The following is a 144,179-nucleotide window of genomic DNA, read 5'->3' on the forward strand; positions in this document are numbered from 1 at the left end:
GTAAGATACATTTCAGTTATGTTAAACAATTGCAAGTAGAGGTTTGGAGGTGTAAGATCAAGTTTGTAAAAAAAATCTAATGTATTGACTTTGTAGAGCTCCTTTAATCAACCCTATAAACTGCCTGCAGGGGTCTTCTGCTCAGGGGCCTATAAGGGGGGGGGGGGGGGGGGGTCTCAATGGCCCCAAGTTTGTTCCCCAATTTACAATGGACTCAAAGTACCACAATGCAACACAGAAAATATCATCTCCTTGGCTACGGCTTTTGGGAGCTACGCCCCAAGAAGAAGTGGGAGGCTTGTGCCTGAAAGGGCTCATTGTGGGGAGGGATGAGAGTGTGTACAGCCGCGGGTCGTGTGTGTGTGTGTATGTGAGAGGGAGAAACCCCCTCCTCTCCTCCTTAACTATCCGATCAGCAACGGAGGGATTAGTCAAGCCAGGTCCGATCACTCACTACTAACACACGGGGGGGGGGGATTGTAAAACGTGAATCATGCTCGTCGTCATTACTACCGACTGGGAGTGGAGCCGAAATTGTGCAAGATACGGATAACAGCGAAAGAAGGTCCGTGTGTGGATCGAGTCAAGTTTCCCAGGTCTCCTCATTCTGCCGTGAAAATGCCTCACCAGGAGCTCTACTGCCACCGCTGCTGCTCGGACCCTCACACGCACTTCATGCTGAAGAAGTGACCTGGAGAAACCTGCAAGGAGCAAAACACCAACAGCGTGCGGGATATTTTAGATTTGTTTTCGCCGTGCGGAGATTTTTGTGAAGTGGACGAGGCAGGGAAGGAGCTGGAGGTGGAGGAGGTGGAGGGGGGAGAGTTGTACTTGTTGGTGTGAAAGCGCAGCGGAGGAAACATGGGGAACGCAGGGAGCATGGACCAGCACACTGATTTCAGAGGACACAACATGCCTCTAAAACTCCCCATGCCGGAGCCAGGTGAACTGGAGGAAAGATTTGCCATCGTTTTGGTAAGCGGTCACAAAAAAAAAAAAAAACCCGTTTGCATCTGCTTGCTCTTTGTTCCCTCCATGCTTCAGGGTCCCGGGACGGGGACAGCTGTGTGTAGGTTGGACCCCCTGTTTGTCTAAAACGCCTGCTCCATTGTTGAGAAAAAAAGGGACATTCCAACAAAAAAAAGAGGCTTGTTTACTTGTGTCAGAGGTATATATCAGCATCTGTTGCCTTACACATTTCAGAGTTAGGAGACATTTTCCCAATCTTTTATCCTGATCAAAGTTAAGTTGTAGCAGGCATGGGAGCATATTGAACTCAACTCAAGTCAGTCTAGTACAACTCAACAAGTTTGCCTTTGAAGTATCTGAAAATATCAGCCAGCATTTTAACTTTCTTATTTATTTTTAACTATCATGTTAAACCACATCAAACATCCCATTTTGGCTCCCCTGCTCTAAATTCAGGATACTGAATGTTTGTAATGTAGTCTTTGGTTTTGGCAACATCAATGCTTCTACATTTCCAAATGTTATCACATGAGACACCTGCAATCATAACAGCAAATTATGGGTTTTATGGCTGTCCCTTTCGCCCCTACTTTTATGAGTTCAGGCTCTAGCTTACTACTTGGAAGCTGTATAAGTACCCAGCGTGCCAAGTCCTTTTGAAACATCCGTCACATCATAAAGTGTCAAAGTGCAGCGTCTGCTGACAGTTCTGCTACCTGTAAAATGAACACCAGACATGCCAGGTGTTTAAGAGAGGTCCCTAAGAAATAGCGCAGAAAAAAATATGCTTACGTTCTACTTTTATGAATGATAACAGACATAAAAAAATGGCACAAAAAGATGCACAAATAGCCTATAAATTATGAGTTAAGTGTTAAAACTGCCATCACCAGTATGTTGATTGGTTTATAGCCTCATTCAGTATGTTTTCTTGTGCCATAAACATGACTTTGTAGACCATGATGGTAAAAAAGAATCACCCTTTGAGAGTTTCCATTTCTCTCCAGTGAGCATATAGAGGCCTAAATAGAAGAACAGTGAAGTTCGGCAGTTTAGGGTGAAATTTGAGAGCTTGAAAAATGTGGGTCAAACGTGATTGTCGCCTGGCTTACTGCTCTCATACACATTAGCTCCCCAGCAAAAGGAATGTGGCTTCAGCATACTGCTTCTTTATGATTGTAAACTTGGAGATGAGGATAGGTTTTTTTTTTTCTGACGCACAGATCTATCCTTTTTTGTGTGTTTTCAGGTTAGCGGCACAGATATTTTAACCTGTAAGCACATTACAAAAAGCGGATCAAGTGTAGGTGGGAGTCAAATCACTGTGTGTCACGGTTGTGTCGGGGTGTGATAGCTGCTTGTCAGACACAGATGAATCCGATTCAGTGCTGGAGGCAGAAGACTGGGGTAGATGAAGTTTGACGTCACACTCGCTGAGGGATTTGGGTCTTCTTAATCATGTCTGATTTTAGTATTGCCTATCACTGAGCATCAATGGGGTTTATAAGCAGTGGTAAATGTCAAGGATCACAATGATGAGGGTTCAAAGGTTGCTGGTTTACAGAACTTATTCTCATTATGTGTCCCAGAAATGAAATCTACCTGTCTCACTCGAGGAATAGGGGAGAATTTCGTGGGCTGGCTGTCAGAAAACCCTATTCTCATAGCATGTTAGGAACTCTCCCACTCCCCTTCTTCCTCCTGCCTCCTGCCTGCTGCCAGAATGATGCCTTAATACTTGGATGGAAGCCCTCCAGCATTAGAAGAATTTAGTGCCATAATCACAGCATTTAGCCCTATTTACTGCCAGTTAAATCTTAACGTGCCTCAGCCATGCCTGATGGCAGTTTATTCTATTGATTGGTTGAATGAGTGGCACTGTTCACACCTGGTGTTAACATGCATCTCAGGTGATCCGATCGCAAGTATGTCACTTCACACCTGGCGTTAGAATGCGTCTTGTTTGACCACTTGTGATTGGATCTCACTTTGCTCAGCAGACATTCCACTTACATCATTTCTCTTTGTGAAGACCAAATGGTGGGGCGCGAAAATCACGAAAAAAGGTGAAAAGCCCTCTCTAGAGCCAGTGTTAGGTTTGAACATTTTGGGCTACTGTAGAAACAATGCAACTTAAGTGCTATCTATGCAGATACAAAGGGCTCATACTTAGGTAACAGAAATGCAATGATTCTCATTTTAATGGGATTACCCACAAATCAACACATACTTATGAATATTATATTCCATTCCAGCCGTGTCAGTTCTGCTCGCTGTCATAAACGTTACACACTACACCTTTTTAAAAGCAGAAGAAAAAGTTTGGAAAGACCTTGGTGTGCAGGCAAAATCAAAACTCTGTAGCTGAAATGGAAATCAGACAGTGTGCTTCATGTGTTTGCTATCCACAAGAATCTATTTTGCGTCGTTGGGGTTTCTTCTTGTTGTTTTGCATTTTAATGTGACACTGTCAACGAGCTAACGAGTATGTAATCCTGCTGCCCTTCAATGTGGCCCAAGAGACATTCGCATACACACTGTTAAAGAATGTGGCCATATGTGGCACAGACTATCTCTGAGTGTGATCTGAGCGATTGGATTTCAATGTGTCCTAAATGATTCTTGGGTGCATTCACACTTGTACTTAAAGCTGTCCACTTGTGATCATTGTCAATGCCAGGTGAGAACATGATGATGATCTCACTTTAGTTTGAATAGCAGATGATTAGAACGATACCTCGTCATGCTTCTTAGCATCTTAACGTGTTTATGACGAATCCCAATGTAAGTGCACTTGGCTACTGATTAACTGTCCTTTCACCTACTCATTAATCATTTTTGATCACACATTAATCGTTGCAGATAAAAAGCTTTACACCCACAATGCTTTGATTAACGTATTCGGCTGGTGAATCATTAATGAAAAATACAACCAATTTTTGTTATACAATTCTTCATGTTCTAGTTTTGATGCACCACTGTCATCTTTCCTCAACATTTTTGGTAAAAGAGTAGCAGTAACTGTTTGCCTGCCACTCCTAATAGGTTTGATCAACAGACAAGCCTTGGATCACATTAGGGAACCGTTACTGGATTAAAGGCTTGTGCTGTGTGGGGCCACATTCAAGCACTCGCCTTGGAACCTTGGAACCTTGGAACCTCTTATCAAGAGGACATGCAGAGTTTGAATTTGGGTCCATGCTGTGTGCTGTGAAAGCAGACTGCACATATAAAATTAAGCTAATTCCTACAGTAAGAACTAATTAAGTAATTTGATTCTTAGAGCTACAAATAATATTTGCTTGTGTTGTTTACTTCGAATTCTCCAAAGTTTGATGGACTGATTCTCTCACTTTAACCAGTAGCAGAAATATCTGATTGATATATAAATAAACAAGAAGAGTGAGAACCTGAACAAACATTTCATCCCATCTCTAGATACTTTGCAGTTTGCTAATTGATAGATTCTGGTCCACACTTTAATGTATTGATGGTGGATATCAGTACTTAAAGGTGACATTTTCAAATGTCTTGTTTTGTCTCAACAGTCCAAAAACCAAAGATATTCAGGTTAGTATCATTTATGATAAAGAAAAGCATCAGATCATCAGATTTTTGTAGCTGGAACCAGCAAATATCTAGCATTAATTTTCTGGCAGTCGACTAAATTGATTTATCGACTAATCATTCCTTTGGTGTTGGCTACCTCAGGTCCCAAATAGGAAATAATTGAATCACTTTGACATTTACTTGTTTTTTTGTCTTTAAGCGGGGAGATTATTTCATGTCAAGTTAGTACTAAGTCTGATTTTTTAGTTCAGTTTCAGTTTTTACTGATCACATATGTTGATCTAGCTGTGTAGGATTCCATGAAGAAGTCAGTGTTTGCTGCTGTCTGACTCGGCAGTTTCTTCTAAATGAAAACCTCCCATTGAAGTCTCTGTCTCATGAATCCCCGGAGCCACAGGCTGATCTTGGAAATAGGCTAATTGTAATGCAAGGCCTCTGCCATGATAAGAGAGGCTTATTCACATGTGACCTTGGCCGTGAAGTGGGGTGTAATTTAAACCCAAATATCTGTTGTTTAAAGTACTGAAGGGAGATAGATTCACAGGTATTTATAGTACTGTTTACACATTTTTCAATGGGCATTTAAATGTAAGGTCTGCTCTTTACTTTGTATGTCTTGTGAATGTTAGGATTAGGTTTCCCACACTGCATCAAGGGTAAAATGTCTCCGTAGTTACTCCTGGAAACATGTTACAAGTCTGCATAGCTCTTGTGGTTGCCATAGTATCGTTGACATAAGTCCTCAAGAAGAAGATGGCTCGCACATGATAATAAGCCAGCATTAGGACAGCCCTCCTGATGTTTACTCTGCACAGCACAACACAGTGAGGATACTTTACGGCTCATCATATCAACGTCCTGGTAGATCAATTTACCCCGCAGTAATTGTCCAATCAATCCAAGATTATCATTTAGCCAACCATTAGAGGGTACGAGCAAAGCTTCACAGTGGCATTTTGGTCTCTCGGTTTATAAGTGCATACTGGCTGAAAGCATGTGAAATGACTGCAATCAATCTTTGTGAGTCACATGTGCAGTATGAGCCGGTCTATATGCTTCATGCTGAACCACAGGAAAATGACTCTGTGTAACAGGAATGTAGCTCAGGACTCATGTCTGCTCCTCTGCCTCAGCTAACCACAGAGTTGATATCAAATTATATCGCACCCACATCCAGTTTACTGTACACTTCGCTCGTAGATATACGGCCATTATTTGTTTAAATGCCATATGGGGACTTAGCTGTTGTTGTAGCTGCACTTCACAGTAGTCTGCCCAGATTACATGTAAGCTGCTTTGTTTAAAGGCTGCCGAAGCGCCACGAACTGCTGTTATTTGTGCTGTGAGGCGCTGCATCTGAAATCTACTCCCTAGATTAATCACTTGAGTAGCCTTCATGTTCAGCCCAAGTCTAATTTGTCACACTGACTGGTCCAAGCTGGCCATGCTTTCCTACAACCTGAAACATGTCCCAGAAGTTTTCAACTCTATTGAAGTGAACAGAATTTTAAAATAATGCTGAAAGTGTATTTAAAGCCACACTAATCAATATCACGATTTGAGCAATGGGTCAAATTCGCTCAGCTTGATGGAGCTTTATAGTTCATTGTTTTGGTTTTACTGATGATAATCAATTGCTTTGTCATTGTTTCAAACTTGGTGTTGTTGTAGAAAAGATGTACCTTTTTAAAAAATGATTACATTTTAATTCAGTATATGTACAATAGTAGATGTTTGAGTCAGTTTGTTGTCATTTGTGTCCCTGTGTTAGCTACTTTTTAACCCTTGTGCGATGACAGCGGCCCATCCATCTCTGACACTTGCACAAGGCACCTAGGAAATGACTAAGCTAGCCCTCCTAGCTTTTCCATATCGACTCTTCTTCATTAAAGAGCAGAACAATGGGTATTGTCTGAGGAGCAGAGGGTGACCAGTGGCTGAATCCCGTGCAGCAGGACAGGCGAACAGAGCTGCTCTTTATTCTGTGGAGAGCCCGAGACTGAGCCTGGCATTAGACCCAGACCCGGCAGGCTGCGAGAGGCCACCCCACATACCCATGTGTGTGCGTACATGCTTGTATATGGGCATGTGTGTTTGAGCCCTAGGATGCTCATCCACCAATTAGCAGTAACAGAGCTGAGCATGAATTGCTTTGGGGAACCATGAGATCCAGCAGCCAGCGCGCTGGCCTATGCAGCCTCTTGGAGGGGATGTGAGGTGCTGCTGCGTTTAGCGATAAATGTGCTGCTCAAAACCCTGAAGCAGAGCCTGGAGGCATCTTGCTTGACTGGCAGCGGGTCAGCTGATTATGTGGGAACAGGCATTGTGGAGTTGAATCCACCGGGCCCACTTTCAGTATTGTTGTTCTCAGTGCAGTTTTGACATCGGCACATTTGGGGGTGGTTTGTTTTCTGCTCTGCTGTGTGGGCAGCAGGCACTGCGCATGGTACTGGCCAAGCAAAACAACATTACAAAATGTAAACTTAAGCTTTCAGTGGGTTTTTTAGTATGAGCATGTTTATTTATACCCAATGACCCTTGTTTGAGTGCTGGATTAATAAGATGAGTCTTTGGAGTGGTGCCTTTTCTCTTTATTAGCAAGACCAGTAGATGTTTTTTTCTACTGAATGCCAGCTATAAGTAAGAAATAAAATGTTTTGACAGAAAGAGAAATGTTATAAATGTGATGTTAGTCAGAGGAGTCAGCCTTTAGTTTTGGATGCACCCCTGTATTTGGCCACACACGTATCTGCTGTAGGTCTTCCGGCATAAGGAGCAGGTGTAAGATGACGTAGCTTGGAAAAAGCCTGGTCTGGTTCTTTTATGTTGGTCACAGCGAGTTGCCAGACTTGTCCAGCAGGACCGACCCGGTTCACACAAAAGAAAAGGAGAGTCACAGCTCTGTGGTGAAGTGCACTATGGTCAGGATCTGTCCAGGCTCCAAGGCGGCAGCTGCATTATAAAGCCAAACGGTTTGGCCACAGTGCTGTGCAAGAGTGGGTGGGTGTTTTTGTTTTGAACTGTTTATGCTTGTGGTATTGAACCTGGTCAGATACAAAATCTAGAAAAGCCTTCACATGTCGGTGTCATTCTGATAAATTGGTGTTGTGTTGTGGCTTCGGGGTCAGCTTTATCATTTGACATTGATGTTGTTGTCATTATCTTTTTGGAGCCTTGAGCTGTTTGGGGTATGTGTACAGTTTGATGTCAGGCTCGGTTTCATCTGTTGATGTAGCCTGGAACTGAATAATGTGGATTTGTGAAACCTGTGTTATGGTGTGGACTTGTGGTCTATCAGCTGACATTTTGAAGTTGTTAGTACATGTTGTCCATATTTGGCCTTTTTGCAGCCTATTTGCAGCCTTGTACAATATCAACATTATGTTTTTTTCCCTCCAAATGAAGGAAATGTGCAGACAGAACAAGTCTAATATTTTGATTGTTGAAACAGCTCAGCAGTTTATTCTAAGATAGCATCACTTCTTTGAATGTTTTTTTTCTTGTGACATATGCTAGCTTTTGTAGCTGACAGAGTCAGAAAGGCAGGTTTTGTCGGGCAACAACTTGCCAGAATTAACATCTGCAGAGCAGAATGGGAGGTCCTGTTGCATTTGAATGTAGTTTAGTGCTTTTTGCCAGGGTTTGATATAGGCCCCATCACAGCTTCAGACAATGCAGCAGTCTGTTGTTTCAGGCTTTACTGAACAGAAGATGCGTCTCTCACACCAGACCCCCCACATGAAATCAGTCAGACCCATGGTTTAGAGTTAAGATGAGTAATTCCAGTAAAACTGCAACTAATACTTGTTTTCATTATTGCTCAATCTGTTGATTGTTTTCCTGTGATCTTTTTCTGTTAAATGGTGTAAATGCCAGTTATAATTTCCCAGAATCAAAGGTTACATCTTTAAATATCTTGTTTGTCGAGCAGCCCAAAACTCATAGATTATTATGTTATCAAAAAAAGTCAATTTTCTGCCAATTGATGAATCGATTCATCAACAAATCACTGAAGCTCTTTTTATTTAGAGTGTCTGTCTATTGAACTGCAATTACAAGTTTGATAAAAACACATTTTTAAATTGTTTACCTACAAAATGTATCCAAAAACAGGATTTATTATCCCAGGAGCACACATTCAAAGCTATAGGTGAGCAGATTATTTTCCATCAAAATCCCAGAGTAGACTGGCTCATCACTCACAATACAGGAAGTTTGGATAATCTTATAAGAGGATAAGGAAGAGAATAAGTTCAGTCAGTACAACTCTTCAGCTTTAAGGGTAAACATTTTTAAAATCATGTTAAAAAGTGCTTGGCATCCACATTGTACCCAGAGGCCATTTGCAGTTTTTGTTTTTGTTGATTGAGAATTTGTGATATTGTTTTCAAAGTTAGCAGACCAAATTCAAGTTGATATGTGTTTGCAGATGATCAAACTACCGTTCAGCTTTTTAAGATTGATCAATATAGATGCACATTTTGGCGGCGAGTGCCTGTAGTTTATCTTTTCAGAGGGAAGAAAGAGAAATGACTGCGGAGAGACTGCTGTGTTTGGGTTTTTTAATCATGCGTTTATCTTTAAGTGGAGTTGATCCCACAGCTCTGTCAGAGATGTTAGCAGGGCTGCCAAAACCATTTCAGTGCACAGATAAATCAAAAAAGAGACCAAGCTTGTCACTTTGCATCAGAGGCGGAAGTAAAGAATCACTTTACTGATGTAAATTGTTGGAAGTTGGAAGATTTGGTCTGCTTAACGTTAGGTGTTAAAACTGATTACTGTTACTACAGGAAATGCTGGAGTGTAATAATTTGATATCTAGAAACACCAGCAGGGGATTGTTGGATAATTTTCCATATTAGAGAAACCAAACAGAAAGCACAAAGCTTTCAGTTTGTGTGCTGACATTTATGTGTGACAAGAAGCCAGACCACATTAAAGAAAAATATTTTCCTCTAAAATAGTTCAGAATCTGTAATTATCTCATGTTGCCACGGATAATATTTCTTTTATTGTGATGCCTGTTATGTGAGGTTAGGAAATAACCAGAAAATTCTTTTAAAAGCAGACTTTAAACAATCTTTTAAAGTTTTATTTTGCACTGTTGTGCTGATCTCTACACTTATTCTACTGTTGTATTGTTCTAAGACAAAAACCTTTGTTTTATTTTCTTTTAATGGGAAATTAGTTTGATTATGGCTTATAAGCAGACAGAGGAGGAGGAGGAGAAATATCGCTCCACAGAGACAATTCCAGTGTGACAAAGCTGATGAAATAATGTGCCACATGAAAACTTTCCCATAACAAAAAAAATGCCACAACAACGTAAAACTTGACGAGATTCCTCCGATGCAAACAAGGATCAATATTGTAAATATCCAAAATGAATGAATGTTTTGGTCATAGAACCATTGTCACAACTTAGAAATATAAGTAGGTACTTTACATACAAACTTTGCCTGTGAGTGTGTGGTTGCATATGTTGGGAAGTTAAAAGAAGACGAGGATTAAAAGCTCTGAAGGATTATACTTAGCAGCAGCATTAAATTAGTCAGCCTCCTTTTTGGTGAGCTCAAAGATCCAAGCTTCCCGTTTGTGACTGTGTTCATCCCACTGCCACATGCTAAAGCAATGAAACTTTTTTTCTGTAGGTGTTTTCTTCAAACATTATATAACACATTTCAAGTAAAGTGATGATTTCATTCTATAACCCGCTGCACTTAGACTCCATCGAGCAGTTGTTTATGTTTAAGACAAACAGCTTTTCTGATTCATGTTATTTGTATGCTGGAACAAGAACGGGGACTCCACCTCAGTCCCCACACTTTCGCAACCCAACATCTGGCCTGGCCAGAGCTCCTCTGTGTTCATGTATCACTTGTTTTATTTGGACAACTTCCTGCTGCTCCAGACCGTCTCCATAATGTTTCCGGCATTTGGATAACGTCCAGCTTGAAAGCCTTTCTGCATCGAGCCAAAGTGATTCTAGCCACAATGTAAACACTGCACTGGCCTTTTTTGCAGCATATTTATGTATATATACCTATATGTATGTCCACAACACTTCCAAATAAGTGTTAGAGACTTTTTATTGTTTTCCTGGAGTTACATTGACACCTTGGCTTTAAACTTTTAATATTTTGCCCAGAGGAAGTAAAATTGGATTCCTCCCACTCGCAGCTGCTGTACTATAATAGTTGATGTCATATTGCACTCAGTGTTTCAGAAAGTAGTTTGATGACATTTGGCACAGTGAGGACAAATTTACAACAATAAGGTGAGATCTCACCCTGAATAGCTGGTAGCCTATACACTCCAGAGCTCGTCTTGGTAAATGTAAAGTTTTGATAACGCTTTCTTTTACAGTTCCCCTAATTTCACACTAATTTCTTATTGAGTCATTTGCAAGCATATGATTTTTAGGACATTTTACAGAAAAGGTGGTGCAGTTTGGTACAAATGAAGAGATTTGTCAGAAAAAAGTGTTGGGTTCATTCATAGTTGTTAATTTGCAAAAATATTTTTAGTATGTAGTTTTCTGTGTCAGAAAATATATAAGCATAGTGTATCAGCTTGTTTGTTTTTTCAATATTAACCCATAAGTAGCTGCTGTGTAACTGCTACTTCTAGGACATTTCCTTTACAGGGTCATCTAGTTCAATTGTATAAAGGAAACATGCTCGTTATAGTTTTTAAGAAACAATGTAATTTTTATTTTGACACACAAAACTACACACTGAAAAGTGTTTCATGTCAGTTAAAGAATTGTTAATTTGTTAATTAACAACTTTAAATATAATGAATTGGCACTTACCAAGTAAACATTTTTTTCTTCAGTTTTTTCTCATAATGTTTATCATTTGCACCAAACTCTTTGTAAAATTTTGTAAAATTAATTGAATGAAATTAATCAGAAAACTAGTAAAAAACTGAAGATGTGTAAAATAAAGTGTTACCAAGGTTTCACACAGTAGCAGACTATTAGGTACAGTATGTAACATCATACATTACTGGAGTAAATGAAAGGAATTTCATTGGAATGTGCTTTTATTGGGTGGAAAAATTAGAAGCCATGCTCCAAAGTTTGAACTCCCCATTTGGTCGACTGGCATTCCAGCAAACAGCTTTAAAAATATAAACACTACTGTCCTGATGAAGGAGGCTGCTGAGCCATGGCAGGGGGTCCCGGGGATTACAAAGCTAATCTGAGGACAGACAGGGGACACCTGTGCCCCCAGAGAACACTGAGGATTACAGTTGCACGCTGTGCTAATGAGAGGAGGACAGCTCAGTTTGGATAGCACATGCCTCAGGGCTCTCCTGCTCCTTTCACCCTGATGCTGTTCCTCACAGCCTCCATGTTTATGACAGATTTGATCCATATAGTTTGGAGCTGAAGGGCTCCTCTGCTTCCCTGTAGGGAAACTAAAAACAGATAGAACTGGAATATAAGATTTACATGCAGTGTGTCACATACTGTTGTGACACACCTCTGAGACTAGCCTGCAGCCCTAACCTCATTACAACTGTGTGAATGCTTTAAAAATATTTGACACCTCTGTGACTGATAAAGCAAGAATTGCAAGGGAACAACACAGCATCCGCTCACTTCCATAGTATTGAGCAATTTTTAAATATCTGCTATGACTAGTCGTCAATACATGATGGAGTCAGAGGTTTTCTTGTTGTGGCATGCAGCATGAATTAGAGGTTGGAACATTGCTTTGAATGATGCAAACTGGGTATTCGCAAGTGATGTGATCTGTTAAGGTCGTTAGTTTGATTTAATGGTATGATATAACAGTCCTGATGATTTGGATCACGTAATGTCGGATCCGTTGGCTCAGTCCGACAGATTGGACTTGTTTGGGGTCGTGGTGCATTAGCAGGGAACAAAGTAGAGAGGAGAGCGTGGGCGTGTCTCAAACTAATTTCAGCTCAAGTCTCTGAGGACAAATCAATCCCTGCTCTGCAACATATCTGAGAGGAGGCTGAGAGGCACTGCGCCACACACTTTTGTCAGTTTCTGTATCTTATGTATAATGAGCACATCAGTTGAGTTCAACACAGTTAGGCAATATCGTTGGGGTTTTAAATCACTAAACTGCATTCCAGAAAGTTTGGTTTTCTTAGCATGGTAACATAGTTTTGAGTTTCTTGCTGGAGCAAGTCGACTGTAACGATGAACAAATTGATTAAAAAAACCAACCTCATCACTTTCGTCTCCAAGTTTTGACTTTGATTCATATGATTTTGTCCATAAATCATATCTTCAACTTTATTCCCAATAAAAACAGCTGTGTTTTCTATTTACCCCTTTGTTGAGTGCAGTCAAGTCGAAATTGCAAAAGCACACACTGTAAATACGACTTGCCAATCACTTCACTCTTTAGGAACGCTAAGTGGTGTAGAACTACTATATTGTAGTTTTTTTCCAGCACACTCAAGTTTGTAATACTGTATACTGAGCATGTGCAGTAGGGTGTTTTGATCATGCATAAGAGCGGAAACAACAATGCACAAAGGCAATAACGTAATGAACACATTAGTTGTAATTGTGTATCAATCACAGTGACCTCCAGAGACAGCTGATGTTATTAAGAAATGTTCAAAATCTTTCACAACACTTAACTTGCACATACTTCCCGCAAGAATATGTAAGAAATAATCTGCCTGATCATCCAGAAAAGTAAAGATGGGACAGGGTGGACAGCAAAAGTATTTCTTTAAAATTTAATTTTTTTTTTTTTTGTGTGAATTGGTTTGAGGTCTTTATATGTTTTGATTTAGAGGTGACACAGACTCTTGATGGACTAATGGACATGTATGTTATAATGTAGAATACTTTTTTTTTCTCTACATCTTTTCACAGCGATACCAAAGTGAAGTAGGCCTGTCTTGTGGGCTGTGTTTACTTTTCTAGCCAGCTGTGCTGTGAGGGCCGTGCCTCCGCAGACCTCCTGGAAGGTAGCGGGTGGTTGGTGGGCTTTGAGCCAGCTGTCTATTTTTACTCCTTTTTTATGACTCAAGCTGCTTAATGAAAGGCTACATGGTCATTAATAAATTCTGTCCATATTTGTGAGCCTTGAGGCCCGATGTGAGGTAAACATTAACATAAAGTGATATTGGTAACTGTTACATAATTGTACATAAAACCCTCTTACACTGGCCTGGTACTTTAGCCGAGGTCACAGGCGTTATAACTGCTTTGATCTGCTTAACCATCAACCCAGCTGTGTCATTTAAAAAAAAAAAACACTTTCCTTAACATCATGGGTAATGATACCCTGCTCAGATGGACAGCAGGAGACGGCGATCGAACCACCAACCCAGCGATTAGGGAACAATCCTGAGCAACAGCTGCCCCACTTTTTTTTTTTTAGCATTTTTGGGCTAAATACTGTTTTTAAATATTGCAAAACAGAGACCCCAAAGTAGAAGTAGCAGCTGTAAACAGAAGAGATGAAGACATGCAAGAGACAGGTACTCACTGCAAACTTTCAACATGTCATCAAGGATTGCAACGCCTTTCAATTAGCTTTCCTGTCATCAAAACCCATTTGCAACCATTTGTGTGTATATCTGTGGCTGTGATTATGGGTGCTCATGGCATTGCTGGCCATTGAAATCCCAGCTGTATAGAAAAATGTCATACAGTTTGCATAGAGGTGTTTTTTGGGATCCTGTGTTGTATTAGTATGTCAGCCTGTTCACTTATACCCGGTCTCTGAACATGAAATAAGTCTCAACAATTATCTTGTGTGTAATCTCCAGTTCAGAGTGACGACAATGTATCACTGGACTGAGTGGCAGTTTGTGTTTAAACATTTACTTCTTAAACATTTAAGCTTTAAGGTTGACCGCCCTTGAGTGCTCTGTAACCTACTATACAAATATTTCATGTCGCCCAGGAGTGGTGCTTTTTGTCTGACTTTACAACACGCCAGTTGTAGCATAGTTCATGAAATGCTGAGTAATAGTTTTTTTCTGGTCTTTCTTATTTAGCAAGTGCAGCTTTTTGAAATGTGCAGCGATAAGTAATCAGTTTTTTAATCCAAAAAGGTTTAGGTTTATTGTCCATGCATTTAGCTAGGTCTTTGTAATTAAACTATGTTGTGGATACTCTAACCTGGTCCTTGGAACTGTTTGGCAGTTGATTGGATGAACCATGGGCTAACTTCGTGCTGTCCTCACACCTAAACCACCCCCAAAACTGCCAGTAGTTCCCCATAGGATGCTGATTGGTCCACACCACTCTTGGTTCGGCCACAAACCAAACGCACAACTTGACAAGATGGATCCTTGCATGATCTCATGAATCTAGCTGCCTTGCAAGGAAACCTCTACTAAGCAAAAACCAAAAAGAGTAGCTTAGAGTGGTTTTTGTGATGAAAATGTGGAGTCTAGCCAGTGGTACAGCTGGATAATAAACTAAATGAAGTAAATTACAGATTTTAGAATATAATATATTACAAAAATCTTTTTTTGGTCATTCCACTATTAATGAATACATACATACATTGAATCGAAACCCAAAGTCAAGACTCAAAGTACACATTTTTGAATGGGCCTTACTGTAAATAATCTTGACCAACATATCAGTGTTTGAAATATAATATGTTAATGTTAAAAACAGTTGACGTTAAATTCCTAAACAAGATAAATGTGTGACATGTTATTGTAATAACATGTTTTAAATTCTGTCATACAGCGTTATCACTTATTAATGGCATACATGTTTGAGCTAAAACTCACAGCTTCAGCTTTTTCACAATGCATTGAAAGGAATTCATTGACTTGCAGTACAGATGTGTGACAGCTGCTGTGCAGATGAAATGTCAGTTTGGCAGTGTTAAGTTGGCGAGAGACACTGAGGCGTTGAAACTCCACATTTTCACAGAAAGGAGTTGGTCATCCAGGGCAAAAAAAATCTTCATTTTTTTGGCTACACGGAGGGCGTTTCCTCATGCTTGTTCATTGTTTCTTACGATATATGTTGCACCCTGACCTAGTTATGTTGTTAATGTTTGCTGCTTGTGTGTTTGCATGATACTTCTGCAGACTCTTCCCCTCGAAACACTGAAGTTTCTTTTGCTATTAAGGGTATAACACCTCCACACAGCTGACATGAGGATAGAAAAGCTGCTGCTGTGGGTGGTGCAGTTATCATGTGATGTGTTGCTTCTCTTTATAGCATGTTGCACAAAATTGGGCTGTATGTAATTACATCTGTCACTAGATCATTTCAGATTGTAACAGATTATGTTTTCACATAACAAATGTATATAACGTATATATTATATAGTGTTTTTGGTTTCAGACTGATACTGTTACTGAGACATACACCAGCACAGTTACTTTTGTAGAAATGTGATATTTTTGCTTGTGTCTGTCGAATTGCAGTAATACTTTAATTACTGTAGGATTTACTACTTGGTGAATATGTATTTGTCAGGGTGGTCTGGCGTCAGGTGATGGTGGAAAGCTGCCCCACCCTCCTCAGCAGCACCCCATTAATAACACAAATACACACAAACACACACATGCACAAATAGTGTGGGTGTAGACGTAGGGTAACCTGACCTCGGCGGGCTGAGTGCCTGTCATAGCTCATTAGCATCGGGGTGAAGTGAAGGCTGGTAGAAGTGGTTCTTTGCTTTACTTGGAGCCTCACCAGACAGGAAGCCCACAGCTCAGTTCACCCACAGCCACTCGGCAAGCCATCCAGACAGTCTGCAGCAGCACAACACCTAGATGGAGCACTGACACAGTCCCCACAAACTCATTTGTTTCCAGGCCAATACTTCTCCAATATCTAAAAATAACAACTTCATGGTTTACCCTTTTTTAATTTGAGCTTGCAATCCACAAAGTGTAGAAAGCTTTGCCTATTTGCAATTCTGTGGATAATATAGTGAGACTGCTAGTGGTTTTTTGTTATTTAATGCAAGTATCTACTCAGGCATCAAATTGTGTTTTAATGTGTTTAGGGAAGGAAAGCTGGTACTAACTCTTGTTGTCTGGTGATCCCTTCTGACTCTCAGTTCCCTGCAGTCAGCCGACTGGCAGCATCTGCTGAATACTAATGCAATTTCCTGGTGGCTTTTGTAGAGGAGGCTGAGAGTGCATGGCAGGCTACAACCTGTGTTCTTACCAAATAAAACGGTTGTGCTTCAAATTGATCTTGATGCATCCAAATACATAAGTGACAGTAAACCTCTTGAGTTTCCTCTCATATATATTCCCAGGTATGATACAGCTTTCAAAATGAACTTTTTTTTCCACCAGCCGTATGACTAGTGAGTGTTCAAATTTTACCAGCTTTTCAATAGATTCACATTGTTTTTTTTGGCTAGTGAGTGAAGCAAATCTACCAGCTACTTGCATATTTTACCAGCTGTAGGCTGTTGGCTGGTGCTTGTTTTGAGCCCTGGTATAATACATTGGCACTCCTGTGGAGGAAATCATTTGACTTTGGGGTAATTGTATTTAGCAAAGCAAATAGACCAAACCAAGGCAAAGGCATTTCTTGATCATTTCATTGAATAACCAGCTTGAACAAAAGTCTACAAACTAATAACTATTCTGTCCTCAGCCTTTGTTAATTCTGTTGTTATCAGGATCAACCTCATTTGAACAAATCTGCCATGGTTTGTCTTTACATTAATCTTCCTCTCAATAGCTTTTAGTTCTTTTATATCATCTATATCCCTCCACCTTCACAGCAGGTCTTTCTCCTTTCACAAATGTGCTCTTTTAAAAATGAAAATGGATGCTTGTGTAGATCAATAGCTCAGCCCAAGATACACTGTTGAAAAAATAAAATATTTTTAAAAATCTAAAGCAAGTTGGGGATTGGACGTCTCGGTCAGTGTCTGACTCTACCCTTGTATTACTCACTCATGGAAACGGGCCTGATCCCAGGATATTCCTCATCCATCTTTCCCTCGCTCCCCCTGTGAGCGCTGCTGGAAAATCCAGCGGAGGAAAAGTGGAGGCTGAGCGCTGAGCACACACTGATAGATGATCCAGCCCATCAAATCAGAGAGGGAAAAAGAACCCCAAGTTGAGCAGTAGCAGCATAATGGACATATTTTTTTCCCTTTTGTAGTAGTGGAAAACATTCTCCCAAAACCATTTATAATTTATTTTATAAGCAAAAGATGTGTATAGTCGGGAGAGCCACCGTTTAGGATTACACCAACAAGTATAGAAAAACTGCCAAGATGTTTGTAACAATGATTTGACAAAGGCTGATGTCACAACACATAATGTTTTCTGTCTGTTGTTCTGTTTGTCCTGGCTGGCTGACACCTCCAGCTGGGCCACAGGTTTTATTTAATTTTTTTGCTGACATATTATGCTGACATGTTATGTGTTCCACATACTGTAGGTGGTACAATTAAATGCTGGTTAATTGTTTCAAGCTTTTCTAATTTACAGGAGGGCAGGGTGAGTCAATGCTTGTGTTATGAATTACCAAACTTCAGAGGACTGCAGAGGTGTTGGTACATGAAGCAGATGTTGATGGAGAGATGTGGAGAAAGCAGGATAAAGAGAGGAGTTGTGTAACATTGTTTTGAACAATTGGAGGTTTTTCAGACATGGAGTGATAACCAAAACATGTTTCAGATTAAATTCAGCCGGAACGATACACATTCCAGACAAATATTTTATTTACTCTGCAATTAGGGGACTAATGAAAGGAAGAACAATTACAATGTTTGGAAGTATAACGTAGACACATTTTCATAACCTTCTCTTGTGCTTCACTTTCGCTCACACTCTCATTTGGTTGTATGGTGTTCGCTCAACAGATCAGTGTTTAGTGACTGCAGGTTTCATTTGATGCTGGTTAGTATTACAGGGTCACGCTTGGTCGTCAGGCTCTCAGGTTCAAAGCATTGACTCACACAACAAAGCTTACATGTTTCTCCTTTCTGCCTCAATGTGTCGGATCCCAGCTCTCAATAAGGAGAGACCTACTTTCCCCAAAACCGTGTTACAAGACTGCTTTACAGGACTTCACATGGCATGTATTTTGGGATTTTCTCAGTAGCGGCTGCTATATAGTTGATGAGTGTATTGTAGGAAATGGAAAAAAATGTAGGTAAGATGTGTCTACCCCAACCCCAACTATGAGACGTTGGGGTTGGGGTAGACTTGACTCAGGCACTACTGTTGACAGTTTGTGTCTGTTAGTGCTGAAGTAGTCTAAAAAATGAGTGATTGACAGTCTCATTTCCTTCATGGTGTAATAACACATTTCACATTGCATGTTTTCTGCCCGATACTCATTTATAGTTTCACAGTTTTTAATGAGAAATCAGCAGGTTTGAGACTTACACACCACATAATGTCACCTTTTCAGCTTCATCCGGGGACCATGTTGCAACAAATGTCATCTACTTACCTCTCTCTCTGTGTCTCCTCTCTGTTTCTGCTCTCAACCATCAAAAAATAAGGAATAAAAACAGTACTCAGTCTTGTTTCATTTCTGTTTTTCTGTTTATTGGTTATCAACATAACATGAAAACCCATGGGCATTTGGGAAATAAATAATATGTGTACACTCCCAAGAGCTCCCAAGAGGAAGAAACCATTGTGACCCAATTACAGTAGCTGATATATTAGCCAAAGCACCACACTTTGGCTACTATAAGTCATCTACAAAAAGTATGAGGGTTATGTCCAAGTGGGGAGATGATTAAGACTGGGTGCAAGTCTTTTAGGTATTTATTAGGGTCTTACATTAAGTTTCAAGTGGTACAAAGGTATTTAATAATTTTAACTATGGCTTTTTGAATTCTGCCAAATCAGGATGTTGCTGAAAAAGACAAAGAAACGTATCTTTTCAATGATGGACAATCCCCTTACTATCTCTATCCTCCTGGGTATGAGCTTTGTTGTTGTTATCTGGGTTGTCAGTTTTTACTGGACTCATGTGACTGATGATATTTCATTACCCACATTTAATTAACTCTGACGTTTTTTCTCTCTTTCAGAACTCGATGAATCTTCCTCCAGACAAAGCTCGACTGTTGCGGCAGTACGACAACGAGAAGAAATGGGAACTCATCTGCGATCAGGTGGGCATCAGTCACTCATTGGTGGGATGTGATCTGCTTCAGCTGCTGTCACACAAGTCACTGTATAATTGCCAATTATTAAAAAAAAAAAAAAAAAAAAATACTAATCAAGCTTAGGTACATGGTAATCAATCAGCCTCCTGTACAATTTAATAAAGTAGAAAAAGTTGACATAATTTACGCTTTTTCTGACCGTGGAGAAGGTCTGTCTTACTGTGTGTCATGACCCCAGCATCCAGGCTCTGATGCCCTGCCTTTATCCTGCAGGTTTTCTCTGTCTTAACACACTGCCCTGACTTCCCTGGTCAAGTGGGTTAAGTGGAGCAGCAGGGAGCACCTCAGTTAGCCAGTTAAAGACTCAGCCTGTTATTGGCGTCAGCAGTGCATGTAGGAAATAACAGAGGGTGCACGTTGTGCAGTGAGCTGCGGTCTGAGTTCTCCACTCAGACCACAACCTCCCTGCCAGAGAGTTTTTCTGCATCCCTGAACAGAGGAGAAAACGGAGAAAAGATCAAGACCATCATACACTCAAACTGTATTGATAGCCGCTGACCCTAAAGGGAACAGTGCCAGAGAGTCCACAGGGCTGCTGACCAGCAGTCAGAGATCCTCTTTCAGTCTGAAGTGGACTCCATGTTCCTCTGTCAGAGCTGAAGTGAAAATAGTTGGTTTCCTTTTTTCAATGTCAGTGAAGCAGTTTCCAGAAACATTACCCCATGATTCGGATGACAAACATCTTGGCTTTTTCATACTTGAACCAACTATCTTAAGTATACTTACATAAATCAATGTTATCCACCTCTAAAGTGACTGTTATCTACTGTGAGTGTGAAATACAGTATAATAACTTCTGATGGTTGATAAAGTGTAAAAAGGTCATGTTTAAGGGATAAGACTATCCATATTTCATAGAACTTTGGTAAATTAGCCCCAACTCCTTCATGTCTTTATTGCTTTCTTGTTTTCCCAAAAAGCTTATACCCATGAGAGCACATACGGCTCTGAGAGTAGTATTTAAAAGTATTTTCTGTGTCATAGCTACAGTGAATCACTTAATGTAGCCATGGCAACAGTGATGGAGGGAGGCAGAGAAATAGAGATGACAGGTACATTGCTTTGAAAAACAGGCCCTGCAAACCCAGCCCGAGGCTGAAATATTAAAGGTTTTTAAGGCAATTATGACGATTTATTAAATATGGACGATGTTCATGGTGTGAGAACAGGGTTAAAATATCAAAGAAAGTCAAAACTAAGACTTCTCAGACTTCTGTCCTATCCTAACTTTTCTAGCCAAGAAAACATTTTATACAAATACTGTTCTAACACAGATAATTGAGGTTGTCTTTAAAAGCATCCAAACATCAACAAACTGCTGTCACTAAGTGGGACTGTTTACCGCCTCTTCACTTGTGTCTCTTCTCAACTCCTCAGGGGCAGAGGGCCACGTTTTCCTTATCTCTTAGATTAAATCCAAACTAGTCCCCCAGACAAACTCTGTAACTGCCACAGAACATGTTGGAACACGTGTTTTATGTTTTCCTAAAACCAGATGTGTCTTCTGTATAAAACAGTCTCTTGCTTCATGTATTTACATCTATCACTCCCATTTCTTCACTTGCAGCAGCATATATGCAGCCCTTGTGAAATGATTTATTTTAGATTTAGATTATCTTAATTGTTTAGCATCGACACACTCAGGCGGGGTGTAGCTGCCTTTCTGCTTGTCGCTGTCAACTGTGTCCATGAGAGTTAGCTCTGTTTCCTGATGCCGCTGTCGTCTTTCCTGTTTTTGTGAGACAGTCACACTCTGGCAGTGATAAATGTGATGTTTCTTATAACACATTACAGCACGATCATGACGTCCTGACCGACCGTGGTGGAAATCAAAAGTGTTTGCAGTTGTACAAAAATGTATACTCGAAGGTGGAGGGAATAATAGAGAGTAGAGGAGAGATGATATTGTTTAAATGTGGGAATAAAAGTGACTGAAACAGTCATGTCAGGAATGTAGAAAGAGGATTAGAGAGACACTTTCTCACCTCTGCACAGCTGGCCAATCGCTGGTGGAAGTGAGTTTGAATATTGGCTCATCTGGTTCTGAAAATTAAAGAAATAGTCCTTATCTAATATAAGAAAGGTGTTGGGGGGGTGTATCCGAAGATGTGGATATCCGACAAGCATGTACCATATATATATATATATATATATATATATATATATATATATATATATATATATATATATATATATTAATTAGGGTTGAAGTGATAAAAGTCCTGAATTGTTTGGTACACGGGTGCTGTAGAGATCCAGAGCTCAGTTCCCACTAATGAAACTTCCAATTTGTGTGATCCTGTTTGCATTCATACTGTAGGTGGGAGGCTGGTGAGGGATCATGTCATCTTCACTGCACTAGCAGTTCTTAGTGCACATAGAATGGTTTGGATCTGGGCAGAACTTCTTTTTGGTGAAGTTGTCAATCTGCATTGACTTCAGCACCACTCAGGAAACCATGGAGCTACTTCAGGATTCACAGTTCTCGCTGAGCTGATTCGTACATGTGTGACTTCCCACCACACTTACTGGCTTTAAGAGCATGTGTTTCCCATGAGATGATGTGCACATGAAGTTCTTTCATAGTCCAAAGTTGGACTTTCTTGAAGACCAGTTGGTCAATCATCCAAGCTAAATTGCCTAAGTAAGGATATTTATTGACTGTCTTTGCCCACATTGTGTGAGGAGTACATTTCCCTCTGTGTCATACTCTGGAGTGTGGCAAATCGTAAAACAGAAGCATTCATTCTGCTATGGTGTGGTGCTCAGCCTGATCCAAATACTGTTTCCCGCTCTACATGCTGATCCAAATCCAGCACTAATCTCTTATATTTATATTTAGAGCACAATGGTGGGGGGATTGCTGGGGCTCAGGTGGTAGATCAGGTTGTACGTCTTACTGCAACAGTTGTTTTTTTGATCCCCAGCTCATCCTCTCCACCTGTCGAAGTGTCCTTCAGCAAGACAGTGATGAGTGTGAGGATTTATGTGGTAGCTCGCTGCCATCGGTATGTGAGAATGGGTGAATAAGAGGCAGATTTGGATAAAAAGCGCTATATAAATGCAGTACATTTGAGTGTTGGCTTGTTAGCACAGATCATCCAGCTGCTTCCTGGTTGAACTCAGGACATGTACACATACAAACACACACGTTTGGTCACAATCCTCAAGGCAATTTATGCATTATATCATATTAAAATGAATAACGACGATTACCAGCAGCAAGACCATTTATGTATCCACTAACAGATTGCTGTTACAGTAAAGTTGTCCGCACAAAAGCCATTTGAATAGCAAAGCTGTAATTTATCCTGGCATGGGCTGAGAAGTAAATCTCAGGCTGAGAAGCAAAGTTATGCCCATCTCCACATCTCCAGGAAAATGTCCAAGAAAAACTGGTTCAACACATAATTTCAACTGTAGTATAATTTAATTTTCCATGTGTGTGCAGCGGGCTGGTTCATTACACCCAAGGTCCATACATGCATACAAAGTACATGTGACCTGGTACAAAGACTTGTTGTGTCCATTTAAGCAGGCTGAAAATGTGCTCAGACTTTTAGGGGGGGTGTGATTCTCTTTTGACTGTTTGCATAACTGCTGTCCTTGGTACTATCTTGTCTCAAACCTTTTGCTTTTGCTTTTTTTTTTGACAGGAGCGATTCCAAGTGAAAAACCCCCCTCACACGTACCTCCAAAAGTTGAGGAGTTATCTCGATCCGGCAGTCACAAGAAAGGTGAGAGCCCTCGTGAACATTGCTATCCTGTTCCTCTTGCCTGGCCAGGCTGTTCCACTACTGCAGTTTTTCCTTCCCCTCTGACCCTCTATCTCTTGTCCAGGATATCCCTACAGCTGAAGAAAGATTGCACACAGTGCTTCTGAAAGAGACAGCTTGGGAACTTTAGTTACAAAACAGGCAACAGTGGGGATTACTGAGAAAAGAGACCATTGTTTATCAGGAACGCCCAGGTTTGAGAAACCTCTGCCCAACTGTAGTGTCATTAGTCAAGACTCTGAATCTTTACCAACTCTTATTAGTGGTGCTGTTTTGTGGCTCTGACCTCTCTGTCACAAAAAAAAACACAATAAGAGTTGTTGAAGGCAGATGAGAGAGTAATGGCGCTGCAGACAGTCAGAGAGAGAGAGAGATCCAGCTCACTAATTGCTGCAGTGACATTGCTTTGCAGCATGGTAAGAGCTTACAGAAGTTATCAGCGGTTTCTAAGCTACACGATAAAAATGGTCTTATGTCATTTAAGCAGCCAGTCTGGCTGTGTCCCTGGCTGCTTGGAAGGGAGGAGAAGGGAGTAAAGAGGAGATCCATGAAGTAAAGTATCATCCAGCTCGCTGCGCTTTGCCAAAATTAAGTCTTTTTTTGTTTTTTTGCTTTAGTGAGAGAGCAGGAGAGTGGAGTGCAGGGAAAACGGGCTCTGTGATAAACAAATTAACCAACAGACTCTGCCAGAATAACAACAAAACCTTGAATAATTCAATTTGCACTGACGGAAGTTAAAATTTTACGTCACAATAAGCCAGCTAGAACACAGCAGGAACAGATAACTGTAGCAGAGATAGTACAACATAGGCACACTTATATATAGACACTCAAACTCCTACAGATTACTACACACACACACACACACACACACACACACACACACACACACACACACACACACACACACACACACACACACACACACACACACACACACACACACACACACACACACACATATATAAAGTTGCAGTATCACATTTCTCTTCTTATCTAATCTCATTAAGTTAAAAAATCATTGTAGTCTTGTGTGTGATATGATTCAAACCTGCATTATTGATGTCTAGGACATTGCTTTGTGATTCCTAATGTAATGCCTGAGACATTACACTCATGCAGGAGATCTGATAAAAGCAGGAAGAGGCCAGTGACGTAGGGGAAAGTAGACATAACAACGTAAAGGTTTAAGTTTGTGCTGGAGCAGCGATTGTCTCAAGGTTAGAGATGCAGGCTTGTTGACAGCTATGACAGTTTGAATCTCTAGACTGGCTGATGTGATGGATGAAGTGTTCCTCTTCCCTCGATCCACGCCTGATGCTTAAATGCCTCTGAGCAGGGCATTTAACGTCAAGCCCTCCCATACTGTGGCTATGTGGTAGCTGGCTGCCATTTGGTTTTAGAATTGATTTTAACATCCTTCCCATTACATATAAGGCACTTCAGGGCCCTAGATTATATCTCTAAATGACTCTCCCCTTATCAACCTCATGGCTGTGTCTAATGCAGACAGAGCTTTCCCTGTCAGGGCAATGCTAGTATGAATGCATGCATGAGAATCTCAGACCTGCAAATTCAATGTATTTTTCAAGTTGCTTCTGAAAACTATATTTTCTTGTTAGGCTTTCTTATAGTCGTTATTTATTTATTTTTTGTTTTTAATGATATATATGACCTTTATTCTATCCTATATGTCTGTAGCTGGTTAGCTTAGCATAAAACAGGAAACATGGAAAAGAAAACAGCTAGCCTGGTGTGTTCAATCAGGCTACCAGCCACTCTAAAGCTTATTAAGTAACACAAAACATCAGCACAAAAGCTGGAGTGTAAAAATAACAAGTTGTGGGGGCTTTAGAAGTGCTTGTAGGTGTTGGATTTTGAGAGCTACACTTCCCCTTGTTTCCAGTTTGCATGCTAAGCTACACTAATGTCTCCTGGTTGTAAGTAACTACTAGCCATATTTAACAGATAGACATGAGAGTGGTTTCAGTCTTCTCATCTAACTCTTGTCAATAAAGTAAATGTGAAACTTTTAGAAGATGTTGACCATGTTTAAAGCTTGGGTGTAAACTCTCAACACACTCCTGACTGAGCGACTACAGCTAGACGTCACTTTGTTAGTTTGTCTTCCAAACCAGATCTAAGACGAATTTTCTCTCTTTTTAGAGTAAAGTCATCTGTGGCGACATCACTAATTGGTTGTTGGATCTATATTAAACTGCTCTAGATGAAGCAACATTTGAGAGACTCGCACAAGCCTCTCATTGTTTATTTATCATCTTTTTTTTATGTTTAGTCTCATGGGCTGAAACATGCAGGATTTTGGAAAACCAGCCTTCCTTTAATTGCCGCCTCTGCGTAGCCTACTCCTTTCCTCGATCAAAAACTGGGCACACGCAGAGACACAGCAACTGAATGAGGGAACAAAGTGAGAAGAGAAGGACAGGGGACAGACTGAATGATATAGATAGAGGTAGAGCAAGAGGTTGAAGAGAAAGAGACAAAAATCAAGCACAAGAGAACATGGAGGAAAAGAAAGAGTTATGGGCTTCTTTCTACATTCCTGCTCCATCCCCCTTTTCTTCAAACTCAAACAATTGCCACTTTGTGCCGCTGTGAGAGAGCTGGAGGTCATTGCCTCTGCTTTCCATAGGCAAGCTCCGGTGCATTCCTCTGGGCAGCTCCCAGCCAATAGGCAGCCAAGGAGGAAGAGCTCCAATCCAGCAAGTCCCCAAGAATGTATCAGCCATTGATTTGTTTCCAGGATGACCCCTCCTGAGCTCCCCAAAATCTCTCCCCTCTCCTGCCCCCTGCACACTCTTTAGTGCTGTCTCTCTGCTCTTTACTTTCATTCCTCTTTCACTGCTCCCTCAATGTCTCCTCCTCTTTTACTCCTTTCCCCTCACACCGTCTTCACCCTCTCTCCCTGCTGCTGTCTGTTCCTCTGTCTCTCTCTCTGTGTTGCAGCTGGTAGTACTTAGTGTGGAGTGTAGGGCGTTTGGTGGGAGAAGCAGAGGGTTGTGGGAGGGGGGGTGCTGTGGGAGCCTGCGCAGTACCCCTAAAAATGCTCTGCTTTCCACACAAACACACAAAGGGCTCCTCCCTAATAAAAACACTGTTTCTCATCTTCTCATGTGCCAAACACACACCGCCCAAGCCCAAAGACACAGACTGTAGAAAGAAAGAGAGACCCGAGTTATGGGAACAGCCTTCTTCTTCTCTGTGGATGTTAATAATAGGTTAACACAGGGCTGAGCTCCGTTTCCTCCCCGATACAAACACATCATGGAAAGTGACCAGGCCCTCCAACCCTGGGTGGATCTTCTCTTCTCTTCTCTTGAAAAAAGTACAGAAAACACCAAAACACCCCAACAAAAGGAAAAAAAAAACTCTCTATCAATAATATTTTTTGTTATCTGATAACAATTTTCCTGATTCATAGATGAGTTATATGCTCTATTAAATGTCAGAAAACAGTCCTAGAGTTCAAAACAATATTCAAATGTGTTTTTGTTTTGTCCGCCCAACAAAAAAATTGATTTTTAGCAACAACTAAATGTGAGATGGTGCTTTTTCTTCCTTTTGACATTCAGAAATATTTTTAACTTTACAAAGATATTTGTATTTCTGCGTCTCCTCTCCTTTCTCTTCACTCTCTCACATCTGGGATTTCCCCGCCTGTCAAACTGAGGCTGTTTGATCACTACTGAACCTTTACTTTGCTTGTTTTGTCCCTGTAGTTGTGTAACAGCTTTAAGGGCCTTTTTTTTGTTTCTGCTATTGTACATCACCTCCTGTCAGATGATGAAAGCAAAGAGGAGCTCGCTCACGTTCTGTTTCATTCACTGGCATCTCATAACTTCATTCTTATCACTCTTATAGCTGTCGTCCCGGTGACAGGGCTAAGTGTGTGTGTGTGTGTGTGTGTGTGTGTGTGTGTGTGTGTGTGTGTGTGTGTGTGTGTGTGTGTGTGTGTGTGTGTGTGTGTGTGTGTGTGTGTGTGTGTGTGTGTGTGTGTGTGTGTGTGTGTGTGTGTGTGTGTGTGTGTGTGTGTGTGTGTGTGTGTGTGTATGTGTATGACTGCTGGGTGTCCTGGGTAGGGCCTGAGAGGTAACCAATTAGGTTACTTGTTTTTATCTGGCTGCTACTGTGAGGGATTATTGCTATATAAAGAACCAACACAAGTAAACGAGATAAGATAAGAGGGGACTATTCCATATTCAGTTTCCCATGAATCAGCTCAGCTTTTCTTTTAGTCTGTTGAACGGTTACTGGCAAGTAAAAGGCCCACAAAAAATGTTATATAAGAACAACCCAATTCCAGCTTTTGGGATGGAAGGGGGAGGGGGGTTAATCAGTGCACAGCCTGCCTGCTTTCACATTTAAATGTCACTGTGGTTGTGTGTCTATGTCTGTTTTGTCTGACCTTTCTGTTAGAAAAAGTTATCTTTCTTCAGCATAATTGAGCCATCCACAACATCCCTGTGTTACCACATGATGATTTACAGATCTATTAACTCCCTCTTACTTTCCCTTCCTCAGAAATTTAGACGGAGAGTTCAGGAGTCCACCCAAGTCCTGAGAGAACTGGAAATTTCGTTACGGACCAATCATATAGGGTGAGTCACTGTGTGAAGCTTGTGTCGTTGAATGTTCCAGGCCTGCTTAAATCAGATTCAGGAAGAAAGTCTGGCGTTCCACACACCCGTAGATACAGACGTTGACACCACCACCATCCCCCATTCATCTTAGTTGCTCAGGCATAATATTACACAGAGAGCCATGTGGCGATGGAACAAAGATGAATCGATTGATTGTGTGGGGCGGCTGACATATGAATAGCCTCTTGAATGAGAACACATTTTTCTCGCAGCGTTCCAGTGTTTAGATGTTATTAGCAGCAGCTTTATTTCACAGCAGATAAAACAGTATGTATTCATCAGTAACTCCAGGTATTCCACGAAGACATGTCCTAACCTGCTGGAGCTGATATTAATTCAGCCTTGTACAGTCAGCCTCAAGAAAAGATTGATATCTAAATGAGTGTCACACAACGTCTCAATGCTTTGTCTCACTCTGGATCATGGGGCCTGGCTCCGTGATTAGAGACTCTGATAGTTGAAGAATGTGATGGATTGCTCAGCATCATTAATGAGGCCTAATGTATTCTGGGAACTGTAGGATCCAGCAACCTCATTTATCAAGGTACTTCTGAATGTATGTGTTAGAGCTGCTTGCACAAACATTTGCACGCTCGTCATCTTAACACACAAGTGGATTGCTGTGAAGTAAATGAATAAGCAAAGTGAATATTTCGCTTTATGTTATGTTCAAATAAAGAAGTACAGTACACAAAACATTGGTCACAGATACATCCACAAATGAATTGCTAATGAAAATAACCATTAGTTGTAGCAATGTTGACAGTCTATTATTTATGCTTACATAGTTGACAGTAGAGGTGGTTTGTGTGGCTGTAATTTAGGAATTGGTTTACCAACAATTACTGGGAGTTTCACATGATCAGTTTATAATTTACTTACGTTCTCAAGCCCGAGACAAAATTGATTAATTGGCATCATGCCTTGAAATGGGTGTATGTGGATGGTTTAAGCAGAAACCTGTGTGTGAAACCTGAGGAATTATTGGTAGGAATGAAGATGATGGCTATCAGCTGGGAGGGATGCTGTAGGTGGGCGGTCACAAGAGACGCTGCGAAGGATAAGAAGAAGTAACTGCTGGCCACAGACTGTTGTGACAGCAGAGGTGCGGAGGAACACTAATTACGCAACCATCACAAGATCTCAGACACACACACTATCTAAACTACATCTCTTAATCCATCTGTTTTTTCTCTTCTCCTTCCTCCTACACACATATTGCTTTACTTCAATTCTTCTGTTTCACTTTCACAAAAAATTTCTCCAGTCATCTCATGTTCCTGACATCGCCTCTCACACTCCTACGCACTGTTTACACGCTGATCAAATTCTGCTCTTTAAACTAAAACATAGTGCAGCCAGACCAGAGCTGTCGTCCGTCTGGCAGAGCAATCCAGGCATTGTGCATTGACCTTATGTTGGTAAACTAGATTACATAAATAATCTACTTAATCTAGATTAGACAATGAAGCATTACCATAATGGCTGAGGGGCAGAGATTGAGATAGGAGCAGGTGGGGGCTGGGGACAGCGAGGGAGCAAGATGTCACCCACCCAGACAGTGAATCATTACTGCTTCTTTTCAGAGGTGAAACAGGGAAATTTATCTAACGTGGAGGCTGGGTATAATAGAAAGATTGTCCCTGTACAAGCAGCGCTGAAGCTAACCCCAGCTCCTGACATGTTGCTCAGCGGTCAACAACATGTGGTGAATGGGAGGATTGTTAGTTATTGTCCTCTGGTAATGATTACCATGTGGCCTGACAAGACCACACCTCCAAGCCCTTTAAAACATAACGGGGCCCCACCAGGCACTGCTTTACTGGACGCCCTTGTTAGTCTTACTCGCTTCTGTGTAATTACACCACGGGGGGGGGTTAATAAAAAAGCGGCTAGTGGATTTTAGCCTTACGTCTTCATCATCGCAAAGCCTGCCTGTGTGTCATTATGTTTATGCTCTGCAAATTTGTCTGATCACTGAGCAATCGGGCCTGTCAAAGCAGTAGGTCCTCAGAGGCACAGCACCTTTATAGGATGTGATTAAATAAAGATGCTCTGTGATTCGGATCACAGTGGCTTATAAATATGGACGCGGAACAGCACATGCCGAAGGTAGTGTGAGCTTTTCTGTGAAAAGTTTGGCATTTCTGTGCGGAATAAAATATTAAAACATGCAAAGCGCTGAATAGGTGGCCCACTTCAGTGCCTGTAAGGAAGGTGAGAATGAGCTTTTGAATGGGCTTGTCTTTATCCAGAGTATGTGTGTGTGGTCGTTTGTGCATGTACAAGCATACATATGTGATATGTTTTCAGCCAGTGTGTCAAACAGATCATTACAATTCTTCTTGGTACAAAGAAATTATGTCAAGAGAACAATATGAAAACATCTGCATAACAACATCATGTATAGTGGGTTTTTTTTTAAAGAAATGCCACATTATATACATTCTATACAAATAAACTAAAAAATACCCTACGGACATGTTTTAAGATATAAAAAAACATGTTTTGAATAGTTGTATAATGTAATTGGTATCTAATGTGTTTTTTTCATCAAAGTTGCCTCATTAAAAAATCTTAAGATTACATCTACTCCTTCTACCTCATTAAAAACAATCCCAGAATCTGTGGTTATGCATGTATTATTACGTTATTAAGTTCAACTGCTGGAGACAGGATATGTCCTACTTCATTTAAAAGTCAGCTCTCAAAGTTTGTGCACTGAAGGTTTCAGGTTTCCATATCACACTTGCGTACGTTGGATACTAGACTACAATTTGCTCCAATCTAGTTGTGATATCACAATTAATGGCTGTATGTCAGGCCTCACTACTCAGATTCATGGAGAGCAGAGAGAAACTTTCCTCTGCCAGCGGATGAATGTGAAAACAGACTTCAAGTGTCAAACTCTGCACATACATCATTCTGCACAGTGAAGCTCAAACATCCAACTAAGGCAACAATAAGCAAAACACATTTTTGAGTGGAGGGAGACTTTATCATGTATCATAACACCAAGTGGTTAGACTTTCAAAGATTTGTCCGCTGATAAACACATTTTAAACACATATTGTTGAGTTAAACTAAACATGTTTTCCTTCTCTCCTCAGGTGGGTGAGAGAATTCTTAAATGAAGAGAACAAAGGCCTAGACGTGCTGGTGGAGTATCTGTCTTTTGCACAGTATGCCGTCACGTAAGTCACTACCAGCCCTTTCACTCTATGCCACCATGGTCTATATGCAGAATTGACAACCAACACAATGCTGCCATTCTGCACAGCCGCTGATGCGTCTCCACACAGCACCACCACCACTGTAGCTGCCTGGTTGTCAGAAACACTGAGTCACTCGGGCCCATTGCTGACACATTGTGTATTATACCAACCATAGGCTTCTATTCATAGGTTGACGGCGTGATTATTAGTCAGTCACAAGGTCCCTGTTCAGGGCCAAAGAGCCACGCAGTTAAATTTTTAATTCACCCCCCAACTTCAACATATGTTATTATGGTCATTCCACATTATGGATGGTTAGCCATAAAAGTGTGTTTACCACTGCAGCTGGATAATGAAAGTCATGGAAACGAGCAGTCTGAAAACTTGAAATAGATCATAAAGGTATACTGTAACTAGCCGTTCTTTCCAAGGTTTCTGCCAAGTACAACAAAGCGTGAACCTTGTTTTTTCTTACCAATCATGTCTAAACCAAAAATCTGGATTTTATCAGTCACACTGTAGAGTTGAGTACATTTTCACCTCTGCTGCCACAAATGAATACTAGTGCCTGACCAATATTTTAGATACAGTAGTACGGTAGTAGTAGTACAGTATTACATCTTTGTATGGCTTTAATTTTTATGTAGAGTGTATTTAATATTTGTTGCTTGACATTTTTCTAGCACATGTATCTCAGAGAATAATGTTAGCCAAACAGTTTTAGCATGCCTCAGATTTGTAAAATTGTAACTATTTACTTTCACGTTTCAAACTAAGTTTATTTTTAACTGCAAAGTGATTTATGTCCAACATACTTATCATAGCTACATTTTAGGGATCCTTGCAGTGCTTGCAGTGTTTATGTAAAAAAAAACGATATATCTTTTATTCCCACTGTCAGTCAGGATCTAAAAATGATAGAAATCATGAATAAATCAGAATAAATGTTGATGAGCACCTTTAAATTTTTTTATTGTATCTTTGGTTTCCATGGTGCGACAGGTTTGATGGAGACTGTGTGGAGAACAACCCCGACGCTGTGATGGATAAGTCAAAGCCCTGGAGCCGCTCTATAGAAGACCTACATGGTGGGAGCACCCTGCCGTCTCCCATCACCGGGAACGGCATTACACGAGCCGGGCGACACTCCACGTTACGGTAAAATATACACACAAGCTTACCGATGGTTAAAAAACTTCATTAACCAAGTGTGTTTGTTTGACTTTTCACAGGTAATTTTGCCTTTCCAGCTTCTTTTTTTGTCTGGCCGGGGGTAATGTGATTTGTATTGTGATTATTTTAGAAGTCACGCACTTCATATGATGCCTCAGCAGCCTCTTTATGTAGTCACGGGGCCTGTAAGACTTTAAATGGCTTAAGACACATTTCTGCAGGAGACAAACGCCATTTGTCTAGATATTTTTGGATTGTCAAAGTCATGATTTTGTACATGATTCTGACACATAAGTGAAAGAGGTTTCCCTTTTGACAGATGATGCAGCAGAAGGAAACATATTTTTATGGAAAACATCTCTTTTTTCCTATTTTGTTTTTACACCAAACAGTCACTCCAAATCCTGTACACAGAGGATTTCCCAGCAGTTAATTCATAAGCCCATACTAATATATGCTCTGAAGCACAAATCCCATTCACTTATGCATTATTCCCCTAATCCTCCCTGTCATTCCATTGATGTTTCGGTACGGCACTCGCATCGACTTCTGTGACCTCTAATCCTTCAGTTTGAAGAGGTTAACTTGAACACATTGTACACAAAGACCACTATTGAAGCAATGAAGCACATGTCTCCTTAATATGAGATCCTTGCACGATAATCAGTGTTATTCATTCTTTTCTTTCTATTGGCTGTAGTCTGAAAATAAAAATAATTGTTTTTTTCCTAAGTAGAAAGAATAATACATTGTCAAGTCATGTAATTATAGCTCAGAAAAACAGCATTACAGTAATTCAGACATTAAGTCATTGATATCGGTCATAGATAAGATTAGATAACCACAATGTGTCTTTTAGAAGAAGCTACCACTTCAAGGTACAGTGAATGAAATGTTAAAAATCTGTTGTAGGAACCATTTTTAGCTTGCATGTTCTCTTCTGCACATTCATTTTTAAAATGTACAATGACCACCAGACAATAAGTGCTGGATTCATTGTGATTTATTCATATTTTATCTGTGCCTAATTGGCAGAGATTTCACTTATTTTTGTACCCCTGTAAAATATTAATATTGGTCCATATTAGTACTGTAAAATTAAATCTAAAAGCATCTACTGCCTCCAGATGTGACCCTTGTGTCATCACAGCTTGTACAGTATGTGTAACTGGTCGAAGTGTCTTCAGTGAGGCTGACTTTGTCTTCTGTTCTTTCCTGATGTTCCTTCATAGTCATCTACTCTTCTGTCTGCCACTCCTCGACAGCAGGCAGGTCTCAGCTCTGCTCTGCCGGCTCACAGCGAGCTTTCTGCAGAGTTAACCCTGCATCCCTACTCCCTCCCTTGACACACACACACACACACACACTCTCACACACACACGCACACAAACACACACACACACAATCCCTCTGCCTCGTTGTACTTTATGCCTCCCTGCTAGCGCTGCCGAGTTTATTTGTCCCGCTGTCTGTGTCGGGGATGTGAATTATTTGTACTGCCAGCCTCCCCTCCTGCGCTTGAGACTGAATTCTCCTTTCCTTGGAGCAAATGGGTTTCTCTGCGCACATTGTTCTCTCCTCTGTGCCTGTGTGCTGCTTGTGTGGCTCCCTAAACACCATTCTGTGCAGAAGCTAGCCTAGTTTTTACAAAAGCTTAACTCTAGGTTACAAACACTAACGATAGATTAGATAGCCTCTTAAATCCTCTGTATTTTGGATGCATCAATTCTGCATTATTTCTAATTTCACTGGTTAACAGAGATGTCACACTAATTGGGAAACTCTATCCATCAGTGGTTCTGTAATTCTTAAATTCCCATTATACAGAATATTTGTTCCTTATTGTGTTTATCTCTCCTTAGATCATATTAGTTTAGATTAACTCTGTAAATGCCAGTATCTGGTTGTTATATAAAGACTTGTATGTGTCTTCTTCAAACTGCCACCCTGAAGGACACCGAACAGCTGTCCCAAGTGTTCTCAAATGAGACGGTATGTCTGAAGAGCTACATGGAGTTAGATGCAAACAGTAGCTGTGTTAGCCTGTATTAGCCGTACAGCCTATAGTTCTAGTTGTAGTGTTTTGATGTTCTCTGTGGTGTCTCTTGTCCTGCTGTTTTCAAGAAAATGGGCAGGAACTTTTTGAAACTGGGACCTCAAATCCCGGACAGCTCAGACCTTTATCTTGCTTAGTGAGAATAGATCACAAGTTATTTTGCAGTCTGACGAAATCATCATTTTTTTCATATCCACTCCTTTTTTCTCTACTAGTTCAGATCAACTATGTTTAATTAGTTGTATAAAGTTTGAGTCATTCCAGACAAGTCAGAGCAGGTCAAGTTATTACATTTGCTGGTATTATGTAATCTTTTGTCATTGCTTTGATTTGAGATTAAGAAATATAGTAGACTAATTTCCTCTAGATTGTGCCACGCCTCAGTTTGCTTGTTGATTAATAAGGAAAGAAAGAGCGCAGGACAGATTTTGCTGCTCCAGTTCTGTCTGCAAGTGTCTCATGGATCCACTGCATGTATGTCAGGGAGCTTGTTCTGCTCCCGGTCGGCACTACATGTAGGATATTAAGAAATACAAAAGCGCACAAAAACCCACACCGTAAATGTCAGACGTACACCTTTGTGGCCTCAGCAGTTGTTTTTTTTTTTGGCTTATTTTAATGACATTACCTAATAAAAGAAACGTTTTCAACCATTTCTTTCCCATAGCTGCTGCCTTTTGTTTACAGTCACACACACACACACACACACACACACACACACACTATGTTGTGACTCACATAGGAGTCACGCCTTCAGGCATGGAAGCTGACATGAATCAGCGTGTCTATCAGTTGCCTGAAGACACATTTTTCCCCCAGAACTCAGGCTGGTAATTGAACCTTGTGACTAAAGTCTGAAAATAAACCGTTTTGCTCTGACTGTTTCTAGATATTACTGGTGATACTGCAGCTCCAGCATTTTGTTTTTATTGTGAGAGCTGCACCAGGAGAAAAAGGTCCGGTTTTTGTCCCCAATCGCTGCCCTGCATGCAAATGACTGGCTGCTATTGTGCTAGCTGTAACCGGTATCTTTGTGCAGGACGTTAAATTAAAACAATTAAAAGAGGGAATCATGTGGCCCCTGGAGAAGCTGTAGATTATATGGCCTTTGTGTAGGTTAATGTAAGGTGGGGTGTCAGTTTAATAGCCTCCTTATGTTAAGGATGTGGTGGGTGATTGAGGCTTTTCACAAAAGGCATCTGTTTTCTTCTTCATCCAGGCATTGTGCTCCTGATCAGCAATTATTTTCTCTTTTCTCTTTTCACTGAATTGTTTTTGTCTTTTCTGTTTGTTTGTTGTTGTTGTTTTTTTCAGTTGTAACACACTGCCCAGCCGGAGAACACTGAAAAACTCCAGACTGATCTGTAAGAAAGATGATGTTCACGTTTGCATCATGTGCCTACGCGCTATCATGAACTATCAGGTCAGCCCTTTGCACTCCTCAGGGAGCATCCACACAGACTGCGTGTCACTCTGGACTGAAACACACTGAAGCCAAATTCAATTTGTTGCCCTGCTAGTTCTTCATGTTTCATTTATTATGTAGAGGAATGCACCTCATGCTTATTCATCGGTTAATTAGCTAATTTGTCTCTGTCTTTCTCCCTCTCTTTATTTTTTTATATTCCAGTATGGCTTCAACATGGTCATGTCGCATCCACACGCTGTGAATGAAATTGCACTAAGTCTCAACAATAAAAACCCAAGGTAAGTTAAAACCAGGAGTTAAAAATACCGTAAATTATAAATAAACTCCGCTATTTTACCAACTTGAACTGAAAATTCATAATCCAGAACCAAACATTTGCCTCAGTGCACCTGCACAGTCTGATCCAGAGCGAGTGTCTGTGTTGTTCAGGAGCACATTTATCCTGACAGACAGGTCAGCGCACCGCTGGCACACACTCCTCAACACTGGCAGCTATTCACTGAGACAGTCACCAGAAGGACTCACTTCTGTCTGTCTGTGTGTGAGTGAGTGTGTGTGTGTGTGTGTGTGTGTGTGTGTCTGGGGTGTTGCGTTTTCACTTCATGGCCCAGGGCTTATTTGAAACCACTTTGCATCACCAGCCACATATTGTCTCATCCAGGCGGAGAAATCCTGCATGAATAAACTGGATAGTTGACACATATGATGCACCTGTCACAGACACACATTTAAGCCACAACTGCAGATTAATTCAATTTTTTAAAGTTGCTGAGTAATATTTGTTATGTCGTATGAACGTAAATAGAAATCAATTGTAATAAACACCACACAGATCCACTTTATACAGATGTTTCAGCCGTGACAGGATCTTAAATGACAGTTTTCCACTTTATTTTCTCCGTGTTTAAGTACAGGTTTGCTGCAGCTCTGGAACTATAGAAACATTGCCTCACTTGCATTTATGTTCTTTCCTTTGTTTTCTCCCTGTTTTGCAGAACTAAAGCTCTGGTCTTGGAGCTCCTGGCGGCAGTTTGTCTCGTGAGAGGAGGCCACGAAATTATTCTCTCTGCGTTCGACAACTTTAAGGAGGTATGACGAGCACAGAGAGAAGAGAGGGGTCTGAGGAGTACAAATATGTCATTACATTTCAACTGTGTAGTTTCAAAATGTGACTCAGTCTGTAGGAATGCTTCCTCTGCACATGTGAGACCAGCAGATTGCTGCCAGGGATAGCATTTTGGAATGAGCTCGTAGTCAACAGATTACAGACACCGGTATAGCTGCATAACACAGGAGGATGCACTTGACCTCCAGATAAAACAGTTACATGTGTGTTAACTGGATTTGGCAGACACATCAAAGCTCAGAATAGCAGAGAGACTGATATAACAGACAGCCTGGCCTGACCCTTGACTGTCTGGATTCAGGCTGCCGGTTAAAAGGAGAGGAGGGTTTATGATGGAGTGGGTGCCATCAGCAGGGCCCCATTTTGTAGCATACGACCAACAAACGGGGGCCGACTGCAGGTAATGCAATATTTACACCCCTGAATGAAATATTAAGTGTTGCTCTCAGCGGCATTGGCATTAGTGGTAGGATAAAGCTTAGGGAGAACGTAACACATCTAACGAGATGAAGGTTGAGAAATGGTCATGATGGTTTCGGCTTCTGGAAGCATGTGAGGAGCGGCTCACATTTCTCATGTGTGGTGGATTTTGGTAGTTTTATTCCTTTGATTTAAAATTGACACTTTCAAGTATGGTGTCATTAGATCCAGTTTGCTGAGCGACTTTGATATCCTGTCTCAGAAGTGGGTTGCAGACTGAGACTTGAGGCTTTGCACAGAGATTTTTGGATACCCCGGTTTCTTCCGCCCCCTCCCTCTCAAAACTTCATCATGCTCCATCTCCCTCATTGCCCTCCAGATGAACTGTCTGAACTAAAGAGCAACTCGCTCTTTCTTTTTATCTCCCTGTCTCTTTCTTTTCTGCCACCCCAAAATCTAGTTCAAATAGGCTCCATTGGCAGGACAAGAAACTTCAGTACATGTGGTAAAAGTTGTACCACAAGCAGTATTGAACACAGATGCACTGAGTGGATACTCTGTGAAATCATTCAGCAGCAGTTCATGAATAACTGATCATTGTAATTATCACTCTAAAAACTGCATTCTTTCTCTGAGGCTTTGGCAAGCTGTGATGTTTTTAGCTGCTAACGTCACTGACTTTTCATTTTTAGCAGGAATGGTTAGTGGGGGCTATTAGATAAATGTCTTGACAAACTTACAAGCTGTCCTCAGCCTGATTTTTTTATTTCTTTTGTAAAAACTCTTCCTCCCAACACACACCTTGGCATGTTTGATCCCACTGGGAGAGCTTCTGTTGTGCCACTGTGTACAGATGACACAAAAATGAAAGTTTAAATCAGGAATCTTTTTGTCTTTGGCTGCGCATGTCATGCTTTGTGTAAATTCTGAGGAGTTGATGTCACTTTTGCAAATCACTGATTGATTGATCAGCGATGTGAGTTCTTCTGCACACCTTGGCCTGAATGACTTCAGTAAAGTGAGATGTGTTTTTGTTTTGCAGGTATGTGTGGAGGAACAGCGGTTTGAGAGACTAATGGAGTATTTCAAGAATGAGGACAACAACATTGACTTCATGGTACGTTCACACATGCATACACCCTCCTAACAACTATTGATGGTACTGCAATCTATCAAAAAGCCGGCATCCATCTGCTGAGAGCTTGTGGAGCTTTTTAAGCTGAAGAAGCCTGAAGTGTTTTATGATGTTACTTTTCCTCTGCTGTCAAGAGTTTAGAGGCAGCAACTTAGATTAACTGTAACATATGGGTTAAAAAGGTTAAGATAATAAATAAAAAAGAATAATCTTTTTCAGGTGGTCGTAAATACAGATATCTTGAGTATTTTGAACACATATGTGTCCTGCTTTTTGTCCAAACTCAAAAATAACTCAATGAAGAGACTGTCTTATGCTTGTAGTCTGCCTGTACACACTCACATCAGTCTTTGTACAAGGCCTCTAATTTTTTCCCCATCACAGCATAACTACAGATGTGCTGTGCAGTACATGATACTTGAGCGGCCCTAAGCAAGAAACCTGTGTCAAGTGTGTAATTTCCAGGCTTAGTGGTGTTAATTAACCAGGCAGATCAGAATATGAGACATTGTGAAGAAAGTGGCTTAAAACTTAAACATGGTTTTATCCAGTATGCATATCTCCCTTTAAGTGTCTTTTGATGTGAGATATATTTTGTGTGTGTGTGCTTCTTACGGGAAGTCCATTAAGTCAGCATCAGGGTGAGAAGAAGTGTGTGTGTGTACATTAGACCCTGTGAGGAGATCCCTTCCTGATCAGTTTCTGCACACCTCCCACAAGCCAGCCAGTGGTGTTGAACTGGCTGATTTGTTCATTTGTTTTTTCAGATCCCTTTAATCTACCAGATAAGTCAGATGACTCTGTCAGCCAAGCAAGCACAATAATGAAATTGCAACACAAAGCATAAAACTAGTTAAAAGTAATGATCAGTTGTACAAAAACCTCAAACCTGTGGTAAACACACTCTTAAATTGCACTGTCAGCAGTTTGTTTGGATCTCAGGGTCAATAAAAAACTTTTTTTTCATTATGCAACAATTATAATTATGGTGATGTACAGTATTTTTAATATGTAGGGGGTTTTTTTAATCAGAAAGTTGACTTTATGTGCTGTTTTAATTCTCATCCACTAAGTGTGTTTTCCTGTCTCTTTTCCCTAGGTGGCATGTATGCAGTTCATCAACATTGTCGTGCACTCAGTGGAGGACATGAACTTCAGAGTTCATCTACAATATGACTTCACCAAACTGTGTCTGGATGACTACTTAGACGTGAGTTGAGACTTCATGCTGCAGGAAAAGTAGACAGACAGACAGAATACTCCCGCTCTTTAATATTCAGCTCAGAGCGGAGCATAGGATGTCATTAAAGCACTCCTGAGGCAGCAACCACAGAAAAGCAGTCAATAATGGCTTTTCCATTACTTCAGAAAAAAATCAGCCAGATCGGTGAATCCACATCTCCTGCCTCTCTGCAGAGGTTAGATCAATGCTGGCTTCGGACTCTGAGAAGTCAGCCTCATGCAGCCAACTGAAAAAAAAAAATGTCTCTTTATATCTTCCCCCCCTTTTCCCTTTTTTTCCAGAAACTAAAACATACAGAGAGCGATAAGCTGCAGGTTCAGATTCAGGCCTACTTAGACAATGTGTTTGACGTGGGAGCCCTCCTGGAGGATGCAGAGACCAAAAACGCAGCGCTGGAGCGCGTGGAGGAGCTGGAGGAGAACATGTCACATGTAAGAGCCTCGATCATCGATTCTCTTCTCTGAAATAACACAAAACAGACTCCTCAGTCCCTGTTGTCTACTCTTACAATCCATCTACGCATGAGTGTCCAGGATATCAGGTTGTTGACCGTGTGTTTGGGGCTCTGTCACGCCTGTTTGCTGTCACACAGTGCCCTCTGAGCCTGGGATTTCCTTTGGTCTCATGCTATCACTTAATCTTATTATATATGGACACGCACACACTTTTTGTAACTTTCAAGTCTTAATGATGCGTTTAAAGTCAAATATATTCAGTATGTTAAATGTCTGGCATCCTGTCCCACTGCATGTCTTGACAGATCCATTTGGCATACTGAGTTGGATCTTGTCATTGCAATGAGTTCATATCTCTGTGTGACCTTTTCCTCCTGGCCATTGTTCTCATAGATGACAGAGAAGCTGCAGGACACAGAGAATGAGGCCATGTCCAAGATCGTGGAGCTGGAGAAACAGCTGATGCAAAGGAACAAGGATCTCGATTCCATCAGGGTCAGCTCTGAATATTCAACCTTTTTTACGTGGTTAAAGACAAATACTCACAGTACACAATACAATTAAACAAAATAGTTTTCTTTTAGATAATCATTTTCTATCCTTAAGTTTTTAGGTTTGGCAGTCACTGATAGAAAGAATGGAATTTAATAAAATATGGTTATTTACACGGTACTTATGCTTCCACATATGCAGTATTAGATTTACTGTGCATCCATTTTATAAGCAGTAGTTTAACCATATATCTGTAGTAATGGCAATAAGTATTCCACATGATCAAAAGTGTTTGAAGAAAGCAGTCAGCATGTACTTTTTCAAAAAACTCTAACTTTGTAAAGGAAATCATTTCTTTTAAGGAATCCTAACTTCCTCTGTTTCTGTCTCCCTCCCTCACAGGAAGTCTACAAAGATACCAGCTCACAGGTACACACACTGCGGCAGAAATTGAAAGAGAAGGACGAGGCCATTCAGCGGCAGTGTAATTTAGAGAAGAAAATCCATGAGCTGGAGAAACAGGGAACCATCAAGATCCAAAAGAAGGGAGATGGAGACATCTCCATCTTGTCCTCACCACTCTCAGGAGGGGAGGGTTTGCCTGGCACTATAATGGGAGGAAACGGTGCATCTGTCGGTCCACACCATGTGGGAAGTGGAGTGGGCACATCCACTCAGCCACCACCACCTCCGCCCCCTCCACTGCCAGAGAACGGCACATGTAGGTTTAATATTAGTTACAGGACAAAATATATACATTTTTTAAAAATTTGTCAATCTCATTTACCTTCTCCTTACTGACCCTCCTCCCTTCCAGTGCCAAATGGTCCGTCATCAATTAGTCCTGCAGCAGCAGCAGCACCTCCCCCACCTCCACCACCTCCACCTCCACCTCCACCCCCAGGACCAGAGATGTCAGTCCATATGCCCCCTCCGCCACCTCCTGTAGCCCCCCCACTGCCAGGCTGCGGGACCCCCACAGTCATCATGAACTCTGGGTTAGCAGGTAAGGTCATCGAACTGGAAAAAGTAGACACATACAAGCAGGTTTGTGTAAATGTTTGAAAATGAGAGTAATGTGATATGCAGTGAAACATTATACTTTAATGGGCAAAGCAGCTTCTTAAGCAGATTTTTAAGTTTTGGTACTTTTACTGGAAACACTGTATTAGGAACATTAATAATACATATTTGATACTGTTACTGCTTCACAGTAACAGTAGGATTATTAAAGTATTAATTTCCACAATAAAAACATTGTAAAGGGCTGCAGTTTCTGAATGACGTGATTAATAAAACACCTATAGCTCCTGCTGCAGTTTTGCTTGCTTTGTCGAAGCTGTAAGGAAATACAGCTGTATTCCGCCTACTTTCCTCCACTATGAAGTTAATGTTAACTACTCAAAACAGTAAAAGCTTTCCAGTCACTTGAAGCAGCAGGTGCAGCAGGAAGACTTTAATGGTGAAGCACCTGCAACACATGTATAGCAATAAGTTGGCCAGTAGCTACTAAATTGCTTATATGTATTTGTATGTTTTTTCAGGTTGTGTATAAAATTGATGTCAAACCACTTTCAGGGACTAAACCTAACTATAAATTCTACTAAACGCTGTAATTTTATGTACATTTAAAGAAATTATTTCACGATTTAAAAAATAGTAGTTAGGTGCCCAAATGAGCATTGAAACAGGTTTTTTTTTTGTTGCTGTAATCATTCCTCTTTATACTGATTTGAAATATTTGGATGACTGAAGCCTTATATTAACTTCAGGTAAACTTTTAAATACATTTTGCAAATGACGAGGGCTGTGGACTTTGCCTGCCATCGCTCAGACTTCTAAATGGTAAATGGGCTGCATTTACATGGTGCCTTTCTAGTCTTTCGATCACTCGAAGCCCTTTATACTACATGCCACATTCACTGATTCTGATTGGTGGACGATCTGCTCTAATTCTTGAGCTGCAGCCACCCCAACAATTGCTTGGTACTAACAGCAAAAAAAACATGTGTCAGTGTTCATTTAGTTACCTGACTGCTGTTTCAGGACAGACTTGTAAACAATTTAATTCAGTTTTTTTGAGTTGTTCCTAAACATTACTGAAACTCTCAGGCGATCAAACCTCTGGTCAGTCCTACTTCTGCTCCTCTCTGTTACTGTAACTGTCAGCCTGTACTGTAGTAACATGTGGCTATACATATTCCTGGGGATGTGAGTACATGTTAAGTATAATGATTAAAGCTGCAGCGTGAGGAAAGCAGGAAAACATTAGAAAACACAACAGTGCCAATAATGTTGGTTACACTTATCAGTAAACTTTAGACGCCTGTATGAGTTTTATTGGGAAAGCACAGATCCTTTACTCTGTGTGTTTGGGATGTGCATGTTTAAGCTTTCTCACTAACTCTGCCAATTTCTTAATGATTTGTCTTTGAATTGTTTCTTTTTCTGCCAACCAGAGGGACCCATCAAACTTTTCTGTAGGTTCTGCTTGTCATGTTTGGTGTTTTGTCTTCCCCAGTTTTCCTTTCCTTTCCCACAAGTTTTGAAAATGGTATTTTCAGAAGCAAAAAAAAGAAAAATCAACATTTCTCAAATATATTTCCTCTTTTTATTTCTTTTTGTATCTAACATGGGTTTGACAAGATGTATATAACTCACAGGTCCGAAACATGTGGACCACAACTTAATGAATTTTCTTTACTATTCTGCTTTTATCGCTCTCAAAGTAAGACTTGCTGTGAAAACTTTAAATAATTTGAATCAACAAAGAAAATACCAAATTTCAAAATCCTGCATGGTTTTACCATCACACCTTGATGTAGCATTGTGATTCTGTATGTGTGTGTTTGTATGAATTAAGTATGACCACATCTCATGGTGTTGGTTGCATGCTAAGACACAATGATCTGCTGTGGCACGCAGATGACAGAAAGTGATAGGAAGTGTAAAGAGCTGGAATACTGTTTGCCTTATCTTTCTGTCTCTGAGGACACTTTGTGTATTACTGTGGCAAAGCAGGGGGCCACCTCCACATTCAGTTTCAATCAGCCCAGGTGTCCACAAATAGCTGTAATCTCTCTCTCAGGCAGGAAATCCTCAGCATATGCACCATTTACTGTACTTTATTTACCCTCTGGCCTTATTTCCCTGCCCACCAGAGGCTCAGAGGCATCCCTCTGCATGAAAAACGTGTAAAGAAATGTTTCATTTAAAAAAACAATATGGGAAAAAGAAGCATTCAGTTAAATTAGAATTTAAAAAGTGATCAAATGGAAGTTGGATTGTATACTTTTATAGATCAGAAAGATGAATAACATCCATGTGTGTCACCATATTCAAGATACTTGTCCACCCTTTCACCAGTCTCCCTGCGCATGTGAGAATGTAACTGTGTGTGTACTCTGACAAAAGACATGGCCACTATATTAACTTCTCTTTGTCCTGTCTAGCTGTTAAGATCAAGAAACCCATCAAGACAAAGTTCCGTATGCCCGTCTTTAACTGGGTAGCCCTGAAACCCAATCAGATCAACGGGACTGTCTTCAATGAGATTGATGATGAGCGGATACTCGAGGTAAGAATCTTCTCTCGGTTAGCAATTACACAATTACTTCTCTCCTTTTTCAGCTTTGATAACAACACATAAACTGCTTGTTTGTCAGGACCTGAATGTGGATGAATTTGAGGAAATGTTTAAGACGAAAGCTCAGGGCCAACCGATTGACATCACTATGAGCAAGCAGAAGGTCATCCAGAAGGGACCCAACAAGGTGACGCTGCTGGACTCCAACAGAGCGAAGAACCTGGCCATCACACTGAGGAAAGTGGGCAAGACACCGGAGGAGATCTGCAAGGCCATTCAGATGTAAGCGAGTTCAAAATACTGCTGTACTGTTCCTGATTAAATCATATGATGCTTTAGTATGCATGTATGTTGTGATACGGTGCACACGTGTTTCATTTGTGTGAGTATGTTATCAAATGGTCTCTGTCTTGTTTTAATGCGCTGCTGTGTCTCTGCTTCTTTCAGCTTCGACCTGCGGACTCTGCCAGTAGACTTCGTAGAGTGTCTGATGCGCTTCCAGCCCACAGAGAACGAGATTAAAGTCCTTCGTCAGTTTGAAAAGGAGCGGAAACCACTTGAAAGCCTGACAGACGAGGACCGCTTCATGATGCAGTTTAGTAAGATTGAGCGGCTCATGCAGAAAATGACCATCATGGCCTTCATCGGCAACTTCTGCGAGAGCGTTCAGATGCTGACACCGGTGAGAACTACTATCCCACACAAAATCTCCAGTTAAATGATTAGTTTTGTAATATTTTGACCATAGAAACAGACATTTCAGTACTGAATTCATCCTCTTTGTTTCCCCTCAGCAACTCCATGCAGTCATCGCAGCCTCTGTGTCCATCAAATCATCACAGAAACTAAAGAAAATTCTAGAGGTAAGTGAATTATTTGTGTCTGGACTGGACGTAATGTTGAATGAAAGTGTGGGATTCTTTTCTCACATTGTTGCTTACTCCTGCTTTGCAGATTATTTTGGCACTTGGAAACTACATGAACAGCAGCAAGAGAGGAGCTGTGTACGGATTCAAGCTGCAAAGTTTAGATTTGGTACGTTGCTTCTGTCCACCTTATAAAGTTGCTCTGCTTTTTTCTTCATTGCACATCTGATTTCTCTTTTAAATTCCTTTACAGCTACTTGATACCAAGTCGACGGACCGTAAGATGACGCTGTTACACTACATAGCCAATGTGGTAAAGGAGAAATACACACAAGTGTCTTTCTTTTACAACGAGCTGCACTATGTGGAGAAAGCTGCAGCAGGTGAGACCTCAGTGCGGTTGTGTTTGTTTGCAAGTTAACAGACACATGTGAGATCCTGTTTCCATCAGTAACACAAAGACAGATTCTTGCGCATTGGTTGTACTTGCAGATACTTTTTCTTGTAAATCGTCTTTTTACGCATCTGTTCGTGTTCACAGTGTCGCTGGAGAACGTCCTGCTGGACGTCAAGGAGCTGCAGAGAGGCATGGACCTGACTAAAAGAGAATATAGCATGCACGGCCACAACACCATGCTGAAAGACTTCATCACGCACAACGAGAGCAAGCTGAAAAAGCTGCAGGACGATGCCAAGATTGCACAGGTGACATGAGCATTCCTCGCATTTTTATCAATCTAATGCCCCTGACATGGTGTTAAACAATAATCCAAATGTTCTATATGTAAACCTGCTGTCTGTCTTTTTATAAGGATGCCTTCGATGAGGCGGTGAAGTTCTTCGGGGAGAATTCCAAAACCACGCCACCGTCTGTCTTCTTCCCAGTGTTTGTGCGTTTTGTTAAGGCTTACAGGGTGAGCTGGTTAATCATCTCTCACACACAATCATACAAAAACACACTACCTGGCTTATGTCACCACAGCGTTTGGGGAGGGTTAGAGCGGGGAAACAAAAACTATGCCCTCTGGTGTCGTCATTACACCGCAATGTTATAGTCTCCACCAAATTTAGATTTTATTCAGCAAATACTACACTGTAATACCTAAAATTGCAGAGATGTTTTTATGACAGTTTGATACTCCATATTTTACTCATGGCAGCAGTTTTCATTAATAAATTTACACATTGTGTCTGTTTAGTTACAATCTTTTTTCTTTAACTACTCAAACTTCATTCATGATGCTTCACTTCACTGGTACTGAAAGAGAATCTCAGCTTTCACAGCACACTGAGTGAAACTGTTCAATGTTTTTAAAATTCAGTCACTGTGTGCATGACATGTGCGTGTATGTAATCTCTGTAGCAAGCGGAAGAGGACAACGAGCAAAAAAAAAGACAGGAGCAGATTATGATGGAGAAACTTCTAGAGCAGGAGGCCATGATGGAGCAAGACCAGAAGGTGAGTCATCCTTCTTTTCTCAGCTTCCCTCCCCTCCCCTTCACCTTCCCCCTACCCTGTCTTTGCTTTCTAGGGCAGGAGGCTACAGTGGATCACGAAAACCAGTAGGTAAGCCGGCTCCACTTCCTCCCCGCTCCCTCCCTCTCCCTCCTCCCCCCTCTTCCTCCAGACTCCTGATCACAGGATTAGTGGAGCGCCGACTGCCCGCTGGTAATAGTTATATCTGGTTCTACAGTCTGACACCCTGCTGAGCCACATCGCATCAGCTCAGGATCAGCGAGATTATACTTCTTAAATGGTTTAATTAACACACAGGCACAAAAGGGTAGAGTTTGAAACCGCTGTGTGAAAGCATCTAAAAGAACGGGTGGGAGAATGCTGTGTAGATTATACTTGTTAATATATGTCAAGTGATGTATCTCTGTGTGTGTTTGTGTGTGTGTGTGTGTGTGTGTGTGTGTGTGTGTGTGTGTGTGTGTGTGTGTGTGTGTGTGTGTGTGTGTGTGTGTGTGTGTTTGTGCTCCCCAGTCTCCATCTCATAAGAACAAGCGGCAGCAGCAAGAGCTGATCCAGGAGCTCAGGAAGAAACAGGTGAAAGACAGCCGCCATGTCTACGAAGGCAAAGATGGAGCGATTGAGGACATCATCACGGGTAACCTCACCCGGGCTACATGCACACACACACACACACACACACACACACACACGTACATACAGGGCGCTCTGCATGAAGCTCCTCTCCTGTTGCTACACATTCAGTCTTTAACAAAGAGATTCTAAACCAACTAACACAATGACTCTGGCTTTAAAAAAAAAAAAAGATCAACTGTCAAATGTTTGAGAAAAAAAGTCTTTACCTAACAAACGCAAACATGAACTGACAGTCCAGCTAATCCATTGACATTCTGAGTCCCCTCAAATGTGTGTGAAGATGTTTGCTTATCTTATCTGCTCTGTCATTGCTTTGTATAACATCTGTGCGTAGACAAGGCCAGGTTGAGACTAGCTCCTAGAAGATTAATCATTAAGAAGGGAATAAATACATATTCTGTTTACTGAGAGGTGATGAAACTTGCCATGGCCAGTGGTGGAACATAACTATGTATACTTCTCAAGTACTAAAATACATTCCAGAGGGAAATATTCCACTTTTCACTCCCCTACATTTATCTGACACTAATAGTTACCAGTTACTCTACAAGACTTGGCAAGTTTATTTGTACTGCGCCTTTCAACAAGACAATTCAAAGTGCTCCACATAAAACTTGCAATGCAATAAAAAAAGGCAATATAAAGAAGCACACATGAAAGATTTAAGCAGAGTAAAATAAAATAGCAGATAAAATATTGTCAATAGAATAAAACAGATGAAAAAGGAGAATAAACAGTGCAAGGTGAGATATTGTCCCAAATTTAATTAATAAAATAATGAAAGGCGGTGGCAGTCAGAAAAGTCTTGATTTAAAAGAAAAAAGTTGTAGCAGACGTGCAGGTTTCTATGAGTTTGTTCCAGATATGTGGAGCATTGACTCTGTCCCAGGCGACATGACAGGTCTGTCAATGATTTATAAACCAACGCCAACGATAGTATATTCAAATTGGTTCTTTGACAAACAGGAAGCCAGGAAGATTTGAAAACTGCAGTGATGTGATACGCTGTCCGGGTCTTAATGAGGACTTGAGCAGCAGCTTGCTGAATCAGCTGCAGCTGTCTGATTGACTTTTTAGAGAAGCCTGTAGAAACACCATTACAAAATGGTCTACAAAATAAGGTTTTAATGAGCTGACAAAATGCCTTAACACAACCCAAACAGTATATAAAGTAGTTAAAACTACAAAATGGTGCTTGCATATTAATGTATCAGTAGAACAATGTACTACATAATGTACACAATTCACTATATAATAATATAACATTCACATGGTAATTTGTATGCTTAATTCATGTTTTTGATACTTTGAGTCCATGTTCCTGATAATACTTCTATACTTTTACTTAGTAAGATTGTGATACAGAATGTTTCCTTGAAATTTCTGCATTGAGGTTTTGCTAATGTTACTTAAGTAAAGGATATCAGTATAGTCCTCCACCGGCCACAGGAATAACAAAGTCATTGATCCTGTAACAGTAAAATACTGTTAGATTCTAACATTTAAGTCAGAAAAGGCGAGTTTTAATACATTAGCTGCCTACCAAGCTTTTCAGTAGAGCATTAACTGCTACAATTAACTCGCAAACACTCTTTATGACCTTTTGGGTCCCTTTGATGCTGTTGTCGGGTATTTGCTTAGTGCTAACCATTGCTAAACCTCTGTAGCAGTCTGCTTTTCTTATATTGTGTTTGTCATGTCTTGGCTGTTGTCCTTGTTGTTCTCAATGCAGTGCTGAAGACCGTGCCCTTTACCGCCCGCACAGCCAAGCGCGGCTCTCGGTTCTTCTGCGAGCCCGCCCTCAATGAGGAGTACCATTACTAAGCTTATAGAACTGTCTCTCTTCTCAAAGGTTGCTGGAACACGACGTTCTTTTACTTCTCTCCTCCTTCTTCTTCCTCACACAACCTTCGCATGCCTCTTCACACTCCTCTTTAACCGTCACATTCACCTCTCACACTTTCGGCCCCGTGCATGTGCACTGTGGTGCCCGATCTTGTGGTTTTTGGAGACACAAATGCCTGAGTGTATGTGTGTGTGTGCATTCACATGTCTTTTCCCTCCTGAGCATGACTAGGTGTTTGGGGTTTAACGGTTTTTCTCTGCCCACCTGCATGAAAGTGTGACACCCCTCATTTATCGTCATCATTTTTCAGCCATGGCAAACCATAATGTCACAGAAAGAACAGCCTCCAAGGTTACTATTATCTGTACTGACAGGAAATCAGTGTAGACCATACTTTTTCACACCAAGTAATGGAGCTCACATGTAAAGCTACAAGCTGCCACCTAGTGGTCATAGATTGAAACCAAGCACCGAACTCTGCATGGAATATTTCGGATAAGATACTCATTTAATGATCCAGTGTGGTCAGTGCCATCAAAGATGTTGTAATATACAGTGGTGTGTATATATTCAAACTTCAATCATCATCATATTGTTCATTCCAGCTGTTTACATGGCAGGTTTGACTAACTTCATGATTATGTAAGAGTCTGTGGCATTATAACTTTGCTTTTTGTGTGTTTCAATCAATGTGTAATTTTTTTTTTTAAATGAATGTTTATGTGTTCATTATGACAAATCATCACTTGTGCTGTTGATACAGCTTCTTGCATGCTGATTGCTTCATCCCTACCACTTTCCCATAATGCATCCCTGCTCCTCCAGTTAGCCCTGCCGCCCACTGACAGGTCACCTCTCTGTCGAATGTTTGTCGGTGGTTTGGCAGGCTCACTAACATGCTGCATGACGTATAGAAACATACAGTCTTTGATGTTTCAGTGCCTCCTATATTTGCAGTTGCTACTAACATGCAGCCAGGTGGTTTCACTGAGTAGAAATCTGTTTGGCTGCAGTTAATTCATTGGTGGTCAGTGCTTCCCTGGCTGCATGCATGCTTTGGTTGGTTTTTGGTCTAGATGCTGTTGAACTTAACAACCCTGCTGTGTCCTGGAACCATATTTTTTTTAATTTATTTCAGTTTACATTTCCTTTGTACTGGGATTTGGACGTTCTTCTTCTGTCCTGCTGGTAGCCACTCTGCAAAGCAGCTTGAGTTTAGAAACAGAAAAAGCAAACCAAAAAAAAAGCTTTGATCCTTCACTCCACCCCCTCCATCCTCTTCTCCCTGCCAGTCGAACTAGTTAACATCCTCCAGCTCTGTCACCTCTCTCGCCCTTGCCCGGTGAAGGCCTTTCCCCATGCAGCCTGCTGTCACTCTGCTTTGCTCACGCAGCGCTCTCTGTGCAAAGCCACTGTGAAATGTTGGGCTGACATGCTCTGATCAATCTCCCCTTTCTCCATTTTTAACCTTCATTTTGTCTTCTCTTCATCTAGCCCTAAAGAAGAATAATATTACTAAATTTCCCAATGTCTACTCGAGGGTAAGGAACTCCTCCAGTAGCACCCCTGTAGTGGTGGATGTGTCCCAAACCTGGCAAGCATCTCTTTATTACCTCCCTCCCTATTTTTTTCTTCTTTTTTTTCTTACTGTCATCTACAGTTTGACCTACCTGTCCCAGTTTTCTCCTCATTATTCCTCCTAACAGTATGTTTGGATGTCTAGTGATTAAAAAAATAAGACTCATTATAGTAGTTTCTTCACTTGTGGCATTAGATCACTTTTAATGGGGTGGATGTATTATTGTTTTACAAGATACATCTTATGTTTTTTAGATTTTGGCATACACTTCAGACCCCCGTGGCCTGTCTCAGTCGTAATACCCAGAGACAGCTGACCTGGAGGGCTTTTTTTTCTGTGTAGAACTCATGCTGCTTTGAAAGACAGGCTGCCAGCACTCTGAGCATGTGGGCTCATCAAAATGCCTTGACAAGATGACTGACAGCTCTTTTATTCACCCTCCCCACTCCTCCTCCCTCGTCACCCCACCCAACCCTTTCTTCCCTCCCAGATTTGAGGAATCAGCCTTACAGGCGAGCAGACGCTGTGCGGAGGAGTGTCAGGAGACGCTTTGATGATCAGAACCTGCGGCCGGTGAACAACGGCGAAGTGGTCATGTGATGAGGGAACAGTGCATGTGCTCGGGGGGGGGGGGGGGGGGGGGGGGGGGGGGTAGTGAGGATGTGTAGCAACAAGAGAGGGAGAGACAGAAGGTTGGAAGACGAGTGAAGGATGATAAGTGAAAGATGGATGTAGTAGCAAACAGAGATGAGTATATGTATGTGTATATATATATATATATATATTACATAAGAATACATGTCATTCCATGTCTGTGGTATAGTAGCAGCAGCTTTTCACTATGAAGGATTGGGACGTGTGTGGGACCGAATTTAAAGAGTCTGAAAGGTTAATTAAGAAACCTTAGACAAGCAAAGTGCCTGAACTTATTTCATTTTGTTTTTTATATCCCCACTTCAAGCAATACAACTTGAGCTGGCTTTAATCTTAAAGATGTGTAAAACTGGACATGCGGTGGCCTTAAGAAGCCACGCGAAGAGATGCTCTTCCTCGGAGACAGGATGTAGAATGTATGGGACATGTTCCCCATAGCTGTTACAAACATTACATCATTGGTGTTGTTAATGATCTGTTGTATCTTTGGTACATTCCAGTACTCGTTTCCATTCCACAATACTATACATCAGTTTTCACATCTCATGAGGCTCCTCCATTTTGACTAAAAGGGCTGATGATCAGGCATGAAGAAAGCGATCAGAAAGTGATTAAAATTCTATATTTGTACTAAAGCGAGTATAGGGAGGATGAAGAATGAATAAAAAGGTTTTCAACAAAAGACCGTGCTAATGTGAATTGTATATATGAGGCCTCTTCAAACTGGTGCATACTACCTTCTCTTGCATCGTTTGTTGCTACAGTTAAAGGGTCACACCTGATTTTGTAGCTCTTAATCCATAGTCGGGTGCATGCTTACACAAAACAATTATTTCCATTTAAAATGTTGCATTTCTGTTGCAACACAGCAACTGTCCAGTTTCTGGGAACAAGTCAAGCCTGTAAATGACCTAAAATACATTTTCTGCCACATGCAGAGCGTGCAAAGAAAGATACTGAACCTTACTGGATGATCTCAAAACTGGAAATATACGTTAGCATTTTTATCTCTGTAAACTAGTTACAGGTTAATCATTTTCCCGGCTGCTGCGTCTGCGCATTTAACTGTAATTTTAATGTATAGTATTTAACCACTGAAAAAGATTCCTTAAAGCTCATGTTTTCATCTAATGGGTCTCCATGGTTTTTACAGCAATTATTTTAAAAACATGGCAAAAGACAGTACACAACACACAAAAAAGTTTCCTAACTGTACAGATATTTTGCTACAAACCATGTTTTGTTTTGTTTTTTACTTAATTCACATTACCAGATGGTTAATATTGTACATATTGTTTAAACAAAGTTTTCATTGCCTTGTGCTATACAACTTGAATGTTATTTTAACTTATAGTTTTTGTTTCCTTTTTCTTTTTTTTTTTTTTTGTATATTTAATTAAGCCAAATGCAGCCAGAATCTACAGTAGTGTGTTAGGTCATAATGTCTTGCTGTCAAGCAGAACTCACCGGATCACTGAATTTGCCAGCGGGTGTGTCACAGGTGTATCAAAGCCAGCTGCAAAAGCATGCAACAAGTTCTGAATCTGAAGTGTTGGTACATTTAAACTCTCTCTGGTTACGCCCAGTTTAGACTCTTAATCATACACTCTGTAACTATTAAACTAGTTTCAGTTAGTTTACCTGTGACAAGCTGGTTTTGTTGCTTAGTGATACACCCATCTGTAATTATCTCCACTGAAGCATGTGCTCCCATCTCATTTTCTCTCAGCTTCACTGTCTGTAATAGTGTCATTTCTCTAACTCTGGATAATACTGGCATGTTTTTTTTTTTATCTTCATCAGAACTGTATTTTAGGCCGTTTGTGCTTACTACAAAATAACAAGCTTTTTAAATTAGGTGATATGAGATTTTCAATGAATATGATCAAAAAATAAACTATTTACATTGGATATAAAATTGTTTACACAGTCATTTTGTTTGGTCTGATCTTCTGGTGTAATGAGTGTAATATATTAAAGGTTATAGCTGGGCAAAAGCATCACTGCAGCAAGACATTTTCTGTATTTCTGACATAAAAACATATCTCCTTGAGTACTGTATATTAGCTGTTTAGATAGATAAATATGCTTTCTACATTTAAGTTTTATGAGCTGTACTATATTTATTTCATACACAGCCGGTTTATTAGGTACCCTTAGCTAAAACGTATACAGTCCAATACCAGCTTGCTACCGATGCTGTCTGAAGGGTTTTAATGTGTTTTAAAAAGTTTATTAGATGTGTTTATTCAACTTTAAAGTCAATTTGGAGACTAACTTGTGGCAATGTTGAATTGTAGGTGTTATACTGAGAAGTGTGTCTAATATTTACCTCATTGATATAAAAATGGTGGGCAAACTACTTCCCAGAGGAATAACGCAACTCAACTGCTGTTTTTAAGGCCTACAAAGTGACCTAAAATCAAATTAACAACTCTCTGAAAGCTAAAAATGTGGCAAATGTTTGTAAATTTTAGCATTGATTTGACTGAAATACCACTATCAATGAAAAACTTGTTTAGATCTGACAGAAGAGAGAATCTGTTAAAGGCCACGTTAGGATAACAATGACTTATTTTAGGATATGGCTGTAGCTTCTAAGTATACCTGTCATATGTGTAATAAATTATAAAAACATTTCAGTAAAATGAGACATTTGATTTTAGCATGCTGGACGCCTAAATTATTTTACACACATCATCCACTGAAACAGTATTTTATTACATTTAACTACAGTATGACAATTTTAACAAATGCTCGAATTAAAACCTGGATCATTCCTTGAGGATACAGCTGCAGTTAAGTTACTGTGGATCAAATCAGAAGTATTTTCCATTATCATAAGACACGTCTGTTTCCCTGAAGCACATTCCTTGTTTATGCTACTTTTGAAGGTAACGGACAGTCATTGTGACATTAAGATATGCTTTTAATTGAGTACAAAAAATATTGGTAATGGAAAACATGTATAACTACAGTCAACTAAAAAATATTTGAAGCTAACAAAAGCAAAAAAGGGCAAATTGACATTAAACAACAGATCAGCTGATCAGTTTCCTGATATCAAATTAGTCACAAATAAGTGTGTAAGTTCAGTGTAGCATTTTCCCATAAATACCAGAGGAAGGCATCATCCCACAAAGTCCGTCACAGGAGGCGTGAACAGTAAAATCAGATGAGCTGGAAAGGGAATGCATGTTTGTTGAAGTGTACATTGACAATAAAATGGCAGCAGATGTGCGATCAAGGTGCATCCAGCTGTTCCAGTAAAGTTCTTCTTCTTTTCTCCAGCTCTCCCTCACTCAGCTCACTGCCCGACGTATCCCAGCCACCCTGATTACAACAAAAACAGACTCAGTAACATAATTAAATATGAGAGACAACAATGAGTCACTGAAGATGACCTTTGAATAGGTAGTGGTTACCTGCCACAAAATGTGTCAAAAATGTCCCATCACGCTAACAGGAAACCCACAAAAGGCTAATTGCATCAGGTGCAGTTTAGAGATGAAGTATTTAAACCAAATTTGCTCTAAAACATTCTCACATCACACAAATCCATGCAATCTTAAAAACAGCCATTAAAACATCAGTATGCTGGAGGTGAAAAAAAGGTAATTAAGATTAACAACCTCTTCTTTGGCCGCTTTCCTTTTAGGAGACTTCTGTTTAGAGTCAGAGCGAGATTTCCCCCGAGACTTGTCGTTCTCTTTATCTTTCTCTAGGTCCTTTTCACGCTTTCCATCACGCTCTCTTCCTTTCTTCTCGTTGTCAGTGTCTGGTGATGCCTGGTCATCATAATCATGATCAGTACACATACACAAATATTTCACATTATATTTACTTTATGCCCTCATGTTTACTTACAGACTTGTGGCGTCTCTTCTTTCCCTTCTTCTTGTGCTTCTTGGATTTCTTATAGCTTCTCTCTGGTTTCAGGCAAAAATGTCAGTAAATGTCAACAGAACTGCACTTCTTCCATATGATGGTAAGCAGAGTCACTACCAGCCACTCACCAGATTCTCCACTGGAGGAGCGTTCAGAAGGAGATTTGGACTGCGACCTCTTCTTCTTCTTGTGGTATTCCTCATCCTCAGACTCTGAGCCCTGAGAAAACATTAAAGTGGAGTGATTCAACAAATAACAGCATGATGGAGGATGTTCTTGTAGATTTTTGATTGCTGAATTGTTTACACTGAGCTTCACTTTCTTTTCCAAGCACAAAACAGACAGACGACGCAGCGTTTTGCTACTTACTGATCGAGAGCGGGATCGTTTCCTGTGATGCTTCTTAGACTTCTTTGAGTGCTTCTTTGTCTTGGAGTGGTGATGTTGGCATTCATGCTGTAAAAATAATACACACCATGTTAAAGATCAAGATGAATACATTAAGACCATTGCCACTGTCATGACAGATCATTACCTCCAAGACATGCATGAAGTCTTTGAATATCCGTTTCCTCTCTGACTCCAGGGTCACGTCTTCGAAGGCAGACTCCTTTAAGAATCTCTCTCTGACCTGAAAAAGTAAACTGTCAGTACTGCACTGAGTACATTGAGATGACACTGACTAGAATAACCACTGACAACACAACCTACCGCTCATTACTTTTAGGAATTAATAAATTATTAACTAAATAGCAGAGAGAGGGAAATAAGTGGAAACCACTATAGTATCTGCATAAAGGACGTACTCCCTCCCATGTAGTCTCTGGCTCCAGCGGTGGTGTGGCCTGCTTCAGCATGTTCTTGAAGGCTGCTTCTTTCCTTTTCATCTTCCTCGCCTCCTCCTTCTCTCGCTCTCTCTCTCTGGCTTCAGCCTTCTCCAGTAACTACACAGAAAGAAACTATTCCTTTAATGTATTCATAATAAGCATTAACATGCTGCATGACCAGCTGCCTGATGATTGATAATGTCCGGTGTCTTTATGACTTTATATTTAGTTTTTTGATAAAAAGCCAGTGTGAATTAGAACTGGACCTGAACTAAAAAGGCAGCAATGTATAGTTTCTTCCTTTGGAGTGGACAAACTGAACCAAAGTACAGGTGTTCTTACACTGTTGAAGGCCAGCTTTATGTTTCCTGCATCCAGTGTAGTGGCTCTCTTATCTGAGCTGATGACTGATCCAAAGTCATCAAAGCTGGTGTTCACTTCAACCAGGAAGCCTTTATCCTGTGGAAGGATATATAAGGAGAGAAAGGAATGATTAACAGGTTGTATGAAATAAATATATATAATCAAAACAAACCTCTATGATACCATACCCATATAAATACTTAATCTTACCTTAAGAATATCTTTAATGATCCTCTTTTCATCATGGTAGCGGGCCTTTAAGTCCTCCACATAAAATTTGAACAGATCAAGGGGAGTGGAACCTGCAGAATACACACCATACACTAAAAAATTAGGACTTGTGTTAGAGATGGCTGACATTTAGGGAAAAAACAACATAACATAATATCAGTAAATTGTTTGGTGACCACAATCGGCAAGAGTAGATGTTTTTGTTCCCTGCCGTGGACTATATAAGCCTGATATGTGTCAAACACAATTCTCCCACAGGAAACTCATTTTATGTTTTAATGATAGTGGTGGAGTGTTGTGTAATACACTGCTCCAAAATTATATTGATATTACATATATATATACTATATGTATATGATTTTACCCTTAAACCATATTTTCCTTATAACAAAGTCCAACATGGTGATGACCCCAACATGGATGTAAAAACATTAAGTAATAATAAGCTGGAGGACGTAAAAAATGTAGAAAAAAAAATCAGCTCTTTGTACAGTTGGGGAGAAAAAACACGAAAAACAAAATCTAAAATGAATGGGGAGAAAATCTTCATCAATAGTACACAAATGTAGTTCATACAGTATTTATAGGTTGGGCTGTGTATGTTTTATTTCTGTGTTCATGTCATGTGCTGTTGTCTGCATGGCTCATCCACGTGCTTTAATGCATTTGGCTCATGTGAGTGTGTGTAGTCACGTGTGCAGTGGCATGCTGTCCTACCCGGCTGTCCCAGCATGTTGGCAAAGCGGATGTCTGAGCTCAGGGTCGGGTACATCTCCATCCAGGCAGACATGGAGTGAAGCTGGCCATGGTCGTGGAGCTCATCTAGAAATTTCTGAGAGAAAACAACAGAACTTGAATTCATGACTGTTATTCTATGTTTATATGAGTAGAATGTTTGATTTTTTGCCCTGCCATCCCCTCTCACCTGGAAGGCCTCTCTGTTCTTGCGTTGTCTTCTCCTCTCCCTGAGAAGAGTCTTCTGTTTCTCTTCCTCCTCTTCCTTCTCCAGTGCCCGGATGTGCTCCTCAAAACAAATGAGGGCATCCTCTTTGTCCATATCTGTCAGCAGATAACACTATCAACGAGGAAAACAAAGGGAACCTATGCCTAGCTCAGACACTTTTTTCCCTCTCTTATTAAACATTAACAGCTCTGTTTCAAACCACAGTAGATAAACAAAAACATCAATTCTGCTCTCGTACTCTGTAGCTCTTCATCTTCTGCAAAGGTTGGGTTGTCTAGCAGGTACTGCTGGGCCTCTGACCAGGTGGTGCGGTAGGTGACATTGGCCATGTTGTCAAGAATGTTCTTCAGAGCTTCCCAGTTCCTCTTCCTCAGCTGCTTGGCTTGTTCCTGGACACAGTGCATAGAAGAGGACACCCGGCTGTTAATCATGCAAATGTTTACAAAGCTCCCATCCCCACACTAAATCATCCATTTGATATTGGCAGATAAGGACTGAAATATGTATACTGCATCATTTTGATTAACATGCCGTTCAAAAAACTGAAAGAGTGTTGACTGAAATGTACAATAAACTTTACCTTCTCTTTCTTAGCTAGGTAGAACAGCACATCTTCATAGATCTCCAGCCTGTCCCTCTCTGGAACGCAGCTCCACACCTCCTGCTCACTAAACATCTGTTCTGCTTTCCTGGTTTGCGAGTAAACACACACAGACCCACACAGAGCAAGTTAGGATATTTTTGTTAACAATAACCCACATGAGGGCAGCATTTCACAAGCTAAACTTATGTTTAACACACTGGTTCCTAATGCAGGCCATCAGATTAAAGTTTTGTAGTTGTGTACTTACACAAAACTCATAACATTTTTATAGAAATTGCAGCTGAAGTACAGCCGTCTTTCATGATGTGCACTTGTCATGAAAACATCTCATTTCCATGACTGCTGTTTCAAACTTGATGCAGCTCCACCGAGCAGATGCTGACAAAATTAAATAAGGTATTAAAAGTAAGGACGGACACACACACACACTGTCAGACAACCCTGCTATCACTCTCCATCTGCCTGTTGTGAGCCATCCCAGATTACAGCCCCAATGACAGCTGAACTCTGAAGCTGGCTGGTTGTCAAGGTCACCAGTCGATCTGACCATCCCCTCCGCCTGTCACGGTGACTTTCACCCAAATGCCCAACCAAAGAGTGCTGGTGCCCTGCATGTCACGCGGCACGAGGGATCATCTGCCCAATTTCCTATATATAACTAACTCTTCACTACATATTTATAGGTGAACTGGAACATATTTAGTAAAAAATAAAGAAATCTTAATGTAATTTCTAGCATCTATGTCACATTGAGTGAGAAATTCAGTCAAAATGGTGAGAGAGAATAAAACAGGAGACTAAGTTAGTCATTGACTGAATTGTGCCCTCAACAACAGTGTGATGAGCACTTACAGGTCACAGCAGTTTAATAGGAAGTCAACTGTGTTGTAACTCTACAATGGCGTGCATAAACCACAGATGACCTTTAACTGTTCCTATCTGCATAATTATATTGACAATTCAGGGAACCACAAATCAATGCAGGGGAAAAAATAGTTTACTGTGAGATCACTGCAGCACTTACTTGTATCTGGTGGTAGATGTCATCTTCTCATGGTTCTCCAAGAACCTCTGAAAGGTTTCTTTGGACTCCTTGTACTTAATTCTGGCCTCCTCCTTTTCTTCCTTCTCTGTTTGGACTTTGTAGGCATTAAATGCCTGCTTCTTCTCACTCAGCTTGGGGAGTGCACTTTGTAGACAAAGAAAAAAGTGATATTTTGGAATCAAAGATCTGACATTTTTTCACTTTCCATTCTTAATAGGATAAAGTTATCCCAGGAGAATATTGTACCTATAGCGAGGATCATTGATGATCATTTTCATGGCCTGTTCCCAAGAGGAGTTTGAGGATACACCCTGAAATACAGAAAAAAATGGAAGTTAGGATGGCTTGTACTGGCAAACTGAAGTTACATTTAAAAAATAAAATTTGAAACATATACAAACAACAGATCAAAGAAAAGGGGTTGTTTTAATGTACTTGTTGAAAAGCATGTGTGTGACAGGAGGAGTAGCAATGAACTGTGCTGCTTTGGCTCCTAGAACTTAACACATTTTCTTAATTAGTAATAGATGCTGGGTTAAGAGGTGTGGAGTGGCAATAATTCAAAGAAGTGCCACTGAGAACTTATGTAAGTGTCCTTTCTGTCACTTTCCTCTCCCAGGGAATGACTCCTTTATTCATTATGAACTGATTCCTCCACGTGCCTCTGTCTTGTCAGTTGTCACAGTTATTCTAACTCACTGAAGCATGCCTCTTTCTCTCACTGTCTTAATCCCAGCCAGCACCGTGCCTTTGATCCAATAAAGCTAATCATAAAGACAGAGCCATTAAGATCTTGCAGGGAATGGCAAGCAATCTCAGAGGAGAGCTTTGTGCACAAAATTAAAGAGCCTAAATATAGCAACATTGAAGGTGGGTGGTGCTGTGGCTGCCTTGAAACCAAACACATAACACATCCTCAGCAACAGGAGGCGAAGCTTTGACAATCATGCTAAGACCTCCCAGGGGCTCGTGGGGAGGGACTGGGATGAGATCCAGATCAAAACGCAAAGGATGAGCCGGTAAACACATCAGGTATTAACCTTACAAACAGATCACATGGTGTATATGGTGTACAACAAACAGGACTTAGATGTCATGAACAAAATCTGAATCTGAAAAACAGCACTACACTACAACTGTGTTTATGCGCAAATTATAAAAACAAACAGACAAACAAATACTTTTCTGTTCTGATTTAAAGCCCAAAAGTCCAGGAAGCAGCAGCTTCATTTAGCAACATGATAAGACGGAAAACTCACTGTAAAGCACCACTTATTGATCATCTCAACATGGCATTTTCAAACCAACAAGCACACAATCGATGGTCAGCCACCTTCATGCCACTTTCATTGTGAATGGAGTTCAGCTCCAAGAGAAGCCCTAAAGCTCTTTGTAGCTGCAATGTGAATCAAAACAGCTTGTTCGGGATGTTGACTACAGTATCTATCAGTCACAATAAAACAGTTGTTATCTATTCTAATGTCCAGACAAGTACGCTTATACACACAGACCTTGTATTTGACCTGGTTCATGTCAGGTAACATGAACATGCACTATAGGCCTCCAGGGACACTGCAGCCTCTCTGTTCTCCTACAGTTTGTGGCCTCTACATCACCCACATTTTAAACCCACCCTGACACCATGACCACAGACTCACCTTCTCCTTCAGCAGCTCTTTGAAAGCTTGCTTGGCCTCCTCTTTCGTGTTCCATTTGTAAGTCTTCTTCTGAAGTTCTGGCCGCTCTTCCTTTGCGACTTCAATACTGAGGGCAAAGGAAGGTCTTATTGATTCAACTTATCTCTGTTTGCATATTTAGGTATTTAATATGTTTCACACAAACAGAAAAAACAGATTTCCTCACTCATGAATAGATTAAAAGGCTCCCACTGTCATTGTGCTGCCTTGTTGTCACTATGATCTCGTAGTTTAGGGCTTGATCTATATAATGTATAACTGACGACTGGAGACAGTACCCACCCCTGTATGAGACATAATTATTTACCTGACTGTAGCCTCTGTGGCGACTGTGCTCTCTGCTGAAGGCACAGGTGCATCTGCAGTCTCAGCTGTGTGATGCACGGCCGCCTGGGACAGGTGTTCCTCTGAGACCGCTGTTGCAGTTTCTGCCTCCATTACGGTCGCCATAGTGGCTGTGGTATCTGCTTGCACAGCAGGAGCTAAAGTGGAGTTGGGGGCCACTGCCTCTGCCATTCTGAAATCATACCATGAAAGTAGAGCTACATCACATGATCATGAGAATACCTGGACTACAGAATAATTAATAGGAATATAAAAAGGGTAATTCCATGAAAATTAATTTATACAGTGGGGTTCAACAGTCTTTCTCATTGAGGTGAACGGGAAACTGGTCTCAGACCCACTGTAAGTCATAATAATAATAGTAATAATAAAACAAAAACATTTTTGACCACCATGGGGGAAAACATCATTTTTAATAACCACTGTATTTGTTGTTCATAATACAAAGTGCAGCAGTGGAAAGTAACTTAGGGTAAACAGGGAGCTCTTACCCATTCTCCTCTGCTTTGATCATGGCTGAAACAGACAAAAGGAGACAGCTGTTAGGGTGCTTGTTTTCATTTCAAAGCACAGCGCAGATAAGAGCAAAGCATAGAGATAAATGTTCTGAAGAAGCCACCATGTGTTCCTGTATTTGTGCTTCCTGTGCTTGTACACGATTGATGTCCATAGTCCCCTAATGCATGGCGTTATTCGTGAAAGAAGTCAGTGGTCTGCCACTCTTCATGTTGTTAAAGGCTCATCCATGACGCGCAACACTGCTCAGTATGTAACATGACTTCCCATAACAGGTTTGACATCATCAGACAGCAGCTCGTTACCTTCCAGATCTTCCAGCTCTTTGGGTTTCGTCCATCTGGACTCCTTCGTCTGAGAGTTGTAATAGTAAGGCTTCCCTGTGTCTGACTTATACTCTTTCCAAGGACATTTAGACAGCATTTGCTAGAGAGGGAAAGCAGAGAGGAAAGATGTTTGGATCCATATTAAAAAGTGTGCATCTATCTCATCAAGTATATAAAGGAATCTAATTTTATTTAGTATGTCAGTTATTGCATTTTAATATTCTCAAAAAGGACCATAGATGAAAATAGTTAAATCTTGGCTGAAACAGGTACATGTACAATTTAATTAAAGTTGATTCATAAGCAATGTGCTTAATAAATACATAATTATTCTGACAATATGAATAAAATGTATGTAAATCTGTAATTGAGTAAATAAATCAGTGGGTACATTTCACATGAACATATTATAAATATTATGTAAGAGATAAAGGATTGTACTTCTGCAGGAGATTTGAGTTCTTCTGGTTTCTCCCATGTGGACTGCTTGGTCTCTGTATTGTAATAATAGGTCTTTCCATCCAGTGATTTGTGTTCGGTCCACAGGGACTTCTATGGTGGAAAGACAAAAACACATAAATAACTTATTTGGTATGAACAAGAAACTACGAGTCTACAACAATGGTAGCAACTCTATGCGGCTGTACTTGAGCGCAGAGATAATTTGAGCTACGTGCAAATGTCAGCATGGTAACATGTTCACAGTGGTAATGCCAGCATATTGATGTTAAGAAGGCATAAATAATGAATAATTCACTAATTAGCACAAAACACAAAGTCATCATTAGTTTTGGAGGTATTTTGTGATAAACCAAAGTAATGGACAGCTTTTAAACAGGTGATAGGACTAGATTATAAATCAGGGGATAAAAGTTATTACAGTTCTTCCTCTGGGGATCATGAGTAATACATTTCACTCAATAGTTGTTGAGATCTTTCACTCTGAACTACAAATGTCAACCTCAAGGTGATGCTAGAGGAAAAGTCAGGGGATCACTGACGTCAGTAAGATTCATCCTCTGAGGACCATGAATGTCTGTACAAAATACCATGCCAGCCCATTTAACAGTTTTTGAGTTTCTTCAACTGACAGACAGACACTACCATCCCTATAGCCATGCCGCTAGTGTGGCTGAAAAGCAAGCAACTCCTTAACTTTTGTTCCATTTTAAATACGTTTTCAGTTCTTTGTTTTATTTTCCTTGTTCTCTCTCACATGTGCACAAACCTTCTTTGGCTGGTCTTCCTGTGGAGATCCATTCGTGGCACTCTGCAGGACACAAGTATAAATGAAAGGTTGACAGACAGCAGTTGCTGGGAACACAGAAGGCAAAGAGCTGCAGCTAATGATCCGCGCTGTGTCAAAAATGTGTACAATTACCACATATAAAATAACAATGTTAAACTTACAGTTGTTCCAGGTGCAGCTGCTGTGAAGATAAAAACAAACATCTGTCATATACTTCTAATGAACACAAAATGCAGGATAATGTAGGATAATTTGTAAAGTGACAAATTAAGAATCTCACCTGTGGATTCAACACCGGGCTGTTAAAAAGAAGATTGTGTTAATGAATTTTTTTTCTTTTTCAAACAAACATTCACAAATCTGGACGTTAACATCAGTATCTCTCTCTGAATAATAAAGTCATCATTCATGAAACAGTAACTGACAAAGCTCTCCTAATTAGTACATAACTCCCCACCCTCAAGATGCAAAAATATACTTTTGTTGATTAAGTGGATGTCTTATGATTTCTAAAGCTGTCTGGATGTTGCCACAGCAAATGTATCATGTTGCTCATTTGCATAACGTGTCTAATACTTAGTAGAAAAGAAAAATGTACATAGCATCAACAGCGAAGGGCTCAAGCATTTCATTGCATTCATAGTGATTCACTGCTGAACCGACGCCAAAACAAAAAAGTGACAACAAGGGACACTGCTTGCAAGGTGTTAATTTTTATTTTAATCAGACAATGTATTTAATGATGTTTTTCTGCTGTCTCACTTAATCTGTAGTTAAAAATATACTCAAAACATTTTTTTAGAATCACTTTACATCCAGCAGAAGTGTTACTTGGCTGTGCAATTCCTTCATTCAGCGTTTCACAGATTGCAATGTATTTTTAACAAGTGTGAAGAAAAAAAAAAATAGTCCTGATGGAAAAGAAGTGAAAAGAGTTACCGGTCCCGTCGGTTGTACAGCCGCAGCTGGCATGCGAGGGGGCATCATCATCCCTGGCATCATCGGTGGCATCATGCCTGGCATCTAATAAAAGAAGCATCATGAAATATTCATCTGGCATTTCCATACCACCCAGTGAAAGCTGAAAGTGAAAGTATGTGGTGTGAGACAGGGTTGGTGTCTGTGTAGAAGGCTGCTTGCAACTAGGGGTAAAAGGTGAGAGTGAAACTGAGTCTGCTGTGCTTATTTACTGGTGTGATGCCACAGCTTGCAATCTGTGAAGCTGCAGCACATCCAACTATGTCCCCTCAGCATCTTTTCAGACTTGCTGGCACCTTGATCAAACACCCTCCAATGTCACACCTATTTATATGCATGACATGATCACATATGTTTTCTAAATGAGAAAAAGTTTAGCTTTAAAAAATACATGCAAAAAACATAAGTGTTTAGTCAACTGTGCTACAGAAAACACAAGCAAACAACCTCCTCTCTAGAGATGCAACAATTAATCAACAATCAATGAGTCAATCAACAGAAAATTAATTCACTGTTTTGATCATCTTCATTAATCATTTGAGTATTTTTTCAAATAAAGATGCCAAAAATTGGCTGGTTCCCATTTCTCAAATATAATGATTTGCTGTTTTTCTGTTTGATATCATTTTAAACTGAAAACCTGTTGGTTGGACAAAACAAGACACTCTTAATAATAGCAGACATGTTTTACTATTTCCTGACTTTCTTTTGATAAAACGGTTAATCACAAAAATAATCAGCAGAATAACCAATAATGAAAACAATTGTTAGTTGCAGCCCTTTTTCTCTTAACTGAACTTTTAAGACAGACATTAGCTTCTGTGATGAAGAGTTAAAAGAAATCTGGAAAGTTAAGTTAACTTTTCTAATGACCAACACATTGCCAACTTGAAGGAAAATTTCAATTTATTACAATTTGGGTTTCATTTTCATTAGCAATCAGCTCTATCAGTTATGCATTTTTACTTAAAGCAATTTCTAAAATCTTGAAGCGATCACATCACTAAAAATAGATCCAACAGGGCAAGCTATGCCAGCAGTCTGATTCACACAGGGTGTAAACAAATCGACAGTTGTGCTACATTAGCTGGAACTTTAGTAGAGATAAAACCAAAAGTGCTAATCATTCCTCATTGTGCAGGAAAAATCGTCAGTGCACACATCTACGGCAAGTACAGTAGATCAAAGTTAAACTAGGAGTTCAGTCTGTAAAAACAGTGTAGAATTAGTCTTTGGTTCTCTGGCGATTGCGTCACACCTGTAGGACCGTCAGATCACTCGTGTTTCTTGCCACATCTGACCTATTTTTAAACGACGTTGCTACATTTTGAAGTTTCAGCAATTACTTCAGTGAGCACAGTGTTATCATTACTTATACATAACTTGTTATCATAACCAAGAGCTATGAACATAAAATCCAAAAATGTAATAAACAGTAGTTTAACAATTTGACATTTCCTAACTAACACTTTTAATTTTTCAGTGCTATAAGGCAGCTTTCAGACTGAAAACAGCACTGCGTTAGTGGATTGTGCAAAGGGCTGTATTGTTGGGGGCGTGTTAATTAAGGTTGTGGTGAGATGGTGAAATATGATCCAGGAAGTCCAGTTGGAATTACAGCTAAATGTGTTTAAGGCTTTGTAAAACTCTCACACAGAATTTTACAACTCTGCAAACTTATAACGCTGGCAACTATTTTATCTTTCATAACGACGATGGAAAGGACAACAACTGAAACAAGGCACGCATATCATAAAGTAATCCACCAGGAATGTGATTTTGATTTTTGGATGGCTGCAAACTTTCCTTCTGGTCAATGAAAATAATACTGAAATTATTTTGTTTGGACCACTACATATAACCAACATAATTTCTCCTCATCTCAGAAATGTAACCCCTCTGTTAAACCAAATGTAAAAAACCTTGGTGTTATTTTCGATTCAGGAATATTCAATAAGCAAATCAATAATGTAGTTAAATTAAGTTTCATGCAGCTTCGGGTCATCTCTAAACTCAAATAATTTTTCTTTGCACTGCTGACCTGGAGAAAGTCATCCATGCCTTCATATCATTCCGCCTTGATTACTGTAATTCATTATATTTTGGTATCCCGCAGTCCAGTTTATCCCGTCTACAACTTATTCAAAATTCCGCAGCAAGAGTTCTCACAAAATCAAAAGAGAGGGATCACATAACTCCCATGCTCGCCTCCCTACACTGGCTTCCTGTTATGTACAGAGCTGATTTTAAATTACTAACAATTGTTTATAAGGCCTTGAATGGACTTGCTCCCCTGAATTTAACAGAACTCCTGTCCAGTCCACAGATCCAGGACTAAGTGCTATGGGGACAGGGCCTTCTCCATTGCTGCCCCCAAACTGTGGGACTCTCTTCCTCCCCCCATTCATTTCTCTCCCACCATTGAAAGTTTTAAGAAAAACCTTAAACTTACTTTTACTCCCTAGTAAATTAAACAATTAAACTGTGTCTAATTGTCACTATGTATTTTATGACCATGTATTTTTATTTCTGATTTCTTTTTTATTGTGTTTTCTATTTTTTGTGTGTTCTTCCTTGGTGTGAAGCACCTTGGATCAACCATGTTGTGTTTAAGGTGCAATATAAATAAAGTTAAATTGAATTTTTGCCAACCCTGCGTTACAGTGCACTGACATCCCTGCTGCATCAACGCACTGCCATCATTCAAATATATTTTTTCATGCAGAGCTAAATTTTGCTGTGTCACGTAAACATGTATATCTTCTTTCAATATTCTGTTTATAACAACCTACCTACAATAGTTTAAAAAACATCAGCATAAAACAGTCTGTTGAATACTGCAGAGCAACACAAATTGTCTTTCATTTGGTAAAATATTCCATCTAGCTTTTCCATCCATCCGTTTTGGGAAGAGTGAAAGTCTTAATCTGACTCAGACAGAGATGAGAAGCTGAAACACGAGCCACAAAGGCACCAACAAGTCAAAAAAATACAGAGGGACCCACAGGCATTCTACAAGGCTCACCTGTCCCATTGGGGGTGCACCCATTGGCGGCATCATACCAGGGGGAATTATACCAGGAGGCATCGGAGTCATGCTGGGAGGTCGCTGTCCCATAGGAGGCATTCCCATGGGAGGGAAATGAGGCGGTATTCCAGGTGGTCCCATCTAGACAAAATAATAAAGAGGGAATGAGAAAGATTAGATGAAGCACTCATAAAAGCTTTTAGTATTTACCACTCTAAGTTCAGCCCTGTACTTCGAGTGGAAACAAAAGGTGAGGAGCTATTTCACACAAACATTTCTGTCACTGACTTACAAAGGGGGGAGGCATCCCTGAGGGCGGTACACCTGGATAAGGTGGTGCTTGGCTCGGGCCATTATTAGCCTCCGATGAAGACTGTCATGAATAAGAGACACCACACAATGTTAGTTAACTCATAAGAGCCAGTGGTGTGATGGGTATTTAGCAGTGTGCTTAATTACATAAAACCACCATTGTGGTTTCTACCAGTGTGTTCTTAAGTGTTCTATATAATGTTGAATTTGATTTTCTTACTACAGTATTAGGGAGTACTGTAGTTAAAATAAAAATCTGTAATTACGACATGCACAACTTAAATCTCATTATAAAATAGACTAAATTATACATTCCACATGTTCAGTCAAAGGAGAACATGAATATTGGTTTTCAATGTTTAAAAAGGGTGAAGCATCATCCCACCCCATTTTTAAACTGTAAGAAACACTGCTCAGTAAAAACTCAATACATTTCAATAGCACTACAAACTAAAGGTTACAAAACTTCTCTTCAACTAAAAACTGATCATCTGTAACCTTCATGGCGACTTATTGCAGATATGCATTATACTGCATTTTAACTTGGTGCACCTCACAATTATTTTCCATCATTGATTCATCTGTTGATTCTTTCCTTGATTAATTGATCCTGAAAAGTGTTGATCATTGTGTCTTAAAGCAAAAAAAATGTCTTGTTGTGTCCACAAACCAAAAAGGTTCAGTTTACGGTCAGAGAAGACTAGAGAAACCAGAAAATATATTCATATTTAAGAAGATTTTCCCCTAAAAACTGACTCAAAATGGTTATCAAAATTATTAGCAATTAATTTAATAGTTGGCAACTGATTGAGTAATCAACCAATATGAACAGTGAAGGTCTAAAATACAAGTTTTATCCTGACAAGTTTGGCTTTTTTCTTTTAAAATGACTATAAGATTAACTGGTGATCAAAACAGTAGAAAATTCAATGTATGTTGATCCACTAATCACTGTTGCAACTCTAAATGTTATTCTCATTAAGTCTAATGAGGAATAATGACTATCATAGACAACATATTTAAAACAAACAACTGAATATCAACCCTAATTATGTCTAAGTGACCTAATTGTAAACGACTCCTTCAAAAACATTAATATTAATGATTCCTTACGAGATTTCACATGTAGCTAATTGATGGACTGACTTGGATAAATAGATCATACTTTTTTAAAGATAACAAATATCCTCATAATAAAAGAGTTAAGAAAGATGCAATCAAACTTATGTCTGTCTGCCAAGTGTCACGAATACAAGTTCACGTTTAACAATTAACGCGAAGATACGTTGCGTTTTCTCGTTTTTGGCCTGTTTAAAATAAATTAATACCCAATGAAAACTAATGCAGGCGGTACTAAGACTCTTTTCACTGCACCTGAGCAATGCTAGCCTGTTGGGTGATTTCCATAGTGTGAATTTCGCTGGTAATGAATGACTACAGACTCCGTCTAAACTCTGGTAAGGAATAATAGTTTGAAGCTAACCTGAGTCTTTCATTTACTATTCTGTTCATTGTTAGCTGAATAACTTGAGTTTTTATTAAGACAATAATTTCAGGATATTCGCGCTAATCACAGATAACTGTCTCTAAGCAGCGTCTGACCATCTCTACACAATAAACGGTGTTTTTTATTCCAGGACTTAGTCAAACCAGAAGTGTGCCGCTAACTTAGCAATGTGCTAACCCGACATGCTAACCCGTGCTATTCTAGGACGTGCAGCGATAAGTTAGCATCATAGATACAAAGTGTCCGTCATTAACAAAACAGTTAATATTTGCATATAAACTCTGGGCGATTCTGGCTGTTCTTTAGCTGTAAATACGTGTAAATGTCCCTTTGAATGGCTATACTCACCATGTTGACCAGAACCTCTGAGACACTTGAACACCTTGCAACAACGAGCAAAGTGATTGGTCCAACTACGTCCAATGGAGAGAGGTCATAGGTTAAGATTCCGCAGCGTCATTCTGCGTCAGGAATGCGCAATGAAAGAGACGCATAAGGTTTTTGTATCCAAAACTTCACATGAGATTTGTGTCGAGAAAAAAAGTGTTATTTCCTCTTTTTGTGTACCAAAATATCAATATTTGTAGCATTGTAAACCTTTTTATTTAGTGTCATACCCACAAAGCCAAAATGTAAAAAAATAACCCCATCATTTATGACTTACATGATAAGTTATTTTTAATTGAAATAAAATATACACACATATGTATATGAAGATCTAGAGAAAAAAATATCTAAATCTATTCAGAATGCTTTAATTGAAGATGCCTGTCACTTATACCTTTACTTTATATTCATTTTTTTCCTTTCTATTGGAATACTTATATCTTATTTGTACTTTTTTATTTATCTTTTTTTTATGAACCGGGATGACTGCCTGCTTGTATATTCTTTGATTATTCTATTGTATATTCTGTTCAACAAAGAATAAAGAATTACTTACTTAAGTAATAAGGCTTTTGTATTGGAGCAATTGATATCTTTTGTATTATCATGTTTGGAAACTTTGTACCTTTTACATATTTTATAAATATTAAATATATATATATATATATATATATATATATATATATATATATATATATATATATATATATATATATATATATATATATATATATATATATATTATTAATAATAATATATATTATAAATAGCTGTGTTAGGTGGATTTTTAAAAAATCCCTGTATTTTTTATTTTTTATTTTTTGGCTGATCATTCACTGAATATGACAGGAATCTCTGCTCACAGTATATATGTTTGCCTATTATTTTGAACAAATTTTAAATTTAAAAATCCAAATTCTTAGGCAAAAAGTCAAACTTTTCATAGCTGATTCCCCATATCAAACAATAGCCTACATGTCTTCAGTATTTTAAAGTACAAACAAAACAACTGTAAAAACATATAACCACTGTATGATTCATAAGCACTAGAAGATTTAGCCCCCCATGCCTGATGTATTTGTGATTGTAGACTCAAGCTGTATACACAAGGTACTGTAGACATGTTGCATACTTGTTTCAATAAAGTTGTTTATTTAAATAAGACTGATTTTAAAAATAACATTGCGGCGTCGTTCTTACTTGTCTATCTATCTATCTATCTATCTATCTATCTATCTATCTATCTATCTATCTATCTATCTATCTATCTATCCATCTATCCATCTATCCATCTATCCATCTATCCATCTATCTATCTATCTATCTATCTATCTATATCTATCTATCTATCTATCTATCTATCTATCTATCTATCTATCTATCTATCTATCTATCTATCTATCTATCTATCTATCTATATATTTTTGTTTTTATTTCACAAATGGCAATGTAAATGTCTGTTTTCCATGCCAATAAAACCTCATATGAATTGAACTGAACTGTATGTCACACCATATGTGACCTTTGTGAATACATGGAAAAAGGCCTCTGGCTCCGAACTAATCGGTAGTTTCTTTCCACCTCATTCACGAGTTTTACCCAGCTTAAATATATTTTGAAAAATTCTAAATATATATTGATATGTACATTTTGTTGTAGCTCCTTTACTGATGTGTTTACTTTAATAATTTTTTAAAAATGTTTTCCCTTTTTTTGACACTGTTGGAATAATCTGTATCTTTATTAACAGCTTTATTGATGAATACTTTATGTTATTAAAAGATCATTGTTAATTGAATTACCAGCCATATATTTCAAATCTTGAATGTGTATTGGCTGAATGTGATATACATAAAAGCAAATTTACAGTTAAAAAACTGAATTTCTTTGTTTTCACAAAAGAGGTCAGACAGTACATTGATTCAATTCGATTTACCTCTAATTCAAAGATTGTTGTTTTAAATGGGTTTAATTGACATTCTTAGGTTAGATAATACTATTATATAAAATAATATTTTTGCAGCTCCTCACTCATAAGACAGAATTCTTGCCAAATAGGTTCGTCTGTCATACAATGACTGACTTTTTCCCCTGTTGTCTTCCCCCCCCCCCCCTTTTTTTTGATGTTATAACAGGTGTCTATTTCAGAATCTGGAGTAGCTGGTGTTCAGACACAACAAAATTACCTTGGTGTATTGAGGATCATTGGAGGACAGGCTGTGATTTCCCAATTACTGGCTTCTGTGAAAGAGCTCTCCTGGCCGTATGCAGCTGGAACGATTCCCAATGATGGCAGGAAATTAGAAAGTGGTCAGCCTGCACACTTTTTACCTCCTGAAGTGCCTTTCACATGGCTATGATCTTAAATCTTGCCCTGTTCCTCTTGTTTTTACATTCAGGTCATGTATTTTTCACTCAAAACAAGGTTAAGCAGTAGCTCACCCATTACAAGGGTTATTCAAACAGAAAATGAGTGTGATGGCCTAATGAACACATTGATTTCCATTTATTGCTGTTACTGCTCTGTAGTGATGCCATGAATACTGTCTTAAACATTTTAAAATATGCTGGTTTTGTATGCAAGATGTTCTACAAAATGAAGTCTGGATACTACTGATGTATGTGATGTGCAGCTTAAGCTGGTCAGTGCTGTTGTTTACTGTTAAATTCACCCTGGGATTGAGAGCATTACTGGAGTGTGAAGCATGCAACGAAGAGTTGGGGAACAGATGAGCCCACACTCGAGGTAGACTGCAATAAACTCTGATGCATTTACTGACAAGTGCAAGAGAATTCCCTATCCATTCTCTAAACAAGCCAAATAGACAACAAGGCGACAGTGAGGAGCAGTGATGGATTGAACTTCAGTCTAATGATGGGAGTCAGTCAACCACAGAGCATCACTACAAAAAACAAACCAACAGAAAAAACACCCATAAATCAACACTATTGCATAGCTGTAAATGTTCTTGAATTATACTCTTGGAAGATTATAATATAAAATGTGGGTCTACTAGAGAAAAAGCCACTATGGTATGAGTAGTGAGAGAAACTTTGCTTCAACCAGGTGCTTTTGGCAAGTATAATATTAAGCTGTTTAAGCCTTTAATCTTCTTATTATGACTCACAAACTGTTTTCACTCTTTAAAATTGTAGATTTATAAAAGAAAATTCAGTTACCAAGATTTTTGTAAAATTTAATCTTGTTAATATGCTAATTCTTGATGTCACACCAGGAATTAGAATGTCATATTATCTAAATAATAGATTTGATGTGAATTTTGTGAAATGTATGATATCAAGAATACAGTAACAACATTTGTAAATGTATATTATATTAATATAATTGCTAACAATACCGTACATTAATTAACACTTTTAAACATCCCTAGCTGCTTAAAATAACATTATAGTGTGTTATAAACCATTTGTTATACTGCTTATTAATGTTAAATAGGGAGACTTAAAATGACGATAAGAAAGGATGAGAGGAAAGAGAAAATGGGAGGAAGAGCCAGGGAGAGGGTCTATCTGGGTCAGGAAAGGGTCAGGAAAGGGTCAGGAAAGCTCAAACTGTTTGACATAGTCCTCCACAAGTGTTACTGCCAGGAGCGTAGATCTGTAGCTGACACCATGTCCTGACTTCATTGCCAAGTTTAAGTGAAACAAGATTTTTCTGCCTTCAATAAAGGTGTCTTGCACAAATCAAATATCATTCTGGAGTAAGTCTTTGGATTTAGACCTCCCATTGATATCCCCACTATCTTTTATTCATTCTTCCTTAGTTTAGATGATTCATTTTGATCAGATGCTGAAACCTCTTCTCATCCATTCACTGCAGCTTTATGGACAGTCTATATGCTTTAATGTTCTATTTCTGTATCCCAACACAGTTTACCCATGCCTCATTGTTGTGTGTGTGTGTGATTGATTCACTATATATGCGGTGGTCAATGTTTGCCTCTAGCAATTTTACCCAGTGAGCTTTGAGTCTAGCACGCTGCTGACCTGCCTTACAGGCACTCTTCTCTCATCTAACAATTGGCTTCCTGTCAACCATGGTCACAGTAACTATCAACAACACACAGTATTACATTTGCTTTTCAATTTCCCTTCTAAAAATAAAGGAGCCAGAACAGCCTTGATTTAGGTTATGAGTCTGTTTAGAATTTTCTCTGATATATTAAGCGTTCACAACATGTTTCAGTGAGACCTTTTAGGGAAAATAGATGCAAAAGAAAAGTCTTCATCAAACTTTCTGTCATGTGGTGATGATTTCACATGTTCACCTGTGTGGGTTGATTTTCTTTCTCAATTAACCCCAAATGAGATGTTTAAAGTGATCAGTGATGGATTTTGTAGCACGTTAACATGTAAATGAGAGCATAATGAGGTATATGTTTGAAATCAAGTATTGCAGCATTCTCAGCCTTGAGGACAATATGGTTGATAAGTCACAAACATCATATAACTGTTTTTTTGTTGTTGTTTTGTTTTTGTTGTTGTTATTTGTTTTCATTGCTTGTTTGTTACGTTATGTTTGTTTGTTTTGTCTAAAAGCATTTTTATCCTAGCATGACCTCTGAGGCCCCCAGTAATAAAATATTATGCCATTTACTACATGCTTCATTTGGTCTGGTTTATCTGTGACTTTAACACTGCTTCTATCAAGATCTGGGACATATCAGGACTTTGTTAACTGCTAAGCTTAACTGAGCTCTGCAGAGAAAATTTATAACAGTAGTTGAGAAACTATTTTTGGGAGAATTCCTCACTGGGTTGCAATTATCGCACAAAGCTGTTGATTACTGAGTGCCTGCCAGCTCTCTTGTTCTGAAAGAGATGCTGATTTCATGGATAACAATCATGTAGATCAAAGGGTGTACTGTACTTCCCTTTTACAAAATCACACACACACACACACACACACACACACACACACACACACACACACACACACACACACACACACACACACACACACACACACACACACACACACACACACAAAGATCAGATCATGGTCACTTTTGGAGACATTACACAGACTTATATTCATTTCCTGGAGACTCACCTTAACCACAACCATACCGGACGCAGCTATTGTCCCCAATTGGACAAACAGTCTCCAATTAACTGGTCCTAAGCCTGACATTTGTCCCCAAAAGTAGCCTATGACAGACCATGCACACACACACACACACACACACACACACACACACACACACACACACACACACACACACACACACACACACACACACACACACACACACACACACACACACACACACACACACTGTTTACAAGATTTTCAGGCTTTCTTGGATGACAATGCCAGAGAACAGCATAAAAAGTATGAATAAGACATGTCTGCTGAATGTCATAGTAAATGTCAGACACTATACTCTGCATCATACTATTTTTACACTTTAAATAGAAAATCTTTGTTGGAAATATTTGCCGTTGAAGCAAAATGGCCAGTCAGGAAGATTCGCTGCCATGGACATGCATATCTCTTGTCTTATAAACCCGACATAATGGTCAATACACATGAGTTTCTACTGAATGTGTTCTTCTGTGGTCCATGTGGATCTGTGAGCACTTTGAGAGGTTTTAGGATGCTTTGTCAGAAAATGAATTGGTCAGGCTTCTGCTGACAGGTTGTCACTCATGGATAAAGACAGAAGCTGCATGTGTGTGTGTCTCTGTCGGTGTAGGAAAGATGGATAGAGGGTGTCTCACACACAGACACACGCACACACACACACACAAACACACACACACTTACTCGCTCAGGGCTGAAATGACAAAATGGAAATGACACCATCAGGACTTGCATGAGTGATGCAATGGGCTTTCCATGCACCCCTGATAAATATAACCAACCACACACAAATAGTAATGTAGTCAATAAAAGATGTAATGAAATTCTCAAGTAACAGTTGAATTAGGACTGCAACTAACTATTGATGATGATTTTTATTATTGATTAATCTGTGGAATATTTTTATTTTTTGGGTCCATAAAATGTCAGACAAGAGGGAAAAATGTATATCACCGTTTCCCAAAGGCCAAGATGACAATCTTCAAATGTCTGCTCATTAGTTTTTGGACTCCTGTTTTGAAGCCTCGATTTTGAATTTTGACCGTTGCCATCTTGGATTTTTGGAGCCAGAAGTGTTATTTGGATGAGAGGTTGGAGCTGACCCTAACAGTAGCTGCTAGTTTGGTTAGCGTGGTGCATTTACAGTCAGTTAACTGTGATAATGCTAATGCTAATTTTAGTAAGTGAAAAAAAAGTCATTTAAAACAAAATGTACTTTTTTAAAACAAAATGTACTTTAGAAAAAAACAGAACATCTGACTCCTTAGTGGGTCACTTAGTACAACCAAATGCTGTACAAGACTTTTTTAAGTGACCAAAATGTTACAATTAATTTTCATGAACTGAAATTGCAACAGCTATGGCTACCCCTATACTCTGGGTGAATCTGGGTTTATGCCACGGTTACCTTACCTAACCAACATTGTCAGTGTGGTAGTGACTTGCCTATGACAGCACCCAACTGTCACTCCAATCAGTCATGCCCTTAATTATGCACAACTTTACGCCTTAATACAATTTAAACAAGTGGATAATAGAAAAATCCAACCCCTGTATAGTAGTGAACAGGGATATTAGCTAAAGAGATCAAAACCTTTTCTTGTGCTAGGCTGTAAACATGTTACATTTCTGCTGTAAAGTTGGGCATTTTAACATATTGACTTGCTTTTAAAGCCAGCCTCAAGTGGCTGTTGGAACTGCAGATTTTGGCACTTTGCAGAAGTTACTGCTTGGCTAAATGTGACGCTTAATCCAGCAGTTGGTTAATTTAGCTTACCTTAGTTTATTTTAGCCTAAAGAATGGAAACAGGGTGAAACAACTACCCTGGATCTGTACAAATATTTTTAAAATAAAAACTGTTTTCCTACACCTCTAAAGCTCACATTATGTATTATCAGTACAAACATACTATTGACATACTTGACCGACATGCTTGCTTATTCCCCTGCCTCCGGTCCTTTTGCTAAGTGATACCAACTTTCTCTTGGCTATTTAATGGACATGCATGAGCGTGATATCGATCTTCTCATCTTACTCATGAAATCAAATCAAATAAGTGTATTTCCCAAAATGTTAAACAATTCTGTTCAGGGAGTGTATGTTATAAGACATTTATTGATAGCCTAAAAATGTAGAAATTCTCACCCAGAGAGAATGCAAATTTCCCAAAATGGGAAATAAACAATTTCTATAGTTAGTGACAGAGAAAATATAAATATTAAAACGAGATAAAGTGATTAATTTCTAGCCCAGCAGTGACACACATGTGGCTCTTCACACTGAAGACCTACTATCTCAGTACATTAGGAAAGGTACAGGTTTGATGTATAGGATCAGACATGTAATATAATTTGGTCACACTTGTCTGAATGCATTCACAATGTGGTTGCCATGATTCAAATTGCATCTGTAAACAGCCAAGATGTCATGCATGTAATCTTTCTTCAATCACTCAGTACGTGCAATTTCTGGCAGACTATTTAGGGACGCAGCATAAAATATTGTTTCTCTTTCGATGCATCTTAGGTAGGAATCAAGGTGGTGAATGATTTTCATTTGAGGACTGATTTCCAGCTGTGGGTACTCTCTGGCTGCTGTGTCTGTGGCCTGTAATGAGAGGAAATGGCTGGGGGAAAAGGGAGGAGCAGTGGGAGCACAAAGAAGATACCAGGGGATTTATGTGAGTCTTCAAAATAGGCCTTTATGCTCCATGTCCCTTGTTTCAAATTTCCAAGAGAATATCCTGCTGCTGCAGTGTGTTCTCTGCATGATTGTCCTGGTGGTGGGTTTATCAGGATTGTGTGACTACTGGAAAATAACTTGGCTTATTTGGAACGAGTGGTGCTTTGCGTGAATGTAACATGGTTTCTACTATTTAAGTTTATATTTTTAAAATGTCATTACATTTTCATATGAATCTCATGCAGTCAATCATCTTGTTCAAATAAGATTTCTTGGCTCTTTTTTGCCTGAACATATACTGTAATTAGCTACCTGTGTTGCACAAGTTAAGTTCTTTTGAATATCATATATTTAGGATATAAAAAAGCTAATTTAAAATTTGATTCAATCACTACACCAATTGGCAAAATACACAAACTCATAATTAATCTACATTTTGAACATACACATGAACATATAGGATCATATAGAGTGCAAATACAAGGTACCAAATTATCCAAAACAATCTATAATATAATAATAAATTAGTTTTCACACCATTAATTTCAATATTTGCTGAATGCCCTTATATATGTTTTGTTTTATGTAGTGTATGTATGTTGTGATGTGACATACACTATTATCTGTAGCAACATACATACACGTATATTGTTACATTATACAGTGCAATAGATTGTTTGTCTCCCTGCTTGCTTGTTTGCCCCATCACAACATAAACAACATAATCAATCAGCAATATAACTATAAATAAAACTCGTTCTCATTCATTCTGTGCAGCCTTTTAATTAATTTCATCTCCTCTGTATGTCTTGTGAAAGGCGCTCAAATGTATGCATTATGCAGCCTCATATTAGAACTTGGTGCTAAACACCACAAGTTTATTTAAATCATTAATTCTCCATAAGTGAGTGCAGCATTACGTATGCTAGTAGTCATCAGAACTTATGCTCAAACGCAGGATAAATATTTTAGCCACAGGATTTGCTTATCTCAGCAAAGAGCAAGTGGGTTATGGTGTAATCTCTGGATCAGCTATGGCTTTTAACCACACTCACCACACTGCTTTAGCAAGATTACTTTGAAATATAGACTGCTTTCGAGAGAGTGAGCCATTTAAACCCATCTGATATTAGGCCTATCTCCAAGGAACAGCACAGGACTTTCTTACCCAAAGGAAGAGAAAAATACACTGAATCGATAAGCACATTGACTTCCACTGCTTAACATAATTGCTGTTATATCCCTCCCCTCTTCACAGAACATTGTATTCGGGACATGAATGAGCAGTCAATTAGCTATTACAGTGCTCATTTGTCTGCATGTAATATCCTGACTGTCAATCAGAGTGACTCCATGCAGATAATGATACTCACAATAGTTTATGAATCTAAATGCATGTGGGTCATCTTGGCATGGCGCAAACAATCAGAAGAAAAAAATTCACACGCCCAAGTGTCTGTGGGCTTGATGTGGCATCTGTTTGTGAAACTGAGCGGAAAGACTGCCGAGATCAGGTGGGGAATCAACATCAGGTGTTGAATGGGACACAGATCCCAGAGGGGGCCTCAGTGGGCAGTGTACTGTAAAATGGGGCAGCGGTGGCAGGTTCACCACACCTTGTTGAATCCCTCAGTACTTGACGAACTGTAGATAAATACCTCCAAAAATGCTCATTCAGAGGAACCATTTGACATCTGTTATGCAAGAGGACTAATTCTGTAACACACTGGAATGCTTCTAAACATCTGGCAATACCAATTAGTAATGCAAGATTGACCACTGGCCACAAGGGAACAGAACATTTTGTTTCAAAGTTTTGTTGTGAGAAGTTAACTAGATTTATTCTTTGAATATACATAGATTTTCTTTACTGAACTGACACGTTAATGGTATATTTAGGACAGATTTTTTTTAAATTTAACAACTTAATATATGGATGAGACTGTCATTCTTGCCTTGGGAACTATATGTATGACAAAATAATTTCAACTCAACAGTTCACTTACCAGTTTTTGGTGTTTTCACCTGCGTCAAATAGGGCTGACTCTGGTGTCATAATGTGAGTAGACACCTTATGACATGTCTCTGTGGTCGTAAATCTACTTTTTTAACATTATCAAATTGTGGAAGGAGCGTTAATTGTACACACTTCAAATATAGGTGAAAGCAGCACCATGAAAAGAGTAACGCCTGCTTACACTGCCACACATTCATTGAAATAGACAACTTTTTAATGCCATGTTTGATGTTTGTCAGGTCAAAATCAACATTGCCAAACTGTACCAGTATATTTAACATTTAATGCCTTAAAAATACAACTGTGCTGTCAAAACTTCTATAACATGGCTTAAAACATATTTTTTTTGTATCAGAGTGCCTTATCTTGACTGCATCAGTAAAATGGGCAGTCAACAGTGATGACTTTTAATTGAAATCTCAGTTATATCTACTGCTATGTAAGTATCATAACAGTGGCCTGGAAATTAATTCCATATCACATTTCAGCTATGTGAAAAGTGAAGGAAAAGTTAATATTTAATTTTTTGTTCATTTTATTCTTTCTATATGACACTTTTTGAATTCATTTAAAGGGAGTTTTTTTTCTTTTTCGCTCTGGGCTTTTCTTTCTGTTTCATTGACTATTTAATTTCAAAGCCTCCGAGTCAGACAGACCCATTGTCCTGCCAGATGTGGTGACTGACACAGCATTTTGATATTCAGTTGGCTGAAAGCACCTGCTCCCGATCTGTAATGAGTATGCAGAGTTTGAACCAAATGGCAAAGCCCTGATAGAAACCATGAGCCTAAATAAATAAATAAATAAATAAATAAATAATAACCTCTTCTGTGAAGCCCAGGTGGGCTGGCTCAATTTAAAACCCTCCACCACTTTAATTCACTGACACATTTGATATTTCATTAAATTGATGCCTTAAGTTGCCCCGGGAACGTGATGAACTCATCTCATGTTGTTTGTTGAGCACTCACTCTCTCTTTTTTTTGCGATTGAGATTTGTTTTCAGAATTTTTCCAACCTGCAAGGCAATGTCTCACCACATACAGTAGTGAAAGGTTATTATTATTCTGTGATAAAACAGTATCAGTAAATAATGAGTGAGGTCATAGATGTTCACATTAAAATTATAATCTGGACAAAAGCTGCATATTGAATAAGGCACTTAGAGGATGTTCTTGTCCTGGCAGCATATATATCTAATGAGGGACATAAGAAATTGCTTTTTTCATACTTTCATATTAATAAATCAGTTACTTAAGGTGTATGTGGGGTAGATTTGAGCTATGTATATAGAATGTAGAAACCAGAGTTGTTAAAAATGTAAATATTGTAATATTTTTTTGAATTTGTGCATTGATTCTTATAATATTTTCTGTTTGCACTTCAAATTTCTTTAAGACCTTAATAAAAAATAAAAATACACTCACTGAAGTAAACTAGTATTACCTCCCAAAACCTTAAGGTTTCAAGAAATAACAGTGATGTGTTTTCCTGCGACGAAAACAAGCTACTGACAATGTGGAGAATTTTTACAGTCCCTCAGTGCTTCATTTCAGCCAAATTGGACACTTCTGAATGTGTCTGCATCTGGCAATCCCTGATTGTTAATTAGATATCATGTTAAACTGTCATTCTCTGTTTGCCTGACTTATTTAATTTGCTCCATCCCAAATGCTCAGTTCGCCCTTATCTCCAGGAAACAGTTGGGCTGAAGCCATCTCTCATTTAGGCTGGTGCAATCCTGTTGACTTCACACATGGAGTGGTCCTTTTGTGCCGTTTCTCAGAGGCTCTGATACCACAAGTCTGCCCTGTCAGACTTCAGACAGGCATTTAATTAAAAGAACATTGCAGAGTTGTTTTTCAGTGTTTCTTTTTCAGCCACATCACTCTTACTTGACTTCACTTGGTCAAGATGTATTTAAGGGGCTAACTTCTGGTATTTAATCTTAAAATGAAATTCCAAATTTATGGAAATCAATAAACCTCTCTGCCTTTTCTTAATGGGCACAGTATGGTTATTAAATTTTGCTCAGTGTAGATTAGAATGAAGGCCATCAGCAACAGAGGACTTCTTGTTAAATATTGTCTTCTATCTTCTTCAGTCTAATATTCAGCAGCTGGAAAATGCTTAATTGTTTGGATAACAGATACCTAATGCATCCGTAATGACACTTTTCAGTCACTGAGCACAGATAAGAAGCACTCACTCTAAAGTTACTTGTGATTACTGATGTGAATTAGGGTAATAATACACCAAAAGAATTCTGGGAAGTATCAGAGATTCATGAACTTGCATGATATAGACTTTCATTTTATCAGATTGTCATGGACTCTGTTTTATTGACTTTATTTTGCTTTGGGGTTTTTTTTTGTTACTCTGTGTGTTTCAAACGTATTCAGATTGTTTGTGTTAACATTTGTCATTTCTTTTTCTTTGTGTTATGCTTGAGCTAGGTATGCATGGTTTTCCTTTGAGCCCACAGCCCCTGTTTTTTTTAGTTTATCTCGGCCTTGCTTTGGTTTTTATTCCTGACAGTTTGTAACCTTGTGTTTCTCATGTGTTGCATTAGTCCTCAGGGGTGTAGCACCAAATTCTGGGCCCCCATACATAAGCCTCCTGAAGGGCCCCCCACCCCACCCTAGACCCACCCCCACCGCCTTCCAAACACACACACTGTAGTCTACCATTAAGTTGTTTTACTGTGGTTTGTGAATTGTGTTGTTTTCAGTTTGAGCTCTCAGTATTGGAGATCGCAAGGCCTATTAATGACCCCCAATGTAGACTATAACACACCTGTTATAATTTACTTCCTAGGTTACTTCAAAAAATTGCTAAGGCTACTGTACAATAATATACAACCACACAAGACTCACCAGTCAGTCAGATTTTACTTTCAAAAGAAATGTAAACAGGTTTCCATAATGCCACACATGGCTTAACATTGCTGTGATGTGATGATGTTAAACTCTGGATCCTTAATAAACAATAAACAGCAACAAAATTCTACATCCAAAAACAGACCATGACTCAATAGTCATTATGACCTTCACTCAAGTCTGCAGTAGAGGAAAATGGAGTAGCTGATGCACTTTCTGCCACTGCTTCTGAAAGGGACTTTTGATTGAAAAGCTAAGATTTAGATTTGCTAACAGGCAATGGACATTTGCTGTATTATGTGCTAGGTTACTTATGCCATTAACTAGATTTTTAAATTATTATCAGCATCAATATCATCAATAATAACTGCTAAGCATGTTTTAAAATGAGTAGGCTGCTACAATAGTTACAAATAGCATTTTATAATAACTGTTATAAGTCTATTTAGCCTAAGAGGGCTATTGATTTTGGTGAGCTTGGATGTGTTAATGTGTTGTCTCCATTCAAAGCAGTCTCAAGCAGTTCACACACTCTCACGCCACACCTGACGCGCCCCCTCCCCTTCAGCAGATTGGGATGCGATCTCACGCCAATCTTGGGAGGTCTGATTAAAACCTGGTATTTCATCTATCATAATGGGCTTTAACATTTGGGCTGAACTAACCTTTCCTTGAAAAAAACGTAAGCATCTGGTTGCCTAGTCTTTGCTTCTTTCCTTCTCCTCTCTACTTCCTCTTTGGCAGCCTAATTTACTCTTTGACACGTTACTGCATATAGCACTGTGTAGGAATGAGTCGCTTAACAACCATAGACTGTATATAACAAGTTAATAACCGTTAGCGAGTCCTACCAGGCGGAATGAACCATTCTGCATTTTTGCAAGGGGGTGCAGTTAGTCTCAGACAGTCTTAATTTGATTAAAGCAACCTTATTATTGAACTTTCATAGCAACTTTGATTTTATTTGAATATTTATGACGTCGTTTTTTATAACTGATATATTTAAACAAAAGCCCAGAGCCCCCCCATGCTTGGGGCCCTGGTACACCATTCCAATTTATCCCCCCACTTCGACGCCCATGTTCCTGCTCAGGTTGTTTTCCCCTGCACACCTGTTCAGTGTTTAGTCTCGTAAGCCTTGCTCTGTTCGTTGCCTGCCACATCCTTGTTGTCTTCATTGTTAAACAATCCTTGTGTTTCCCTCTTTTTCCAGTGCCTTTCTCACTCCAGCTATATCTTTTTCCATGATTAGTTCTTTATTTATTTATACCTGTCTGTTCTTTGTCAGTTTGTGGTCAATGTATCCTGTTGTTTGCAGCTGTTGTTTTTTGCTCCTCGTGTTTCAAATCAGCTGGTTCTGTTTTTCTCTTTGTCTGCTGACAGTCTGGTAAATAAATATTATTTTCTTGAGTGCCTGCATAACTATGACAAATATAGTCTAAATTGCCAATTTACAGTAACAATATAATGCCTGTTTATAATGTAGTACCATTTTCCTGACTTTGAACACATTCTTTCATTGACAATTGACACGTGTTGCGCAGCAGAAAAAATGGACCTGAAAACTGATTTATCTTGAGATTAATTTCCTTTCTGTCTAGTCATTATTTTTGTTCATATTTACAAACACTGGGGATATACAGACTTAATTCTATTATTGAAGTCCTGATTTTGCCTTTTCATCTGGCACATAACTAAAACACAGCATCAATATTCAACCTACCCTGTTTGAGTCGAAATTTAAATTGATTCAAAATAATTCAAAGAACTGATGTGATCATGTATCTCAAACATGTGGAAAAGCTGGCTGGGATGTCAAAAATAAAAACAGATACCTACCTTTCTCTCACCAAGAGACAAATATGTATCGTCTTGTAAATGCATTCTCTAGAGAAAGTGATGACCTTGCAACACCATTATTTCATCATGAAGATCAGAAACACCTTAAAACTGTTCATCTTTGTTGCAATAACACAAGCTATGTGTATTTCTACCTGTGACACCTGCTGTGCAACCAGTAACTTGGTACTCCATTTCAAAAGAAAAACACTTCACAACATTGTCAGGGGCTAAAATAAATCCCCTTTTTCTGTGATACATCATTTTCATCAACACAGAGTGTAAAACAAGTGCACAACAACTTAAATTACATTCATTGCTTCTTTTTGCTATAGCAGAAAGATGGGAGAAGAGTTTATTTAAGCGACTTTGCCTTTGAGAATATCAACTTTTTCAGTCACAGCTTCCATACAGTCTAGTGACCCTGAGGCTCTTAATTGCTGCCTTATTATCTCTGACAGTTACTGACTGTTGGCTCCATAGAGTATTCTTGCAGTCTTTCAACTCGTAACATTACAGTTAGCATGGACTGCGAGGTTTTTTGGAGTATTAGCACTGGACTTAGCCTTCTTGGCAGGATGAGGCTCAGGGCTTTTATGTTGAAGTTCAGGTTCTGCATTGTCAAACTTGGCCTCCAAAGATTTCCTGGCACATACAATAACTGTTCATAACAGTAGGAATGTCTCAGTTGCAGTCCACCTTTAGAATGAGCAATGTGCATTTGTTTAACATTCTATTATAATGAATTTTATACATCACAGGAATATTTTTGAGTGAAGATAGGCACATGATGAGGTTGTGTTTTTTTTTCTTGACGGATTGTCTGCCATGTACTAAGTCATAAATTAGCATGTAGATATTCATTTGGTAGATCTACTTAAAGTGACTTAAAATCGGAATTAGCTAATTCATCTGCAGTTTTATGGGAGTATGATGTAGGCTATGAATAAAGTTTGGTAAGCTGTTCATCTGCATACTTAAATGCGATTAGTACAATAGAGGTGAAATGGTAAAAGATATTCTTTAGCTCCTATTCTGTTGTTTAATTTGTTTGTGTCTCACTCTAATAAGCCATTAATTCAGTTGATAAGTTATGTAAGCAAATAGCTTATAAATGATCTTTAGAGCATGATTTATTTAAAATACCATTAACAAAACCATTCATTAGTGCCTATACATCCTTTATAAAGGATGACTTATCACAGTGGGACCAAAATGAAATCTCTTGTTGCCATTGATTATAGTGTTATTGTTTGAGTGTAAGCTCATCCTTGTTAGTCACTTATTAAATCTGCAAGCCCACTCACAAATCCACCAGTAAGCTCATTTTCATGATAAGAATCTTTGAAGAATTTGATGCCTATTATCTCTAGACCTGAACATGGTAGTAAAGGTCAGGAGCTGGAGACATTCATTCACTTATAAAGGACTGAAAAGGAAAGAGCGGCAATTTGTTGTCTGTGCATGTGATTCTCTGACCAGACAAAATCAAGGTTTGAGAGAGACAGAGGCCACAGCTGAATATATTATTGTCCAGCTCTCACATTCAATTCCAGTGTCCTGACTACTCAAACATGAATCTCAAAGTGTCAGTTGCCTTCTGTCAAATCTGTCCAACCTGCCAGTAATCAGAACCCACATTCAAAGGCTAATGTAATGTGACAGTTGTCAAATCATGCAGCATGTCACTGCAACGTTCTTCTAGGAAAAACAGTATACTGTGCTCACAGCTATTTATGGCATCACTGTTGGGAACATCTACACAACATGTCATACTAGGCTTCAGACAATACATGGGCAGAACACAATGCTGTTGAAGCCATTATCAAGTTGGTCCAGTTAGGGATAGAGAATATACTGTAGTGTCTGAAATAGCCTGTGTAAAGCTGAAATCCATTACTGTTATTACTTTTTTTTGTATATGCCCACCAAGCTTCCATTTCCATTTTTGCACATTTTATTATATTTTTTAACTATTGTATTGAAATGTTAACTGTCTGTCTGGTATCTATGACTGTTTTCAGCTCAACCATCTCTTTGATTAAAGCAGTATTGTTTGATTTTTTTGGCCACATGAGGCAGTGGAACAACCTGTCAACACACACAGTATAAAGTCATTATGACAAAGATATCAGCCAGCAATTCACTAATTACACATCCAACAGAGCAACATTAGCATTCATTTGGAGTTGTGATCTTGCCATCTTATATCCAGTATTCACTCCCATTTTAGTTCTTGTCTGGTCCTCACCAACTCCTGAGGGAAAATATTTGTCTCTATAGCTGCTGAATGCTCCACTGCTAGCTTTGTCTGTCTGCTGTTTGCAGCGCTTGTTTTGCAGAAAACTGCTGCCTGCTCCGGCTGGAAACAATGCTGATAAGAGCATAAGAGACTGAACCAACAGTGCAGTTTGAGCTTTGAGTAGACAATGTTTGTGATTCTTTGTGTTTTTCATTAATTGGAAAATTACATGTATGCTGTGAGTGGCAGGTTGATTTGTTGCTTATGGGACTCGGGAGTCTGCATTGCCAAACACTGTAACGCAGGCTCTGTTTTTACAGTTAAACCCTATGCTGTTTATAGAACACTCGCAATTTCTATATTCGCCCTCATGATGTAATTAACTTGTTTTAAAGCTGCAGTTGTCCTTTTGCTCTGCTTATAGATCTCCACTGAAGCAGTTCCCACAAAGGAGTATTTAGAAAATTAGATGCCACAAAATCAAGTGGGGATTATGAAGCTCACCAGTACTGAGTCCCTCAAAAGCAGCGTGCACTTGTTTCAACTCTAACCAGTAGTCTGAGCTATTGGTTAGAGTATTTCTAGTCACCCATGATGAGACTGATTTCAGATAGACCTGGCTGCTGTTTTTTTGTGTGTGCAAAATTCAAAAGGGGGTTCTCTGATGAGACAAGTCAGCTCACCAGAAAAAAATGTTCTGCTTATTATCTGCACCTGTACCTGTTTGCTATGGCAGTTCCTCTGTCATTCACATCTCTCCCTGGTCTTGTTTCCAGGGGTCTTGTTGCTATGTACATTGCTATCTACAGTCCCATCATTCTTCAGTAAACACATTATCACATTTATGGATATTATTAGAGTTCAATTTATGTTCCTTTCAGCTTAGAGCAGTCTGTCAGGCACTGATGACAAAAACAATGCATTCATTTTTCAGGGTGTGGGAGCAGCTATAATGTTGTGGTTTTGGGGGAAATGGGAGCATGTCTGTAGCCCCTGTGAGAGCATTTTTCATTTGCATTTACAAAGCCAGGTGGTAGAGCCTGGTGGCACTAAAACATGCTCTGCCTGGGATACAGCTGATGTGTTTTGACATTGATGTCACCAAAATGCAGCCTGAAAGCAAGCAGAGGGACACTGAGGACCCCAGAGAGAGTGGCAAAGAGATGGAAAGAGGTAGAGAGATAAGGATTGAAGACCACTGAAAACCAGTTGAATAGATAGACAGAGAAACAGATAGATTTTATTTTATTCACCATGAAGTTCTCATCTTCACTGCATGAACAACCTTGATTTCAGCCCCATATACCTTGGAAAGCGGGTAGCTGACATGTCCTATTATTACATTTTCATCATGAAAAGAACAATTTTCTAAATGTCACCTGTAGCTTTCTGGGCTTTCATCCATCAGCAACTGACCAGCAGAAATACACTGTGTAAGGGAGACAGCTTGTCATACACTCTCCTAGTCTTTGTCATAGCCATCACTGCTTCAGTTTGCGTGTGTGTGTGTGTGTGTGTGTGTGTGTGTGTGTGTGTGTGTGTGTGTGTGTGTGTGTGTGTGTGTGTGTGAGTGATAAGGGGTGCATGTACTCATATATATGTGTTGCCTGTATTGAGAGTTCTTGGAGTTCACTAACCCCTGTATGCCCATTGCTTCAGGGCTGCAGAGGTGACTGCTGTCACTTAGCTGTCAGAGGGCATTAATCCTAGATGTGCGTATAGAACATCATGCCTCACATGAAAGTACATTTCTTGCTAGTCTCTCCACAGCCACTCTTGTGTGGTGTTATCATCCCAGGTTAACAAAGATGAAAGGAGATGGCAATATCATCAGCCTATTTCATGTCACTTTCATTCATTTTGTGCCATGTTGCTCCCTGTTCTTCACATCTGCTGTGTAAAAATAAATGAACATGGCATGGCATCACACTGACTGTGCTATTTTTAGCAAAAACCTTTGGAAACAAATTTCTCTCTCCAATAATCTTTCAAATACCCAGACAAAGTAATGCCCATGTCTGACATATAACGAAGAGGCCTCCCCCCCTTCAGAGGCTGCCTGTGTTGGGACACACTGATGTGCATTGCGTGATGAAAGTGGGGTGTGTCAGAGCGCTACTTTCTCTCTCTGCCATGGGGTCAATCCAACAGGGACCTCAGCCTTTCGCTGGCTGTCAGTTGAGGGAGTCTATGCTGAACTGGTCTAACCTGGCAAGCTTACTGTGCTGGCTACTGATTTATAAATGTCTTGCCAGTGACAGGAGGACTACTTTGTGCTGATATCAATCCGCTGTATTGGACAGTCATTTGATGAAACAGCAGTGTTCCTGTCTGCTCTCAGTTGTGCGCAACACGTGACAGGCTTTGGGTCACTGTTCACAGCAGTGGAAAATCCCATGGATTCATACATATTGATTTTAATTCTGTCTCATAAATAAAAAACAACTGGGATGAACGTGAGGGATGGCAACAAGGGGACAGACTTTGTTTGGCAGTGTATGAACTAAATTTTGAATCCAGCAACTTGTAATTGCAACAGACAGAGACTGAAGATTTAAACTAACCCTAACCCTAACCCTAACCCTAACCCTTGATGTGGTGGTTGTCAGATGCAGAAATGTGTGTGTTCAAGCACTGTTTTTAAAAACTGTTGAACTTATGAAATTAAAAAGTAAAAATGTTGAGTATGATGTTTGGTCTGCAGCTTTGTGCTCGTGGTTATCGGGTGGAGAAGGCTGAAACACTATTTAATGCTCATGGTGCTCTCACAAGTGCTTTTTAAAAAAAAAATCATATTTCTTTATAATGAGGATGCAAAGAGCAAATAGTTTGCACTGTATTTTAGTAACTTTATATTTGACAATTTTCTATTCATAAAATGTATTTAAAAAGTGTTTTATTATTGTATTATTTAAACATATTTTGACTTGTGACACTGAAACTGGACTGCTGGACTTCTTTCAAATTGGAAGAGCAATGAACAGTTAGAATGGTAGGGAAGTAGAAAATAAGGATGTAAATGAAGAAGTTAATTTCCAATAATATATCATATATATAATATAACAATTAAACATAAAAAATATGCTAGGGCAATGTACTAGTGCATGTTTTACAGTATAAGTTGTCAACAAGCTAATAAAACTTCTGCAGCTCTGACTTTAACAGGATTGAAAAGGACGCAGACAGGACAGATGCTCCATGTCAGGTACTGAAGCAGGCTCCTTTGACAGGTAAATATTCAATGAGAAGGGTAGGGAAAGGCACCATCAATCTGGTGAGGCCCTAAGGCATTGTCAAGGAATATGATCAGCTCTGCAAGTGGTGGAGGAGAGGAGATCAGAGTTGGTGTCAGGGAGTCAGACTAAAATGGTGCACACCAGCTGCAGCTGCTGAGACTGGCTGCAACTGCAGGGCTCAGATTAATGTCAGCTGTGACGCTCTCGCACCTCTCTCACATGAAGCAGTGGCGTGCCAGTCTGTTAGCACTCTGAACACCTTTATATCCACACTTCACACCCATAGACGTGGCTGGTATATGATAGTCCTGGATGGGCTAAGTTGGCTCAATTTAAAATGCTGCTTTCTCTCTCCTTTGGCCTTTATTTGACACTAAACCAGCATTTAAAAAAAGATGACATTCGCCTGCTGCCTGGGGGCTGCGTGACAGGAAGACCACTTTCTGTTGACATTTTTTCAAGTCTATTATAATACAATAAAATACAAAATGTGTATAAATCTCTGGTCAGGCTGAAAGCAAAACAATTTTTTTGCCTCATGTTATTCGTGCCAATTTGACAACTGGACCTTTTGCACAGTCTGTGTTTATTCATCCAAAACAGCCAATGTACCACTGTACAGATGTCAGCTGTAAGCTAGCTAGAACTGTACACACTGACGGCCTGTGTGTGTGTGTGTGTGTGTGTGTGTGTGTGTGTGTGTGTGTGTGTGTGTGTGTGTGTGTGTGTGTGTGTTTGAGTGACAGCTCTGCCTCTGACTGAGCTGAACAGGAATTCCAGCTCTTTATTTTCCTCCTCCATTTATTGTCACAAGCTGGCCCAGAGTCAGTGACATGTATAGATTCTAAAATTGGCATTTATTGTTAAATTTACTGTCGCTAATGGCTGTAATGATTGTGTAATGCATGCAACTCTAACCAAACTGGTTGGTCAGGTTACAAATGAAGCCACTTAAATAGGTTGAGGTCCAATTGATCAGGTGCATGCGTATGTGTAGATGAGTGGACGTCATATTTTGATTGTCCTTTCTAACTCCAAACCTACCACACAAGCAGCAGGCAGAGAGGGAGAGACGCCACAATGTTCAATAGAGGTGTCTTTGATTTTAGTGATTTGATTGACATCTCAGTAAAACATGAATTACTGTTGTGCCTGATTAGCAACTAGCATCTATGATCAGTGATCAAATCACTGGTTGTGTTCATTTGAGTGACAACAGAACAAGAGCAATATGTAAATGAGAACAACCAATTAATGAGCTGTACTGATGTATTAACACAGTACAAGCGATGGTATTGACCATGAGGCTTTACAGAAGTTTAACCAGATGCAACTCAACTGAGTGACTTGGCTGTGTATATCCTCCTCCCTACCAAATGTTAGCACACAAAGAAGAAGAGATTCATGTCTTATTGTTTAGGTGCTTTTTACCAAACAACCTAAAACCTGAAAAAAAACTGAAAATGTGGACACTTCTACACATAAATCGCATTTTCAGAGTTTATCTGGCTTGTTAAAGTATAGTCTAATTGCCCCATGACAATCACAGCTACTCTATCTACTGTAAAAGCCACCCACGCTGCTCGGAGTCTGTTTGGACACAAAGACACCTCTCCTCCTCTTTCCCTTTTTAATCACTAATCAATTTCCTCTGAAAGGAAGCAGGGAGCTGTTTAATGGTTACAAAGAGAGAAAACAAGCAGAGAAATAGATCAAAGAGTCTCTAACACTAGCCAGGTGCAAAGCGCTGAGATCAAACCTTTCGTGTATGTGGCGACGCAAGCAGCTGCATAGATAATCCAGAATATTGTAGCCAGGCTTTGTGTTTAAAAAGGGTGGTTTCTGCAGCTCCATTCCAATGTAAATGGAATGACGTCTGATAGTCATGAACAAGCTAATCATATCTTGAATGCTTGATTGGATGACTGGTGCTCTAGTCACGCTGGGGTTTGCAGGTCATTTATGACATTTAACAAGAGGCTAAATGGCATGTTTGAGGTCACTGATTAAAATGTTTTTGTTAGATTTCAGAAGATATTCAAGGACAACTGGTGTAATTACTTTAGAAAGGTATTCATTTCGGGGCGTGAAACTAACAGGGCAATAACCTCTTTTTTCACTAAATATAATACCTTGAAAAACCCACAAAAAGCAGCTTTGTGGCACAGTTTGCAGTTTGAATTGATGCAAACTGACACAGTTGAACAGGCAGGAGTTTATTGGTCATGTGATGCAGCTGACCTTTCATTTGTAAGAGTAAGCAGTGAGGACAACAGAACAGCAGAGGTCTTTTAGAAAGTGGCTCCTGGAGTGTGGCTGGCTGGATGCTGATCCTTTGTGACAGCTGTTGTGTTGTAAGGTGTGGCTCTGCCAGGCTGGTTTGTCATTTCACACACACTGCTGCAGTGGTCTGTGGCCGCAGCTACACCTGTGATGCTGACCCTCATAGCTCATAAGCACAGGAGAGAAAGGTGTCACACACACACACACACACACACACACACACACACACACACACACACACACACACACACACACACACACACACACACACACACAAACACACACATACACACACACACACACACACACACACACGCACGCACACACGGCAGAGATAACACTGTTAGCAAGAGAGGGAGATCTGCTGGACTGAACTGCAGCTCTAACTGAAAGGTAGATGACATCGGGGCAGATGCACTTGTTAATAAAAAGCTAATTCCTTGATCATTCATTATTAGATTGGTATGTAGATCAGTGACATGCATGACATTAGATTTGATTGTGAAGACGTTTGGTAAATATCTGTACCTAAATGTTTATTTCCTCAGCTGGCAACTACACATTTATGTTATATTAGTGACATTTGTGGATGTCACACAGCTTGTGAAGTGAAGTGGATGATGTTGACACTTGGTGATTGACGCTCTTTTTCTGTGCTCAGATAACATCATTCACACAGAGTAACATTTTATAAGTCATCTCCTTTCCTGAGTCATTTGCTTCGAATTCTTTCAGTTTATGTTATCTTTATTTTTTCCTCTCCCTGTCTCCCTCTATCTCCTGTGCCTTATGATAGATCTGCTCTGTCAATTCAACTGCTTATCTTTTCCCACCCAGTCTTTCCTGCCTTTTATAAAATATGATACTTTCATTTTAAAAGTTAAACATGGGAGTAATTGTTCTCTTTCACAAAGGCAGAACTGTCATTAAGACAGTTTGTTACTATAGTTTTTAATGCACTTACCTTACCTTCAATTTAAGTTCAAGCTAAATATTTCATGATTTTACTTATTATTATTATTATTATTAGTAGTAGTATTATTTTTTTTTTTTATTATTATTATTATTATTATTATTATTATTATTATTATTATTATTATTATTATTATTATTATTATTATTAATAATAATAATAATAATAATAATACATTTGTTGGTGTGTATGTCTAGAGATTATCACCTACATACAGTGTCTCTCTGGAGCTATATGGAGCATAGGAGAAAGCCTGTGGTCTGACCATAAAGCACCTGCAGACAGAGCCAGGCGATAATGGAGCCAGGCCTGAGGGAGGAAGAGCTTCCTTCACCGTGAGAAGCAATTTGAGGAAGCTCAATAAGTCACGACCCTGTTGAGGTTTTATCATACAGCACTCAGGCTTACTTTCATGTGCTGTGACAGAACCAGGAGGTGCACCATTAGGCATGAATTCCCAAGGTATACCGTCAGATCTGAAATACAGGACACTTTACTCAGCTGGTATATCAGATTATACCTTTCGCTTGCACATCTGTACTGTATGTAGACAGTATACCATGTGAACTCCTGCGTTCAGGTTTCCTATAGAGCGCTACTAAGCCTGTACAATCTCCAACAAATATTTATTTTCACACATCCAAATTTTGATTAATTCTGGGACATAACTATGAAAATCACCATACAGACAAAAGTATAGAAACAATGTTGCTGTGATTGGAGGATGATCCAGGAGGACACAAGTAGTGGTAAAAGATGGCTTAGCCAAAGGTGGTTCATTACTGGTACGGTGACTGAGTGTAGCTGACAGCTGGGGCACGGGAGTGAGCCACAGAGGCAAGCAGGACACTGCTACTTGGCAGGCAGGTCCAAACTGTCACTGCTGATTTCTACAGCGAGGTCTGAAGAGAACGCTTCTCATCAGTGTATCTTTGCTCAGCCAAGAGTACTGGAAAGGTTTTGTGAAAATGTAATAATCATAATTATGTGTGGCCTTACAATGATTTGTTTTTGTTGTGTGTGTAAAAAGCAAAACGCACACATCTTAAAACATCTTGGTTTGTTATGATATCTTTTAATATTATTAACAATGCATCATGGCAGCATTTTACTGTATTGCTCTACATCAGACACAATCATGTCTTTCTCCATCTGTGGTTAAGTGATTGAACATCTGAGTGAGTAATAACGGCTCTATGTCAGTCAGGGTAGTCAGCGATGATGATGATGATGATGATGATGATGATGATGATGATGATGATGATGATGATGGCCTGGAGATGAGTTTACACCCGTGATGCCATGCAGGGTGAGCCAGGTATACAGTTCAAATCTTGAGGTCTCTTCATGGCTCCTGAAAGCTGCCTGTCAGAGCTCAACACAAAGAGCTCTGGGCACAATTGTCTCAAAGAAAAACTTTTTTAACAGTTTGATGAAAAATAAATGTTCAAATACACTTAAGTCATGCTGACAGGTCACGGAAAATGTGGTGCAGCAAACCACACAAGGAGGAAGAGTGTTGGTAGGGTTGTTGATGTTGATGTCATCTTTAAAATAAAAATACTATAGTAGCAGAAAATGTCCAAATGTCAAACACACACAGATGCCACTTATGGAATCAACCGATGTTACAGCTTTACTGATTTTTTTTATGTATACTTGCTGAGAGAGTATTAAGTACATGAGATAACTTAACCCTTGTAGGCATCTTGTAAACAACCACAACAAGATAATTCGATGAGCTTAATGTTGTTGTATAGATGCTAGAAAAGTAGGAACAATCAAACATGCATGAGTCTGGGTATAATCAGCAGGCTGCATATTTTTATTTAACATCTTGCTGTATGATTAGGGAGCTTTGCACCATATATTATTGATGGCTACCCCCAAGCCGTCAGACTGCTATGCATTTGAAAATATGATTTGTAAAGTAGAAGTGGATTTAGAAAATGACAGCTAATGGTGTCTTTACTCAGGCTCCGGGGAATTAAGCTGAATGAGCATGCTTTAAAGAGTGCACTATACAGATTGTACTGTAAGCTCTTTAAAACATTGTGGCTGAGGAATATTTCAGGTGATTATGATTTTATTGAGAAAAAAAATATCCAGGATGCCTGTGTAACTGACCCTATGAGAAACAGGGGAAATGTATCAAACTTTATTAACACCACCAAGAATGCAAAGTCCTCACATTCCTCAGCATGGAGTTTTAAAGGCCCATTGAAAGTTTATCTTATCTGTTAAAAAAAACCCTAAACCACTTGAAACTCCATCTGTTCTTTGAGTGCTTTCTTGAAAAGGTTATTACCTTTGTGGTAATGGTGTATAGCGAAACCTTCCTCTGAAAGCAAAGTAATAGTTCACACTCAGAGACAAAGCTTTGTCGAAGGCAATGTAGCTGCCAGAGAGCTGCATGATTAGAAGGTCAATAAAGCCTGAAACATGCTCAGGCAAGACCTGAAATGGATTTCAGGGTCAATATCACATCATCACGGCTATTATTTTTAAAGCACTGAGCACTCATTACGCATTTGCATGACTGAAAGGCTGTCACCCATAATGATCCTGCATTGTGTGATAATTTTAACAGGAAATTATTTTGTTTAGGAAAATCAGCTGTAGAGCCTTTCATAACAGGATAATATTTGCTTCTTGAACAAAATTTGTGATAAAATATCCTAATCATTATAAACTGGTCCTATCTTACTCTTGTATGGTGGCTAAAACAGATGTGCATACACAAGCACCTGTTTATGTCACTTAAGACGACAATACACTGGCCTATATGTATTCCTTGGAGACTTACCTTAACCACTACATGCACAAGACAATCATTATCCTAATCCTAACTTTAAAGCTGCATTAATTAGTCTGAACTTCACAACAGGCTGAAAATACACACGATATGGCTAGCAAAACAGCGGACATGGAACAACATTAATGTTAATTTTGAATCTTCTTTATAGCAAACAGACAAATGTTAGTACATTTACTCTCCTTTTAGCAGTTTTGTTGTTAACTCCACAAGGAAACATCTATATTTTTATAGATGTGTTTTAGATTCTTGAAGAATCTTAAGTTGTTCCAATATTTTCACCAGTTAGCCTCTATCTTTGTCTGTTTGCCATTACATGCTGGGCAGGTAGCATGCAGAGAGGTTTATCAGAGCTATTTTGCTGGAAACTGGGTTGACATGAACACAGTGATTTGCTCTGTGGGGACAAACTTTTTGTCCCCGAATTAGACTGGAGCGGAGTCTCCACAGTGCGACTATGGGAACAAAATGTGTTCCCAAAACATACACTTTCCCATTCAAGTGAATCGCTGTGATGTTTCAGTGTAAAACAATCAGCAGTACAACACTGTCATCATGACTCATCCTATAACTGAAATCGGAGACGTCATGTAATGGAATCATTCTTCAAAACCAGCCTGTGTGGATTTATCACAGCTTGACTTCCTCAATTAAGGCTGTTGTCGAAGAATCTAGACGCCACATGATGTCGGCAACAGCTTATTTCAGACTGAAAAACCATTACTCTTGATGGAAATGTCTGCATTTCACAGCCTGTGTTCAGTCTACTGAGTCTTCTTCGAATGTTTACTGTAGATACCACCGGAGTCAATGATCTAACTCTATCTAGGACTGTTGTTGAAGGAAGCACAGTGCAAAATCAACATGCTGTGTTACATATTACTTTTTAAAAACAGATACAGTGAAGGAAAAATTAAGTAATATAAAACATCTATATTCTCCCATCACAAACTAGCAGAAGTAACAACAGGGCAGAGGGATAGATGAGGAGCTGTGTGAGAATAGGAGCAAGCAGAGGAGATGATTGTGGCTGCCTTGTTGCTATTTGGAGCTTTTAGTCACAATCCAGTTCATCGACTAGACCGCTACTTGCCAGCCAATCATATAGAGCAAGCCAGGAACAGAAGCCTCTTTTAGACCACAATCAACACCCTGCAGATGCTGTGACTGTGGAGCAAAGCTCACATGGACATACAGTAGACATGGATCAGACTTTAAGTAAGCTGATGCAGGCTGCAGGTTCACAACGATAACGTGGACAGTGTTTTTTGTTTTTTGACATCCAAACTTTCTGCCCTTCGGAAAAAAATGTAAAAGCATATAGTTCTGTAACACCAGGTTACACTTATGAACTGAACCATGGTTTTTTTTTATGACTTGGCTTTTGTATACTTGGTTTGTGGTTTCAGTAAAACTCCAAGCACATTCCTAAATATCAGGGGAGGAGTTGCTCATAAGCCAGGCAGAGGACTATCAGTTTGTTGACAGCAGCAGTGCCAGGGGTATAGATAACTGTCTGTGGTTGCTATCTCCTAAATCTCTCTGAGCATTGGAGTGACAGGTGTGTGAAACCTTTGAGTTGGCAGTACCAACAGCAGATCAAGAAACAAGCTCCAAGGTGAAATATCTACAGAAATGATTTCACAATCTTATTTTCAAACTTTAATCTCTAACTTTACATCTACCTCTTCTACAAAACTGGCAAGAACCAAGTCTGAATAAATGTGCATAAGGCACTGCAGGGTAAACTAACAATGGTTTGGCTTCAGACAGAAGATTGTTCCCTACTGGATATTAAACTGCCACAACATTTTCCTAGGAGCTATTCCCAGCACTGCCTAATGAAAGCAATCACACAAGAAGGGAGAAAAACCTGGTGTGACATATAGAAAGTAATTCTGCCTGGTGGATTGTTTTAGAATTGTAAATTTTTCAATACTCACCACAACATTAACAAAATGTCAGGACATTAACAAAATGTCTGCTGTATAATATGTTTAGATTCAGTTTAATGATTTTTGTCTTTAGTCTGAAATTAAATCCATATCTTCACAATTCAAAGTTTAATTTTAAATAATTAGATACAGCATTAATGTGTTACTCTAACTATGCCGATTCTTGTCAGAGGTGGATGTGAAAGCTCAATAAAGAGTGCAAATTTATTCAGTGTGATTTTCATACTCGTACTGAATAGATTAAACTTTTGTTTTTTAGAAATGTATAATTACTCCTGACTGTCTTGTTTAAATTTAGATATCATGCATTTCTCCAACCTTTTCTTGTTTAGGGACTGGGCAAGGCTAGGTTTATATTGTTAAATTAAAGGCAAGGGTTAAATTGATTACGTCATGCCTGAAGATCCACAAAGTAGTATAAAACATCTGTAAAATATAATGCAATCCAGAACACAATGGAGTTAATGCTTTAAAAAAATCTTTCTTAAGTTATATATTCAGTTCAGACTGTGCCAGAGAGAGGTGTTCCTTCAATTGTGGCAATTATTATGCTATTGTTGTTGATGGTGTATTCATTTTTAAGGTATTGCAAGGTAATTTTGTTTCCTACCAAACAAAAGTGATGACATCGTAAAACATAATGCAATCCAGTGCAGCATTATAAATTACTGCCTCAAGAAATTGAACATTGTAAGTTCGACAAAGGTATAATTTATTCATGTGTGAGCGGTCTGGCCGATTGGTTTTATCCTGTAGCCACTATGATAAAGACTTTTTTACCTTGATGAAACAGTGTGCCTTGACTTTTTTGAGAATTCAATCATTCCCTTTTTGTGGAATTAAGTCTCTTGCTCCTGTGCTGGATTGTATTATACTGTATTGAATGAGGGTTATTACAGTACAGTCGTGAAGAAATTCAAATAGTTATCAACTTATTTTGTTGTGAAGGATGAACTTACCTTTTTAAGTAAAAAAAGGTACAATCTTTTCAGAAGGAATTTTTTGAGTAAATACAGAAAACACTATATTTTCAAAAATAATTCTTTAGTTACAGTACATGCAGTATTATTACCAAGTTAAACTTCAGAACATTTTAACAATACTTGTGATGATTTTCTACACATCGAGACAGTGGTCAGTCTCTCAGTTTTGACAAGCCCTCCATCATCAGACAGACTAAGGCCTCGTCAAGCAGAACACATGGATCTCACCAGACATGAAATCAGGAAGGGAGAACCGAATGAATGAGAAACTGAGGTGAAGGACATTTTAGAGAAAGTTGATTCAGACTATTTAACTCTGGATGTGGAGCACAGGTGGGCAATCAGACAGCAGTATATTGCCCTCTGGCTTCATTCTCCCTGGGTTGACACGACCAGTCATTTCTGAAGCTGCTGGTTTCACCCTGGGGAGCTGACATCCAGGTGAGCCAGGAGCACAGCAGATGCTTTTACGGATGGAGAGAGGATGTAAAATGCAGCACAGATAAAAATTTGCCCCAGACAGAAAATGTTTTTTTTTTTTTTTTTTAACACAACTAATTCAGACACATTTCATATTTAGATAAAGGATGGAATGTAATTTTTTCATGTTATGGTTATATGTAGGACTTGTGCTCTTATAATTCTTTTTCAATTAAATAAACACAATATCTTTACTATTAATGAATACAACTGAGTGAAATAATTGCTTATGGATACAACACTCACTGCTCCTCACATATAGGATATATCAGAAGAAAACACACCCTTGAAGTCCCTTAATATGCTTATATAAACCAAATTTCAGGTTCAACAGGAATGTAGGCATACCTACATATACCCTATTCAACACATAAATATCTGGATTAAATGGGTCTTTGAAGGTTACAGCATGTTATTTTGGTTTCTGAAATCTAAATTTCAAGAGGGTGTGGCGAAGGCGATAATCATGGTAGAAAAATAGACCTTAATTAGGAGGAAAACTTTAATTACAGAATGAATTCATTCCAATTAACAAGGTACACGGCGTGTTGGGCTTTCTCCGCCGCCCACGCAGACACTCATACAGTTATCACCAGGAAATACACTCATTAATAGATTGCATGTTGTATGCAAAAACACATACAACATACAGAACATGTTGAACATTGAATTCTCCATTGCATTAGCAATATGAGAGGGCATTTTGAAGCAGCAAAATATAACGGCTTTGCCACTAACATGACAAAGGGTGCTGCTTGACAACTGGTGCTCCAACTACTGAAATTACAACAGTGCGTGGGTGATTATACTTTATAAACAAAGACGCGTAAAAACGCACTATACCTCTTAATGAATGAGTCTTTGCTGGCATTAAAAAAGCCACATGAATGTTCAGTGAGTAAATTACCATGAGGGTTAATTTACCTCTCACTTGGTGAATGTTCCTCTGAGGTTTTTTCTAAATACCAATATGAAAAAGGGGCTTTTTCAGGAAGTGGATCATCGCATTGTCTCCCAACTCTCTCCATCAGACCTCAGAACAAACATAAAGGTCCTCGTGCATCAGTAGGCACCAACAATAACTGCCTCCGTTTCTTTTGATGGTCTTCTGTCCGTTACCAAAAAGTTGATCATCCCCTCTGACTTTATGAGAAGGTTACAACCTAAGAAAAATATGCCAAACACCACCGTGAGCGACAAAACGCACATGACGGCTATCTGGACCACCCTCATGATGAAGAGGCTCCTCTCATCAGGAGCGGCGGCCACAAAGCCGTTATCAGTCACCACGGAGGAAAAGTTGCAGCAGAAAATCTCCTCTGTCTTGTTGAACAGTCCGCCATCCGTTTGGTTGAATCCGGTGTTATTCATCTCCACTTTTAAACGGAAAGGAACAAAAACAACTTATCAGCACCCAGTGCGAGAGATGTTAGAAGCAGAGATGGAAAAGAGTAAAAAGCCTGGCGCAATTCCAGAGAAATGGTCATCAAGTGAAAAGTGAAGAGGATGAGGCAGTGAGTTGAAGAAGTTCCGTCAGATCACACAAAGCTCTTGTGGAGTTCGACAAGCTGCTTTGGCGTCGCATTACTGGCGATTTCATGTGATCTGTGACCAGTTTCAGAGCGGAATGAATCCACCAACCTGCGGTTAAATAGCCAGACAGTACCTGTCTGCGTTTAAGCGCTCAAACGGCGGAAGAGCACTGCAAGAGCGCCACCATATGACCACTGCATGTATGTCATGAATGTACATGTGCACTACAGCGTGAATGTAGGACATTATGTGCTATATGCGTGTTTAACACCTGAACAATCATGTGTAAAACTATACAATAATATGTGTTTAAATCTCAAGAAGGTTTTGCTGTCACTCTGTCAAAGATGCTGATTCAACTCGCATCATACTGAGAGATTATTCTAATATTCTGGTGGTGGAAATATATTTCATAATGTGAAATACAGATTGCTTCATAGTTGGTTGAACACCTATCTGTCAGACATGGAACATCTGAACATTACATATTACATCTATAGACAAGTGAACCTGTCTATATTTCTATGGCCAATTTCATAATTGGAGAACATTATGTAACATTAGGCCTACACAATAAACAAGTTTAATAACTAATTAAAACAGATGCCTTTACAGTAATCAACAGTGATGGAAGAAGTATTCAGATTCTTTTCTTAAGCAAAAGTACCAACACAGCAATGTAAAAATACTCTATTACAAGTCCTGCATGAAAAATCCTACTTAAGTACAAGTACAGATATATTAGCAGAAAACTGCACTTAAAGCAAGTACAAGTACTTATTCCATCCCTCTGACTGATCATCTGACATCATTAGATTATTACTGAAGCATCAATGTATAAGCAGCATGTTATAGCTGCTGGAGGTGGAGCTAGTTTAAACTACTTTATATAGGGCTACAGTTAGCTAGTTTAGTCCAGTGGTTCCCAAGGGTTGATTAATAGAGGAAAGAAGAAAAAACAAATCAATGTTTGGACTTCTTCTCTAATGTGTGTGTGTGTGTGTGTGTGTGTGTGTGTGTGTGTGTGTGTGTGTGTGTGTGTGTGTGTGTGTGTGTGTGTGTGTGTTTTGTAAGACATAAAAAGCCAAAGAGCTAAGAAATCACATTTTATCTTTAAGAATGTGTTGTATTTTAAAAGCTTGTTATATTATCCATTGTGTCAAATCTTCATCTGAAGCAGGCGGGGAGTTCTGGTCCTCTGAAATGATGCCAACGCGGAAGTAACTTAAAACTGCATTCTATCAAAAGGCCACCAGGGGGAGACCGTTTTGGTGTCAAAAGGACTTCCGTCATTCACCAACTTCTCACTTGATTTCTAACTTCAGTAAACGTTTTCAAAATGTGTTTATGGTCTCAATCGCTGGTTTAAAGCCTTCTTCAATGCAGTATGATGTTCATTTGTGAAATTTTGGCCTCCCTGATTTTATATGTGACGATAAAGCAGGGTATGCATTAGGGTGTGGCTACGTCATGATTGACAGGTTGATTGGTTCACAGGTTCAGGAGGGCGCCTCATGCCCCTCTTGATGCCCATATAAGTAGAATCCGTGTTTTTATTTTTCCCAGCATGCACCGGAAATTTTCAAGATGGCGCTGCCCAGATCCGAAACTATTCGCTTCCGAGCAGCAGTCCACAAACCAATGGGTGACGTCACGGATGTTACGTCCATTTCTTATATACAGTCTATGATCTGAAGTAACTAAAACTGTCAAATAAATGTAGTGGAAAAGAAAGCAAAATATTTCCCGCTTAAATGTAGTGGAGTACATGTATAAAGTAGCATAAGGTGGAAATACTTAAAGTACTACTTATAGTACTTACAGTATTTAAGTAAATGTACTTAGTTACTTTCCACCACTGGTAATCAATCAATTTGTAGGAGCCAATTCAAATCTGAACTCTGTGTCTCTGTCTTGTGCTCTTTAAGTTTTTGCCTTTTGACTACACAAAGAGAGAAAGTCCTTTTCAAACTGGTAATGTTGAAGAGAGTTGTCTTTTATTTTTCTTTAAAGACATTTTAACAAAAAATTAATAAGCCTTTTCAAAGAAAACATTTTGACTTGTTACAGTAGGAAAAGCACAGGTGTTACTAATAATATTTACAATGGTTTTTCTGATCTATTCAAGTTTGCCAGTAACACATTACAGTGTGAGCGAGTCAGCACGAACAAGAGCAAGACCCTGAAACTGAAGCAACTAAATGGAATTCAGCCATCATTCATTTTTTGTAATTTACACCTGTGCTTTTCTTACTGAGACATGTCAAAATATCCTCTGTGAAAAAAGCCTATAAAAGTAACAACTGCTGTATTTCACACTGAATAAGAAAAAAAGGAACCAGGACATGAACTGACATCTAGTGGATGTTTTGAATCAGGAATGGACACCGTTTGTTGTTTATTTATCTGCGCACTGTTTATGCAATTATGAATGAACTCAGATTTATCAGACAGGATGCTAACTCTCTGTCAGGCAGACTGCAGTCTGTGAATATACTTAATTGACAGTAGATCAGAGTTATCATAAAATGCTTAATGTTCATTGCATATTGGGCACACACTCATACTATTTTATCCACTACATTGCCCAGAGGCAAAAACAATACTGAGTCTCTCATCAACAGCAGCAGATGGCAGCATTGTTCAACAAGATCCACTGAAAGCCTTTCTTGAAATAGCACACACACGCACACGCACACACACACACACACACACACACACACACACACACACACACACACACACACACACACACACACACACACACACACACACACACACACACACACACACTAAAGAACTGATGTAAACATGTGTATCTAATTGATGGTGTCAATTGAATTGTTTAAATTACCACTGACTGTGAATTAATTCACACCTCACTCGGGTAATCCACACTGCAAAAACAGATGTGTCACACGTCTGTGTTGATTGCATTTTGACACTTGTAGATTTTAACACAGAATGTCATTAAAAACATAAAAAAAAGCATCTGGATAGATTGACACAGTACTTGTGTTATCATCTGGGGGCAGGGCAGTTTGATATTATAAAAAATAAACAATATTTTATATGGTAGGACATAAAACGCTCTAAATAAAAGGTCTGACGCGTGTGCACATTTTCATGAGTTTTCAGGCATGATACAGAGTAGGGCCTTCGCACTGTGAAATGCTTGGGCCCTGAAAAAAATGGATAAAATGAAAATATATGCATATGGATAATGGATATATCAAATTTAAAAGAATAACACCCAATTTGTGAACTGCTGCATCCCTCTGCTCTTTTCACTCTTGCCTGGCCGGAGAGGGATCAATATGCTGTCAGTCTGAGCCACCTGTAAATTAAGGTTTTCATTTGATGTTCATACTAATAGCTAGATAATCTGCAAAAAATATCCTTTAAAATATGTTAAGTAGATAAACTATGTTTGTAATGATTATGACCTACTCTTGGTTAGTTAGCTAACTGGTTTTGCTAAGCATGGTGACTTTGCATTCATAGTAGCATTAGCAATGGGGTTACGCTGAGTTTTGAGGGGCGAATGGGGTCAGACTAAAGAAAACCACAACATAATTTCACCATCAAGTTAATGATAACTAGTGTATAAACGTTATTATCTGATGGGGAATGGGATCAGACCATAGATTGTGGATCAGACAGAAGAAAATGGCGCTTTAAAATCATCATCAAGTTAATGTTAACGCTATGGACAGTCACTTTCAAAATGCAATACAATACATATTACTAGTTACTTTCATTCGATGATAATAATACGTTAGTTTACAATACCACTGTCGCTGCAGAATAAAGTGTTACTTATTACACTACTTTTGTGTTAATTTCACCAAAAATATCCGTGTAATTATGACTAAGTTAGGTAGAATCAAAGCGGAATCACTGGTGCTTTTATTCTGAAGCTCCAGGCTCGGGGCGGAAGTGTTGATGTTTTTATTTTTTTTATTTACATTTTTAAACTTTTTATTATTCCAGTATTATAACATTACAAACATTTAAGGTACATTCTGTGATACCATAATTGAAGACGTTGAATAAGCCTTTAAGATATAAAGAGAAGCCAATACAAAAAAATAAAATAAAATAAAAAAAATAACAATATGAGGGTCTCATTCTAGAAGTCCATTAAAGAAAATAGTCTCTGGGCCTTTTTGTTTGTCATGTAGTACAAGGATTTCTTGTATAGCTTGAGTTCATTCTTCCAACCGTTGATGTGGGGTTTCATCTTGAGGTATTTACATCTGTGAATAAAATGTTTCCCAAGTGAGATTAGATTGTTCATCAAGAAGTCCAAGTTCTTCTCCTTTAACTGTACTCCAACTTTAATAGACATCTAGTTAGAAGGGTGCACTTTTATTTGTTTGGTTAACAACCAATTTTGAAATGAAGACCAAAATTCCCCAACATGATCACATTCAAAGAAAATATGCTCTACTGTTTCAACTCTCACAAAATCCAGATAAATTGTTGTCCCAATTAAATCTTACATGTAGGAAGTGGTTAGATGGATAGATATAATTTAATATTTTAAATGTCACCTCTTTAGCTTTGTGAGGGATTGGATAAGGTAAATATCTCTTCCTTATTTTTCTTGCCTCAACGTCATTGTAATCAAACAGAACATATTTTCTTTTTAGCTGGTAAGGATAGTACTGTGTGTTAAAAAAATTTCTAATGAATTTATTAGAGAATTGTTTACTACCTAAACTGACTCCTTCCACAGAGTGATCTCATTTCCGAAACATTTGAATGCATTACCAGTTGTGTCATTGTTTTAAAGGGAATTGGAATGGCTTTAATTACATTATTGTACTCTTTTAATGAGCATTGAAGATTATATTTAACGCAAAAGTTCTAATGATTTAAAAAAATTACCATGTTCATCCATTAGATGTGATACAGCCCAAATTCCATTATCCAACCAGAAGTGTTGATGTAGTTACGGTGGATTTGAAGCTTTCCATCAACAGAGGAGATCATAGACATACACAGATGTCATCAACTGGCTTTGTGATATGAAACTATAATGTTAATAATAATATGTAATGTGATGCAAAATAAACTCTTCCCGTCATAAATTTTCATCAAGCACTATCCCATACAAGTGCTAGAGAAGATATTCCAATCTAGGTATTTTGTTTTTGTACTGTATGCATTGTTCATGTGAGTATACTGTAGGGCTTTATTAGGACTGGGCAATATGACATGAAATCCATATAACTGCTCATTGTTACATGTACCAGTAAATCATAAAACATTATGTACAAGAGTAATATTGGTGTCAGAATAATATACCTGAATCTGATATTGATATTGCCCAGATTTAAAGTGAAAAATATATTGCACAGTTAAACTGAAGTAATAGTATACCTGAAATACTGGTATTGCACAGTAGTGTTAAAAAAGTGCTGTTTGTCAATTATTCAGGTCGGGGCGTGTGGTTTACTGGGAGCAGTGCAATATATTTTTTCTAATCTATACTTTACAAGCGGTATTGTAAAAGTGAAATTCACCTATGTGTCTCCCTGCACTTCCATCAAGTATGTTCCAGAGACAAATGAACAGGTCACCAGCACCAGACATCATGGAGGAACACAACAAAAAAACCCAGCTTACATTGTAAGTATATGAGCTCAAAATTTGAAATTCGATCATTTTGAATTTTACTCAATGTTCTTTGCCCTGGCAGATTGCAGCTTTGATATTGAATCTGAAAAAATGGCAAAATTTCAGGCCTGATTGGAGTTAAGTGTTTGTGGATTTTGCTTTTCTCTGTCCCCACCAGTTACCCACCAAGTGATGAAAAGCTCATCGCTGCTTTTGCTTTCCCTTCCTTGAGTGTTCGCATCGAAGGAAAAGGAGATGGATTTGTAAGTAACTTCTAATGATTTCTTAAAAAACAACCAATATGTGTTGTTTTTTACTCTGAAAGAACATATTAATTACTCTTAATATGATTATATTAATTCATATTACTACTATTATTATTACTATTATTAATTATTTTTACTCTCGCTCTCTCTTTGTGTCTTTGCCTCTCTGTCTGCCTCTCTCTCTCTCTGTCTCTGTCTGTCTCTCTGTCTGCCTCTCTCTCTCTGTCTCTGTCTGTCTCTCTGTCTCTCTCAGCCTGTGTCCACATATGATCTGCATTGGCAATCTGAGGAGCACATCACATCAGTATGCATCGTGAGCAATGACAGCGTGACCATTCCTGTAGATGATGGTCTGACATGTGCCATGGATAAGTTATTCAAGAGTGATTGTAATTGGCAACTATTTCAAGATGTGTAGATTTGTAGGTGTCTGATCTAAAACGTTTTATCTTTGAACATGAAATTATGGCTATTTGATTTATTTTATTGTTGTGACATTACTGTTATTTCTTGTTACACTATACCCACAAGTCCTATGATTGTCATGTTTCAGTAAACTGCCTATGTAAGTATAATTGTTGTTAACACATGGTAACTCAGTTACTCATGTATTGTTTTGTCTTGTCAATAATGACAACTGATTAAATGGCTAACATTTTTACATCTGTCTGTTTCTCCCTTTAATGTTTTTTTGTGTTTGTTTTCGAATTTTAAGAATTACAAATGCCTGGTAACGTTTAGCACATTAGGTTGTAATAACACATTAATTAGTAGTTTCTGATCATTTTCAGTTACACATAATCAAAATAACACATTTGAGTGTAAATTTACCTGACACAATTTGTGTGTTAAAATGGCTCACACAGTGATTGTGTTAAATTTAACACAACGTATGTAGTCCCTGAACACACTCGCCACATGTGTTAAAATTCTACACGTGTCATTTTTTTTTATCACATCTCTTTATGGCAGCTATTGTTCCAACGCCATGAATGCATGATGTGAAAACAAACATCACTAACAACGAAAGAGGCTTCAGTATAAACACTGTTAAGCAAAGAAAGAAAATTGGAATGGTAAAAAAGTTTCAATGTGGCTTTTTTAATAAACCTGCAGATCCATCATTACACTGTAGTAAAGAAACATTCTACTATTACTTATTACATAAAGAGAGATTTAAAGTCACATAGGGCTTTTCCTGACAAGGTGGAGGGGTCAGAATATGTTTTTACTGAGTTGTAGTTTACCTAATTTAACCTTTGTGTCGTCCTCCCGGGTCAAATTGACCCCGTCTGTTTTGACTGTTCCTTCTGTCTTCCCTTCCTGCCTTCCGTATGTCCTTCCTCCCTCCCTCCTTCTCTCTTTCTTTCCTTCCTCTCTCTTTCCTCCCTTCCTTCTTTCCTTCCTCCATCCCCTTTTCTTCCCTCCTTCCTTCCTCCTTTCCTCCCTCCCTCCTCATCTCTTTCTTTCCTCCCCCCTCCATTCCCCCTTCCTTCTTTCCTCTGTCCTTCTTTCCTTCCTTCCTCCCTTCCTCTTTTCCTTTCTCCCTCCCTCCCTCCCTCCCTCCTTCCTTCTTTCGTCCCTCTCTCCTACCTTCCTTCTTTCCTCTGTCCTTCCTCCTTTCCTTTCCTTTCCTCCCTTCCTTCCTCCCTCCTTTCCTTCCTTCCCATCTTCCTTCTTCCTCCCTCCTTTCCTTCCTTCTTCATCCCTTCCTTCCTCCTTTCCTTCCTTCTTCTTCCCTTCCTTCCTTGACTCGAGGACAACAGGAGGGCTAAGGATAAGTTTTTAAAAAATGAAAACATTAGTAGGCATTTAAATGTTTAGATTCCTCTCAGCCATGACAACACAAAGACAACAATTGAAAGCCAACTGGACCCAAAGTAGCCTGAACATAGAGACAGTAAATACAAAAGAGTAAAATTACAGAAACCAGCAGTTCTGAGACATGAATAGTTTCCATAAAGTCTTTTTCATTCAAAAATCAAATACAACCACAATATTATTATGTTCAAGGTTGCCTCCTCAGCCACTAAATGGGACCTTTTATGAATATATGTGCTTGTATCAAAAAACAAACACAAAAATATAATTCCAAATGAAGTAAAAAAAACAAAAACCCACCATATTATTTTGCACCTAATTACCCAAACATCGCAGTAACACAGCGACTCTCATGAACAGCATCGTGCCTACATTACCCAGCTGCCCGTGACGCACTGCATCAATCCCATGATCGACGTCGCTTTTGGCCAATCGGAGAGAAGAAACGTCAACTCTCGGCTGAGGTTAGATTGTGCTGAATATGATCTCGCCTGTCCTCTCACTGTTACAATATTCAGTCGGAGAACAGGTGCGTATGAAGAGCTGCTCGTCGCATCAGCCGTGTAAACGAACGGGAAGCTCCATGAAGCCCGTTCACCGGTTTACTGCGCCATGACCGGACTCAAATCACATCAAGGTGTCTGAACAGGTACCACGAGAGTTATGACTGGACGGACAATACTGAGATGGACTGTCACTTAGCTGTCGTTTTGAGACGCAGTGCGTGCGTTTGCGGGAGCGATTGATTCTCTAATTGTGCGTTAGGTCATGTTGTCTGCGCTCAACACGTTGCCCGAGAGCCAAGCTGGAGCAGGTCACTGATTCACTCCATCCATAATTTAGGTAAGCACACAGTATGCTCATTTTCTGTCGCTTGCGCACCTTCCATTAGGCAGATAATGCCGCCTATCTGTATAGGTTGTAATGGTGATAATGATGATGGTGATGGTTATAGTTTGATATTGCATTGAATCAAGGTTATTGTGTGTTAGTATCAATTAAGAATGAATATTCAATTGCAGTGATTTTCCATCTTGTTACATCCCACAATTAGTAGAATACTATCAAGTCAATATATAATGTACATGTACGTGAATGACAGATTGGCAGAATATGTATGTGTATGTGGATACATTATATTATTCACTTATAATTCATTAAAATCACCACAGTGAGAGTTATAAATGTAATTTATTTTAATGTAATGTGCATTCAATTACTAAACAGAACACACGCCTGTTTTTTTTGGAGTTGTTTGGGTGATAAAAGAAGCTACAGTCAATTGGCCTAATGGGCTTATTGGGATCAGCTCTATAATCACCTCCTGTATCTGGCAGGGCTAGGTAGAGTTTTGCATTTTTCAATATCAGTGCCAGTATGATACATTTTTTGGTGCCAATACCTTTTTTTGTGTTTTAAATAATTCAAGTTAAGGAATATAAACATTTTTTCAGCTCTCAATGCACCAGTGTTTAAATATGTCTTGTTGACCAATCGTTAAGTGCCCACTTTCAGGTCTTGACAGTTTTCAAGGCCGCAAGTATTGATGTTGTGGTGACAACAGAGAAGCAGTTCTGCTGGTCTGAGCGTTAGAATGATCCCCTATTCTATTCTAGAATGATCCCTATTCTCCATGAGGAACCTGTGAGCTAAATGTCGAAACTGCAATCAATCCCCCAGCAGAGGACCTGTGGCTCACTTGGGGACTGCTTCTGAGAATGCAGAGGAGGAAAAGGAGCATGCAAACTCTTACCTGATCACTTTTCTTTCAGCTTTGTCTTCCACTGTTTTTCTGCTTGTGTTACTGTCACAGTTCCAGTGCCAAAAGTTTGAACCAAGGCATGTCCAATAGTATTACTGTAGACAGCAATTAGTTAACAATCTGGCAATTGCATGGGAGCGCTTCTGAATGAGAAATACATAATTTAGCTCACATTTCACAATTAACTGTAACACTAGGAAGCTGTTAATAATGCCTGGTGGTTTACACTTGTGTTGAAAGGACCAAAAAGAGTCTTGCAGAGACTGGAGAGACCGGTTTATAGCACCTAGTACAGCAGACAGGAAATATTTATATGTGCACTGCAGATGGTTGGGTTTATTGACTCAGACCTCTTCGAACGAGTCTCCATGTGCTGTGCAGCAAGCTGCCGGTATCATGGTTGGTGGTACCAAACCCAAACATGTTTCTGTCACTGATGCATCAAGCAGATGGTTTGAGATTCAAGTTGATCTCTCTGCGATGTGAGTGGTGATTTGCTATACACGCACTTGGATTTCATCAGGGTTACACTGAGCCCACCAAAACATCCAACTACTTGACTTAGGAGTCTATGAATGGTGCATGAATTGTGGTTAGTATGCTGTCTGTCTGAAATCAACCCAGCGCTGTGATCTGAGTCTGAAGCTTTTGATACTGCTGGACAGAAGCAGCCTTGTTTTTGAATGAGATAAGAGTTAGCCGAGGGCAGCGGTGTCATGCCCCTTAATGGATTCATTACCATGCTGCAAGTGAAAGATAAGGAAATCTATCAAATTCCCAGCAGGAGATGCCCAAGGCATTTCCCACTAAAATAGTAAAGGGTAAGTTAATATACATACCTATATTTGCATTTAAATGCTCACTTCTACACACTCAGATTTTCAATATATGTTCAGCTTTGAGTGTGTGCTGATGCACAGTTGGCTTTAATGCATGTCATGTGACCACATCCTGGTCTGGAATAAAACTTGATTTGTCTCTGTTTGTATAAACTAAAATTGACTTTGTGCATCTTACATATATTGTAACCTATAGTTCTATTATGAATGTCTAAAATGCCACTGGCTAATTGTGTGATGTGCTCTATGTGCTAAAAGCATTTTTTTCCCTCCATCATTCCACTTTCATTCTGATTATACTTTCATAAACCTCTCAGTCAACCTAAACCTATAATTTCAGTGAAGTAGAAATCCTGTTTGACAGAAAATGATGTTGTTTTTCATCAGAAATATTGCGAGGCATAAATTCAACACTAGTGAGATATCTACCCTCCACAAATTGCCTATGGTATGAAAGCCTTCCAGATGGTCACACACTTTCAAACTACTGTTGAAGTAGTAGAAGTCTGTAAAGAGGAAATTATTATGCAGCCATGCTTTCAGATGGAAAAATGTGCAGGGTCTTGGGTCAGTCCAATGTGGGAAGTTGAGTGTTTCCTCCGGTAGACCACCCCACTCATGAGGTTCTGCATGTGGCCTAAGGCAGTGACACCTGTCAACAGTTCAGCTTTTAAAATACAGTAGATATCAGGAACAAGTCTATTTCTCCATCTGAGCAGTTCTGTTGACATATTATTACGGTGATGCTAATGATGATTAGTGATTATGTGTGTGTGTGTATGTGTGTGTGTGCGTGTGTATGTATGTATGTGTGTGCATGCATGCATGCATGTATTCTGATAAATTGCTTGGACCAATATCATTATCTTATTGCAGATGTTTGTATCAACGTAAATGTAACTGAAAATAACAAGATGTTTCAGTACAGAAATACCAAAGATCAGTTTTAGGTAATTTCTAAACATATTTACATGTAGTTTGTTCTAAAATTAGGAACTTTTTTCCGCTGTTTTAAGAAGTGTATGTACAAAAACACAACATGGGAACAACAAACACAGGTCAAATAAAGCAGAGCAATAATGTTTCCAGAGTAGTAACTAAAACATTCATGCTGAGCTGTACATATTCATCGTCCGTAGCTGCAGTAATGTAAATGTAAATACAGACTGAAAAACACAGATGCAATTTGGGGATGTCTCATGAGTGTGCTGTAGAAAAGGTGACTCAAGCAGTTCAGATAAACTCTGCATAGAACCACACTCAGAGCTGCACATAAATTATCATAGTCAATTTTATGCAAGTGGCCCAATATCACACATTTGCCTCAGGAGTCTTTACAATCTGTACAGCAACACAGCATTTCTATCCTTAGACTAAGTTGCAGCTGTGTCCATTTGCTTTGTGATATAATCATCAAAAGGGAGTCTTAACTCCTTATGTACAGTCACAGTCATACTAGGAGTGGGAGTCCATTAGATATTTGAGATTGGATGGCTTCAGAAATTGTTAAATTCTGAAAAAGCTTGTGCTAAACCAACAGTCAGGTGCCAAAATAAACACTGAAACATGTTTTTCTTGCTAAAGTCATTCCTCCTGTCCATACTGACCATTAGAAGATCCCCTCATAATACACTTTCAATGTAAGTACAAAGCAGGGGATGGACATAAGGAGATAGAGTCAGGAGATAAATAGTGTCAGTAAAAACAGTAGTGACGTGTTTGTGAGCCTTAACCTTAAACAATCCGCAGTACTAGCTTGTTAACAAGTAATCCTGAGTTTAAATTCTTTCCCCCGGCATTTTCTTTTAAATGCAATATAGTGCTTATAAGTGTCCTTCAGTTGCATCTCTACATAGTTACTGTTAGTGGTGGGAATGTCTATGATAATAACATTATTTCTTTACATTATTTTTCACTGAAATGACACATAACAGGCAAATAAGAATAATCAGCAGCATATTAATTTAAAAAAGTTAACTGCATTTGAATAAATGAATTTGAAAGCATCTTACATTGCCCTGCCTGTATGAGAATAACAGACTGAGAGGGAGTCAGAGTGCTCTTCTGTGTTATTTGTCTCTCTATTGCTGCTCTCTGCTGCACCCTGAGCTCCAAGAAAGACACGGCTGTACAAGGTGCTGAGTGGGCGCAGGGTTGTGTAGGTGAGACAGACTAAGCAGTCATCATTTTCTTCACCTCAGCATTGGTTTAAGTTGTTTAATGCTACAGTTTGTGTTGGTCGGCCGGTGTTGTTTGTTACTGTTGGAGTCCGATGCTCTGTTCCGTTAATGTTAGTCTCTGGGTGATGGCGTAGAAAGTTCACCGTATGCTTCATGCTCATCTCGCAAAACTAATGATTTAAATGCTTGCAGCCACTGCCTTTTTTGACGATGTACTTTAGCGAGGTGCTACACCGCCTTTTTCTTTCTGTCAACATCACGTTATTAACTAACATTTAGAAATTCGATTTTTGACTTTTGTGAATCAATGCAGAATCGCCCAGGTCCACATTGTGATGCATTTAAGAATCAATTTTTCCCCCACCCCTAGTTACTAATAGGAGGCATACATAAAGAAGCCAAAGCAGATCATTTCTGTTGACAACTTGGTTTGTTGTAAACATGAATAAACATGAACAAATAGAGGTAGTTTTATCTGAGTATAGGCAAGGCTATGACACTGTTTGCGTTGTCCTGTCTGTACATTTATTTAATGTGTCTCATTTACAGCTTCTCGTGTGTCATTGTCACACTGCGCTGATAGAAAGAGTCAAATAAATGGAAAAATTGAAAAAGTGATCACTAATTGTGTAAGCCATGAAATGCATAAAGTTAAGTCCGTGTAAAGTGATTACTCATCACTTTTGCAAGAAACCAATATTGATCTGCTTTCAAAATGTTTCCTCAGTTTGCTGACATTATATTTTTTAATATGTTGTTTGTTTTAGATCAGCATATCTTGATGTTGATTTTCTTTCTTGCATCACAACAACCAGACTCAAATAATTATTCAGTTGTCATTAGATGTTAAACTCGTACACATCGTATCATTTTGGTTTTTTGTTTCTCTCTCCATTAGGATGACGCCTCTTGGTCAAACCTGCTTGGTCTCCTCCCTGTTTCCTCCCCCCATCTCCAGAGTTCAGACGCCTCATCAGCAGACTGAGTGCTCCTGAGTGCTTGCCGCTACCCTCCCTGTTTGGCTGGCTGGCTGACATAGCAGGGAGGTGATGCGACGGTTCGTCTACTGCAAGGTGGTTTTGACCACTTCTTTAGTGTGGGTGCTGGTGGACGTGTTCTTGCTACTCTACTTCAGTGAGTGTAACAAATGTGACGATAGGAAGGACCGCTCACTGCTCCCTGCCCTCCGAGGTGAGTGCACATCGCTGCTGTGACTCCTTTCAAACACAGAATAGGCTTAAAGTTTTCAGGGGTCCCTTAAACAATGAACTTAGTCTCAGGCTGGAATGCTTCAGCCCCTCTCTCTTTTTTTTTCTTTTCTTTTTTATGTCGAATGTGCCATATATTTTAGTTTTCAGGATTTTCTATTGACATATTGCTCAGAGGAAGTTAAAATGTTTAGGGCTTAGTAATTTCATATTGGGAGTCCAAAGCTGCCTGGATTTTGAATGTGTAATAATTTAAAGCATAACATCTCACAACAAAATGAAATGATATTCTTATCTTTATTAAACTTACTTGATTATGTGCAGTGTAGTAAGTAATCCTTTGAGTTAGAATAATGTTTTGCATGTTTTCAACCTTATTGATTTGTGAGTACAATCGATATGGAAATGCGCATTCTGTGTCATTTTTGAAAGCATGCATGGTAGTAGTATTGTATTTTTGGCACAGTAATGTCACTGTAGGATAATGCAGGTTATTTGATTTCACTGCATTACCACAGGAAATGAAGGTCACTTTGACAAAAATAAAGGAAAACATTATGATCAATGTAATAAATAACCCATCTTATGTCATGTAAAACAAGGTTTTAGTCTCTACAAATTGATTTTAATACTGTTCTGAAATGCACTCTTGAAAAAATCCAGCCAAAATCAGTTAATTTCATTATTGCTTGGCAGACATGTTTCAGCTTTTAATGTTAGCATTGCTTTTCACAGCAGTAAGCAATCAACACCTAATTAAAAACGTAAGAGGATGAATATCAATAATTGATCATTTTCAAGCTTTCACTGTGGAGTTTGCTTTGCAGTAGGTGAAGCCAGATCTCTCCCTGTTCGGACAAGCTTTACAAGTGTCTTGACATTAAGAAAAGGTTTCATGTATGAAAAACAACCATGAGAATCAGTAGCAGTCTGCATGCACCAATATATAAAAAAACAACAACCTGTAATTACTGAATTTTATAACTCAATTTAGAAGTGAGAGCAATTAACAGATAATTTCTGTTTTTGATATTGTAGAATCAACCCTTTTGTTTGGCATCAGTCAAACAAGCTTGTGAGTAATCTAGACTCAAATCTTTCATGAGCTTGATCCATGTCACAAATCCTGTTAGAATAAAGATGTTGACATAAGGGCAAAACGTTTCCTCTAAGGTTTTTGATTGTTGGCAGTAATTTGGTACAATAAGTGTACATGATCGTTGGTAAATTAACCAAAAAATTCAAAAACACAGAGTTTTGTAGTACATTGACCCTTTTCTAGCCAAATAGAAACAGTGGTCCTCATGGGGCCCAAAGTCCAGTCCTAATACAATACGAAACGTTATTTCTGAGATCTTGGTTATGGTTAGGGTTAGGCTGTCCACAGTGAATGGAAGTCAGTGAAATACTAGCATTGATACCTGCACAAACGTGTGTGTGTGCCTGAGATCAACCTGATCCACCACCCCTCTTTAGCGGTTCATTTCCTCACATGCCCTCAAGTAAGCAGGTTTCTAAGAGGCTCGCTAAGCTGCTTTTAAGGTTAGCATGAGGCAGCTGCCAACTACTGAGACTGATTACCATACAAAAGGTTAATGTTACATTGAAGCTACTCTTTCCATGAAACAGACAGTTTGCTGAATTGGATGACAGGCAAGGTTTTGCCGTGACACTGCAGGTGCTTTAAAATGTATAGTAGCAAACGTAACCTTCAATCTTCATTCAGCCTGCAGCTGAGTAGCCCACATAAGTTCACTTTTTGTTTGGAATCGATTTAATGCAGAGACCCAAAACAGTTATCTGCTAATTGTTGCCTCACTCATAAATCAAATTCAATAATCCTACATCTTGGGCAAATTGTGAAAGCTTTAACTCTCCTCCTACTCCACTGCATCCATTTTGGATATAAGAAGGTTCCATATTGGTTATTACCAGGTCAACGATGACCTTTTAAAGAATATCTGCCTTTTAAATTCCTGATCAGAGCAGGCATACCTGGTCCCAGATTGAGCAGAGTAAACTTTATGGCCAATCACTCCTGCTCGCAGTGTTTATGCAAGAGTGAAGTTGTTTTAAGTGGTGTTGTTTATTAATATGTAATGTGGTTTACACTTACGACATACACTGTTAATCAATTATACAGAGGCAGATATTACCACAGGCTCTTGGCTACAGCATAAATATGTGCATTTAGTCAAGGTACACACACACTGATTATATATTTTTTTAAAGTATCATATTAGTTGCACAATTAAGAATCATGTCTTTGTTCTTTATGCAACTATATTGGGACTACTAGTGGTGTCTCCATGCTCCACGCCATTAGCACAGATGTGATAACAGGTGTGGTGAGAGTTTCAATCTTTTAGCCCATAAACATCTATGCAGTAGTGCTTTTATCCCCATACGTGTGAAGAATATATAAACAAGTCAGTGTATTTTGATTCATTTGATTTAATTCATGGCTGTTTTAAGGCAATGTTGAAACATGATTACTCATTTAATTTATATCCTCTCTGTCTTACTTGCCTAAGATGTAGCAATGCATTTCATAAAACATATATGTGTGTGTGTATGTATGTGTGTATATATATATATATATATATATATATATATATATATATATATATATACACACATACACACATACACACACTACATATTGTAGGGATTTACACAATGAGATTTTTGATAAAAAACATCAGTAATGTGGATATAATGATCAAGTGGGTAAAGGTCAATAATAGAACAGCTGGTTAGTTCAGAAAATCACATCACTGTACTGTAATACAGCCTTTAAAACCAGGAAAAGACAACACTTACAATATCCAAAATTTAATCTAATCTCATATCACAATATTGATATAATATGGACATATTGCCCAGCCCTAATTTTAATATAGAAACAGATTCAAACTGGCAGGTGGGTTCTTTCTTGATGGGTATTGATTGTTCATCAATGACTGATGGTAGTAGAAAAAAAAAAATCAGCCTTCTTATAGAAATATATTTTTTCTATTTCTTTTTCACACTGAGATTTGTGGACATCTACTGCTGCCTCATTGTAGTTGTACATGTCCACAAACCTCATTCAAGTGTAACTTTCACTGTCAATCATCTACTATATCTGCTGTATACATTCACTTCTCAGTCAGGGGATCTAGATTTTCTTTTTCTTTATGTAAAATTCTATTGATCAATTGATTGAAGCTAGTCAACTGACAGACTTATGGAGATACAATAGATTTAATCATTTGCAGCATTATAAATGTCTTTGTTATATAGTTGCAGGGTTACTCTTCCATAATAAGTAGTTTTCAAATAGTTTTTAAACTTCCCTCTGGTAACAGATGAACGTTACTATTTTCCAGGGATACTCATACCTTTGCAGTTATTACATTGAATTTAATGTCATATAGGACTCATATCCTAATTGCCTCAGTGTTTAAGTGTATAATATAATAAATCCTGGTAAAGTACCACTCACAAACCTTGGTCTGTAGAGTAAATGAGAATGAAAATAGCTAAAGAAAGCTGGAAGCCAGAGGGGGAAGAACTCAAACCACTATCTGCACTTGAATGGAATATCCCTTGAAAAGAGGAGTCTTGAATCTTGCAAAAACAGATCCAAGAGAAAGAAGTACAATGTGGTATAGGATCACATATATGCCATATGTGGCAAATGTTGTTTGTAGAGTCTAGGATTGTACATGTATTGATAATTTGTCAGAATTATGAGCTTATCTATCACATAACACAGACAGACAGAGAGACATGTGGCATTTTAGTTCAGTTCAGCCCTTAAATATGAGTGATTGCATCACAGAAGACTCATTACCTGTGAGTGTAAGGGGAACCTTTTCACTGTAATTGCTTGGGATAAAACTTCAGTCAGGGACATTGAATTAGATTGATTGACCTGAGGACAGACAAAGCCACTGTTTTCTTCCCAGATGATTGCGGTCATCTTTTATAATGAACGCTCTGTCAGGAGGGGGAGTGTGTCGACAGTTTGTGTCTTAAACCTGCTCCGTTCTCTGTGTTGCTAAGCAAAACAAAATTTGAGTGTTTCTAGCTTCTATATTCTTGGCTGTTTGTATTGCTTCATCGATGGATTTTTTAAAAAGGTGCTGAGGGTAAAAAACTATAATTATAATGAGGGAGCTACAGTTAGTTGTCAAATATACTATTTCCAACATGATGTAACAACAAAAATCTCCAGCTGCCTAATGGAGGGTAAAAAGGCTGACGTTTGGTATAAACATGCTCTGTAATAGAAATAAATTAAGTTAATGACTTTAAAACAAAACCTTTGCTGCTGGTGAGTCACAAGATATTTGATGTATCTCAGAGCTGAATTATTTTATTTATAACCTAAATACATAAAGAGGCCCCAAAACAAGTGGCTATAATTTCTATTTTTTTTATACTAAGACTGTATCTCATGAAGTAACGTCAGAGGTGTCACTCGCAGTGATGAATTATCACCGACTCTACAGCTCCCCTTGGCTTTACTGGGGTTTATTGTGAGTTTCAGCTCATTGTTCAGCTGTTCAGCCCACAACTTTACTGTTTTGGATCACTGTTTTTGGCAGCTGTAAAATCCCACTGTACACTGCCTGCTCAGCAGCAGCTAGTGACTGGCTGTTGAACGTTGTCGACAATTTAGATACTAAAGATCAAAAAACAGAGCTGAAGGAGAGTTAATATTGGACTTACATTCACCACTTGAACACAAACAGGACACATTAATGATTAGGTTGCTCTGTAACTGCAGGATGTGTAAATAAGCACTAACAAATTCAACATATTTTAATAAGTGATGATATGTCAGTGCAGTGTTCACAACTTGCTTCCATTGCCATTAAGTGGCCAAAAAATCAGTTAATGCAGATTTAAGAGTCTACAGCCAGGCTAGCAGCTTTGTAAGGAAGGATGTACATTGGCACAGTGGTGTTTTGAGCTTAATACTATTGTGACTTCATGCAAACATGCTCACGATGACACTGCCAACAGTTTTACACTCTATTTGGAGTCTGTATGATCTCTCTTTGTCCGTGTGGGTTTCTCTGAGTACTCTAGTTTCCTCCCGCAGTTTAGGTCGATTGGCAACTCCAAATCGCTGAGTCTGAAAGTCTGAAAGGTTGGAAAATAAACCAAACGAATGGATGAATTAGAATGTTGACAAAAATAAAGGACAGAAGTCAGAGGTATATAGCGGTATAAGAGGGAAAGAGTTTAAAAAAGCTTTAATATGCTCTGCAGTTTTGACTGAGTCACACAAAACAATCAAATGAAAACGTTTCCAAAGGTCATGCCGTGTTCAATGTGATCCATATTATTCCAGCAAAGTTGCGTGTATACTGTATGGGTTTTCCATACTTGAAAATAATTACATGGTCAGATATTTTCTAAGTTTCAAGTTGCAACAAGGAGACCAGAGACAGCAGTGAACTCGAAATGACAGTTAGCCTCATTATTTCAATGTCCAAGGACTGCCTCCTGCAAAATTCACAAAATGTACTGTTCTCTGCAGTTTTTCCACATCTGACAGCAGTCCCTTTTTTATTTAGTAGTAATCCATTTTGATACTCAAGAGAATATGTGTAATCCTAAATGTTTAGATAATATGTAGCGTCAAACAAAGTGAGACACCCTAAGATGGATGTTTCCCCCAAAAAAGAAATGTTCTGTTTTTATCTTTACCTACAGACTGATAGCTTGGAGGGTCTGGGCATGTGTTTGATGGACACTTTGTTCAATCATCCAGCTCTGCTCTTGAGCAGTGTCCATCAGATTTAAGCCAATGTCTAAATAGCGTGAGTCAGCAGCACCGTAAAGAAACGAGTGCGATCACTTCGGGTTAACAATCAGCTGACACCAGCCCATCTTGACAAGGGGTTGTAGGGAATCCTCTTAACCTGGGGCCATGTGGCTAATGTGGACTACGTGTCCCCCTTTCATGGAAATCCCAGCCTTTGCTCTAAGAGATTATGTGCGAGAGATGGAGTGAGAGCACAGTCATAAATCCACAAGAGGTTATTTACCTTTGTTGAATGGAGCTGGCTTTGTGCAGCAGGTAACAACAGCAATGCTGATGTTATTCAGCCATTTGACCAAACAGTGTGGCAATCTGCAGGAGACGACTGTGGTAGCAGTGGGAAGGGGATCTTGCTTTAATTCTCCCTTTTCATCTATTAATATGTTCTCCCAAATCCCTTTTTATTCAAAACCTCAAATTCTAACCCTAACCCACCTAATAGATTAAATTAAGATTAAATAGAGGTGCCAGACTGCCAACCCAAGCCACGGTAACCAGGAGAGAGCTTAAGCTGGGTGCCTGCACTATCTGTACTTACATTTTCATGTTTTGATGACATCAAAATGATGTGTGAAGTAGCCTTGAATAGTGCAAATCAGAATGTCACCACATGTCCTGTATATACAGTGTTGTCAAGTATTATTATTAAAGTGAAAATAACAATGTGTGTACTGTACTTGCACATCCTGTGTGCATAATGCCAGTGCTTGAATTGCTCTTTAAACACACAGCGTCAGCTTAGTACACAGACCCTGTGCTGGAAAATGACATTTTATGCTCCACATTTTTACAGACAAATGATACTTTACAGACAGAACTACCTCTGTAAAGTGCTTTGCTGCGCTCTACTCGGCATGAAGAGACAGATAATAAACACTGCAGCTGTGATGACTGAGAATTTATCTTTGGTTTATTCCCTTAGTTGTGGACTCATTTAGAAAAAAAAGATTGGACATAGCAGTGTATATATTGACATATATAATCAAAGACTTCAGTGCATTCTAACATGTATGTAGTATATAGATATTGTTCTCCTTCACTAAAGCTACAGTACATTCAAGTCAATAGTCAATATTTTCTCAACCTGTTCACTTTTTCTTCTTTTGAGTTCTTGAAAAACTACCACAGCTGTTTTTTCCCCACTGGTAAAAAGTGGGCAAACAGCCAAGAGACTGAGGCCAGGGAGGTCAGTCAGCACACATTACTCTCTGTCCCATGTAGAGGAGAAATGGGCTTTTATAACTCAGTAGTTATTCTCATATTGTTTCCTTATCAAGAAATGGTCAAAGTGATTTATCTTACAATGTAGTTTGACATTAATTTATCAGTTCTTTAGTAAGACAAAATTATAACCAGTGATGGGTTTGCTGTCTTATCATCATCCTTCTGTTTGCCATCTGTTATGTTACAGCGGTGATATCTCGAAGCCACGAGGGTCCGGGTGAGATGGGAAAGGCAGTGAACATCCCCAAGGAGGACCAGGAGAAAATGAAGGAGCTCTTTAAGATTAATCAGTTCAATTTGATGGCCAGTGACATGATTGCACTCAACAGGAGTCTGCCGGACGTGAGGTTGGACGGGTGCGTAAGCTTGGTTGACGCATGCTGTGAATCATACTACTGACTCTTTAACACCTACAGTGTCTGAATTTGTGCAGAAGACACACATACACGTACACACACACACACACACACACACACACACACACACGCACACACACACACACGCACACACACACACACACACACACACACACACACACACACACACACACACACACACACACACACACACACTTACACACTTTTTTTAAGGGCAGATGCAATTAACAGTTTTGTAGGTTAAACTCTACACCACAAAAAGGTTGTAATGGGGTAAAGAAACATGAATTAAATATAAGAATGCTTATAACAAAAACATGTGAAACCAAATTAAATGAAGCAATTAGGCTTTTATTATTGAGTACAGTCTCTGATGTCTGTAACCCAAAAGAATAGGCTAGTGCACAGGTAGTCTTGGTTTGTGTTCATCAAATTTGAATTTGAATTTGACCACGAATGAACTGTAAAATCCCTTTTTGTTAAGACATTTAAATAGCATTTGTCTAGTAATGTTATGAGAAGTATTTTGGAGTATTTTATGTTAGCCATAACTTTTTCTCCCTGTTGGAGCTGAAGAGCAGGGAAAATAAATATTTTGTAATTAAGATCATATTATCATTTCTTTTCTGTGCCTGGTGATCTCACAGAAATACCACTCCTACAGGTCATGTGTGTCTTGGAGAGCAGAAGCAATCCAGTGTAATGAGCTATTGTCTTAATAAACCAGGTGCTGAATACACTTTTGCACAATACAATTGTCTTAGTAAAGTAAATCTGGCACTTAATCCTCACATGCTCCTCTACAGCCTGTTATCTTTGATAAAGTGGGCATTTTGTCTGATACTTTCTGCCTTTGCTTCTGTCATTCTTTATTTTTAGGTTTTTTTTTTTTTTTTACTCTTTAATGTGCGCAGACCTTACGTGAGTTCAACAGAAAGTGTTCCGGCATTCAGACAAAATGTGTCAGATGGCTCAGCTGCACAGCAGGGATTCTTTCTCTGGTTAAGAGTTTCGAAAGCTTTGCAGACAATGACAAAAGGCGCTGTGCCAGCAGATGAAATATTCAGTATTATTGAAGCAATGTTATTCTTATTAAAATTAAATGTATTTGTTGAGTCAATTTGATGTTATTGGTATTAAAAAAATGTGAATGCAGAATCCATTGGATCCCTCAAGGGTTTTGTTTACTGTCATTCAAGATCCACTTCAACACTTAATGAAAATCCGAGGAGCAATTCACTTGAAACATGTGCTTATTCTTCTTAGGTGGCTCAAATGCACGGGCATTCACCTCTTGTGGAGTCATTGTTGAAGTGATTCATGACAAAATATTCCAATTGGACACAAGTTCTCTGCGCCACTTTTATTAAGCGCAGCCTAAATTCTCTGCCTGGGAGAATCGAAAAACAGGCCATATCTTTTTCTCCCCACACCTACCTGTACTGCTATTCTTGCCTATACCAAAGAAATGCCTACTCAAGATTTCTTTCAATGCGAGGATGCAAATATAAAGATCATTTTCCTATATAGTGCCAACGAAGACTCATATTACTGAGAAAAAGTCAACATTCAGCTGATTGCAGCTGCTTCAGTTTTTCCATCCATTATGGCTCTATCCCTCTCTCAATATAAATATTATAGCAGCTTTATTACTGAACATAGCTTATGCTTGCAAAATTTCTCCAGCTGTGTGGTAAAAATGATCCAGAGCTGTGCAGAATTGCCAGTCGTTGCGTCTGTTATTGCCCCTGGCAATAACATTTTGTCTTGAAGGCAACCTTCTGGCCTAGTTGTGTCAGTCAGTCCTGTCACGTCGAATAGACAGGACTGAACTAGCAATGCTGTCTGCTCCGATGGCTTCTTTCACCCTCCGTTACCTCCCACTACTCCTCCTACCTCCATCTAGACTGCCCTGCTGGCTGTCCACCTCCTCCTCCCCTGTAATGCATGCTCATTCTTTATTCAACATCATCCACTACAGCCACATTTCCACTCTTTGGGTTTGACAGACATCACATCAAGCCAAGGACATGCTGACATGGCTGTCAACACTGGCTTTTACATTTTTTTTACTCCTTTTAGAAATTTGTCAGTAAATCTCCAATCGAAATGCTGTTACACTGATGGTGTCATTGATTGGTAGTAAGGCGCACACAGATTCTGTTTTCAGATGCTATTCATCCAATATAATGAGCTCCAGGTAACTGTGACTGCAGTATATCAATACATTTAGCCTTGGTAAATTAGAGAGGTTTACATATACAGATATAAATGCTATGTTCAGGTATTAGGTTAGACATAGTTGACTTTAGTTTAGCTGCAATTTCTATATTGATATTTTGAAGAATAATTCATAATTTGGTTTATAAAATGTCACAAATAGTGACATAGCTTTATTTGTGTGCATTTGTTTTGTGTTGTGCCTACTTTAATAGCTGCTGTCAGAGCAGTGGGAGGAGGGAGGGGATTGTTATGTGATTAATCTTTATTAACTACTGTCATCTGTTTTCTCATTCGCAGGAAAAAGATAAAAACAAAGTCATATAGACAAATAGTGACAAATCATCTGTATTCACTTTACAGTAATATAAAAAAGAACAGCGAAATCTCAATTTTAACCAGCAAATATGTTTAAATTAAAGTTGATTCATGACCACACATGTCAAAAGATTTATATTCTCATAATTAAACAAAACTAAACCAACTTACTATTTCAATATAAGTTTGGGTTAGTTATTGTAACAATCTGCTGGAGGTATAGTCTAAAAGTCATAGTCCAACATTAACATTTGTCATGACTAAAACATTCCTTTGTTCAGTTCTGTGATTCTCTTCTTTTCTCTGCTGCTCTCTCAGCTGTAAGACCAAAGTGTATCCAGATGACCTGCCAAACACCAGCATTGTCATCGTGTTTCACAACGAGGCGTGGAGCACCCTGCTGCGGACTGTTCACAGCGTCATTAACCGCTCTCCCAGACACTTGCTAGTGGAAATCGTGCTAGTCGACGATTACAGCGAGCGAGGTCGGTGGTCTTAACTGTAGCTGTACAGGAGCTCACAAAAAATATCTGACACAGTATCAGAGGTTGAACTCACAACAGTGTTGTATTGGATAAAGGATGTACATTGTGAACTCAAGTTGGCACACAATCATTGCTAACAACATATAATGCAAAACTGATCCAGGATCAGTAAATCACTGAGCTGGGTAACAACACTAAGAACAATTAACTTGATTAACGTTTTTATTATCATTTATAAGGATTAAGGGAATCAGTACTTATTCTCTAGAGCAAATAAGTACAACTAACAGTTATTTTTTGTCGATTCATCCAATTATTTTCTTGATTAAGATTTATTGTTTTTTTTGTCTTAATACAGAAATGCCCATCACAATTTCCCAGAGCCCAAGTTGACATGCTTTAAAGTCTTGTTTTGTTTGACCAGGAGTCCAAAGATATTCAATTTGCTAAAGGAAGAGCTGGAAAATATTCACATTTCAGAAACTCTAACCCTTTTTATTTTATTTTATTTTTACCATTTTTTTTTTATACATTAATGATTAATCTATTCTCAAAATTCTTGTAGATTAATTTCTTTCTTTTTATTCTGTTGATTGACCATTTATATTTTTATATTTATACATTTATACAATTGTACATTTATTGATTGATTGTTTCAGCTCTTTTGAGTTGAGTAACTCTGCAGGTGCATATTCTTTCTGAGATGTCTCCTCTGTTGTTTCAGATTTCTTGAAGAAAAAGTTGGAGAACTACGCACAGACTCTTGAGGTGCCTGTGAAGATCCTGAGAATGGAGCAGCGTTCGGGTCTCATCAGAGCCAGGTTGAGGGGGGCAGCTGCCACAAAAGGTCAGGTCATCACCTTCCTAGACGCTCACTGCGAATGTACCATCGGCTGGCTGGAGCCCCTGCTGGCTCGCATCAAAGAGGACAGGTAGGAGCCAAAATGGACCACACAGAAAGTCTTAAATCTGATCAGAGGGAATACTAACGCTGACATGAAATAACAAACAGGTGCTACTTTTAAGGAGCAGTGCACGAGAATGCTAAAGACCTTCCACTGTCAATCATTTTAATCTTTTGCCTATTCAGCGCTTGAAACATGCTTTATTTATACAGCTATTATCACATTTCACTTAAGTTGCATGATTGCTTCATCTGAATATTGATGGTACAGCAAACTGCCTGTTAAATAAATACACAATTTGAGCCTCACACTGCTGATAGGAGAAGATAATTATTTTGCACCGTCTGCTTCTGCTGCTGCCTCAGAGGTAAAGCTGCAGTATCTCCGATTACTGCTGCTTTGTCTTTGTGTTAACTCTGTCACAACTGATGCTAGTAGAAGATATGTTTTCTAGCTTTAAGAGATACATGTGCATGTTCAAATATGATATTGCCACAGAGAAGTAGCTCTTTCTGTCTTTTTTTTTTTTTTTTTTTTTTTTAACAACAGGAATTTTCCTTTTCAGCTTGTGTTTGGGTGGTAATTAAGCAAAAAGTGTTAATATAAAGTGACAAGGTTTTAATTTATTTTCTGAATATTAAGCTATTATTTTAGGCTGTTACTTGCCTGTAAAAACAAACAAAACGGGATGTAATCTGCTGTGTGTGTGTGTGAGAGAGTGAAATGAATGAATAGATGGGTGGATTAATAATGATTCTCCTGTGATCCATTTGTTATCAGAGGTCACATTAGTTTTCCCTCAGGAGGACATTGCTATCACATGACTCACAATATCATATTATGGAGCCATTACACTTTTACTGAATGCTGCTGCACATGTATTGATGTTTAAGTATGGGAGCAGACTTATGAGATGATGCAGAAAGCATAAACTATGTTGACTGCAAATTCACATGATTGATGACAGATGCCCAAAGAAGGGCTGAGCGGTTGAAATCAGGTTCATGATATTAACAGTTTATAGGCAGTTGCCAAGCATGCCTAATGGTAAAGTCCGTCCATGAGTACAAAGCTAGGCTTCACCCATACAGAAGTTTATCGAAGCGTTGAATCTTCATTATTTGCGTCTTTCAGGACAGCAGTGGTGTGTCCTATCATTGATGTCATCAGCGACGAGACGTTTGAATACATGGCAGGCTCAGATATGACCTACGGTGGATTCAACTGGAAGCTGAATTTCCGCTGGTACCCTGTTCCCCAGCGGGAGATGGACCGACGCAAGGGTGACAGAACACTTCCTGTCAGGTACAGAAAGGCAATAATTCTGCCTTATCTTCCTTGAAGCTAAATCAGGAGAATGTTAGTTTTCAGTTACTCATCTGGCCTAAGAATGGTTTTACCTATGATGACCGCACACGACAGAGAAGACATGGATAGTGGTTTTTTTGTTGTTGTTTTTTTACAAACACTCATATGAAAAGTACCATTTTTATCTGCAGATAGAAATAGATCCCTTTCCTCTGTGTCTCCCGCTGATGCAAACAATTACATTAATTGTTATTTCGCTCTGTTGTCAGTATGTATGAGCTAATTCATTTTTAAATAGAGACCAAAAAAGTACAGACTCTGCTTACAATTGCCTTTTTTGGTTAAAAAAGAAGGCACAGTGTGTCATCTGTATGCAAATCATGTCCAGCAACAAACAATACCCTTAATTCAGAACCAACTTCAACATAGAATTAATTAAAAGATAAAAGTATTTACTCTGTTTTGTTTCAGATTGTCAAACAAACTGGTCTTATTATATTCTGAATGTTCCTTAGCATTACACTAAAGTACTAATAAATACAGCATGACGAGATGTAATATTGCTTATTATTGTGTGTGCAGGACCCCCACCATGGCAGGAGGATTATTCTCAATAGACAAAACATACTTTGAAGAAATAGGAAGCTACGATCCAGGAATGGATATCTGGGGCGGAGAGAACCTAGAAATGTCTTTCAGAGTGAGTGACTTAAATCGGGGAGGATATTTTACTGTATTTGGATTGTGCCTGTGGTTACAATTACACATTATGTATCCCTCACTCTGATCCTTTCTTTGCATTGAAGGGCCTTCCACTTAAGATACAAGGGGGAAATGCAAGAAAATACATTTCTAATGATGGTGGCACAGCTTGCTCAGTTGGATTTAACTGCACTGTTTTATTTTTGTTGAAGTTGCACATACAGTATTATGTGATCCATTATGTTATGTACTGTCCAAATAACAGTAAGGGTCCACTCTCTGTATTTGAATAAGGAGAGAATCAAGCAGTTTGACGGTATGGAGCAGAGAGAATGAGGCTGTTTGCAGAATTGTCGCAGGCCTACATCACCCAAACTTGTTGTATTTGATGCTGACTCAAGTGACTCCACGCTGGTATAAAACTGTGACATTGGGGTGATTAGGTCATGAAGCAGCTTGATCAGCGGCAGCATCCAATTGCTGACACATGTCCTGCAAGTGACATAAAAGTGATATAAGATTTCCTTGTCATCTGGTCTCTTGTTTCTTCACTCCTTCGTATGAAAAGCAGTACATACTTATGGTAGATTTCTGGTTCACCTGAGGATCAAGCATTGAGGAACCATCAAATAAAGAAACTGTCATGTCCCCAATAACTGTGATCTTGTCTGCTTTCATGCACATACTGTATAACTTTTACATGTCTCTGCAGATCTGGCAGTGCGGCGGCTCTTTAGAGATTGTTACATGCTCCCATGTTGGCCATGTTTTTCGGAAGGCCACCCCATACAGCTTCCCTGGAGGAACGGGCCAAGTCATCAACAAGAACAACAGGCGGCTGGCTGAAGTCTGGATGGATGACTTCAAAGATTTCTTTTATATCATCTCACCAGGTACGCAGCTGTGGTGAGCCTGCTACTGTCAGATTGCATCTTCCTGCCTCTGCAGTAGTAGAAACACATGCTTAAATGGCACAAATTCTGCATTTCAGAGAACATATCGTTCAATCGGGATTTATTAGATGTTTTATTTAGTGTAACATCGTTCAAAAGCAGATATAAACTCATCTGTGCTATTTATATTCTTTCTGATATTACATTTAGAAAATTGTTGTGCTACTTTTTATTCATTCAGTCAATCTCCTGGATTGTTTCTTTCTAGTTTAGTTCAGAGTTTATATTTCTCCTCTTAACTGTGTTACATTTGAATTTAATGCTGCTTTTGTCATAGCAATGAACATACACTCCTCATTTAGTGCCATTCTGGACTTGAGTTCAGAAATCTACATCAGAAGATCTTTGACAAATTTCTGGAGAAGCTCCAACAGAGCTCAACCATACACAGGCAAACTAGAACAATATGACTGTGCAGATTGAGAGATGAGTACCCCTCCATCTGTCGACTTAGTAATGTGATTACCCTTTAGCAGACAGCGGTGTCCAAGAAATCTCCGGTTACATGTTTTAGATGCCAGCCAACCTTTAAGGGATCATCTATAATCTGTCTTATGGCACAAATTTTGACCTTCCCCTTCATGTAGTTAGGCAGGATTCCTCACAGGCAGGTGCGGAGACAGAGCTGGGGCTGTGATGGATGGATTTTTTTGTGTCTGGTGGCCCCACAATGACTGCCTGTTCCTCCAGGACATTAGGGAGAATGATCTGGGCCACGCTGCTGCCAGACCTCACTTATAGGCGCAAAGGAACACAGTATGTTGCTCAGGCTGCGTTTGGGGAGTGGCATCTAGTGAGTTAAAAGTGCATCTCCTTTCTTGTCCCTCCTCTGCACTGGTGATTTCCAGATCAAAGAGGCTATTCATCATCCGCAACATGTGATGCTCAGACCCTACAGAGAGAGGGAGGGAGATGGAGCGAGGAAGAGAAATGGAGAGTCAGGGGAAATATTGGCATTCAGCTCATAGCTTTTATCTGCCAATTTGAAATTTGAAATTCCCTGATTAAAGTGTAAGACGTTGCTGGTATTGAAGGTGCTGTTGGCATTGTCTGGCTTGTGTTTGATGGATAAATTTACTGCACTGCAGGTCTAACATGCTGGCTGATTTTGAAAATGATATTCTATTTTATTGCAATCATGCTCTTTCCTGATGAATTACCCCCCTGGATCTATCTATGTGCAAGCTATGAGTCCTCAAGAAGCACTCTGGGGAGAAACCATCTGCCTAATGTGTTTTTAAGTGTCTTTGCCCAGTTGCTGTCTAATCCTTCCTCAGTCTTCAGTTTCATCAAGGCTGATACATCATGCGGTTTCCATTTAGCTGAAGTAACATACATCATGGCGCACACATGTTCCACAATTGTTGCATTCATGCATCTGAAAGAAATGCTTTGCCTTAAATAGTTTTGATTGGACTTTAATCACTTAATTTACTCTCTGCAGAAAATAGGTAATTTCATGTTTTCAGGGAGGTTTGCAAGGTGTCTTTTTTTCATAAAGGTTCCCTCTGGTGTTCAGTTTTGGTGGTGCAAAAAAACAACAAAAGACAAGAAAACAGGACTGTTCTTCCATTTTCAGAACAAATAAAACAGTATGTGGATTTAAATAGTAAATGATACATAGGACTGAATCCTTGTCTTGGAATTGTGCCTGCAGGAGTGATGCGGGTGGACTACGGAGATGTTTCTTCCCGTAAAGCCCTCCGTGAGGCCTTGAAGTGCAAACCATTTTCCTGGTATCTAGAGAACATCTACCCAGACTCCCAGATCCCAAGAAGATACTACTCGCTTGGTGAAGTATGAGCTTTCTTTGTACTCTGATCTCCCACAATGCAGCAGGTACACTTCATCCATCTGCACTGAGTCAGATATGTCCTTGCTTCTGGGTTGTGTATTCAAATAACAATATTGCTGTGAGAAAAATCTGAAAATCTCCAGATCCAGCAAAGGCTGAACAAAACTAGATAAGAACAAACATCTCTAACTGTTCGTGTTGAACTTGCATGATAAACAAACAAGGGGTTGCTCATGCAGTAGGTATTGATCCCAGCTACATTATTATCTTATGCATGGTGGGTTGGTGAGATAAGCCCAAGTATAGATTCTACACAGTCTCATTGCACAATTTTTCTTTGTTGTAAAAAAAAAAAAAAACAACCCACAAAAGTGCAAATATTAGTCAGAATCACGCAGTGTGGTAAATTATTACCCAGCAAGTTACAGGTTTTTTAATAGAAGATATGCACTCCTTCCTTTTCTCTAAATCTGAACAAACAGCCAATTTTTGGGATAAGTAGTTCTTATAAACAGATTATACAGAATATAGAAGCTAAAAATGTATTGTTGACAATATGCAGCTAAATGTTCTTCTGATCATAAAAGTTGAGTTACTTTTATATGTTTTGATTGGCTCACATAGATAAAATATATTTTTAAGTGACCTGAATTGACCTGAATTTGCCTCTGTGCAGCATGGTGTAAAGTCAGTGCTGACGTACAGTGTGCTGTCTGTACGATAGATGGAGGCCATATAAAAGTAATGCCAGTTGAAGAACTCCAACATTCATACTGCTGAGGATGGGAGGATTTTTCATCTGTGCTGTACTGCAGTCTCTCTCTCTCTCTCTCTCTCTCTCTCTCTCTCTCTCTCTCTCTCTCTCTCTCTCTCTCTCTCTCTCTCTCTCTCTCTCTCTCTCTCTCTCTCTCTCTCTCTCTCTCTCTCTCTCTCTCTCTCTCTCTCTCTCTCCACTGCAGCACCTCAGCTCTCGTCTTCCTCCAAAGAAATCTGACCGATTCTCATCCTTGATAACACACAGTCAGCCGCTCTTTAACAGCTGGAGCCATAAGGTTTTATATTACTCAATTATGAATGCCATCCTGTTCTTCCATGATGGGCATAATGCAGGCAACATATAGAGCAAGCTCGTCTTTATCACTTTCACACTGTTACAATGAATGTATTAATTACATCTGAGCTCCCTATAAAGTCAGTAGAAGCTGTGATAATAGGCATTACCCAAAGCTGTGCTGTCAGATCACTTATCTTTATCAGCTTTAAAAGTGCAGTGTAGAAGTTGTATGTAATATGACTTAGTTCTGCTATATTTGTGTATATGTATGATTTTAACTAAAACATTATGATATCAGACAGTGGACTCCAGTAGAAGGACATGGTGATAGGCATGCATTTTTCATGATAACTATTTGGAAATGAATTAGTAGAAACAGTCAACTCAGTAATGGGAAAACCAACTTGGTAAAAATTGGCAGCAGTGCGTAACTGTCAGTTCTGTCTGTCACTCAGAGAGAAAAGCTTCTACAACACTGAGACTGTGACTTGTGTGTGATCTGACATGGCTTCAGCATCAGCAGCTTGTGTATCTTGAACAGCAAGCTGTTATCATTGGATTTGTTAAAGTGGCTGTGATACCAGCTAGGGGTCTTTGTTTTTCTTGTAAAACACAATATTTAGTTTTGCATACGTGTGAATATATTAAAAAATATCTTTTGAGTTATGAAAGTTGTCTCCCAAGTAACTATAAAAATAAATTTAGTGTGATAAAGTTTTAAAATAACTTCTGTGTATTTGTTTCTGGTAGATCAGGAATGTTGAGACCAACCAATGTGTAGACAACATGGGACGAAAGGAGAACGAGAAAGTTGGCTTTTTCAACTGCCACGGCATGGGCGGAAACCAGGTAAGGAGAATAATAGGAGCATTAAATTTTTTTTTAGATATTATGGTTCATACTGTACTTAGTCTCTTCAAACAGTGTTCAAAGCTTCTTGTGTTTTTTGATGATGTTGTAATAGGTTTACACTCTATAATGGATTACTGTATGTGAGACTTTTTAAAATTACAAATACACCCAGTGGAATGTGGAAATAAATCAGTAATAAATCAATTTAAAGCAGATTAAATTAAAGTTTAACGCACTGAGCCTTTAATACATCTGTATTTTAAATACATGAGCTTTGGGATTTTCGTCCTTTCTAGAATAATTGAGCTTGGTGAGGTTGGACACAAATTGTGTGTGAATTGCCAACTTTAAGTCAATCCACAGATTTTCAATACAGTACAGGTTTTTTAAGTCTTCATTGTTAACTCTTTTGCATTTTAAGCAGGTTTGAGCCAATAATTTGATTGTTTTTGGCTCCAGTTATTGTTTACTCCTTACAAATCACATTAGGGGGTGTTGTATATAGCTGCACTACAGGAGACAGAATTTCAGTTTGATCCTATAGTAACAGAAAGACATAGGAAAGGCGAGTTAAGTACTGAGTTTGTGTAGAAAAGCACTAAAACCTCCCTGGCAGAGTACATAATCTCAATTTGAATCAGGTTTGGCACAACAAATTTAGAAGGGGGTAAAAAAAGGTGCAGTTTACATTTCCGCAGTGCAAAATGATGAATATTGGTTAACCTATGCTATTCATGGGCTGAGTGAGACATCTTGATTCCAGGTGTTCTCATACACGGCGGACAAAGAAATTAGGACAGATGACCTCTGTTTGGACGTTTCTCGCCTCAACGGACCTGTCGTCATGCTCAAGTGCCACCACATGAAGGGCAATCAGATGTTTGAGTATGATGCTGAGGTAGGATCCATTTTCCCTTTAATAGATTACAATCTCCTGTAAGACAGTGCAGGGGGCCATTCCTGCTACCTGGTGGCCGATATGTTTAAAGTGACTTTGGTGAAATGCTGATTAGTTGTGTCTGTCTGTGTTTGAGGAGATTGCATGTGCTGGTAGTGCAAAGTGGGAAATGGAATACCTGTTTTTGCCACCAGATGGCACTGTATGTCCAGTTTTGTTTTTTTGTTTTGTATTTTGGCAGCACAGACGTTGAGTTGCATTTTCCACCCAGCAGCTGTGTCTCATATTCTCTCCTTTCACGCAGTCTATTGGCAAGTGGGAATATGATTTTGAGGTAAAAGCTGTCACTTGTGAATATTGTCCCATAGTTTGAGTCCTGTGCTCCTATCATAGTGTAATATCCCTTAACACTGTGTGGACTGTGACGTGTCAGTGGTCATTAGATCAGATCATTTAAAACCTCGATGTGAAATGGAGCCTAATTGTTAGAAGAATTGAGTCCTATCTATTTTTAGCGTAATGCAGTTCAATGTTGTGTGGTCCATTATAAACAATTTTCACAACACAGAATTGAAGTTATACACCATACAAATGTGTGAGTCACAGTTTATTCATTTGTAGTAGCAGTAGAGTGACAATAAATCAGATTAATTAAGAGAAAAAACTGGATTAAACTTCAGAATTCCATATAAAGTAATATTCCTTGTTATGCAAGCTGTAATAGTCTTACAATCATAATATTTAATCAAATGCAGAAACAGATGTTGCAGACTTAAATGGAAAACAGAACGACATTTTGAATCTCATGAGAGGACTAAAATATTCTCCTCAAGCTCTGTTGACTCACAACTCAAAGTGCATTATGGATTATACAACTCAAGAAGCATCTTTTATGTTAACAATTTATGCTAGGTTTTTTAACCCACCGAGATATGGCTGAAAAAGACTGTTATCCTTCAGTGATTGAGACGTCCTGTCTGCTGATATGTAGACGCTACACAGAGAAGCCTGCAGGACTTTTCCATCAAGCATTGAACAAACCCTTTGAGAAATCCATTCATTACACTTTTTTTTCTCAGTGGGTGCATTCCTAATATGAGAAAGTGAATAATTCATAAACGAAGAGAAATGGTCTCTGTTGTAAATAGCATTGGGGTTTCACAGCTGTCAGTGGCCAAGGTTATTTTTAGCCCACATGTGACGGACGGGGGCTGAGTCTTGGGTGACTACAGTACCATTAACATTTCATCTCATCATCGGTTTCACAGGAATACCTGACTTTTCCATATTCCTCATTCATTTCTCATTCACAGCCCTGACGGACAACCTTCCTTCTTTTTCACCTGCTCTACTGTTTAAGCCAGAAATAAGCTCCTGCAGTCACATGTGAATGGTGGCAGTCAAAATTATTCTACTATTCGTATTCACAGAAAGAATTTAAATTTAAATGGGAAAGTCAAGGAAGTTTCCAGTTATCCAGCAGTATTTTTTTACTTGGGTATGTGAAGTTAGAAACAGCATGTTAACACATTTTATTTAAAGGTCAGCTGTTCAATTCATGATCACATAAACAGCACAGTTTTATGGATTAATACCTTCACTGCCATCTGTCCCTTTCACTCCTGGGTTGCCGCAGAAGCACACCTTCCTCCACATCATCACCCAATCATGTCTGACCATCAGCCGCCTCGAAGATGGCACCTACGGCCCCACTGTGGAGCACTGTAACAACAGTCCCATTCAGGCCTGGACCCTTCACAACTACACACGCCTGGAGGTGGCTAAACGCCTCTACTACAGTTCCACTGATTATTTTCTCTAAGCTCCCATCTGGAGGGCTGTAGGGCCAGAGGTGAGCAGGTTAGTATGAATAAGGCTTAAAGTAGAAGTTGGTGGTCATTTGAGCTGCTCTGTAGTGATTTAGTTTGTAATTAGTGTTGTTAGTTAACTTGAAGTAGATTAGTTTGATCTGTTGGGGATTTAAAAGGCACCTTTGTAACTTATTGTGTTTTTCAGTCTTGTGTTTGTCACTGAGAACAGATAAATACAGAGCGTGTTGTCAGGATGTTGATCTTTCAGGTCTTATTCATAATGTGCATGCAAATCGTTTTAGGAAGCATTAAGTAGCTTTTACCGGTGACCTTTCAGGAAGAAGGCATGACAACAAGAGGCAGAGGCACATCAAGCAATGACAGATGTCTATTCAAGATGGCTCTGTGTATAAGATGCTATCAGCAAGACCTTTAGCCAGTTTTCATGCTGAATTAGATCTCATTTGACATTTGTTTTCTAACATAAATATTGTATTTTGATGTGAGAATCCACTGGCTGTCCCCTGAACTGCCAGCAAATGGTGAGTGATGCCTGAGATGGAGGAGGACGTGTTTATTTTTAGCGTATTATCTACGTGCAGGGCTGATTGAAATGGGCTTGCCATTGTTTACAAGTTCTTTTGAAGTGATCCTTCATTGTGAACCCACCTTTTGTGGACCTGGCCTCTCAGGCCACTCTCTTATTGGCCTGAAGCAGCTGTGTACACTGTGTGCCATGTACATATTGTAGCACAAATGGATCCCAATCATCAGTGCTTTTCACTATTCTGCCTGCTTATTTACATACTTTTGTAAGGAATGTTTTTTGGCTCAGCATTTCCAGTCTGTCATTTTCTGTGCAGCCAATTCTGTTCTGCTGATTTATCTGGAGTTTGCACCTCTGAGTCCTGCACTGCTGTATCTTTTCAAAAAGCTAAAGATCAATTTCACTGTAGCATGCTGACGTTTTTGTGTCCAAGCAGGGTAAATTGGGTAAGGAGCTGCTGGTGTGTGTCAGAGTTGCGGCAGTGAAGTGACCTGCTGTTAGATGGCCTGATTTGCTGTTCACATTCAGAGTTCCTTGTGGCATAGCCAGCACCGGAGGAGAGCATGTACACTTGTGTAGGGCACAATTAGAGCAAATGAGACTGTTGCCTGACTCTTTCCTGAGACAAAAGGAATCTGCTGTTTTTATATTCCCTACAAAGCAGCTCAGCCCTCTAGATCCCCTCCTAGAGTCATCACAAGCACACGTTGAACAGGAAGTCTGTGCCTTTCAGTGAGTCCAGTGTGCTGCCTGGTGACAGGGAGGATAATGTTCCTCAACTGGGGCTTATGGTTAGAAACCATCTTCATTTAATTAGCTGGTCTCAGCTGTGCATACACTCAGCAACTTGCTCCGGAGACACTGGTTGGTTTGCAGGGAAGCTGAGATGGGAGTTTTCTCTGCCTCAAAGGACACATGAAATAATTATGAGCAAAGGACAGGACCTCCACATTTCTAGTATTTTAAACAACATAAAACATTAAATGTGGAACGTTTTTTCTACACTCTGCGGTTAGGCCTCCTCTATCATCTATGCCACTAGAGTAGGTTTGGATCTCTGAATGAAAGAAAAAATATGATTCTCATTATTGCCTTAGCCAGGTTGTTAGGATTTATAGATTATGTCCACATCTGTTCGGGGAAGCTTCTTGTACAAATACACCTTTTAAAGAAAAGAATTTGTGGATTTCACTGCTTGTCATTTGTACATTTTACAAAAATAGATTTCTTAAACAGTCTGGATTAAGTTAAATTTTAGATTTTCTTTACTTAGCCTAAACACAGTGGAAGGGAAACTACATCACTACTCGAGTTGTAGCTTCTGGTAAAAAAGGATTATTATTTTTTAAATAAAGCAAGAAAAGTCAAATGTCTCTTGTGCTGAGCTACCTTATTGTTCTTTTCTTTTGTTTTTTGGCAGGTGTGTAAGGTTGTGCGCTGCCTGCTCTCTTTGTTCTTGCTCTGTTTGAACAAATGTGCCCTGTAGGGTGGTCTGTGTACGTCAGGAAAGGTGTGTGTGTGTGTGTGTGTGTGTGTGTGTGTGTGTGTTTGTGTATGTGTGTGTGTGTGCGCACATACTTCTTTGTATCTAGGCAGAGAATGTCAGGCCCTTGTGTTTTATAGCTTAAGATCAAACATGGCCTGAGCCTCTCTGTGTGCTCATTAGTCTGAATATCCTCTGTCAACAGTCAAAGCATAATCTCCTTTTAATGAAGAATTATCCCCTGACCACAGGATAAAAAAATCATACCAATGCACACGTTTCAGTGCCACATGTACAGGAGATTGTGATGTGTAGCTGTTCACATGTATTTGCTTTCATGTGTGCTGTGCTGTTTATTATGAAAATTTGCTTCCAAGATAACAGGCTGCAGAAAGTTTCTTTTGAACATCTTTACATTTACAGACCGAGCTACATGGTGTCTTAGTGGCACCTAACATAAACATCATTTTATATTTAACATAATATTTCTAATTTCTGTCACGGTATTGTTTTCCTCAGCAGAGGCACTGCTTCTCTTTACCTCCAAGTCCTCCTCTTCACTGCATGTGATCATTAGGATAGGAAAAGGAACTCAAAAGGACTGAAATTGCGGAAACGTGTTACTTCTGAGGGACTGAACATAAATGGTCAATCAAGGCCATTGAGAACTCTCTTCCAGTTGTTCGCGGGTGGTCTTTATAGTATATGTGGCTGATAGCCACAGATTTTTGTTATACATACTCATGCGGTGCTTGAGTTCATTTCATCACAACAGGTGTGTTTTTCCAGTCTGGACATTTTAAAAGCACTTCTGTCGTTTCTGGCACTCCTATGTGATAGAACAGTACACAGATAGGACTGACAGCAGAGAGGGGACAATATGTTGAGTGGAGTAGGAGATACATTTAAGGTCATTCTGTTGCGAGGACATGCTATGCTACTGCAGAGTAAACTCCAAAAATAGCGAGGATGTTTGTAGCCAGAACTATTCATGAAAAAAATTACTCCAATGATCTGTGACAGTTAAACCCATGTGTATTATTTATCATTCATATTGCTGAAACAATGTTTATTATTACATGATAGATTGTTTCGTCCTTTGACTAAAAATGAATAATTTCACATTTGATAATTGTACACTGAAAGGACATTTTAACAGCAGACATTTTGACTTTTCATAGTAGGAAAATCACAGATGTTACTAATAACCTTGATGGCGGCTCTGCTCTCTTCAAGTGTCTCAGTAAGGATTGACAGAAAGCCAACACGCACAACATCCGGACCCTGAAACTGAAGCAGCTAAATGGAAGCTATTATTCATTTTATTATTTACAATCATTGCTTTAACTACTGTGACATGTCAAAATGTCTTCCATGAAAAAGGCCTATTCTGTCTTTCATTCTCAGCACTCTTTAGTTCTCAGCACTCATGTAGTGTAGTGAAACAAATAATTATTTCACCCAACAAAGTCTTTGCTCTTGGTTCACAGGAGTGTCATATGCTGTATGTATTTTCTTCATCAGTGTATTTACTCGTAATGAGCTTATATACAGTCTATGGTAATGAGCCAAACTTTTTTTTTACTGCAAAAAATAAATTAAAAAAATTGTTTTCCAGGAAAACCAATAAAACTGAGTAACTAATCATAATTCTGTCATTTTTAAACATAAACTGTTTCACTTCACTTTTTGATTGATATCTTATTTTGATGTTTAAGCTTTTATGGCAAATGTGTGAACTAACTATTTCCTACTTTGAGATCCAGCAAAGTCTTCTGACTCCGCTAGTATATTCAATATTTTCGGTCATTTTATTCCTGATTTGGCCTGCCAACTCCTCCAAAAAAATATCTGTCTATTTGGCTTGCCAGATATTTGACTTTTTCATGAAAGTTGTTTACTTTGTCTGCCCACTTTCTCATGCTGGGCAGGGAGCCTAAAATCATTCTGTCAATTGGTTTGCAAACTAAAACATTTAGCTGAAAGCAACAGAAAGCTGCAGACTGGTGTGGTTATCGTCAACAGCATTGGTGGTAACAGCAACCCCACATTTAACATTACAGCAACTCATCTGATTATCCAAAACGTCCAAAATATTATGCAATGTAGTAGCAAACATAAACATTTGGTTTCAATTATGCAGAAGCAGAGAAATTGTTATTTATACTCTTTTTCCACTGACAGTCAACAGTACTTCACAGAAAAATCCTTCCCATGAAGTGGCGAAGACAAACAACTTCTCCACCAACAAGAGCCAAAATTCACTGATTGGCCATGGTGTATTTTTTTGATGTCAGGGGCAGTACTCTCACCTTTTCTCGATTAGATCATCCAGCTCTCTTGGTGCTCCCGTTGTTTTTGCTTGCTCCAGCTACAGTTACCGAGTGTAGCAAGCTCGGGGCATTTACTGGGTCGAAAGGTGTACTGTGAAATGTTGGAAATCAATAGTTGAAGTGTGTGTGTGAAGGTTCATCTTATCCAGGTGGATTCAACTTTTTCCAGACAAGAGTTGGAAGTACAGGCGTGGAGGCAGGTTGCAAGAAAGAATATAGTTGTCATTATAGAGTATTCAAGCGTCAAATCATCTTTTAACTTGTCTTTGTGTCATGCCTGTACATTCATTTGCACATATTTGCATCTGTGTAATTGTCCTGTCTGCTTCCTTCTCTCTCTAGCGCCTCACTCTGCTGCATGTGAACAGCAATCAGTGTTTAGACATGCCGTCCGAGGAAGACAAGATGGTCCCCACCCTGAGAGACTGCAACGGCAGCCGCTCTCAGCAGTGGCTGCTCCGTAACATGACCCTGAGCGTCTGATCCCTCACCTGGCAACCCCCTCCCCCCCACTACCACCACCAACAACACTCCGTCCTCATGTTAACCAGTCAAGGCTCTCCACACTTTCACCAGGTGGCTCTTACCATGCACATTGCCTCTTTCTGTAACAGCCTGGCCAGCATATACAGAGATTCATTACGGAGGTGTCTGCTTTTACAACTCAATTCAGGGTTGAGAGAAGCTGCACCTGCCATTCGGGCAACGTGACGAGATGTAGCACTGGAGATCTCGTCATGTCCACAAAGGGAGAACGATGTGTGAGGTCTGATTGTGTACACATGGAAAACACTGACATCAAACCACTCACACTGTGCGGACCAGCTGCTTAGCTGTGCATCCACTGTGCTTCTCAGACTGCTGCTTAACTGGTGGACAAACAATTAAATTGAAGAGCATCTATAACAACAACATTTTAAGGCACGTTTCTGCAATGGTCTGCGCTGTAAATGACCTTCCTTGTGTACAACCTTAGAACAAGACTGTTTGATGCTCATCCTTTTTGCATATCAATGTTTGATTTACATTAAAATAACAGCAAGGATGTCAATAGAGCCCAACCAGTACTTGATATTGAAGGCAGATACAGTATGTGTCTGATAATGATATATCAGCTGATTTGGATCAAAAGTCTATAACATTTTCCTCACTTTGGTTGTAAGGAACTATTAACTATAATGATGCTGCAGTAACTGTGCACATTTTCCTGTTTTTCATAATAGGGTGAAACACTTTTTGGACATATTTATGGGAGGTGAGAGTCTAAGCTTAAAGCCTCTGGGTGGGTGATTCCCATGACAGCAGTTGACTGACAGCTAAGGGCCAGTGTTGCTAGGAGACGCACTGTAAACTTCAGTGGGTTACAACATTTTCAGCAGCAAACAATGTTGGCCCCCAGCAGCTTAACTGCCTGTGTTTTATTTTTAGTGGCCTCCCACACAGATGTTGTATCAATGCCAACATTGTCGGTTGCTACCAAAAATGTACGCCCCCTGGAGGGCACCAAGGGAGATGTGTCGCTGCAGAAAAATAGCTTGAACTTAAATTCATCCTTTCTGGTGATTTCAATTTTGACCAGATAAGTCAAATCAAATAGAGTATAAACAGTATATACTGATGACTTTTTACTCCAGTTCAACTAAACATTTTTTTCCAAGGATCCCTTAAATTTGATCATAAAGAATCGTGAATTGAGATGTATTGAGGGAGATATTTTACAGTTAAAAAATATGTAGCGCTCTCTAGTGGACAGACTATATAATGATGATGCTGTTTCTAAATTGTTTGAAGCATACAGTATCTTTTGAATTTCTATACTGAAATGTCTTGATCATTATTGGACAACATATAGACAGATAATTACTCTAGTTGCTGATGACGTTTTGAGATGTTGGGAGAAAAATGATAAGCAAAAGATTGCAATGAATACAAGCCAGGAGTGCAGCTATAACATTCCCCTTTTTAAAGAAATGAAAATGACAATGTTCTGTATTAGTGAAACAGGAAGTACAGATTTGAACATTTGAGACAGCTCTCGGGATCTAAAGATTATACACTGTACGCATGTTTATAACAGTCGGCTGAAAAAAAATTGGCTGCAGGAAAGGACCAATCATAACTGTAATGTAACTCATGAAAATGACAACTTACTGTATCATGGCTGTCTGAGAGTGGCATTAATAAAAACACATCACCCATGTCAGTTTCTTCAAGATTTTAGATTCTCCCGGCTTAGACATTCTTTTTAATGTCTTAAGAAATCATAATATCCTGGAACCGAAAAGTTGTGTGCCTTTAGATTGTTGTTTTGTATTTGGTTTATCAGTTTTTAGATGATTTTGTTGTTGAAAAAGAAGAAGTATTTTTTTTCATTCCAGATTTTTTTTAAAACTGCATCATATTGATTATATGATATTAAAAAAAGAAAACATATTTCATGAATAGGTCACTGTCATATTAATGCTTTATCAAACATTAAATTATCTGTTAATAGTTCAAGTCAATATTCAATATATCAGTATTCACCCCAGCAAATGTGACTTTTCACTGCATTGTTGACCTGGATCAGGCAAAGAAATGTTATTGTATATAATACTGTTAACATGTTTCTATCACTGTTGATGTTGTTGCTGTTGTTGTACATACAGAACCAATTATTTTTCTAAGATGCTGTAAAACTTGAACATTACCGGGAGAGAAAGACATTGAATGGTAAAAAGATTGCGAGGTACTGCTGTGTTATAGTATATTTGGAATTGTGGTAATAAAAAAAAAAAGCAGTACTTACCTTGGGTTTTAAAAATTGCGGTGTGTTTTGGAAATCACCTTCAGTTCCACAAAATGGTGAAATAATATCAATGCTGCTTGAAAACTGAATTCTAGCCAAGTGCCTGCTTGGCATTAAGACACATTTCAAACACTTCGTTCCTACTACACACACACACACACACACACACAGACACACACAGACACACTTGTTTTCATTAGCTGAAAGTGCATGGTGTTATAATAGGAATGTAATGTTTCAATGTACTGGTTTAAAAGTGATGTTACCTGTTTGTACATTTTGCCTTTTTTGTAGAATAAAAAATAAATAAACCTGAACATATAAGATGATTATTTTCTGTGACAAGCAGCTGATGAAAATGTAGACCAGAGTACAACACACTGATGCATTAATAAACCTTATTATTGAAGCTTTTAAGAACCACATTCATCTCATTACGAAGGTTCAGTGTGTGGGCTTTTAAAGGTGGTAAATTGCAGCCTCTCTTCCACTGTGATAGAGGAAAACTCACGTACACATGCCATCGGAGCCACACGGTTACTTCCCTCTTTTCTTCAGTATCTCTAAAGGTACCAGCCATTGTCAGCTGATGAAGGTACTTCTGACAAGGCTCATTATTCTGTGTACATTTAAAGGAAGGAAGGCTTGACCTTTCAGGTGACTCTGGCTTTGTTCAAATCCGAGAGGTAAAATTACTCTCCCTGAATAGGACACAGAAAGCAGAGAACTAGAAGGTCACCAGAGGGCAATAAAGATGGAGAATAGGTAATAGCATACTCTGAGCATTGTGACACTAAAAAGCTGCAACTACTGATTACTGTATTTTCACTTGTAATTATTTTTCTATTATTTGACCGATTTATGTATTGTTTATTCCATATAATATCAGAAAATACTGAAAATGTCTATCAGTAATTGTGATATTTAAAGTGACATCTTGCTTGTTTTGTCTGACCAAAAGTACAAAACTCAACAACATCCAGTTAACACTGATATAAGACATCTGCACATTTGAGAAACTGGGACCAGCAACTTTGCACTGAGCATTAGCTAGATGATATGCACATACCACTCTCATTGCTAAATGCTAGATGTGAAGCTGAAACCAGCAACCAGTTAGCTTAGCTTGGCATATAGCTACCTGGAAACAGAGACAAACCATCAGCCTGGTTTGTCCATAACAAAATTAGTCTACCAGCATATCTAAAGCTCAATAAAACATATTCCAAAAAACAGAGTTGCAGCTTAGGGTCGACGCCATATTATCTGTTCAGAGCCAAAACTTTCCAGATAAGGAGTGAGGCGCGTTGCCTTTCACGCTCTTGAAATGCTCTGCTACCTACCTAGCGAGCATTAGCTTACTGGTAACACTGCTTAGTGCACACATGGGCTAACATTCCCCCAGTTTAATAATAAAATAAAAAATTTCACCTGTCTTTTAAGCATTTTCATAGATGAAAAACAACAACACGTTATGTGCATTAGGGAATGGCCATACCTGTGCTGTGGGAATGTAGGCCTGAGGAAACAGGGCCTAATTTTGATGAAATTTCCTAAAATATCGGGGAACATAGGGCTGACCCCCATCCGGTAGCCATCAGTGGTATTGCACTTAAAGGTACTTACACATTAGCTTCAGCCTCAAGCTGTGGTCATTGCTGTTTGGTGCAAACATGAAAGTAGTATTGACAGTCGCGTTGGCAGCCAATTTCAGCCCCAAATGTTTTGAGTCTAGCCCCGAATTTAATTTCGAAGGTTGATTGACAATCGCCAATGTCAGACATGGGCAACTGGCATGCAGCCCTCGT

General features: G+C 39.1%; 4 protein-coding genes across 9 annotated transcripts; 2 read left to right on the top strand and 2 right to left on the bottom strand.

Annotated features, from left to right (window-relative positions):
* Window positions 1-365: 365 nt before the first annotated feature.
* On the top strand, window positions 366-53,495 carry fmnl2a (formin-like 2a). 3 transcript variants are annotated; one of them, XM_062432450.1, is made up of 27 exons: window positions 366-975; window positions 19,545-19,628; window positions 23,339-23,419; window positions 28,001-28,077; window positions 31,230-31,313; window positions 32,337-32,492; window positions 35,878-35,986; window positions 36,194-36,270; window positions 36,988-37,081; window positions 38,581-38,655; window positions 39,773-39,883; window positions 40,198-40,347; window positions 40,765-40,866; window positions 41,266-41,584; window positions 41,681-41,869; window positions 44,316-44,440; window positions 44,529-44,731; window positions 44,897-45,131; window positions 45,244-45,312; window positions 45,404-45,484; window positions 45,569-45,698; window positions 45,857-46,020; window positions 46,128-46,229; window positions 46,679-46,774; window positions 47,303-47,426; window positions 50,766-50,865; window positions 51,341-51,459. In XM_062432450.1, coding segments are annotated over exons 1-27 (3,252 nt in total). In that variant the 5' UTR covers window positions 366-861; the 3' UTR covers window positions 51,342-51,459. The 3 variants fall into 3 exon arrangements, with proteins under 3 accessions (XP_062288434.1, XP_062288435.1, XP_062288433.1); XM_062432451.1 differs by lacking the exon at window positions 50,766-50,865 and adding an exon at window positions 49,158-49,277 and having other exon boundaries at window positions 51,341-51,454; XM_062432449.1 differs by lacking the exon at window positions 50,766-50,865 and having other exon boundaries at window positions 369-975; window positions 51,341-53,495.
* Window positions 53,496-54,204: 709 nt separating this feature from the next.
* prpf40a (PRP40 pre-mRNA processing factor 40 homolog A) lies at window positions 54,205-69,755 on the bottom strand. Of its 2 annotated transcripts, none has more exons than XM_062431650.1 (26): window positions 69,733-69,755; window positions 67,563-67,706; window positions 64,499-64,582; window positions 63,840-63,858; window positions 63,721-63,740; window positions 63,539-63,580; window positions 62,752-62,862; window positions 62,290-62,410; window positions 61,960-61,984; window positions 61,431-61,640; window positions 61,085-61,190; window positions 59,673-59,737; window positions 59,406-59,570; window positions 58,358-58,466; window positions 58,016-58,166; window positions 57,739-57,872; window positions 57,531-57,645; window positions 56,793-56,884; window positions 56,562-56,678; window positions 56,199-56,336; window positions 55,928-56,023; window positions 55,762-55,848; window positions 55,521-55,611; window positions 55,372-55,433; window positions 55,137-55,292; window positions 54,205-54,837 (listed from the first exon to the last, which is right to left on the bottom strand). In XM_062431650.1, the coding sequence occupies exons 1-26, from the start codon at window positions 69,733-69,735 to the stop codon at window positions 54,748-54,750; spliced, it is 2,553 nt and encodes an 850-aa protein (XP_062287634.1). In that variant the 5' UTR covers window positions 69,736-69,755; the 3' UTR covers window positions 54,205-54,747. The 2 variants fall into 2 exon arrangements, with proteins under 2 accessions (XP_062287634.1, XP_062287633.1); XM_062431649.1 differs by lacking the exon at window positions 69,733-69,755 and adding an exon at window positions 67,858-67,933.
* A 30,570-nt stretch (window positions 69,756-100,325) lies between these two features.
* On the bottom strand, window positions 100,326-100,634 carry rprma (reprimo, TP53 dependent G2 arrest mediator candidate a). The gene has a single exon (XM_062432182.1). It carries the CDS (start codon window positions 100,632-100,634, stop codon window positions 100,326-100,328), a length of 309 nt encoding a protein of 102 aa, XP_062288166.1.
* A 13,704-nt stretch (window positions 100,635-114,338) lies between these two features.
* Window positions 114,339-141,804, top strand: galnt13 (UDP-N-acetyl-alpha-D-galactosamine:polypeptide N-acetylgalactosaminyltransferase 13). Of its 3 annotated transcripts, XM_062431471.1 has the most exons (12): window positions 114,339-114,480; window positions 121,730-121,898; window positions 124,776-124,942; window positions 125,667-125,874; window positions 126,982-127,152; window positions 127,738-127,855; window positions 128,570-128,750; window positions 130,468-130,607; window positions 132,410-132,508; window positions 133,275-133,409; window positions 133,714-133,743; window positions 135,046-135,231. In XM_062431471.1, the coding sequence occupies exons 1-12, from the start codon at window positions 114,339-114,341 to the stop codon at window positions 135,229-135,231; spliced, it is 1,746 nt and encodes a 581-aa protein (XP_062287455.1). The 3 variants fall into 3 exon arrangements, with proteins under 3 accessions (XP_062287455.1, XP_062287456.1, XP_062287454.1); XM_062431472.1 differs by lacking the exons at window positions 133,714-133,743; window positions 135,046-135,231 and adding an exon at window positions 139,926-141,804; XM_062431470.1 differs by lacking the exon at window positions 133,714-133,743.
* The last annotated feature ends 2,375 nt before the right edge of the window (window positions 141,805-144,179 follow it).

This window comes from Scomber scombrus, chromosome 13 (assembly GCF_963691925.1).
Source record: "Scomber scombrus chromosome 13, fScoSco1.1, whole genome shotgun sequence".
NCBI lineage: Eukaryota > Metazoa > Chordata > Actinopteri > Scombriformes > Scombridae > Scomber > Scomber scombrus.

Excerpts from the sequence above, each read along its gene's own strand:
- fmnl2a (XM_062432449.1), top strand. The coding sequence starts at position 862 with ATGGGGAACGCAGGGAGCATGGACCAGCACACTGATTTCAGAGGACAC. Across the intron at positions 41,870-44,315 it reads CATGAACTCTGGGTTAGCAG|CTGTTAAGATCAAGAAACCC; the intron begins GTAAGGTCATCG and ends TGTCCTGTCTAG. Across the intron at positions 44,441-44,528 it reads ATGATGAGCGGATACTCGAG|GACCTGAATGTGGATGAATT; the intron begins GTAAGAATCTTC and ends CTTGTTTGTCAG.
- galnt13 (XM_062431471.1), top strand. The coding sequence starts at position 114,339 with ATGCGACGGTTCGTCTACTGCAAGGTGGTTTTGACCACTTCTTTAGTG. Across the intron at positions 125,875-126,981 it reads GCTCGCATCAAAGAGGACAG|GACAGCAGTGGTGTGTCCTA; the intron begins GTAGGAGCCAAA and ends TGCGTCTTTCAG. Across the intron at positions 133,744-135,045 it reads AGTGGGAATATGATTTTGAG|AAGCACACCTTCCTCCACAT; the intron begins GTAAAAGCTGTC and ends GGGTTGCCGCAG.
- prpf40a (XM_062431649.1), bottom strand. Across the intron at positions 61,191-61,430 it reads GCCACAGAGGCTACAGTCAG|TATTGAAGTCGCAAAGGAAG; the intron begins GTAAATAATTAT and ends CTTTGCCCTCAG. Across the intron at positions 57,646-57,738 it reads AGAACAGAGAGGCCTTCCAG|AAATTTCTAGATGAGCTCCA; the intron begins GTGAGAGGGGAT and ends GTTTTCTCTCAG.
- rprma (XM_062432182.1), bottom strand. The coding sequence starts at position 100,634 with ATGAATAACACCGGATTCAACCAAACGGATGGCGGACTGTTCAACAAG.